Source organism: Lynx rufus, unplaced genomic scaffold (assembly GCF_022079265.1).
Source record: "Lynx rufus isolate CCGP_SWC_20201006 ecotype Redwood Valley unplaced genomic scaffold, mLynRuf1.p SCAF_28, whole genome shotgun sequence".
Taxonomy (NCBI): Eukaryota; Metazoa; Chordata; class Mammalia; order Carnivora; family Felidae; genus Lynx; species Lynx rufus.
In genome coordinates this window covers 2,081,623-2,204,732 of record NW_025814843.1, presented here as the reverse complement: position 1 = coordinate 2,204,732, position 123,110 = coordinate 2,081,623, and the positions used below count along the sequence as shown (strand labels likewise).

The 123,110-nt window shown below is 54.2% G+C and overlaps 3 protein-coding genes across 6 annotated transcripts; 2 read left to right on the top strand and 1 right to left on the bottom strand.

Annotated features, from left to right (window-relative positions):
- The first annotated feature begins 8,409 nt into the window (after positions 1-8,409).
- On the top strand, positions 8,410-11,597 carry LOC124519626 (serine protease 33-like). Its single transcript, XM_047089992.1, has 5 exons — positions 8,410-8,484; positions 9,281-9,431; positions 9,513-9,772; positions 10,299-10,465; positions 11,081-11,597. The coding sequence occupies exons 1-5, from the start codon at positions 8,451-8,453 to the stop codon at positions 11,363-11,365; spliced, it is 897 nt and encodes a 298-aa protein (XP_046945948.1). The 5' UTR covers positions 8,410-8,450; the 3' UTR covers positions 11,366-11,597.
- Positions 11,598-11,676: 79 nt separating this feature from the next.
- B9D1 (B9 domain containing 1) lies at positions 11,677-27,341 on the top strand. Its single transcript, XM_047089993.1, has 7 exons — positions 11,677-12,564; positions 14,197-14,265; positions 16,635-16,746; positions 21,376-21,472; positions 22,613-22,675; positions 26,697-26,764; positions 27,030-27,341. Exons 1-7 carry the CDS (start codon positions 12,502-12,504, stop codon positions 27,170-27,172), a joined length of 615 nt encoding a protein of 204 aa, XP_046945949.1. The 5' UTR covers positions 11,677-12,501; the 3' UTR covers positions 27,173-27,341.
- Positions 27,342-32,343: 5,002 nt separating this feature from the next.
- Positions 32,344-118,700, bottom strand: EPN2 (epsin 2). 4 transcript variants are annotated; one of them, XM_047089681.1, is made up of 9 exons: positions 118,593-118,700; positions 77,839-78,603; positions 56,099-56,211; positions 53,921-54,013; positions 52,778-52,952; positions 40,028-40,201; positions 39,369-39,455; positions 37,132-37,347; positions 32,344-35,186 (listed from the first exon to the last, which is right to left on the bottom strand). In XM_047089681.1, exons 2-9 carry the CDS (start codon positions 78,431-78,433, stop codon positions 34,888-34,890), a joined length of 1,752 nt encoding a protein of 583 aa, XP_046945637.1. In that variant the 5' UTR covers positions 78,434-78,603; positions 118,593-118,700; the 3' UTR covers positions 32,344-34,887. The 4 variants fall into 4 exon arrangements, with proteins under 4 accessions (XP_046945637.1, XP_046945641.1, XP_046945639.1 ...); XM_047089685.1 differs by lacking the exons at positions 77,839-78,603; positions 118,593-118,700 and adding an exon at positions 77,525-77,606; XM_047089683.1 differs by lacking the exons at positions 77,839-78,603; positions 118,593-118,700 and adding an exon at positions 60,193-60,468.
- Positions 118,701-123,110: the final 4,410 nt, after the last annotated feature.

The window sequence follows — 123,110 nt, the reverse complement described above, 5'->3', positions numbered from 1 at the left end:
TGTAAACTCCCAGACTCGGGGAACAGGGAGGGGACGTGGGGGAGCCGCTGCCGGGGGCCCGGCAAGCAGGACATGGGATGTGACCGCGCTGGACCTCAGTGTGGCCAGGGGGATTTGAATGCCAGCACTCCCTGCCCCCCTCCCCCCCCCCCCCCCCCCGCAGGAGAAGGGACTGCCCCCAGGCCAGCGAGTTGATTGCGGTTTGGGTGGAAGGGAGAGCCAGGAGCCTGCCAGGAAGTTGCTGTCCTTGACTTCCAAAAGCCTGGATGGCTGGGTGGGCTGACCTCATGGCTAGACGGCTCCAGCTTGAGGTCATTTGTGGTTTCTCGGCTCCCCTCTTCACCCCTGCTTCCCTCACTCGGCCCACCCCGGCTGACCGGGGGACCTGGGCGGGGATGCGGGGGGTGGGGGGAGATGGCATCACATCTGTCACAGAGTCTGGAGCTCCGCCCTTGGTGCTACAATCCATCGTGGTCCCCGGAGAACCCAGTAGCTGGGCGAACACACTGCACCGATCTTACCCATCCCAGAACATTCCTGAGGCCTGCCCACGATTACCCTGGCTGTGGGCTGGAGAACTGCATCTGCTCTGTCCTCGCAAAGATCCAAGGTCTGCGAGGGAGACTGGCCCGGGATGAATGTCATCGGGGACATCAACCTCATGGCACCCCGCCTCTCCTGATCCCACCCCCCCCCCAGGTCTTCTGCCCTTCTCTGGAATGTTTGTATCTTGGGGCTTGGCCCGGCCCCTGTCCCCTCCTCGCTCTGTTCCTCCCTGAGCTTTGCACGGACCACTTTCAACCCTGCTCCAGCCCGGCCCTCTCCCCGAGCTCCAGGTCCCGACAGCCAGTGCTCCCCGGACATCTCCCCGCGGACCCCCCACAAGCCCTCCAATTCCTGTGACTAATACCACGCTCACCAGCTCCCCACCCTGAGGCCCCTCATCTCAGCAAACGGCACCTCCATCCAGGGCAGGCACCTGGGAGTCGCCCCCCGCCCCCGATCTACGCCTCCAATCTACAACCTCCAACAGGCCCAAATGCGAACATCCAGTCACTGATTAAATGGTGTGGAGCACCTACCGTGTGCCAGACGCCGTTCCTGGTTCTGGGGATTCGGCCGTGAGACAGACAGAAGTCTCTGCCGTGAGAAATTCAGATTTTGGCTGAAAGAGAGCAGCAGAACAAATCAACTCAATTACACTGGTCTTAGAAGGTGATAAGCACCATGCGGAAAAATAAAGCAGGGGGCAGCAGGGGGCAGCAGTAGGAAGTAATGTGGGGGCGGGGGGGGGGGCAGGGAGGGGGGTGTTATTGTAAACAGGATGGTCAGGGAAGGCCGGACAGAGATAGTGACATTGCAGCAAGGATTTGAAGGAGGAGAGGAAGGAATCCCCTGTGGAGATTTGATGGGAGAGCAGTCCAGGCAGAGGGAACAGCAGGTGCAAAGGCCCTGAGGCAGGAGTGTCCCTGGAGCTGGAGCAGAGTGACTAGGGGAGCCCGAGTTGGAGAAGCGCCATCCTCCCGGCTCACGGCCTAGTCCCGGCCACCATCATTTCCTGTTGCATTGTCCCCTGGGCTCCCTCTCCTGCTCCTGGACCCTAGTCTCTGCACAGCAGCCAGAGAGAGGTTTTGGGAAACACAGATCAGATCGTGTCCCTGCAGTAGCTTCCTGCTCCCATAGGTCAAGTCCCTCACCCGGCCCCACACGCCCCACTCGTGAAGAATGGAAGGGAGGTGTAGGGATCAGCTTCCCTGAGGCCGGCGGTTGTGTATTTTCATTTGCTAAATCTGGCAATCCTTTCTGGATTCACATCTGCCCCCTCACTGGCCTCCCAGACCCCCCGACCCCCGACCCCCAAGGCCCATGGTCTCTTCCCCACATGGTGGCCAGAAACTCTGTTAAAACCCAAGTCACTTCACATCCCTCCTTGGCTCAAAACCCTCCACTGCCGTGAGGCCCTGGTGAGCTCTCCAAACCCATCTCCTGCCCCCAGTGCCGGGCTGCTGAGGGTGGCTCTCCGAAAAACAATCAAATATAAAAACTCAAAAGCCCCGAGTTTAGCATTTACCAATTTCTGTGGTGTAAATGCTCCCTCTGTGGCTGAGTTCAAGCTACCGATGTGACATCACCGAAGGCAAAGTTGGGCACAGCTGTCTTCGTGAGTCAGTGCAAGTCAGTGCGAGCGGGCTCCAGCCTGCCTCTCTGTTCCTCCAGCAAACGCCACCTCCGGACCTTTGCACTGAGTGGGATTCTTCTGGAAGTGCTCAACCCCAGGTCCTCGCGTGACTCACCCCTTCACTTCTCTTGGGATTTTGCTCAAACTTTCCTCCTCTAAGAGGTCTTCCCTGGGCACCCACCTACAATAACACCCATCACTCTCCAGTCCTTTGCACTGTTTTATTTCTTCCTCCTAGCACTTATCCCTGCCTCACACTGTTTACTCGTCTCGGTGTTCATTCCTTCTACCCCCACCCCCCACCGAGGCCACGCCCCTGCAGGAGCCAGCCAGAAGCAGACCTGGATTCTAGCCCCGCCCACTACCACCTTGCGGTGCAGTTTAGAGAGGTCCCGTCCAGCTCTGAGCCTCTTGGCTTCGTCCCCTGTGGGGGAGCTGTTACCTTCCACCTCTGCAGCTATTGTGGGGGGCCATGCAGCTGAACGGATGGGAAAGCACTTTGCAATATCTACCACCCCAAAAATGTGGCACCAGGAACCCCATCCACCCCACCATTTCTCAGAGGGGAAACATTTCATAGCTATGAGGAAGAAACACTCTAGAACCGTCAGATGAGCAGGGGAGGGGCAGAAAGAGAAGAAGACACAGAAACCGAAGCAGGCTCCAGGCTCTGAGCTGACAGCACAGAGGCCGACGTGGGGCTCGAACCCACGGACAGTGAGATCCCATGACCTGAGCCGAAGTCGGAGGCCCAACCAACTGAGCCACCCAAGCATCCCTAAAGATTTTATTTTTAAGTAATCTCTACACCCAATGGCTTGAACTCAAAACCCCAAGATCAAAAGTTGCACGTTCCACCAACAGAGCTAGCCAGATGCCCCCGCAGCAGCATTTTTTTAGACAATGTTGTTTTATTTTATTTTTTTAAAGTTTACTTCTTTAGAGAGAGAGCAAGTGAGCAGGGGAGGGGCAGAGAGAGAGAGAGAGAGAGAGAGAGAAATCCCAAGCAGGCTCCATACTGTCAGTGCAGAGCCTCATGCAGGGCTCAAACCCATAAATGGTGAGATCATAACCTGAGCCAAAGTCAAGAGTCAGACAGTCAACCGACTGAACCACCCAGGCACCCCTATGACAGCATGTTTTGAAATCACGAATTTTCATCAAGTAGAGGAAGTCACTTAAACAATGTAATCTCCACTTGGATTCTTCTCAAGCACCACATGGAGACACTTACATGGATTTGTCATCTGGGACACTTAAAAAAAAAATCATCCTTCTGTTGTCCCTTTTCCCAGCCTGGGTGACTTCGGTCCATTTAAAAGTGACATCTGGGGGCGCCTGGGTGGCTCAGTCGGTTAAGCAGCCGACTTCGGCTCAGGTCATGATCTCACGGTCCGTGAGTTCGAGCCCCGCGTCGGGCTCTGTGCTAACAGCTCAGAGCCTGGAGCCTGTTTCAGATTCTGTGTCTCCCTCTCTCTGACCCTCCCCCGTTCATGCTCTATCTCTGTCTCAAAAATAAATAAACGTTAAAAAAAAAAATTTTAAAAATAAATAAATAAATAAAAGTGACATCTGGTGGGGAGGGCGCCTGGAGGGCTCAGTCGGTTAAACGTCCGATTTCAGCTCGGGTCATGATCTCGCATTTCATGAGTTCAAGCCCTGCATAGGGCTCTGTGCTCACAGCTCGGAGCCTGGAGCTTGCTTCGGGTTCCATGTCTCCCTCTCTCTCTGCCCCTTCCCCTCTCGAACTCTGTCTCTCTCTCAAAAATAAATAAACAATAAGAAAGTTTTTTTTTTTTTAAGTGACATCTGGGAATGCAAACCGGTGCAGCCACTCTGGAAAATAGTATGGAGGTTCCTCAAAACATTAAAAATAGAAGTACCCTACGACCCAGCAATTGCCCTACTAGGTATTTATCCAAAGGATACAAAAATGCTAATTTGAAGGGTCACATGCACCCCAAAGTTTATAGCAGCACTATCTACAATAGCCGAAGCATGGAAAGAGCCCAAATGTCCATTGACTGATGAATGGATAAGGAAGATGTGGTATATACATACGATGGAGTATTACTCGGTGATGAAAAAGAATGAAATCTTGCCACTTGCAACTACGTGGATGGAACCAGAGGGTATCACGCGAAGCGAAATCAGTCAGAGAAAGACAGATATCATGACTTCACTCATATGTGGAATTGAAGACACCAAACAAATGAACACGAGGGAAGGGAAGCAAAAATAAGATAAAAACAGAGAGGGAGGCAAACCATAGGAGACTCTTAAATACAGAGAACAAACTGAGGGTTGCTGGCGGGGTGTTGGGTGGGGGGAAGGGCTAAAGGGGTGAGGGGGATTAGGGAGGGCACTTGCTGGGATGAGCACTGAGTATTATATGTAAGCGACGAGTCACTAAATTCTATCCCTGAAAACAAAAACCACTAAATTCGATTCCTATATGAATTAAATAAACAATTATAAATAAATAAATAACACCATACTAGGGGTGCCTGGGGGGCTCAGTCAGTTGAGCGTCCAACTCTTGATTTCAGCTCAGGTCACAATCTCACGGGTCGTGGGATAGAGCCCCGCGTCGGGCTCTGCACCGACAGCACTGAGCCTCCTTGACATTCTCTCTCTCTGGCTCTGCCCCTCCCCAGCTGGTGCGTGCATGTGCACTCTCTCTCTCTCTCTCTCTCGCTCTCGCTCTCGCTCTCTCCCTCTCTCTCAAAATAAACTTTAAAAAATAAGAAATCATCCTAGATTCTCTAAATCCGCAGCAGCCTCTCTCGCCAGAGAGCGTCCCCACCATCTCCTGGGGAGATCACCTCTCTCCCTTCCCTTCACCACCCATCTCCCTCCTGGGCTGGAACTCCGGGGAGGTAGGGAAGGATCATGAGGAGCAACCGGCACCTGCACCCCCTCCCACAAGCCAGTCGGGCCACGGGCATGCCAGCCCTGACCCACCCCTGACCCCTGACCCACCCCTGACCCCCGACCCACCCATGACCCTGACCCACCCATGCCCCACAGGCCAGGGATTACACGTCAAGAGCCACAAGGCTTTCTTTGACCGACGTAGTGTCATCTGAAAATTCACCCAACAGGACAGGATTTTCCAGCTGTGGAAGTTGAGGCAACCGTGGATCGAAACACCTACTGCGGGGGCCGGCATTCTGCCGGCGTGAGGCAGTCCGGCCCATCAACAGGTGTCCACGCGGATTGGTCGAGCATGTTCTGAGCTACTGGGCATCTGATTGCATCAGTGGGTGCCCACGCCACAAGAGTTAGTCCGTGTTCCAAATACCACCCCATCCACAACAACTGTCTGAGGCAAAGCTTGATCCGTTACTCCCTTATTTGCATGCCCACACGGTCATGTTCTCCTGAAGCAAAGAAATACTTCTGGCGGCCGTGTCTCTCAACGGAGGAAAACAAAAGCTAGATGTGGAGATACGCTTAAGATCAACAGAAGCAACCCTGGGATTGAAGAATTGGCTAATGCGACGCTCATTCTAACTGCCCTGTCCCTTGCTGTCCTATCCTGGGCAGCCCGGACAGAAAAACGCTCAAGCTCCCAGACTCCCTTGCAGCTAGACATGCCCTGTCAAGTAGTTCTGGCTAATGGGTTGTGTCCGAAAGCCCTCCTCCAATCAGTGGTTTGTATGGGATGTCACATCCTACACAAAGTCTCGCTGGAACGAAGCGGAATCAGCCACCTTGTGGTTATGAGGACAAAAGCCACATGTTAAGAAGGTGGAGCAGGAAGATAGAAGGAGCCCGGGTCCCCGATGGCATAGCCGAGCCACCCTGTCAGTTCTGGACTGTATGTTTGAGACAAATGACCTCCATGTATGTAAGCCCCAAATGAGTTTTCTGTTACATGTGGCCTACGTGTCATGTGCCCGACATGTGAACATGCTTCATGTAACTTGCCTGGCTTCGGCCGACGTGTTTATTTCCTCCGGATTAAAGATGAATGGTTTTCTGTTTAAGTAGGCTTCATGCCCATTTGTGGAGCCCAACGCAGGGCTTGAACTCACGACCCCGAGATCAAGACCTGAGCTGAGATCAAGACGGGGATGCTCAACCGACTGAGCCATCCGGGCGCCCCTAAAGACGAATGTGGTTTTAAACATTTTTTTAATGTTTATTTATCTTTGAGACAGAGAGGCGCCACCCAGGCACCCCACAGATGAATGGTTTTTAAAGACTTACAGTGTTTTGGGGTACGGGGGTGGCTCAGTCGGTTAAGCATCTGACTTCAGCTCGGGTCACGATCTCATGGTTCGTGAGTTCGAGCCCCGCGTCGGGCTCTGTGCTGACAGCTCAGAGCCTGGAGCCTGCTTCACACTCTGTGTCTCCCTCTCTCCCTGCCCCATCCCTCCTCACGCTCTGTCCCTCTGTCTCTCTCTCTTTCTCTCTTAAAGATAAATAAACATAAAAAAAAAAAAAAGACATACAGTGTTTTCCAGAATTTGGCCAGCAATTCCATTTGTCTACCAGCGACCTGGACTCCAATCACATCCCCATCCTCACAGTGGAGACCCTTGCTACCATTTACTGAGCCCCACTAGACAGGTGTGCCTGGAAAGCTGAGGCTCAGAAAACTTAAGCACTCAGCCCAGGTTCACACAGCTACTAAGGGGCAGGGTCTGGATTAGAACCCAAGACTGTGTGACCCATTTCTCCACAGCTCCCTCTGCTGGTTAACTCTGGAAGCAGCCACTCCACGCACTTCCTCCCTTGAACATCAGGGGTTAAGAGGGCATGCCCCAGTCGCGGAGGTTGATTTGGAGGGGCCAGGAAGCCCCCCCCCCCAGCCCTTCCCATGACTCAACAGGAGAACGAGATAGTCCAGGCATTGCCCCTCTCTTACTAATGCAAACACTGAGATCCTGAGTAAGGCAATGACTTGCCCGGGGTCACACTGAAAAGCGGAGACAGGCTGGAGACGGAAACTGAGGGCCTTTGTTCTATGTCGGGCTCTGCCCCAGACCCGATTATTCTGTCATGCTGCTGGAGGTTGGGGTCCCCGAGTCTTCTTCTCCCCCTCCCTGAATCTACACCTCCCCCCTGCGGCTGGAACCTTAAGGCTCCAGCCCTACCCCCTCCAGTATCCCCCAAAGACTCCCACCCATTCACTCGCTCATGCAGTCATCCCACAAGCAATTAGTAAGTGGCTCCAATGTGCCCTCTCTCCACGGGCACTCACAGAGTTCTCAGTGTGGTCTGGGAGTCCGGGTCAGACCGCAGCCTTTTCGGGATGGGGCTGTGACTGGGGGGCTGAGAGGTCCAGAGAAAGCCCCTGGACCAACATGGGGCAGGGGGACAGAAGAAAGGCAGGCTGAAGGGGGGGACATTGATCTGGATCTTGAAGTTCAGTAAGGAGCTTTCAGGCAGCAAAGGCGGAAGGGATATTCCAGGCTTGAAGAAAAGAGCATGTGCAAAGACACTGGGGTACACTGAATTGTAACTTAAAGAATGGTTATGTGAGTTCCACCTCAGCGTAAAACAAATACATACGATTTGAAGGAAGGCGTTGTGCATGCAGGCGTCCAGCACCATGAGGCTGGGGGGCCGGGGGGGGCAGGGGGACAGCCGCAGGAGGGGCCAGAGGGGCGTGACACGCCACAAAGGGCCTACCTTTGCATTGCCTGGGGGATTCAGCTGTGGTCTGGCCTGTGCTGCATCTGGCGGGGAGCCCACAAGCATTCTTGGCGTGAAGAGCCGAGCGCCTGAGCCAGGAAGAAAGACCGAGAAGAGCTGTGAGAGGGAAGGATGTGGTGATCTGGAGTCGCGCAGACTCTGGTTTGAATCCAACTCTGCTTCCAACACTGATCTCGGCAAATCACTTCACCTCTCCGAGCCTCGACTTCCCCATCTGTAACAGGGACTGGGAGGTGGCAGGACGGCCCTCGTGGAGTTGCGCGCCCCAGAGCTCGCTGGGGCATCAACAGAGGGGGGGTTGGGATTATCAGTACTGCTGTGGGTTCGGGCCAGCTGCCCTCTCCACCTGTCACCTGAGACCGGAGGGAGGCAGGGCGGGATGCGAGTCCCTGCTGCGGTCACCAGGATGGGCCTAGGTCTGTCTCCAGGACGCCCGCCCCCTGCCAGTCCTGCCATGGCCGCTTCCTCTTTCCCAGGCCAGTTCCCCCTTGCCTGGTGACGTGGGCCTTGTGTGGGTGGTGGGGAGGGGACGCCGGAGACGTTAAAGGTCCTGGGCTGGCGGGGAGGAGGCCAGACCCGGTGGGGACGAGACCCGGGGCCCGCTATGCAAATGTTCCCGGTGCTGCTGCTCCTGTCTGGTAAGAGGCTGCGGGAAGGGGGCTGGGGATAGAGGGTGAAGGAGGTGGCCTCCGCGGGGGGGGGGGGGGGGCACCCATCCCTGGAGGGCTGAGAGTCCAGGTTCTCTTAAAACTGCCGACCCAGACTTGGGTTCGAGTAACAGGAACTCGGGTGCAGGACAGACATGGTGACAGGCAGTGGGGGGTGTGTAGCCTCCAGGGAGGAGCTCCATGTGGATGGGGCCTGACCTTTGAAGATCCTGAGGGTCAAACCACGTGGACAGGGTGAAGGCACCTAAATGAGGCCCAGCTGCCTTAGCAATGAGTGAGCTCCCCATCTTGAGAGAAAAGCAAGCAGAGCTGGATACCCACCTCCACTGAGCTTCTGGGCAGGAAGGTGAGGCACTCTTCCCCACAGGGAAGATGGGGAGGGGCTGGGGACAGGCATGCAAAGAAGACTTCACAAAAGTGGGCTTTGAAGGCTGAATAGGAGTTCTCTCGGTGGGCAGGGCGGAGATGATGTGCCCAGTCTCTGACCTACATTACTCCCTCTAATCCTCACAAGACCCCTCGGGGTGGAACTAGGAAACTGAGACCCTGAGAGGTTAGGTAGCTTTCTCCAGCTCACACAGGACCGCATCACAGGCAGCCTGGCCTCGGGCGGGAGGGGGCGAGAGGTCGGATCTGGGGCTGCAGAGGTTAGCAGGGGCCTGGATGGAAAGGCGGCGGGTCAGACAGGAAAGAAATGAACGCCAGACCCCCCCCCCCCGGGGGTGTGGGGGTCCCGGAGCGGAGCTGTGAGGCCTCATTTCCTGAGGTGCGGGAATCAGGCCGGCGGAGGCCAACAGCAGGAAGGGCCCGGCCGCGTGGCCTTGGCAGGCAAGCATCTTCCTGGATGCCCGCTACCGCTGCGAGGGGGCCCTCATCTCCCAAGAGTGGGTGCTCGCAGGAGCCAGATGCTTTGGCAGGTGGGTGCAGGGCCCGGGAGGGTGGTGGAGAGGGGCTCCAGAGGGGAGGCCCCCAGGCTCACTACCTCCTGATCTCTACAGCGGGCCTCGGTCCCAGTTCAGAGTGACCCTGGGCCCAGACCGCCTGGTGCTGGACAGTTGCAAGAGCATTTCCCGTGTGGAGGAGCTGCTCCTGTCCCCAGGAGGGAGTGAGGGCTCTGCGTCCGGTGGCCTGGCCCTGGCTCGACTGGCAAGGCCACCACCTCTCAGCAGCGCCGTGCAGCCGGTCCCTCTGGCCACCCGGCCCCAACCTTTCCTCCCACGGCTGCTCTGCTGGGCCCAAGGGTTTGAGGCTGATATCGGTAGGATGGGAGAGGTGCCTGGGATGGTTGAGGGCAGCAGGGGGCGCTGGACTGGGCGAGGCAGACAGCCAAGGTGGAGATTGGGGCACCTGCGGGGGCACTAATCCCCACAGTCCCCGAGCCCGGAGAACAGCCTGGCTCTGGCCAGCCAATGGTCAGCACCAAAGATGCCAGCATGCAGGGGAGAGGGTGAGCAGGGACACTCCACTATGCCTGAGTCAGCTCCCAGCCCCAAAGGCTGGCCCTGGGCACGCTCCTGGCCTCCTCCCCAGGCTTAAAGCTTCCCTGGGAGCACCGTGAGAATGCAGGGGAGGATGGAGCCATAGCAGAGGGAGGTGGAGGTGAGGAGCGTCAGGGAGGACTGGAAGCTCAGGACTGGGTTCAGGGCAGGGAGACTTGGGGCAGGGAGGGAAACTCTGCGGTGTGCCAACCGGCAGGGCAGGGCTGGTGCAAACCTGCCGGATATCAGTCCTGGCTGAGGGTCCGCCCATCGCAGCCCTCCCCCACCCTCCTCCGCCCCCAGCAGATCCCTACATCCCACCCCGAGAGCTGCACCGTGTCCCGCTGAGACCACTGCATATCCACACCTGCAAAGATGCCTTTCGCCTCCACCCTGACTGTCCTGACCCGGAGGCCAGCTTGCCTGAGGGCTCCCAGTGCACCAAGCCCCCCACCGGCCCCTCTGAACTGGTGGTAAGGATTCGAGCTGGGCCCAAGCAGGCCCCGAGACGTGCCCTCCCCCACAGCCCCTCCTAATGCCTCTAGACTCGGTAGAGCCAGGCTGGCCATCCTCCCAGGGTCTCCTATTCCATAACACCCAGGCAAGCAGCTAATGTGCACCCCTGATTAGGGGCTTCCCACCCCCTGGGGAGACTTCCCCTTTAGGTCCTGCTTGAATGTGGGACAGCCTTTGACATAGCCAGGTTTTGAACCGCTGGAAAGCCCCTGGTTATCTGACAAAACACAAGCGTTTTGTTAAAAACTGACTTTTGTGTAATACTGAGCCTCAAAAGCCACAAGGAGGAAAGGGTCAGGCAAGAGTGGTAGAATTTGTGGGAGAAAGCATTTTAACTGGCAAGAGGGTGTGAGCGATGGGGGGAGGGGGGATGACCAAGTCCACCCGAGCTCTGAGCTCTGTGTGTTGCACTGGGGCCCCCAACATCTGGCCTCCCCAGCATCTCCTGTCAGAGGTGGGAACCCTGGCTGCCCCCCCCGGCCCCTCCCCTAATCAGGTATCTCTGCTCGCCTCTCAGGGAGTGGTCAGTGGGTCCCTGCTGGCTTTGACCCCTCCTTCCCTCTCCCGCACAGGTGTCTGATGGGAGCCCCCTGGTCTGCTTCCAAGCTAACAGCTGGCTGCTACAGGGGGTGATCACCTGGGGTCCCTGCTGGGGGCCTGGCCTCCCAGAAGTCTACAGGCCTGTGCATCCCTTCATTTCCTGGATCAGAGATAAGGTCCCTAATGCCACTTTTCCCACCCTGGCCAAGAAGTGTCGCTGGGCCCGGCCTGGGACCAGACAGAGGAGGCAGGGAGGATCTTTAGCCTGTGAAGTCCTGGGTTTGAACCCTGATCCGGCTACTTACCTGCCGCTGTGACTGTTCCCAGCAAACTCCCCTCTCTGGATCTGCTTCCTCTTTGAGTAATTGAGATGTATTCACAATTATTCCTTCGTCCAACAATGTTACCAGTGCTTCCTATGTGCCAGGCAACCAGAACACAGGATCAGTGGGGCCCCTGGTCTCAGGCAACAGGCGGGCTTGTCTAGAGGAGGGGAGGCAGGCAATAGCCCGAGTCATGACAGTAATAAATGTGCAAATACAAACCACAGTGGGTGCTAAGAAGGATCGGATTGCTGTGTTAACAGAAACCATGACCTACGCAGGACGGCCAGGGAGTCACTGTTATTTGAACAGTAACCAGACAGAGCCATGGGTTCTGGCTCAGTCTTCCCCCTACGGCCAGATGACTGGGATGCCAGGTGCTGCCCTTCCGTGGCCCTCAGTTTCCCCCTTTCACATTGAGGAGCCTTGGCTTGGACTAAAGTTTTCTGGAGGCCCCTCCCAAGTTTGTTTACACAACTTCTTGGGGGGCGAGGACCTCAAAAGCCCCAAAGGGGCATCCCCTTGACCTGACGCTGGGCGCTGCTGGGCCCCAGCTGGAGACTCTCCAGAACCCGGGCGGCCCCGAGCCTCGTCTGACTCGCGGCCTTCGAACGTTGCCTGCGACACGCGACACGCGGTGGTCCCGCATCAGGATCTCTCCTCCGCACGCCCTGGCCGCCATCCTCCAGGTAGCGCCACAGCGACATCTCGTGGCGGAGAGCATCTGCACCACTTGGCTCCTGGCCCGCCTGAGTCAGGGCGGGCCTCTGCGCTTCGGGGCGGGCAGCGCCGAGGCCGAGTGGATACACACTCCCTGCGGGTGTAACCGGATCGGACGGCGGGGCTGAATTCTACACAACGGGCCCACGCTCCCGCCCAGCCTGCGTGGACGGTCCCGGCTACCCCCGGAGAGGGGTGGGACTGCCGAGCCCCTCCCCCCAAAGCCCCGCCCCTCGCACCAGCAGCCGCTGACTGCGCCTGCGCACTGTCTCACACATGCTCGCCTCCGCGAAGGTGCCGCTCCCAAGAAACGTGTCCCACGCGCCACGCCGTCTGTTTCCAGGGCAACCCGGCGCCTCTTAGCAACCCCGCGCGCAGCCTGGGTCGTTTCCAGGCGCCCCCAGCCTGCCATGGCGGCCGCGGGTCCCAGCGTCTTCCTACTCATGGTCAACGGGCAGGTGGAGAGCGCCCAGGTGAGCGGCCGTGGACCTTGCCCGGCCTTCCCCTTGTCTCCCCCCGGGGCCTATCCCGCGATCTCCCGGGCTGCTGTGTGGCTCCGGAGAGGCGCGTCGTTCCTGTGAGCCTCTCTCTTCCTGGGTTAGACGGGGGAGGGGAGCCAGCCCTTGAGAGGCTTGGCGGAGTCTTCGCGCCCGACGTGCGCGTGTGGAAACAGACCTCGAGAGGTTGAGCTGGTACCGAGGGCACGCTCGGCCGAGCCTGTGACCCCTGGTTCGGATCGTGTCCACTCTGTTGAGTCACGGGCAGGAGCCTAACGCGGGTGTAACGGGACGAGCCGAGACCCGACCGGCACGCTGGGCCTCGGTCCTCAAGTGCTCCGCACTCTGAGCCCTCGAATCCTTAAACTTGGATTAGAATGGAGGTGATTTAGGCGATCCGATACAACGATGGTGATGGTGGAAAGATCCAGGGAGAGTGTCCAGTCTGACAGAAGGGGACGCTACCCTCCATCCCCCTACACTTGAGAAGAACCATTTGTCATATTTATATACGCACAGAGATATACGCACCATGTATTCCTTATGTGTCAGCCTTGGCGCCCAGCACTGCTCATTCAGTCCTCACAACAGTCCTGGGAGGTGGGTATTACTAACACCACCATTTTACAGATGGGGGAACACTTGCCCAAAGGCAGTGGCAAGGCTGAGATTTGAACCCGGTCTGTCTTGTGCCAGAGCTTTGCTGCATTACCCTTCCAGGCTGTTGGAAGATGGCGTTGATTATATCCTTGTGAGGATTAAGTGAGATGGTCTGGGCAAAGCCCTGCCACGATCTCTTAGTTGGTGTCTCTTGCCTTCCTGTTTCATTGGGATTATGCCCCCATTAACCCACCCGGCGGCCTTGGTCCTAGTGCCCAAGACTGTCTGCTCCTCTTCTGTCCCTGTAGGAGCCTTTGGCTGGGCAGCATCACAACTACCTCTACTGTCAGCCCGCTTGCCACCCCCACTGTGCCTCCCACTCAGTTGTGGGCCCCTCCCCCTCTTCAGGCCTTGAACTCCACCCCTGTGTTTGCTCTCTGTCCCGCTAGCATCCGGGTTCTTAGACCTTTCACTTCACCATTCCCTTAGACCTCCTCTCTATGCCTACCCTCGTGCCAAGCATCGGGGACACCAAAACGTCATCACTCTTGTTCTCAGCTCGCAGTCAGATGGGGTTGGCAGAAATAAACACGGGCAATCAGAGCTTTGACGGAAGGAAGGACCAGGGGCTGGCAGCACGAGGCGGTGGCCCTTGAAACAGCCTGGAGGTTAGGGCAGGCTCTCTGGAAGGTAAGTTTTGAAGGACGAACAGGAGTCTGCCAGATGAAGGAATGGGAAGGGCATGTCAGACGGAAGGCAGAGGCTGGGCAAAGGCTCGAGGGCAGTAGCAGCCCGGGACTCTCCCTTGGACTCCCACATCTCGGGCCCCGGCCCCTCTGCCGAACTCCTCGTCCGGCTGTCTCTTAGACGCCACCCCAGGCGCCCCGTGTTCAGAACTCCCGTCAGCTGCCCTTACCTGGCCAACATGGCCTTACCTGCCCTTACCTGGCCAACGTAGCTTCACCACGAGTCCCTGTAAACAGAACCTGTGTGTGTTTGTTTCCACAGTTTCCTGAGTATGATGATCTCTACTGCAAGTACTGCTTTGTGTATGGCCAGGACTGGGCCCCCACGGCGGTAAGCTGGGCTCTTGGGCCTCCCTCACCCACAGCCCCCACGACTGTTGGGGTTTCTCAAGGTGTCCATCGTACATCCCTTCCTCTCCCAGTTCAGCATGCACTGAGAGGTAGACACTGAGTTCAGGGGGTTCTAAAACACGACTTTGTTCCTGGTAAAGCTGGAGTGGAGGACGCAGCCACGGGCGGGCTCCCAGATCCAGGCTGCGCTTGCCTGCGAGCCTCACCCCGGGAACTTGCACACGGCAGCGAGGAGGCATGTATGGGTGGCGCAGGCACGCAGGCCCCAGAGGGCCAGCCTGGAAGTAGCCACCCTGCGGAGCCTCTGGGCAAGTCCCTTCATCACTTGGCCTCTCCTAGCTCATGGGGAGGACTCTGGGGAGTCAGGAGGCAGAACGGAAGCTGTCCTTGCAAGACTTCCCTGGGAACAGTCTGCCTCCACCAGGAGATGGGCTGGAACGACCATGTCGGCTCGCTCCACACTTTACTGTGTGCAGCACTTGTCGAAGCCTCGCTGAGCCTGTCTCCTCCTCTGCACGGCGAGGTGACAATACTTACTTTCTGTTAACCCCCTAACTGAATAACTGTTGGCAGCCTTCTGGGTGATGGGGAGACAGTGGTGAACGAAGCCAGACAAGAGTCCCAGACTTTGTTGAGTGCCCATTCTTGTGGGGCAAGACAGACACTAAGTACTAGTGTTCTAGTATGTTCTAGTGAAAAGTGCCAAGGAGAAAGTAGTCGGGCAGGGAGGTGTGCAGGATAGAGAGAAGCTGGAATCTAGATCAGATGGCCAGGGAAGGCCTCCCTGAGAGGGTGACTTTGGGTAAAGACCGGAAGGAAGTGTGGGAATAAGCCATGCGGAAGTCTGTGGAAAGAACTTTCCAGACCAAAGGAGCAGCGGTGCACGGGCCCTGAGGCAGGGGTGCGCCTGGCGTGCTTGAGGAGCAGGAGGGAGGCCAGTGAGGAGCTGAGCAGGAAGGGGAGTGACTGGGGATGAAGCAGGGGGTGTCGAAGACGGGCAGGCCTTGGAGGACACGGTAAGTCAGAGTGAGGACCACAGCCTCACTCGGGGTGACCTGGGACCCCCTCAGAGAGTCTAGAACAGAGAGAAAGTGACCCGTCTTGTGTTTTTCAAAGCTCCCCCCAGCTTCTGTGTTCCCAGTAGACAGGGGAGCAAGGGCCAAAGCAGGGACGCCACGGACGGTTACCGGAAACAGAGGAGCAGACGCGGCACGTGGACAAGGCGCGGCACGGGGGGTGATGACAGGTGGTCGAACAAGACGGGAGACAACGGGGTTTCCTCTCGGACAGATGTGGGGCATGACAGAAAGTAGTTAAAAGTAGCACCAAGCTTTCTAGCCTGGGCACTTAGCACAGCTGCCATTCGATTGAGAAGACTAGAGAGAGCAGATCTGGAAGAACTTTCCAGAACTCGGCCCGGCAAGTGTTGAGGTTCCCACTAGATATCCAGGTGGAGGTGCCGGGTGGGCATTGGGGGTGGGGCCGTGCTGATCTGCAGGTCGGAGGTAAGGACTGGGCTGGAGACACGGGTCTGGGAATCAGCCACACCCAGACCACGTTGGCGGCCCCGAGATGGCTGAGGTCACGAGGGCCGGTTAGAGGAGCGTCCCAACACGGAGCCCCGGGACGCTCCCACACGAAAGGAGCAAGTGCTGAGAGCAACAGTGGGGACCACCCCTCCCGTGAGGAGGAAAGACCCAAAGATGTACGTACGTACCGTGTCCCAGAAACCACGCAGGGGGAGTGTGTCAGGAAGCGATCGGCCGGGTCCAGCGCTGCCACTGGGTCGGGTGAACTGAGGACAGAGAAGTGTCCATAGATACAGCGATGCTGGGGTCACTGGTGCTACGCCACAAAAACACGTTGGTAGAGTGGGAGCCTGTAGCCAGATTGAAGTCGGTTCTCAAAAGAAAAGCAGAGAAGGAACTGGAACCGGGGAGTAACGGACAGACCTTTCAAGGAGTTTTGCTTGGCAGGGAGCATCGAACGGGTTGACGGGTGGAGGAAGAAGGAGGGCAGGATTGTCTGGTGATGGGGAAAATCGCACGCACTTGTGCCCCGACAGGAAGCGTCGGGGTGAAATCGGTGACATCCGAGGGGCCGGCCGGCCGGAGCCGGTTCCTCGGGCTGGCGAGGGGAGAACTTGCGCCCAGTTGGCTCCAGGCCGTCAAGCTCGAACGAAATAAAACCCGGAGAGACCTAGGAGCTGCTCCGTGACCTCGCAGACCCTGTTGTTGGGAAGTTAGCATGTGGGCAGAAGGGAAGGACACAGCCCTCCCGCCCGCCCACCCAGGTAGGGGGCGTGCATGGCAGCTGGAGCTCGGGCTGTCACTGTCTCTGTGCTCACAGGGTCTGGAGGAGGGCATCTCACAGATCACATCCAAGAGCCAAGACGTGCGGCAGGCGCTGGTGTGGAACTTCCCCATCGACGTCACCTTTAAAAGCACCAACCCCTACGGCTGTGAGTCCCCGGGGGCCCTGCGGGGACCGGGACGGGGAGGCGCCCCCAGGACAGTCGGGCCTCATCCTGCCACCACTGTCCGCTCTCGGCTCTTCGCTGCCCACCTCCGGGACCCTTATGTCAGCCTTGCCGCGGGCTCTCTTGACACCTGGCCGCTTCCCCCCACTTCCGCACCCCAGTTCGTCTACACGCTGTGCAGCTGACGTTTTGGGAGCTCAGAGCCGATCGGGTGAGGCCCCAGCCTGCGCCTTGGACAGCTCTGGGGCTGGGAAGCAAGGCTCTCAGCTTGCGATCGTGGCTTGTGCTGCTCCTGACCGGAGCCGTCCACACCTCCTGTGCACATCCCTCGAGTCCCCTCTCCGAGGCTTGGTTCGTACTGTCCCCTCTGCCTGGGACACCCCTTCCCGCTGCCATCTCTGGCCTCCTTCCCAGCGCCCTCGTTGCTTGCAGTGTTTACGATCTGCCTTGTCCGCTAGTTGGAATTCGCTCTCACTTAATAACCGCCTACTGTGTGCAAAGTCTGGGGTCGCTCCAAAGGGGCTGTGAATACTCCCCCCGTGTGTGCTTTTCCTAGCTTCCTAATCCTATGTGGTGGACAGATTGCATTCCATTTCTTTTCCCACATTAGGAAACTGACACAGAAAGTGATGTCATTTGCCTTCAACTTTATAGCTAGGAGCTGAGTGTGGATTGGCTTTCAGGTCCATCTGATTTCATAGTCTGGGCCTTTCTGCCTCGTGTGGCCTGGGGCCTAGGCTTACTGGGTACAGAAGGTCCGGAGCAGGGCTGCCTGGACTGCATCTTGTCTTTGTCCATGAGTAAGATGCTTCAATAGATGCTTTTTTTTTTTTTTAATGTTAATTTATTTTTGAGAGAGAGAGAGAGAGAGAGAGAGAGAGCCCAAGTGGGGGAGGGCCAGAAAGAGGGAGAGACACAGAATTTGAAGCAGCTCCAGGCTCTGAGCCGTCAGCACAGAGCCCGATGTGGGGCTCGAACCCACGAACCATGAGATCACGACCTGAGCCAAAGTTGGACGCTTAACTGATGGAGCCACCCAGGCGCCCCATTCCATAGGCTTCCTGGAATGGGGCTCTGGATTATGGAGCAGTCTCCTGCTGCTGAGGAAAGCTAGGAGAGGTGGATAAACTACTAAGAAGCAAAAACAAACACGACTCTTTGAAGGCCTCAGGGAGCTGGCCAAGTATTGGAGATTTACCAGGCCAAGAGCCAGGAGAAAACAAAATCTAGAGTCATGATCCCACTCACATCACCCCTGCAAGTATTTGCTGACTCCACCAGAGGTGACTGAGAGGCTGACTGAGACTTTTGACAGCTGCACTGGGTTCGGGGCACAAGAATAAAAAAATCCCTACAACTCGGACGGAGACCTCAAGGTGCTGCACCCTGGGAGGAAGGGAGAAGCAGCTCAGCTCCAGATCATTCCAGACCCTGAACATGGTGGCAAAAAGTCCCAAACGAAATATTCGTAAGCCAAATCTAGCAGGATGGAAGGGGGATAATACATCCTGAACAAGTACAGTTTATTCCAGAAATACAAAGCTTGTATGTGGAACATCTGAAATCAACCAGTGTGATTCACTGCTTTAAAAAGAAGGAAAGTCACGATCATCCCTATAAATGAAGAAACCAAGATAAAATTCGACATCCATTTGTGGTAAACACTTAGCAAACTAGGAACAGAAGGAAACTTTCTTAATCTGATGAAGGTTATCTATAAAACACTTAGAGCAAATATCACCTCTCCTAAGTGAAATTTCCTTCCTGCTGGCACCATCACAAACAAAAGGCATGAGAATTAGGGAGAACAAAATTGTTTTTCACAGGTAACCTTGTGTATGTAGAGTGTGCAAAATGGGGGCGCCCGGGTGGCTCAGTCGGTTGAGCATCTGACTCTTGGTTTAGGCTCAGGTCATGATCTCACGGTTCATAAGCTTGAACCCTGCATCAGGGTCTACACTGACAGTGCAGAGCCTGCTTGGGATTCTCAATCTCTCTCTCTCTCTCTCTCTCTCTGTGTCCATCCCCTGCCCCCTCTCTTTCTCTCTCAAATAAATGTAGACAAATTTTTTTAAAGAATGTGCAAAATGACCTACAGAGAAGTTATCGAATTAATAAGTTTCCATGGATGCTGGATATGAGATGGGCACACAAAAACCAGTGGCTTTCTGTATAAAAATAACTAAAATATGTGCATAAAAAGTGAATCGAAAATGGCATTTTAAAAAGAAACTCCTTACAAGATCAAAATGTAACTTGTTCCACCACACATCAAGCTTCAATTTAATTTTAAAGCAGAATAACTAAGTGTAGTTCTGGCACATGGAGACACAGACAGATCCAAAGAGAGCCCCAAGACAGACCTAAGCCTACGTAGACAGTTGATTTGTGACAAAGGGCACTGTGGAGCAGGAGGGGAAAGCAGGTGTCTTTGATAAAAGGTACCGGGACAGTCAGATATGTGCAGGGAAAGAAACCGGATCCCCGCATCCTACGACACATACACAAAAGTCAGCTCCAGGTGGATGTGTAAATAGAAATGTGAACGCAAAGTAGTAAAGCTTCAGGAAGATAGCCTAGGACGCTAGAGCCATGATATCAGGTAAGGGAAGACTTTTTCAAAGAGAGGGGGAGAGAGAACGAGCAGAGGAGGGGCAGAGAGAGAGGGGGACAGGATCCAAAGTGGGCTCCAAGCTGATAGCAGAGAGCCCCACGCGAGGCTCGAGCTCATGAACTGTGAGATTATGACCTGAGCTGAAGTCAGACGCTTAACTGACTGAACCACCCAGGCGCCCCTTCAAAGGACTTTTTAAAGGAAAGATCCAGGGATTTGGCCATACTCAAATTAACGGCTTTTATTCATCAGAAGACAGCAATTGGCCCGAAAAGACAGGCCGCAGAATTCACACACATACACATTACACGTCAATGAGAAAAAGATCCATCCGGTAGAAAAACGGGCAAGAGGCTGAGCGGGTACTTCACAAAAGGGGACATCTGAGTGACGAGACACGGAGCAGGGCCTCAGCTTTATTTTAGTAAGAAAGATTACAGTTAAGGAAAATGCAAATGAAAGCCACCGTGAGGGGCGCCTGGGTGGCTCCGTCTCAGCCTTTGACTTGGGCTCAGGTCATGATCTCACAGCTTGTGAGTTCGAGCCCGCGTGGGGCTCTGTGCTGACACCTCGGAGCCTGGAGCCTATTTAGGTTTCTGTGTCTCCCTCTCTCTCTGCCCCTCCCCTGCTCATGTTCTTTCTCTCTAAAAAACATAAATATTAAAAATTAAAAGCCACCGTGAGGTGCCGCAGCCCACGCACCAGAATAGCTCAGGGGAGAATGCTGGAGGAAGGATCCTAAGCTTCGTGAGCATGTGGTGTGAAGGGAACTCCAGTCACGGGCGGGAGTGTGTGGGTGACACGACCCCTTTGGGAGACGGCCCCGCGTTCTCTTTTCAGCCCGAGTGTGTGCGTACCCCGCGGGACGCCCCGGACACGTACCCAGCAGAAACGTGCGTGCACAGGGGGCCGGAGCTTGGACGAGAGTAGCAGAGAGCGCATAGTCTCCCCATCGGGGGGTCCCCCAAGGAGAAACCACCCACGTGTCCATCGGCACTAGAGTGAACCACGTCCTCATTCTCTGTCTGGAGCTAAAATGTTACCCAGCGTTGAAAACGAGCAAAACCCCGTACATGACAGTTTGATAGAATCTCACAAACGTGATGTTGAATTATAAAGAAGCTGGGTCCCGGGGCACCTGGGCGGCTCAGTCAGTTGAGCGTCTGACTTTTGATTTTGGCTCATGTCATGATCCCAGGGTTGTGGGATCGCGTCCCGCATGGGGCTTGGTGCTGAGTGTGGGGCCTGCTTAAGAGTCTCTCTCTCTCCCTCTGGCCCTCTCCCCTGCTCATGCTGTCTCTCTCTAAAATTAAAAAAAAAAAAAAAAAGAGGGGCATCTGGGTGGTTCAGTCGGTTGAGCGCCCGACTTCCACTCAGGTCGTGATCTCATGGTTCATGGGCTCAAACCCCGCATTGGGTTCTGTGCTGACAACTCGGAGCCTGGAGCCTGCTTTGGATTCTATGTCTCCCTCTCTGTCCCTCCCCTGCTCGCACTCTATCTGTCTCTCTCTTTCAAAAATAAATAAAACATAAAATAAATAAATGAATAAATAAAAATAGTTAAAAAAAGGAAAAAGCTAAGTAACAATACACATACTATAGGATTCCGTTTGTATAAAGTTTTTAAAAAATGGGTAAAACCAAAGTACCATGTTCGGCATGCGTTGTTTGGTATGATCCTCTTCCTAACACGGAGCTCTTCTGTGTCAGGCACTACTCTCCTTGTCTTAGGAGGAAACCGAGAGGCCGGGAAGGCAGGTCATTGCCTGGGGGCCGCACCCACTCACCTCACCTGTCACCTGGGGCAGTGATTTCATCCCTACATTCAGAGGATGAATATACGGACCCAGGGGACAGGACCTGTGTCCACTCCTGCCCTCTGCGCAGCCACAGCCCCTAGGGCTTTGAGCACCATCCGGGTTCTCTGCCTGGCACCTTCCCCCCCCCCCCCCCCCCAGTTTCACCACCTGCTGACCTTTCGTCTTGTCTTTCCCAAGGGCCACAGATCGTGCTCAGTGTGTATGGACCAGACGTGTTTGGGAACGATGTGGTTCGAGGCTATGGGGCAGTGCACTTGCCTTTCTCGCCCGGCAGGTAGGTCCTGGCTCTGACTGGTCCCTGGGCCGCAGTCCCTCCCTTGCTGGGCCGTGCCGGCTGAGAACCAGGGCACCCCCAGCAGGCCTTTTCCTGGGACGGATGTCATCTCTAGGCTGGGGATGCACTGGGGTCCCCAGGCGCCTGGGCAACTCGGCTTGGGGGCTGTGGGTTAGAGCCCATATCTGGAAGGAGACCCACATGGGTGAAGCTAGGGCTGCCAACCCCCCCCCCCACCCCGAGACAGCGGGTGGGTGGGGGGAGTGTCAGAGGCCCCGGCAGGAAGCACCGGGGGATATCCTGCGAGGGGCTGGGCCCAGCGACAGAGTTCGCAGGCAGTTTGGGGCTGCGGCTCAGACTCCATCCACGCCTCTCTTTCCGCGCCACTCAGCGTCCCGCGAGCTCTCGCTAATCCCCCTTCTGTGCCCGGCCCTGCTGGCGTTAGTGTGACCACCTGGGCCCTTCCTCGGAAGCCCCCAGACTAGTAGACACAGACGGAGAGGAGCGACCGTGTTCTTAAGCACGGTGACAGGGTATGGACACAGCGTGTTCTGGGGCCCAAAGGACGGGAGTTTTTCTGGAGATGGTGGAGGAAGATGGAGGGACGGCGGGCACCAAATGCCCTGAGGAGTCTCGTTGCCGAGACAGAAAGTGCAAGACGTGAGGGGAGGTGTGTGGAGAGGAGTGGGGGACGGGGTGTGAGGGGCAGGCCTGGGGCAGGTGGCCACGGCGGGGAAGGTCGGGGGGATTGTCAGGGGCTTCCCGGAGGAAGGGCGTCCAAACTGGGCCATGGAGGTGGCGGCACCTTTGGACGTGTGGAGGCCGGAGCCTCTGAGGGGCGCGTGAGCCGGGACCCCGGGCCGGACGGCTGTAGCCCTCTGTATCCTCCTGACCCTCTGAAAGAAACAAGACTCGCGGGGCCTCTGGCCTCCGAGAGGCCGGGCCCACTCTCCCGGCCTCAGCCTCCCGGCGCTCAGCACCCAGCCCGGGCCCGGTGGGTGCGGCCCCTGCCAGCCGGACGGGTTGGCCTTGCCGCTGACCTGGCACCGCCCGCCTGACAGCTCCTGCTCGCGGGAGGCTCAGGAAGTTCGTCACTCTTCTGTGACTCGGCACACGTGTCCGTGAAAACATTTGTTTCAGGCACAAAAGGACCATCCCCATGTTTGTCCCAGAATCCACGTCTAAACTGCAAAAGTTTACGAGGTGAGTTTCGTACGCGTCGCCTCCAGCCCCTCCTTCTGACCTAAGCAGGGGGGGCGCAGGGAGGGCTGTCATGGTCCCCCCTCACTTGTGCCGGGCAACCTCGTCGCATCTTCCTGCTGCTCTGTCTTTGGGGACAAATGGAAGCGGGGGCTGTGTGGTTTCCGGGGGTCGCTGGGCTCCCTTCAGCCACCGTTCCAGCCACGTAAGGCCGTGCGCTGTTACCCTGGGCCGTGTTAACAGCCTTTGGTCAGAGCAGAGCAGATGGGGAGATGCTCATGGCATAATATGACGTTAAAAAGATAGGACGCGGGAGGCGCCTGGGTGGCACAGTCTGTTAGGCGTCCGACTTCAGCTCAGGTCACGATCTCGCGGTCCGTGAGTTCAAGCCCCGTGTCGGGCTCTGGGCTGATGGCTCAGGGCCTGGAGCCTGTTTCCGATTCTGTGTCTCCCTCTCTCTCTGCCCCTCCCCCGTTCATGCTCTGTCTCTCTCTGTCCCAAAAAAAATAAATAAACGTTGAAAAAAAAAAAAAAAAGGACGCGGGAGGGTACAGCAGTAAGAGCCGAACAGAACGGCACCGATACTCCTGGTGGGCAGTTTCCGTCAGGAAATGCCTCACAGCGGGGCCTCTTCAAGGGGGTGACATCTGTGCAGAGACTAGAGCAGAGGTAAGGGCCAGGGTGGGCAATGTGGGGAAGGAATGTTCCAGACATAGGAAAACCGCATGTGCAAGGCCCACGGGCTTCGCGTGTGAGGAGTGGCAAGGACAGGGTGTCACTGGTAAGGGGGGGGGGCGGGGGGGGGGGCGGGGGGAACACCCGGGAGGCAGGGGGGCTGGCGCACGGATGTGGGGGAGACCGGGCCCAGGCCTCTTGCCCCTCACCGCCTCCGCGTCGAAGCTCAGAGGGCCGGCCGACTCGAGGTCGGGGCCAGAAGCTCCTGTCAGCTTAGTGTGGCGGCCGGCCGCCCCTGCTCCCCGCGGGCTCAGCCAGGAGCGGGCCCCGGGCCCTCTGCTCACAGGCAGGACGACGTGCGGGAATGGAGGACCGTCTGGCTCCCCGGGTGGCGGCCGACGAGCAGCCCCCGGCAGGCCTGGCCGGTATCGGGGTGAGCCTTGGCCGGAGCCCTGCTGCGCAGAGGGACGGCGCTGGACCTGAGCCAGGGAGGCCGCCCTGAGTTCTGGGTCCCGGGGGAGGGGCGAACTGGGGTGCCCCCTGCCCTCTGGGAGGCCACCGTGACGGGAAGGGGCTTATTAGCCGGTGCCCTGGGCCAGCGGAAGCTAGAGAGGACGCCACCCGCCCCGTGGGACCGTCGGGAAGGTGGGGGCGGTGCCCATCGGCGGGTCCCGGGAGGTTAAGGGCTTTGAGCCCACACAGCTGCCCGGGGCCGGGGCGTTCATGCCGTGCTGAGGGCAGCCTGGGTCTCAGGGCCAGGGCCCTCTGAGGAAAGGGTTTCGTTGCTGAGGAAGCTAGGCCTTACGGCTCACACGGCAGGCGAAGTTTCTGCCGGTGCCCCAGGGACAGCAGCTCGGGGCAGGGGACCGTCTCCTCTGGGCAAGGCCGCGTGTGCTTGGACTGCAGACACCGGAGGAAGGTCTGGTTAGCGAAGGCAGTTTGATCAAAATCTTCCCAGACGTGGCCCGGCGCGAGTGGAGGCCGGTGTGTAACTGGTTCCCAGTGGCCTTTGCTCCCGCAGGAGACTTCTCGTTGCTGCCCCCGTGGCCGCCTGGCCTGGCCTGGCCCGGCCCACTCAGCACCGTATTAGTTTCCTGGGCTGCTGTAACCAATCACCACCAACTCGAGGCTTAAATGACAGACATTTTTTTCTCACGGTCCAAAGTCAGTATCACTGGGCTGCGATCAAGGTACCCGGCAGGGCGCGCTCCCCCCCCGCCCCCCGCCCCCCTTGCCAAGACTCTAGAGGACAACCTGTTCCCAGCCCCTTCCTGCTCCTGGTGGCTGCGGCTGCATCGCTCCAGTGTCCTCTGCAGTCACGTGTATGACCTCACATGTCACCTCCTCCCCTGTGTCACATCTCCCTCCGCCTCTCTTAGGACACTGGTGATGGCATTTAGGGTCCATCCAGATAACCCAGGACAGTCTCCCCACGTTAAAGATCCTCACCTTAATCTCACGTGCAAAGGTCCTTTTCCCAAATAAGGTCACATCCCAAGTTCCAGGGATTAGGACCTGATATCTTGGGGGCCGTTATCCAGCCTATGACAGCGCCTCCCATCTAGTCTTCACGTAGCGACAAAAATGGTTTTCTAAAACAGCTTTAGAAACCACTCGAGCACATCTCCGCATTTACCGTTCACTTCAGCTAGGATGTTGCGAGGCCCTGCGTTCTCCTGCCCTGCTGCCCTCGGGCCCTCTCCCCTGCCTGCACGTGCCCTCTGACTTGGTTCCTCCAGCCCCCTGCAGCCCTCCCTGCCTCAGGCCCTTGCCTGGACGGACGCTCTACCCTACCCTGAACCGTCTGCCCTCCTGGCCTCAGGAGAGGAAGCAACGCACTGGCTCTGGTAGCTCTGGGTATGGGTGCTCGGGGTGTGCCACGCTCGCGGTGGCTGCTTCCCGTGCCTGCGAGGTGCACAGCCCCACTCCTCAGATGGAGACGCTGAGGCACAGAGAAGTGGCAATACGCCCATCCAGGCCTGGCTGGAACCCTGGCTTCCCAGTCCCCCTCCCATCTCTCTCTCTCTCTCTCTCTCTCTCTCTCTCTCTCTCTTTCAGCTGGGAGCCAGTGAGCACCTTACTGGGTGTCACTGGAGCTGCAGACAGCAGGGGGCAGGCATTGCTTCCTCCCCTGGGCAGCAGCCGGTGGGCTGGGGGCCAGGGCTGTCTCAGTCGGGGTGGCCTGGGCCAAGGGGTGACTCCAGCTGGAGCTGGAGGGGTGTTGCTCGGGAAGGGTGGCTTCGCTGGGGCGGAGTGCAGGCCACTGTAGCGGGAGGTAGGGCAGAGCCTGCTCTGGGAATGCCGGAACCTGGGCCTGGACCGATAGACAGAGGGGCCTCCTTCCCTGTGGGGAGCCCACCGCCCACAGCTACATCACTGGTCCCCCCTGCCACCAGCCGGGCCCCAGAACGCAGGCTGGAGGTGCTCCTGCATGGGACACCTGGCCCACCTGGCCGGGAATGGGCCCCGGGAAGGTTTCCCGGCCTGAATGCGTGTGTTGGAGGTGAGGCTCTGGCCGGCTGAACTGGGACGGAGGGGAGGCCCCGCCTCACCTCCCTGCCTGTAGCCTTGGGCATGTCACCACACCGCCCTTAGCCTCTGACAGGCGGGGGTTTACAGACCAGGGCCCCTGTGAGGGGCAGGTGGACAGTGGGCATGGCAGGGTCCCTGGCACTGAGTGTGCACCCCTCACATCAGTGACTGCGGAGTCAGGTGATCGTGTTGGTCACCCCAGAGCACGCCCACCCTTGGGGCAGGTGCATTTATGCGAGAGGCATAAATAGGAGGGCTAATGTTTCTCATGGTAGTTGACAGAGTGCATTCACCTAGAGCCCCGGGAGCTAGGTACCATTAGGTACAGGTGAGAGGCACCGGGGCTCAAGGGTTCAGACATGGCAAGTGACTTGCGCGGGATCCCGCACCATCGAGAGGAAAGTGGAGAGCCCAGGTCTGGCCCCTCTGCCCGCCCCAGGGATGCTGAACTCCCACATGGGGGGGGGGCACCTCATGCTGCCGTCCTCTTTCTGGGATTTCCACTTGGGCTCCCACCGTGCCCCCAGCCCCACATGTCCCTCAAAGCCATGGGTGACTTGTGATGGGAAAGCCCGGCATCCAGCTGAGGAGGGGTGGGGCACAGAGCCCCACACGCCTGCTGGAAGCCACACATGGCACCCAGACTCACCTTCCCGGGCAGAGGGAGGTGGCGTGGGAAGGTTGTGCCCAGGGCCCGGCCCTAGGACAGGGCTTGGAGGAGGGCTGCTGGTTTCGGAAGCAGGGGGAGAGCCCGTGTCTCGGGGCTGAGGGACGGCCAGGCGAAGGATCTGCTCACCCAGGGTCTCCTGTCTTCCAGCTGGTTCATGGGACGGCGGCCCGAGTACACAGACCCCAAGGTGGTGGCTCAGGGTGAAGGCCGGGAAGGTAAAGCTTGATCCCCTCAACCCCACCCCCACCCCACAGGCAAGCTGGAGCCCGGGAGAGACTGGGGAGACCCCCACGCAACAGGGTGGAAGCCAGAGACCCGCCAGGCACGCAGAGGGACTGCAGGGGCAGGGCCCAGGCATTTCCCCAGAGCACCTCCCAGGGAGGGGCACGGGCCCGGCAGTCATTCCCATTTTACAGGAGAAAACGCTGAGGCCGAGAGACTCCCAAAGCAGCCCAGCTGATGCCGCCCTTCTCTTCCCAGTGACCCGCGTCCGCTCTCAGGGCTTTGTCACTCTCCTCTTCAACGTGGTGACCAAGGACATGAGGAAGCTGGGCTACGACACTGGGCCTTCTGACACGCAGGACGTCTCCAGGCCCAGCCCGCCGCCAGGACTCCCCCTGTGAAGGCATCCAGCCCCTACCCCCACCCACCGGACCGGGCCCCGCCCGCCAGACCGGCGTCCTCAGACAAAGCAGGTTGTCCTTCCAGAGAGTTGGCCTCGGATACATCTGCTTGACTCGTGGCCTCGTGGGACTGGGAAAGGGGGTGGGTGGAGGTTTTTATATAATAAAGCATCACCTTTTCACAGAACCTGGGCCTGGAGCTGCCTCCTCTCCCCTTTGGCCCCTCCCCCGACCCTGTACGGCGAAGGGACTGAAGCTGCCCCGAGAGAGGCACGGCCGGCAGGACAGCCACCTAGGCTGTGAGCCTCGCTCCAAGCCCGGTTCTGCCACTCGTGGCTGTGCGGCCTTTTCTTCGCCTCAACACGCTCATCCCTAACACAGGTGTGTCCCCAAGGCCGAGGGCCTCCTCGGCGTCGAGCAGCGGGCTTGCTGGGTGCCCGGCCGCGGTGCCCGCTGTGGGGCGTGACCGCCTGCTTCCCTTGGCAAGGAGACAGAGCCCCGTCGGTAGGAGCTGCAAGGAGGGGCCTCCCGGCCTGCCCTCTGCCGGCCCCCAACCCCGCAGCCCAGACGACGGGGCTGCAGTCCTCCCAGAGGCGGGGAGGCGCCGGAATCCCAGCTTTCTGGTCTCCCACGGGACAGGAGGGTGCGCCGTGCAGCCCAGCAGCCCGCACTTTGGGAGCTGAGCCCTCTCAACGCACAGGTCCCCGTGGCTTGGTGGTCACCCAGCCTGCCCTCAGCCTGGAGACGGGAGCCGGAGCTCGCCCGGGGTTCCTCGCCGCCTGGCGCTGCGTGGGCCTGATTTAAGGGAAGCCGCAAAGTGCCTGCGCCCAGCTCTTGGTAACCCCCTGGCTCCCGGCCTGAAGGCCACCAGCCTCGCCCCTACACACTGCCCTGCAATTGGAACCTGGCCTCCGACACTACTGAGCGGACCCCGTTCTGTCCTTTACCTCACTCAGTTCTCTCTGCACCAGAACTTTGTGCTGCCCGGGCACCCCCGGCCCCAGCCCCCAGCTCCCTGTGTGCTCTGGAACGTGTGGTCTGTCGTCAGCAAAATTCCTAGGATACTGAGCCTCTTCTCTGAATGCAAAGTTCCCTCCACCTCTGTCCTGTGCTGAAACCCGCACTGTCCCTGGCCACACTCTTTCCCCCCGCACCCCAACAAGTCCTGGCCGCTTATGCTCACAGCCCTCTTAAACGGTGTCTTTTTGCTGCCACACGCCATGTCCCACGGGCCCAGAGATGAGCTTCGTCCTGGCTCCCAGCAGCATTTCCGCCTTCGTGTCCCAGCCCCCAGGACTGACATCCACCGGAGACCTGACTACCTTGCCCTCGGCCTTCTTCTCCGGCTATTCTTTTTTCTCAAGTTTATTTTGAGAGAGAGAGAGAGAGCAATCACAAGTGGGGAAGGGGCAGAGAGAGAGGGAAAGAGAAATTCCCATCAGGCTCCATCCTACCAGAGCAAAGCCCGACGTTGGGCCCCATCCCTTGACGGTGTGGTCACAACCTGAGCCGAAATCAAGAGTTGGGACGCTCAACCGACTGAGCCACCCAGGCGCCCCTCCAGCTAATCGTGACAACTTCACCACCTACGCAGATGACCCTTCCCACGACTTGGCCTCTTCCTCAGCCTCCTCCCTTGCCATGACCTTGGCCTTGCCCCTCAGCAGCCGCCCATCCCACCACCTGTTTCTTGTTACCAGTGCCTCCAAGAGAGCCACCCAGGCTTCCCCCTCCCAGCCCGCTCCCTCCCCACCTTGTGGTTCCTTTCCTGCGGTCCCCCCTCAACAGTCCATTGCATCTGGGTCCTCCAAGCTGCCCACCACCCCCTTCGTGCCGGCCATCAGCCCCTCCTCTCCTTTCCTCCCTGCCCAGTTCAGAACTCACAGTTGTCTGGGAATGTGAACTGGTGCAGCTGCTCTGGAAAACAGTATGGAGGTTCCTCAAGAAACTAAAAACAGAACTACCCTAGGACCCAGCAACTGCACTTCTAGGCATTTCTCCACGGGATACAGATGTGCTGTTTCGAAGGGACACATGCACCCCCATGTTTCTAGCAGCACTATCGACAATAGGCAAAGTATGGAAAGAGCCCAGATGTCGATGGATAAATGGATAAAGAAGATGTGATCTATATTTACAATGGAGTATTACTCGGCAATCAAAAATGACATCTTGCCATTTGCAACCACGTGGATGGAACTGGAGGGTATTATGCTAAGTGAAATGAGTCAGAGAAAGACAAATATCGTATGACTTCACTCATACGAGGACTTTAAGAGACAAAACAGATGAACATAGGGGAAGGAAGCAAAAATAATACAAAAACAGGAAGGGGGACAAAACAGAAGAGACTCATAAATATGGAGAACAAACAGGGTTACAGGAGGGGTGGTGGGAGGGGGGGGATGGGCTCAATGGGGGAGGGGCGCTAAGGAATCTACTCCCGAAATCATTGTTGCGCTAGATGCGAACTGATTTGGATGTAAGTTAAAGAAAAAAATCAAATTAAAAAAAAAAGTCACAGTTGTCATTACAGGCACGTTCATCCGATGCCCTCAACTGCTGTGCCCGTGTCCCCTCCCGTGTCCTCACCCGGCCATCCTGGGCCCTACGAAAGCTAGCCCTGGGCCCGCGCGGTGCTGCGGGGCTGGGGCATGGTCACAGAGGCCAGGACAGGACTGCCAGGCTCGGTCCGCGGCCAGGGCTGCCTCCCGGCTGCAGGCGGACCCCGCTCTCCCCAGCCAGCTCTGCCGGCATCTCCGAGAAAACTCCTCCACGTCTTTGTCCCTCTTCCAACCTCCAGGAGCCCTCACCCTCCGCTGCAGGGCTCACGAGGAGAAGGAAATGATCCAAGACGGTGCCTGGGTGGCTCAGTCAGAAGAGCATGGGACTCTTCATCTTGGGGTTTGTGAGTTCGAGCTCCACGCGGCTCTTGGCTTGCGAACAGCTGCACCCAGCGAAACCCGGGCCCTCCACATGCCTCTCCTCTCTCCTCCTCACCCTCCTGCAGCTCTGAGGGGCCGAACCCCTCCCATCAGGCCCAGCGTGCCAGCACCGATGACGTAGCGTGCTTCACCCTCTTCTCGTCCTCTTCCATTTTGCAGTTAAAAAAAAATGTTTAATGTTTATTTTTGAGAGAGAGAGAGAGAGCATGAGCAGAGGAGGGACAGAGAGACACGGAGACACAGAATCCGAAGAGGGCTCCAGACTCCGAGCTGTCAGCACAGAGCCCGACGCGGGGCTCGAACTCACGAGCCGTGAGATCGTGACCTGAGCTGAAGTCGGATGCTCAACCGACTGAGCCACCCAGGTGCCTCCATTTTGCAGTTTTTTAATTTATCAACATTTTCTTATTAACATGTTTAAGCATGGAAAAAGCTGGAATGTCCCAGTGAATGGCCGGCTGCATATTAGCCGCCTAGACTCCTGTCGCCATCTCCCCACCCTTGCGTTCGCCTCCCCCCTTCCATCCGTCCCAAGTTTTAGTGCAAAATAGACCTCAGACATCACTACACCTCCTTCTGCAACATGTCAGCACGCCTCTCCTTAACTAGGGTTCGGTACTTGTTTTTCAGGTGCCATTTCTTTTGAGGGGACATTTACGTGCAATGAAATGCAGAAATCTTAATTCTCACGCACGCGCTGAGTTTCGACCAATGCGTACCCTTCAACCTCCCTGTCAAGGTGTAGAATGTGACCATCTCCTCAGAAAGCTGCCTCGCGCCTCTTCCCAGTCAGGGCAGGAGAATGCTAGAAACTTCAGAGGCTGAGGGTATTCTGTGCCTGGGAACTGGGGAAGCAGGGTGGAGATCTGTGACCATCCACACAAAGAACAGTCAAAGGGGATGGCCCCGAGGTCACCCCTCGCTGTTCCCTCTGTCCTCCACCGTGAGAAAGCTGTGTGCTCACTAGAACATCTCCTTTTTCTCCTGGGCTCACAAGAAGACTGCGTTGTCCCAGGGCCCCGTGGTACACAGGTGGGTCCCTGTGAGTTGTTCTGGCCAAAGAAACGTGGGTTTGAAAGATGTTCGTTCACCACTCATAGGCCCGACCCATTTCAAACCTCCCTTGAGCGATCCTTGCACTTGGAAAGCTAGCACAGGTGAGGCGGTGAGCTCAGAAAAGCTGAATGACAGAAACGGAGAATCCAGAACTTTGGGGGCATCGAGAGGTTGGAAAAGGAATTGGTTTCTAGAAGCCGATGGGACTTGGGGGAACAGATAAGAAACTGATGGGAAGAGGGAAGAAACAAAACTGGTTGGGACACTAAAGTCCTAGTAAAACTTCTCACCGGGACAAGTAACAGCCTCCCGGGAAGTATCAGGTTTAAGGGGTGACGCTCCTCCCGTTATCCCAAATGGCCTCAACAGGGGCTGCAGGAAGTCGGAACAAGATGAGGGTAAGACAGCAAGGAAATAGGGCAGAATTCTGTGTGTGCTTGTTCTCTACTGCTGTGTAACAAATTACCCCCACATACGCTCTCTGGTGGTTCTGTGTGCGACCCTAGGATGCCGCCCTCGGGGGTAGGGGCACACTCTATGTGTAGAAGAATGAAATCTGCATTTGGTGGCCACAAGGCCTGCTGTGACAGAGACCAGCCGTGTTAACCCAACTCACATCCCGTCCCCCAGGGCACAAAGGAAGCCTGCATTTCCCCCTTTCCCTGCTCCTAGCTGGAGCCCTGGGGCCGGTGCTGGCGAGGGTTCGGGGAGAAGCCACCACCAGACTTGGCCCTCATGAAACCTCACACTCCTCGCTCTGCTCGCTCACTGCCTTCCCCGCAGACCTCAGGGCCACGTGTGTCGAAGGTGGCGGTGTCACGAGAAGGAGCAGCTGGGGTCCCCGATCACTGCTTGGAGAGCCGCCCGACCAACCAGGCACTGGACTCTAAGAAGTAAGCGGGTTGTCATGCCACGGACAGGTGGCTTTCGACGCAGCGTAACCCAGGGCACCCTGGCAGAGGGGCGCTCCCAGCTGCTCTGGACTCAGGCAAACCCTCCCCAGGGTCCCTGCTGAGTACTGCTCCCGGAGCGGACGTCAGGCCAGGTCTTCGGCGGAGAGGTGCGTGTGCAGGGCTGCCCCGGGGCAGAGCGCATGCCCGCCACCCCTCTCCTGCGTGGCGGGACTGACGCGCAGATGGGGGTGAGGGAAAGACACAGCCAGAAACCGCATCATGATACAAATGATAAATTATATTTGTACAGTAAATAAGTATCAATAGTCAACACAAGTTCAAAACCAGCCACCGGCCCCTGGGACTGAGAAAAGGGCTGGGTGACACCCCTACCACGGTGCCCATCAGGAGGGGGCGTGATGGCATGTGTGTTACACGTGTGGCAGTGGCCGGTGGCTTCATGATCAGTGCAGCAGGCAACAGGGACGAGGCGCCTGGGACGGGCCTGGGCCGGGAGGCGGGGAGGGACGGGGGTCTCCTGGGGCCTCGGTGGCCCAGTGGCTACCATGTTGGGGCCTCAAAGTCACGTCAGGAAGGGGTCTTGACTGTGACCAAGAATCACTGGCCAAGTAGTCAGGTTTGGTCTGCTGGCCTGTGACGGGGTCCGGGCTCGCACCATACGAGTGAAAGCACCTCCCTGGGGAAGCGGCCTGCAGAGGCCCCTCCCCCAGGTCGGAAGAGGCCAGACGTCGCCGGGGCCCGTGGTCCAGCCCCAGGCCTCCGGCTCTGGCCGAGGTGTGGCCGGTTAGGAGCTCTGGCGGTGGCTCCTGGGGCCGGAGGACGGCCTCTCGGAGCAGCACGGTGAGCTTGTAAAAATAGCAAACAGCAGTGGCCTGAGAAGGCAATTCTGACTCCGCCCGCTCGCCACCGGGCATCTTACGGCTCTCAGGGCGGTGCTCAGGGTCACATCTCCTCCTGGAACCAGCGAGGGGGCGGAGGATGGCCGGGGGCGGGGTCCGCTGCCCTTGGGGTCGGGGTCGAAAAGTCCAGGGCGGAAAGGAAGACTGGAATGCCCGCCAGGCAGGCTGACCAGACGCGGGATTGGGGGGTGGGGGGTGGGGTCCCTTCCCTGGGGAGAAGCGCATCCTTTCTGGTCTTTATTTCATGACTTCATACTTTTCTTACAGTGGTGGGGGGCGGGGGGAAGCAGGAGGTGGGGGGGGGGGTGAGATTAGTGCACGTTTGTTAAAAATCTATTGTGTGAGAAGGACTTTTTTTTCCCCCTCCTCTCCAAAATAAGAGATGATTATTTTTAAGTCTGCAGTGTGTGTGTCTGGGGTTCGCAGCCGGGTGGGTCAGGGCCAGCCCTGGTCCCTCACCCCTCTGGGCCCGGAGGCTGTCCCCAGGGAGCCACGGGCACCCCCAGACACCCGCCATCTCCACGCCGTCCCCATCTTCACCCTGAGTGCGGATTAAGACAGAGGAGATCACAGACACAAGGTTCAAGACACCTCTTCCGTTTCAGATTTCCACTGCAAACGGAAGTCCTTGTCGATCTGCGCGTGCCTTCTGTTACAAAAGGGAATTAGCCGATACAAACTGGTGAGTCACATTCATACATTGGATTTTTTTTTTTTCTTTAACTTTCTCGACGGTGGTGTATTGGTAAGAAAAATAGCCTCTCTCAGGATCTAGCCCAAAAGGCTACACATCAATCAGTTTGGGAAGTCACCAAAAAAAGGGAGTGAAAGAAAGGAAAAGGCAACTGGAGGTTGGGATGTTGTCGTTGTTGCTGTTGTAGGTTTTGTTTTTTTAAATAAACATCATCTTTTATGTGTAATCAAATTCCCATATTTTTCCCTATAAAGAATCTGCTTTAGTTTTTCCATAAGGCATTTTTTTTTTTGTCTCTTCCTATTTAAATTTTCTTAGAGTTAAAACCATAAATAAGAGGATGTAAACCACTAACATGACATGTGCCAATATCTTAATTGAGCCAGACCTGGTAAATTCTATCAAAACTAGACAGTTAAATAAGAACCACGTTATAAAAATATTAGCCAAAAAAAGACTATTAGATAATTCTGCAAACTCAAATATGAAACTGTACTAAACAAAATATGTGCAAACGTATACAAGCATAGAGCCACGTGGCGGGGTTATGCTCAGATTAGTTTAAAGCTTGCTCTAGTGGATTTAATTCGAGTTGTTCCACGGTGGTGGTGGTTACTTTGAACTCACACACGAGTCAAAGGAAAATAAAATATGCACAACCACGTCCCCAAAAGGTGAGCGTCTCATGGAGCTGGTGCTTCATTCCGTCCACACCTGGGACTGCCTGGGTCCTGCTAGGGCTGGAGGTCAGGGGCAAAGACACGGTGGCTGTCCCAAGGCCCGGGCCAGGCAGCGTCCCAGAGGCCCTCGGGCTGAGGTTCAGGGCGAGGGCGACACGGACAACTCCCGCCCCCTCGTCCAAGGCCCCAGAGAGCTGGCCAATCTCCACGGGAGCCGGGACCTCACGCTCGGGGTGGGGGGTGGGGGGGACGCGGGGAGGCGACCGGGCAGGGTCGGGCTACAGGCCAGGGACGGGCGAGCGGCGGCCTCAGAAGGCGCGGAGACCCGCGTGCCGGGTCTGACGTCTAGCAGGCCGGCCACCGCTCGAGTCTGAGGATCGGGGCCGTAGAGGCAACCCTTTTATCAGGAAGCCAGAAGTGGAAAGCCCTAACACCCACCCCCCCTTTCTGCCACCGAGTCCCTGCTGGGCGTCCTCAGGCACAGGTGCTCTGGGCATTCGCTCTGTGGTGGGTCCCAGGCCCGGGCACTAGAGGAGGAAAGGGTTGGTTGTGCCGGCGGCCTGAGCTGCCGACGGGGGGATGCCCACACTGCCCCCCATGTTCATCGTGGCGGGGCCCAGTGGCGTCAGGGAGGAACCGCTGCCCCCCAGCGCTGGGTGCGGGGCTGTGGAGGTCATGGAGGCCACAGCCATGGGCTCCACCCCCGGGCTCGGCCCAAAGGACGTGCTGGTCCCCAGGACTGGGCTCCCCCGCAGCTGGTTCAGCGTCAGCGGCTGGGGCTGGTTCACCTGGAAGGGGTTGACAGGGGCCGAGGCTGCGGCTGCACCTGAGGAGAGAGCAGGAGGGACAGCGGCCCTCGTCAGGACAACATCCGTCCCCGGGTCCGAGGGCCGGAAGCTGGCGGCCGCCGGGAGCACGTGCACTCCGCAGTCCACCCCTCTGGGAACAGCCCTTCCCGGCGCCCGCTGTTTCGCACACGCTATTCTGCACGCGCACACGCATCTGCCGGCTGGGTCTCCGGTGTCCGCGTGAGGAGACCGAGGCTGTGAGAGGCCAAGGGACTCATCCAGAGTCCCAAAGCCTGAATGGGGCAGTGCCAGCAACGTGCCCAGCTCGTGGGGCTCCCTCACGACGAACAGCTGGCACTGCTCCCGTATTCCGCGTGCCACACTCCGTGACCACGGGGGTCCGGGAATGAGGAGGGCAGAGGGGGAGCTGGGAACTGCTGCTGGAGAGTGGCAGTCTCCACGCTGGGCCCTGGGACCCGAGGGCTGGCCTGATAAAGGCTCTGAGAAGCCCCGCAGTCAAGAAGGGGATGCAGCCATGTCTTACCCAGCGTGTCCAGAATTTATCATACGTCATAAAACCTTTCCCCAGCTTTCAGCAAAAACGTCTGTTGACACTCTGCCAAAAACGCGAGAGCGGCCAGCACTGAGTCTCCAAAGCAGCCCAGCCCCAGAGCACAAAGGCTGCCTGCTGAGGGCACCCCCACAGGTCACCACCAGGAGACGCTGCCCTGCCCGCTCTCCGCCCCACCCTGGGGAGGCACACGCCCTGCTGAGGGCACAGCCAGCGTCCCCGCACCAGCCCCTGGTAACCCTGCAGATCAACCCTGCTGGAGCAGGAACACCTTAGAGGTAGCAGAAGCCCCCTGAGGAGGGATGGCGGGGCGCCGGGTTGAGGGGTGGGGGGAGGGATGGCGGGCCACTGGGGGGAGGGGGGCCACTGCAGGGGGGAAGGCCAGCCTGGCTTAGACACTGGGTTCTCATCCTGCACAGGGAGCGAGGAGCAACCACGTCCTTGCCCATCACAGGGTTGGGCAGGACCAGGCCCTCCACACACCCCACTTCTGCCCCAGGGTCCCCACCCTCAACTCTTCTAAGTCCTGGGGTCCCTCTTTTCTGCAGGGTTCTATGAGGGTTGCCCAGGGCTTCAGATGTGTCTTGCGGTGGGCTTCAGACTGAACGCCCTGAATGTGATAACATCCCGGCCCTTGGGGCTCCCAAGGCCTTGCTGGGAAATCTCGGGGGCGTCGGTCCCCGGAGGGAGAGGGTTATCTGGGCTGGGTGCCGAGGAGGACTGTGATCGCCCACTGGAAAGAGGGTGCTCCGGGCAGGGAAAGCAGAGGGGCTCGGGGCAGCTGAGGGTGTGAGCGCAGGGGCAGAGAAGGCAGGGCCAGGCCGGCCACAGCAGCCCTGGACGCTAAAGCACCAAAGCAAGGGCTGGGGGCTTGTCCACACGGAGCCTTTGAGGGTGGAGAGCGGGCCTTTAGAAGGAGCCTGCCGGCAGGGAGGACGCACACAGGGAGGGAAGGTGGGGTTCCGAGCCCTGGGAAGGCAGAATCCAGCCCCTCGCGGGGCTGAAGTGAGGGTCCGTGGGTCCCTGGAAAGTGGCCCCCAGAGAGTGGAAAGCTGGGCAGCAAACTCCGGCCCCTCCTCACCCCACCACTGCCCTCGCCCGGCCAGGAGGCGGTGCTTGCCGGAGGGTCTCCCTGGCCAAGGGCACCACGTCAGGGACAGCTTCCGCTCAGGGGTCTCGGTCTACCTGAGGAGAGGGGCTGTCTTCCAGCCCCCACCCCACCACTGCACACCGGCGTTCACACCCCTGCCCGCTGAAGCCCAGCAATTGCGGCCGTGCCTCTGAGCATCTGGCACCAGCGTGTGGGACACGGCAGGAAGCGCCCCCCTAGGGGTGGAGGAGAGGTCAGGGCCCGAGGCCTGCCCCAAACCCGTTCTCAGGAAGGGGGGGGGGGGGCCGGGAGGTGCGCATACCTGGTGCCAGGAACGGGTTGAGGGACTGGGCCGGCGGGGCTGGCCTGGTCACCAGCGAGTCCAGGTTCACCAGGGCCGCGTTGGGGCCCAGGAAGGACTCGGGGGTTTTCCGGGAGCTGCTGGGCTTGCTCGAGGCGGCGGTCAGGGGCTGAGACTCAAAGGGGTCGGGGCTTGTAGTTCCGTTGTTTTGGGACGGTGGAGAGGCCACCGCCTCAGCTGCAAGATAGGGACACACGCGGGCACGGTGAGAGCGGAGGGTGGGGCCCCGAGACGCCAACCCCAGGAGAGTCCCAAGCGAGACACAGGCATTCCGGGGGGCACCCCGCATGGCCACGCAGAAGACGGGATGTTCGGTGCAGGGCTGTTTCCAACAGACCCGACTGGGGACAGTCGGCCACAGGGGCAGCTCCCAGGACCCCCGGTTCACGTAACCAAACCCAGAGCGCAGGGACAGAAGACGCGATGATGAGGGAAGAGCTGTATCACAACGTTACGTGAAGACAAGCAGGTGACAAGACAACGCAGACAGCATGATTCCCCCCCCCCGCAAAATACCGGGGTGCTCCTTCAGGTTGCTGGCCGGGCACGGGCAGCTTATTTTTTGGTGTGTGTTCACTGTCCATTTTCTACAATGAACGTGAATTTCTTGATGGAGAAGAAAGCAAATTATTTTCAAAAATTCAGCCAACAGAGGGTGTACTGAGACAGGCTGGTGGGAACGTAGTGTGCTTGGCCAAGATGCAACGCGGCAGTGGGGTTAAAGGTTCTTAAAAATGGTCATACTCTCCACTCGGTAATCCCATTTCTAGGAATCCAGTCTTGGGAAATAATGCGAAATGTGAACAGGGATGTAAGCACCAGGCTGTTCACAACAGCATTATTTACTTGAGCGAAACCTGGAATCAACCTAAAATGTCCTCCCAGAAGTTACAGATCAAATAAATTACCGCTGAGCAACGCAAGGAGATATTACACAGCTATGGAATAGTTGCTGAAGTCTTTTTTTTTATGTCCTGAGAAAAATTTTTCCATTTTTCAATCTGTTGTTCTTCTGTAAAGGAGGAGAGGGGGGAGGACCCAACTCCATCTGACCGTATGAGCTGAACAAAAAAGACCGTATACACAGAGCTCAGAAAACATACACAGCGGCTGGGGTGGGTGGAAGGATTACAGATGATTTTCATTTCCTTCCAGAAACTTTCCCAAATTTTCTGCAGTGGAAATAGCTCTAGAATTGGGGGTACCTATTTTGCAAGTCCACGGAAGGATGTCCCCACAACGAAGCCACACCGCCTTCTCGCTGAGGCACGCGTGGGTGGGCCAGGACAGTTAGGTTGTAAGCTGGCCCGCAGAGGACACGCATGGCATTTTGTTTTTTTAATGCAGCGAAAGAAAGACCCCAAGAAGCAGCACGTTCTTAGTGGCCTCTGGTCCCCTGAGCTGAGAGGGGGCCCGAGGGGTGAGCCGGGGCACCAGGCTGCTCGTACCTTAGACCAGGGCCAGCCAGGCCTGTAGCTGTAGCTGGGGGAAGGGGTGGGAGGAGGTGGGAGGGAGGAAGGGGGCGGAGGGGGGGGACAAATGGAGAATGGGGAGGGCATGGGGAGAAGCTGAGAGAGGAAAGAGAAAGGAGAGAAGTTGCTCTAGGTAGCTGGGAGGCGTGGCCGGAGCCGGACAGAGACAGCCTGGCTCTGTCCCTGGTCTCTGGCCTCGGCCCCCTCCCCCTGGTCCGGTCTCTCTGTACCCTACCTATCCTGATGCCCCGCCAGCCCCGGGGGCACTGGGCCTGGGCCTCTGACAGCCACAACAGGGGTGATGAAGTCGGGCAGAGACACCGTGTCCAGACCCAGAGCTCGGGCTGTCTGCAAAAGGGGCAGCTTGGGGAGTGGGGACTCGGGAGGAAAGCAGACGGTCAGAGCGGCTCAGGCTGGGCAGTGGGGGCCCATGCCGGGCTGGGGCTCGTGCAGGCAGCCTCTGGGGTTTGGGGGCGGGGCCGAGGCAGAGAGGTGAATGAGACAGGAAACCCAGGCCCGACACCAGGACGGGGTGAAAGAAAAACCCAACCGCATGACTTTTCACTGCCAGTGTGTGAATTCCTGCCATCGGCCACTTACAGCTCCCGAGACCAAAACACAACAAAATGCAGGAGGTTGATAGGTCTTGAAAGCCGATTATTTCTGCAACAACTGGGCTGGTCAAAGGCACAGACGTTATGGAAACGACTACCATCTTTCACATACCTGTTCTTTTTGAAGTTCGGAGGTTGTCAAATTCAGAAAAGTCATCTTTAATTGTACCATTCAAATTACTGAAGAGATCAAAGGCCCCTGGGTGAACATAAGAGGCCGGTGACTGTGGGCACATCAACATGACCCCGTGATTCTGCCGTCCAGTCTACAACCCAGGGGTGTGCTGGCAGCAGGAGGGGAGATGTCTGCCCCATCGCACGGGGCTCAGGGTCACCCGGTGGTCTGGGAGGGGGCCAGGCCGAGGATCCCGGCCTCCCAGGACACGGTGTGGGGGCGCCTGCCTGCGACTGCTCCCGCCTGCCCCAACCCCAAACCGAAGGAGGCGCTAACGTGGGTGGAGGTACTTCGGAGCTACGTTTCGAGACTTGGATAGAGCCTGTAGGAAGCTCCTGGAAGGAGCGCCCAGAGGGTAGCCTGCCCAGACCCCCTCGGGAAGCTCCCTCTGGACAGAGGCACGGTGCCCAGAAGACCTATGAGCTCACCCTTCACGGTGGGCTTGTGGCATCGGGAGACTGGGGACAAAGGCTGCAGGTGACAGGGTAGCAGCAGCAAGTGCAGGCCAACCCACAGATCCCACGCCACGGAGCCAGAAGAGGGGAAGGCATGGGGCCCAAAGGGGCCCTCGGAGCCTGGGCAGAGGGAGGTCTCACCAGTGGCCGAAACAGGCTTGGCGGCCGAGGCTGCGGCCCAGGCGTCGGCCGTTTTCCCAGCACTGGGGGCCTGCTGCTGTGGGGCTGCCCAGGGGTCCGAGCCCTTGGAGACGGAGGGTATGCTGGCTCCGGTGGGCACTCCCCACGGGTCGACGGGGGCAGCTGGCTTGGCACCTGTGGAAAGGCAGGGTAGGCTCAGATACGTCCTCGGAGAGCGCTGGGCGGCCGGGGAGAGAAAGGAGAGGACGCTGGGCCCCATGTCAAGACAGGCAGTCACCCAAAGGGTGCTGTCCCACGCCAGCAAAGCTGGACAGAGCTGAAGGCCAGGGCCGACAGCCATCGGGGGTGCCCACCCCGGGGAGTGCACTGGGCCTGGCCTGCTGGGAAGGGACCAGACAGGAAACCGCGGAGAACCTTTCCAAAGTCCCCGCCATACACGGTCTCGCGAGGAGCCTCCCGAGCTAAGTTCGAGCCCGTCTCCCCGGAGTCCACAGGCTTCCTCTGAGGAACGAGCCCTGCCCATCTGCTGTTCCAGCCACAGGCCCTGGCAGCATCCTGTCCCCACTTGCTTTGAGTGGTTTCTGCTTTTGACAGAGGGTGAATAAAACAGAGGTGTATGTCAAAAGGAATCAGAAGCAAATGCCTATGTACCTAGGCAATAAAATGTTTTCAAACCGTCAGTGGCAAATCAACTTAGTGGGTCACAACCGGTTTTCAAAAGAGTAAAAGAGAGTGCACCTAATATTTTGTGTTAGCCCTTCCTTCGACTTCCCCCTCTACCCCATAGAGGCAGCTTTACACAACCTATCGATCAGCTGTGCCTTTCTTACCTATATATAAATGTACACATCCTCTACGGCCTGCTCTATTCACGCACACCACATTTTATTTGGGAGATTTCACCTGCGTTGACGTGCAGTGGAAATGCGTTCCTTTTTATGGTTGTATAATATTCCGCTCCGTGGCGGGGCGGGGGGTGCCCACATGTGATTGGTCTGCTGAAGGCACTGGCTAGGTTTTGCTTTGGTTCTCATCCCCAAGTGCGCTCATACGTGTGAGGCCCTCGGTCGAAGCTCCTTCCCCTCCACCGAGTGATGCCCGTGTGGCCTCCACAGTCATGCCTTATGCTGTGTGGGTGCAAGTCCTGGTGCTCTGGGAACTGCCCCATAATCTCATTAATGTTCCCTGCATTAATGTTCATAATGTTCCATTAATGTTACCTCCCAATTTGTGGCTTTTCTTTGCACTCTCCTTAAGGTATCTTTTTTTTTTAATTCTAAATGTTTATTTACTTTTGACAGAAAGAGAGGCAGAGAATAAACAGGGGAGGGGCAGAGAGAGAGCAGGACACAGAATTCTGAAGCAGGCTCCAGGCTCCGAGCTGTCAGCACAGAGCCTGACGTGGGGCTCGAACTCACAGACCGCGAGATCGTGTCCTGAGCAGAAGTCGGACACTCAACCGACTGAGCCACCCAGGCGCCCCTTTAAGGTATCTTTTGATGAACAGAGATGTTCTGAAGTTTAATGGGGAGAAACCTATCGGTATTTTCTTTTGTAATTTGTGCTTTTTGTGATGACTAGGAAAGCCTTCCCTACACCTCAAAGGTCTTTTTTTCCTATGTACACATTTCCTTTTTATTCTGTGTGCACGTGACGATGGCCTAATTCTTCCCACCTTTATCCTTTTTCTTTCCTTTTCCCGCCTCACTGTGCTGGTTGGGACCACCAGCGTCAACGTAAAGCACGAGTGTGGACAGCCAGTGTCCCTGTCTTGCTCTTACAGGATCAATTTTCAACGTTTTACATTAAATGGTAGCACTTCCCATTTATAGGTTTCTTTCCTTCTAGAAGCCCTTAATCAGGCTCTGGAAGCTCCTCATTATTCCAAGTTTGCTAAGACTTTCACAGTGAATGGCTGATGAATTTTATCAGTTTCTCTCTATTAAGATGATAGCATGATCTTTCCCTTCTCGTCTGTGATATGGTACATGTATGTATACGTTTTCTAAGGACGTGGTCGTTGCAAACTTTCTCCTGATGTACTCTATCATTTTTTATATTTTTCATGTTGGTTTCACAATTATCTGCTTTTTGCATCTGTATTCCTGAGCGGGAGTGGCCTGACAAGTCTGTTCTCACACTGTATGTCCTGTCTGCTTTTGATGCTAAGGTTATGCTAGTCTCATAAAATAGCAGGATACTCCCTATTTTCCTACCCTCTGAAGGAGTTTGTATAAAGGTGGAATTGTTTCCAGAGTGGTGTTACAATCTGCCAGTAAAGCCCTCCGGGTGGATTGGGGGGTGGGGGGATTTTTAAGTCCTGACTCAAAGTCTTTAATGATGATATAGCACTAGCCCTATTTACGATTTCCTACTGATCTCCGGTCAGCTCTGCTAAGTTTTCCTTCTAAATGTATCCACTTTAAGTTTTCAGATTGAAAGCACAGAGCTGACCAAACAGCCTCTGACTCCGTGTGAAACCTTGGCAGTGTGGGCAGTTATGTCCCCCTGTTTCATTCCTAATACCGTCTGCGTCTCTCCTCCTTATTTAAAAAAAATTTTTTTTTAAGTTTATTTCTTTAGAGAGAGTGAGCTTGAGCAAGGGAGGGTCTCAGAGAGAGAGAGAGAGAGAGAATGGGAATCCCTAGCAGGTCCGCATTGTCAGCATAGAGTCTAGTGTGGGGTTTGAACCCACAAACCACAGATCATGACCTGAGCCGAAATCAAGAGTCAGACGCTTAAGTGACTGAGCCACCCAGGCGCCCCTCCTCCTTATTTTTTAAAATTATTCTTGCCAGAGATCTGTTTTATTTGTTGCTCTTTTCAGTCAGCGATGACTGTCCCGTGTGTTTGTTTCCTAATGCACTCATTTCTGTGCTTATCCTTACTTCATTTCTTCCACTTTCGGTGTCACGCTATTCTGTAAACAGTGAAAGCTACCAGTTCCCCCTCACTATTGCTTTAGTGGCCCCACAAATTCTGGGATAAAAATATTTACCTTACTAGTTGGTTTTAAATGTTTTGATTCTCATTAGAATTTCTTCTTTGACTCAAGAATTCAGGAGTTTTTCAAATGTCAAGCATATGGAGTTTCTCTAGTCTTCCTTTTGTTGCTGAGGATGTTGTAGTCAGAACGTGTGTTCTAGGTGATCCTGGTTTCCAGAAATGTGCTGAGGCTGGCCTTTTTTTTTTTTTTTTTTTTTTTTTTTTGACTAGCACAGGATCAAGTCTTTGCTAAGTATTCTGAAGGGGACTGAAAATAATGTGTGTGCTCCTGTCACCGAGAACAACAAATCCACAGGATTATGAACTGTGCCGCTCAAATCCTGTTACATTGTTACTACTTTTTGTGAAATGATATGAAGTATACATATTGGTCTCTGCACCCTCGGCTCCTGGTCCCGAATTCCTGAAACCCTTGGGATCTCTTAAGTGACCACAGCACTGGGAGCATCTCTTGCTCAGCGGAGGCGACTCTGGCCGGGTTCCTTGGAGGGCTCCTGGCTGGAGCCAGAATAACCAGAAAGACCAAGTCACGATGGGAAGCTGGGACGTTTCTGCTGCCTGCAAATGTCACTATTTCACCTTTGCTCCTAAGGAATACCTTCAATGAATCCAGAATTCCGGAGGGTAACAGATGTTTCACTGGTGTCTCAAAATGTATTTTACCATCATTCTTGCAAGAAAGAGGTTTCCCTAGGAAGGGAATTCAAGGTTGATGGTGTTTCTTCCAGCGCACCCAAGACCTTCTTCCACTGCTTGCCAGCAACGGCCATCCTCGTTGAGATGTCAGCCGTCCGCTTGACTGCCGTCTCTTTTCAGTGGTGCAAATGCTCCCTTGGGTTTATTTAAGACGTTCTCTTCCTTAGGGGCGCCCGGGCGGCTCAGTCAGTTGAATGTCCGACTCTCGATTTCGGCTCAGGTCATGAGCTCACGGTTCGGGGGTTCGAGCCCCGTGTTGGACTCCATACTGAGTGGGGAGCCTGCTTGGGATTCTCTCTCCTCTACTCTCTGCCCTCCACCACCGGCGTTCTCTCTCTCTCTCTCTCTCTGTCTCTCTCTCAAAAACAAATAATGAAACATTAAAATAAAAACTAAAAGATGTTCCCTTCCTGTGGTGTTCTCCAGTCTCCCGCCAATGTGCCCAGGTGGGCATTTCTTTTATTTTATCCTGCTTACGACTCACTAGACTTCCGGATCTGAGAAGTAGCACCTTGCCACAAACTTAAAAACCGTCAATCATTATCTTTTCAAGCATAAACTCTTCTGGAACTCCAAAGAGATGTGTGTTAGATGTCCTCATTCTGCCTGTGCTTCCCCGGCCACACTGACCTCCCCGGCCCCCCCAGACACACCATAGGGCACGTAAACCGCCCTCTGCCTCTGGGCCTTCGAGTCCCTCCGCCTCTCCCCTCCCCGCTTGCCCTCACTAGCTCCTCTGGAATCACTCAGCTTTCCTTTAGAGCACCTATCGTTTAGCACCATAGCTACTCCTTTGCCTAAGAGTCTCCCTGGGCTGTGACCCCCGTCACGCTCCTCCCCCCTGCAGGTGTGCGGGTGGCTCCTGCGACAATCTGGCTGAGCTCTGAGGCTCAGAGAGGGCAGCAGGAAGGGTGGTGACTGCCAGTGTCAGAGAAGACCAGGGAATGTCCCCCAGGCCTCCAGAGGACTCGCCTCCCTGGGCCCCATTCCCATGCAGGCCCCTCTTAACAGCCCCAGCAGCAGCGTGCAGGGCTGGGCACGGGCCAAGGCAGACGGACCTGCAAGGTTCACTCCCACCACCGCTTGGACACCCGAGCCTGTCAACTCCTGTGTGGACCTGGGACCTCTCCTGCTGCTTTCCCCAAACCCACACCCTCCAGAGGCCTCCAGAAACACCCACCTGCCTCCAGAAGCTGCTCTGACCTTTCCTTCCAGGTCTTCCCAGAAGCACACACAGAGCCACCTCCCTGTGACTGTGACAGCTCTCCCCAGGCCCACTTCTGCCAAACGTGACGAGGAGCTTAGCAGGACACTGGTCCTGGCTGGGATCACAGTGGGGATGGGTCCTTGCTCTGTCCCCAACACAGCACCTCACGGGGCCGTGGTTCTCCACCTTGACTAGAGGGAGCCATGTGGTAGAAAGTGTCAGGGAAAGATTGACAGACTGCTCCGGCTCCTTGTGAGCACGGGAATCTTTTTTTTTTTTTTTAACTTTTTAAATGCTTATTTATTTTTGAGAGAAAGAGAGACACAACATGCGTAGGGGAGGGGCAGAGAGAGAAGGAGACACAGAATCCGAAGCAGGCTCCAGGCTCTGAGCTGTCGGCACAGAGCCCGATGTGGGGCTCGAACTCACAAACCGTGAGATCATGACCTGAGTCGAAGTCGGACGCTTAACGGACTGAGCCACCCAGGACCCCCAGAGCACGGGAATCTTGACACCCTTTCTTCAGCCTCCCCTTGCTCACCAGCAACCACGAGAACTGAACGAGCTCGTCAGGAGACCGGTCTACACCCCCCAGCTCACCTGCGCCAGGAGGACACGGACCGGGAGGCTCACGCTCCTGCCCCTGCAGACCTGACCACCTCGGGCACTGTGTGTGAGAGCTGCTGCCCGTTCCAGCCGCTCGCCTCCATCAGGAGACCCCTGGCCACTTTCCAGCACTCCTGCCCTGTTTCCCTGAAGGATACCCTGACTTCCTTGGGAGAATCACCCCCCCCCCCCCGCTTACTCCCAGTCCCAGTCCGAGGCGGACTGACCTTGCTGTGGCAACCGGGGAGGGTTTCCACCAGCTGACGTGAACCTGCAAAGTACCCCGGTCCCAAGCCCCCCACTCCCAAACCCCTGGATGGTAGAGGAGCTACAGAGAAATCCTCCCTATCCCTTGGGCTGTGGACTGAGAACATGAGGTAGTCCCCAAGGTGGCAGGACCTGGGGCTTCTGAGGCCGGAGGCCAGAGGGGAAGGGCCCACAGGCTCGGGCTATGCAAACAAGTCTGGGTCTTGGTGATAATGTCTGAGCCACGGTGTCCAGCTGGTGTGAAGACAGAGCCACCCATCTCTACCGGAGCTGTCTACAAGGTCATCTCCCGCCGCTGTGTGTCTGGACGGGTGGGAGGTGCTTGCTGAGAAGGCCCGACCCCTACCCTGCAGCCTCCACAACACCTCATCCCTCAGCCACCCACTCTAAGCCCAGCCCCTCACCCCTCACAAGGAACTCACCCCTGCGCTAGCTCACGTGACAATGCGCCTCCCCAGCTGGAGCGCGTGTTCCACAGAACAGTGGCCGGGTCTACCTGGCCCACGCCGCTCCTGCCCCACGCTCAGAACTGAGCCTCACACGCAAAAGATGCTCGACAACTAATTGGGGGCTGGAGGGAAGCAGCGAAGGACCAAGGGAGCTACAGAACCCCGGGGCCGGAAGGGACTTTGCAGTTTCCACACTAACTCCCTCCGGTGAGGCATCTTTGAACACTGGAGTTCAGTGACCACTTCTGGACAATTTGGGGTGTTAGAAACACACACAGATAAGAGCTGCCCCTAAGCTCTGATGCGCTGCGCAGAGTTTTCAAACGCCTTAGATTTGGCAAGACTTCATTGGCCGTGCGGCTCAGGGGCCACCAGAGACGTGGTTTCCAGGTGGTGTTGTCCTTAGGAGCCTCTTGAGGGATGTGAGTAAAATACTAACACTGCCTCTTCCCTTCACACGCACAGACTCTTGGGAGCGCCTGGGCGTCTGGATTCTTAGAAGCTTAGAAGTGACTAGAATAGGCAGCCAGGATGTGTGGGAGCCACCGAACTCCTGGAGCACTCAGGTGCCTGGCCAAGCCTTCTCGGAAGCAGAGGCCCACCATCTGAGCGCCAGCCAGACACACAGCCTGAATGGACAAACGCCGGGCGGGGACGAGCCTCGCCTCCCACACACAGGTGCTCCTTGGAGTCACCTCGCTCTGAGCACATTTGGTCAGCATTCACCAGGCCCGGGTCCAGGTCCCGCCTCTGAGAAGAAACAAGAACACACCTACTGCAACCAGCATGGGTGGCACGGGCAGTCGGTGACCACGGGATCGGGGCAGGCAGTGCCGTGGACAGGTGACAGCTTTCCACGCCGCATATGTGAGCCGTGTATCCAAGAATACACAGGAGTTTGCGAGGCGGACAATTGGACACAATGTAAAAAGGAAGGATCAGGCATTCACGGGAACCCAGGCGGCCCCCACAAACAGACAACTCTTGGGGTGCTCCGCCACCCCTCCAGCCCTGGGCCCCGGGCCTTCCCCTCCTGGCCTCACATGGGCAAGCCCCTCGGCAACTGCACACCTGCCACGCAGGTGCAAAATCAGGCTTTGCTCCTCCATCCAGACCCTAGCTCGGGCAACGAGGGTCGAAACACCAGTTTTCCCTCAAACTGATAAACGGGCAACGGTAAGAGTGAAAACAAAGTGCTTCAATGTCTCCGGAGGAGCTCCTTTTGCACGAACACGGTAACGTGAGGCTATATACACCGCGCGCATTCTAGCGCCCTCTCCGTGAGCTGGCACCACGCTGAGCCCCGTCATCCTGGGCTCACAGGCAAGGCTTGCCACACGGGGCCCCCTCCCCGCTGCTGTGCAACTCTACCCTAACGTTGTTCGAGAGCCTCTTATGACCCCCAGCTATTTCCCACGTGCCCTGCGTCCCCTTTAGAATACGGTGAAACAGCACGGCCAAGAACTTTAAAACCCAGCACGCACGATGCTGAAAATCCACAAGCTCCGGTCCAGAAAGAGCTCCCTGCCCCTGCACCGCCGTGCACGCAGACAAAGCACGGTCACAGCCTAGAGAGCTTTGGGCGTGGGATGAAAGACGCCCTCGGTTCAATCCCTGGCCAGTCATCCAGGTGACCACGGATGAGCCGCTTAGCCATGGCGGGCTCCTGGCTTTCCAGTCTGCAAGTGGCGCTTGGGGACCTATGTGTGTACCAGGCACCGTGCTGACTTTTGGAGTCACAGGAGGCTACACGCGGTGGCACCTCGCTTTCCTCAAACCTACCTGGGGGACAGAAAACGTGCCCTCTGCTTTCCCATGGGTGCCGACAGCCCACAGAAGCTAGCCTGGCGGGGCAGACCCCCCTTTACGCCTGCTGACAGCGCGGCCCCTGGGGACCGGCGCTCCGTCTTCCTCCTCCATGAATGGACAGTGGATTCGCTGCAAGGCTCCTCTGTGCTCTGTCCTCCGTGTAGTCGACGGGGCCCGGGCCACACCACAAACCCAATAAATAAATGCTTGTTGAAAGCGCGAGTGAATGAGAGCAAAGGAGGATGGAACTCGGGGCAGAAAGATCAAGCGGCTTCCGCCTCCCGCTCTGTGGGCCCATTCATAGGGAGCAAGTGTCCCTGGGCCCCTCCCCCGCCAGCCTGGCTCATCCGAGGCCTCGCATAGGAATATTCATGTGCAGGGGGGCGGGGTGGGGGGCAGTCACATTGTGGGGGTCACAGAACTGAGTGGCGGGGATCGTCAGGAAACCAGCAGCACCACCTGCTGCCACTGGGGCGGAAGACGGCCTCTGTCCTGGCCCGGGCAGTGAGCGGGTCTGAGCCAGCCAAGGCCTTCTGAATCACCAGGCTGTCTGCCCTTCTCATCCCAGGTGGCTGCTTTGTGTGTCTGGAACAGAGGAGGAAGTGCCCCGCTGACCCGGCGGGCTCCGACCGCCCTCCTCTCAGCCCTCAGCATTTCCTCCCAAGGCCGCTTGGCCAAGCCGCCCCCAGTGCTGCTTGGAGAGAACCGGGAATGGCAGGGCTTGCTACGAAACAGTGCTCCTTTCATCCGGGGGCGGGGGCGACTACCAGCGCTTGGGTAGGAACTCTCTACATCTTTCAAATTTATGAATGTGTTTCCGGGCAATGGGGTGGCCCAAAAAACACACACTAGCGGATTCTACTTGAGGCTAATCGGCAAGTCTGACACCATGTCTTGCTCTGGAGCGGCTCTCGGAAGAGGGAAGCAGAGAGGGGCTGTATCCATGCTCCAGTGCATGGAGGAGCTGGTGTGAGGCCATCTCCTGCAGGGCTGTTGGAAGCGGAGTTTCAGAGCTGCAAAACCCACCTCCGGGGACAGCCGGGGGCTGTGTCACGGTGCCACAGCCCTGCACTGTCCCACGGGAGCCGTGCAGTGCACTTTCTCCTGATGCCTGGAAACACTCACCACACAGTGCAGATGGAAATACCTATATACATTTGTAAGGCCGGATATATAATATGGCCTCACCTATGTAAAAACATAAGAGCCAGAAAAAAACAGGGAGCAGATAAGCTAACACTCTAACACTGGTTATCTCCACGCTACGGTCTGAGGTGACTTTTCCAGGACACGCACGGCCACAGAAGGCTTCTGCAGCAGCCCAAGATGGCATGGCGATTCCAGGAAAGGGTTAGGTGCCACATGCACTGAACCTGCCCCTAACTTGCTGTGTGACACCAGAGGAATGAGGAGCCTCTCTGGGCTTTGATGTCCCCTTTTCCCCCCAAGTCACTGGTTAAAATGCCAAGTGCGTCAGAACCAAGGACAGGGCCCTGGGTTGGGCGAGGGGCAAGAAAATGGCCGACTAGCAGTCCGCAGACCACACTGGCCACCTGCAGATATATCTGATCAGCCCCAACCATGTTCTCACTTTAAAATTCCTTGTCGGGGTGCCTGGGTGGCTCGGTCGGTTAAGCGTCCGACTTCGGCTCAGGTCATGATCTCGCGGTCCGTGAGTTCAAGCCCCACGTCGGGCTCTGTGCAGACAGCTCAGAGCCTGGAGCCTGTTTCAGATTCTGTGTCTCCCTCTCTCTCTGCTCCTCCCCTGTTCAAGCTCTGTCTCTCTCTCTGTCTCAAAAATAAATAAATGTTAAAAAAAATTTTTTTTTTAATTCCTTGTCAACATTTAAAAATTAACAGATTTCAGGGAGACTGGGTGGCTCAGTCGGTTCGGCATCCAACTTCGGCTCAGGTTGTGATCTCGTGGTTTTTGAGTTTGAGCCCCGCAGCTGCCAGCAGTGTGGAACCTGCTTCAGACCCTCTGTCCCCCTCTGCCCGTCCCCCACTTGCACGCTCTCTCAGAAATGAACAAAAATGAACAGATTTCAAAAATTTAGGTTTCCATCTTCTCTTTAAAAAACTGGATTCTAGTAGCCAAAAAAGTGGAAACAACCCAAGTGTCCATCAAGTGCTAAGTGATTAAACAAAATGCGGTGGAACTATAAATGGAATGTTCTTCAGCTGTTATAAGGAACGGAGTGAGGACACGTGCCACTACTACAGCGATGAACTCTGAAAACATCACACTGAGTGACACGAAGCAGTCACAAAGGCCACACGCTGTTTGATTCCATTACACGTAAGAAATATCCAGAATGGGAAGACCCAGAGACAGAACGCAGTAGACTGGTGGTTGCCAGGGGCTGGAGGGAGGGGTCACAGAGGGTGACTGCTTAATGGGAATGGGGTCACTTTCTGGGGTGATGGGAATGTCCTGGGATTAGTAGTGATGGTGGCACCACACCGTGAATGGCTAACAACTGCTGAAGTACCCACTTTAAAACACCCTATTAGGGGCGCCTGGGTGGCGCAGTCGGTTAAGCGTCCGACTTCAGCCAGGTCACGATCTCGCGGTCCGTGAGTTCGAGCCCCGCGTCGGGCTCTGGGCTGATGGCTCAGAGCCTGGAGCCTGTTTCTGATTCTGTGTCTCCCTCTCTCTCTGCCCCTCCCCCGTTCATGCTCTGTCTCTCTCTGTCCCAAAAATAAATAAACGTGGAAAAAAAAAAAAAACCACCCTATGAGGTCAAGTCCCTGGCTTGATCAAGACACCCAGCTCCAGGGCACAGGGCTATCCCCCAGCCAAAGGAAGGGAGGGGCAAACTCGTTCATTGAAAATTCATAAATTCTGTGTCTCCTGACCTGGTGACACATACCCCTAGTAAGTCAAAGAGCAAAAAAAAAAAAGAAAAAAAAAAAAGTAGACAGAAGTAGTCTCCCTCCCAACCCCCAAGCCCCACCCCAACCACTCCCCATCAGCCACAGACTCAGCAGAATTCAATCTTGTTAAACGCGCCGGGCTCCTAGCGTGCCGGTTTTCTTTTCTGGGCACTAGAAAACGTCCTGTCTGTTTAATGATCCATTACGCAACTCCAAAAGGGATTGATAGTGTTTCCTGAAGAACATCCTATCCATAACTCAAGGTGGCCATCACATTACAGAGGAACTATTTCTCAAATTTAAAAATAAAGTCAAAGCCACTGTCTGGAAGGGGCCCAAGTGGGCATTTCCAGGAGAGCTGCCTACGCCATCCCTGTGTATGCTCAGTAACACTTTAGCCCACAAGCTCCCCGGGGGCGCAGCACGCAGGCCATGGGCCATGAGAACTGCCAAGCTCCTGGCAACCGTGGTCCTGGCTTTCAGTGACCGAGATCCTGTAGGCCATTTGGCCTGCAGTTTGCCCCAAGGCCCAGAGGGCTCCTACCAAAGGAAATGTGGGGACCTGCCCGGGTCCCTGAGGCCAACGGCGTTGTCAAAGGACATCTGGGGCTGATACTGCCTTCTGGACAAGGCTGCCAGGCCCTGAGGGCCCCCACCCCATGCCCTTGCTCCCCGCTGCCTGTACCTGCACCCACTACACCACTGCACGCTCTCGGCCTCTCACAAGCCACGCCTTCTGCTAGGCACACCCTTGCCTCTTCACAGCCTGGCCACCTCCTGTGCTTCCCTGAAGGTTCCTCCAAGATACCTGCCTGTCTCATGCCTGCCAGACTCCTGAGCTAAGCCCTGTCCCAGGATGCTCTTAAAGACCCGCCACCAAGGCCCAGCCCCCCAGCTGGTGTACCTCTGCCATGCTGGAACTCCCATCTTGCCCACACCTGCTCAGGACCTTGAAGGCAAGACCACTACCTGTTTGCATCTGGGTCCCTGAGTAGCAGGAAAGAGCCTGGCGTTCGGTACACTTCGGCAAACGTCCAGGGAACCGAGCCGAACACAAAAGATGGTTCCAGTTGGGGGAAACAGGGACCCCAAAGAGACACACGCAAGTTGCCACAAAACCTACCACCGAAAGTTCCCAGACAGATCAGCCATGGCCGGCAGGGCTCAGAGCACCGGGTGGGGGGAACCTCCCAGAGCAGCAGGCTGGGTTGGAAGTCATTACAAAGGCTTCAGGCCAGGCCCTGTGTCCAGCCATCAGGAAACCCACAGGCCCAAGATTTCTCCCCAGATTAAAGCATCTGTGCCACACTCGTGTTTCAAATCTCCGACCACAGATTCTCCGACATTTGGCATTAAGAAGAACTTTAAAATATTCACTTAGCCTAGTAAACTGACTATTGCTTTATGTAACAGGTAGGAAGAATTACAGCAAACACATCCTCTTTTCATTAGCAACCACAGCAAGCACATCATAATTTCCAGCTGTGTGTTAGTTTCTTAACCTGGGGTGCTGGGTGCAATTCTGAGGCTCAGAGAGTTGACACACGTCCCAGAAAGGGGACCGGCCATTTCTACTGCGTGTGGGAAGCAAAGAGGAAGTCAGCTTTCCCTCTACCAAAGCAGAAAACCATTCAAAACAGAAAGCCCTGTGTTGCAGTCCTCGGGAGGACTTTGCTGGACATTACGGTTGGGGACTGGAGAAGCCCCAACCCGCCACCAAAGGCCTGCCTCACTCCCACCTCCAGAAGGGGGGGGGAGAGCAAGAAGCTGCGCCCTATGGCCCTTCACACATCCAACAGGAAGGCACGGGAGACGAAGGGGGCAGGTATTTACCGAACGATGGCCAGGGGTCTGAAGAGCTGGCTGGGGCTGCCGGCCCGCCCCAGGGGTTCGTCTGGTTGGCTGAGGCTGACCGGCCCCAAGGCTCTGCTTTCTGGGCAGCAGGGCCCGAGCTGGGGAGGGCGTCCATTAAATCCAACAGAGTGGTCTGCTGGGGGTGGGAGCCATGCTTTGAGACAAAGAGAAGGGGACAGGTTTTACTTGGCTACAGTGACAGCAAATATCCACGTGTTAACCATAAATACTGTCTGCCTCCTAGGAAGAGAAGCCCTCTGGGAGGTGCCAAGAGGAAACTGAGCTGGCCACCCCGCCCACCTCCTCACAAAACCAAGTCCCAGTGCAGCCCAGGCTCCACCCACACCAAGCTATATACTTTGTGCCCAATGCCCCGCCCACCTTCAAAGGCCCTCAGGGCTTTCCAGAAGGACTCAAGCTTTTGCCCAGGCTGCAGCCTCCCTCCCGAACGCTGTCCCCACCAACCCACCATGCTGCCCCCAGCTGCCAGCCATCATCCAGGGCCCTCCTTCCTGGGGGGCGGCCCCACCCACCCACTCGCATGCCCCCCCCCCCCCCCCCCAGCTACTGCCAGGGACCCCATGGTGCTGTACCACAGGAGATCACTGGAACCGCTGGCCCTGTGTCTTCTGACTGGATGAGCCTGACAGGAGCAGACCCGCGGCCTAGTCACCTTAGGCTCCTAGCAGGCAGCCTGGCGCAGAGTAAGGCTGATGACGGCAGTGGAGACCGGCACTAGTGAGGGCTTACCCTGTGCCAGGAATTTGTTCCAAAGCACTTGACGCTTGGCTTATGTAACGGCCGCCAAGACCGCCTGGCTGTTATCGTGCTCGTTTACACGGGAGGAAAGGGAGGCCCTGGTCAACAGAAGCCCCTCGCCCATGCCCATCTCCTCTGGGGCCAGTCTCAGAAGAGCCTTGGGAGTAATGTCTGGGGCGGATGTGTTTTCTAGTACGTCCTCGGCTCACTCATGCTCAGCACGGGCCCGAGGAGTATTTGTTGAGCCAAGGGAGAAAACAGCACCTTGTGAGAAGGCAGGGTACTCTGCACGCTAGGTTTGGGACATTCCCCCAGCGACTACGGGACCGTCTCAAACGTTTACCTTCCCCGTGAAGCGCTTACCTCTTTCTTTTTTGGAACTTTAACTGTGTCTCTTCGGCTCTCTTCTAGGGCCATCTGTAATCTGAGGTCATCACCCCTCCGGAGGCGCTCTTCCTGTAGAGGACAATGGGACTTGGAGCTGACCGTGACTGTAATAACATCACGGTAGAGAACAAAGCAGCGCTGGCCAGGAACAGGATGCGCAAAACTGTAGTACGCATTATTTCAAAGGAAGATTGGAAAATGACTCGTGAAACACAGTCTTCTATCCCGAAGGTATAGCCCACAGGGCTCCGCCCCACCTACTTCGTGTGGCTTCCCTGATTTTGGGGTCCCAGCAGGGAGACGGGCGCAGGCACAGCCAAGTTAGGGAAAGGGAACGCTTTTTCTCAAAATGAAAATGGCTTTATAATTGTAATTATAGAAGCAACACGTCTCCATATAAAATACAAAAGTCTGACAGCCCAGAAAGGAATTAGAAAAGAGGATGAAAATCACTTATCATTGCATCTCGCACAGCACATGCTTACAGAAAATGGCTGTATGTTTATTTCTATGATTTCAAACAGAAATGATTCATTATACAGCTGAGCCTCCAACAACATGCGCATTAGGGGCACCAACCCCCGCCCCTGCACAGTCAAAAATCAACATATATATCTGACTCCTCAAAAATTTAACTACTCAACTCACACTCTCTCTCAAAAAAAAGTAAACTTAAAAAAATCTTAACTACTAATAGCCAACTGTTGACTGGAACATAGTCACTTAATGCATATTCTGTATATGTATCATATGCTGTGTTACTATAATACAGCTAGAGAAGATAAAATGTTATTCAGAAAATAAGAGGCAGTATCTTTACACTATCTATTGAAAAGAATCCACACATAAGTGGACCAGCACAGTCCAAACCTGTGTTGCTCAAAGGTCACCTGTATTTAATTTATATTTATTTTTTTATTTAAAAAAATTTTTTTAATGTTTATTTTTGAGAGAGTGGGGGGGGGGTGGTGCAGAGAGAGGGAGACACAGAATCCGAAGTAGGCTCTAGGCTCTGAGCTCCAGGATCCGAAGCAGGGTCCAGCACAGAGCCCAATGCATGGCTTGAACCACAAACCATGAGATCATGACCTGAGCCAAAGGCGGATGCTTAACCGACTGAGCTACCCAGGCGCCCTTAATTTGTATTTATTTAAGGTGAAGTCACCCTATGCAAAAGACTGGGTTGTCCTAGGCTTTTGCATAATAATGAAATAAAAAAATCGTTATATTTCATTTATATTAAATGTGATAAATCACAGAGATGAGTTATTTACTAAAATGGGCTCCCACTGTCCATCTGTCCCTGTATTCCTACACCTTCTTCCCGGGCTGTCAGTGACAGAGCCAGGCATCCACAGGGACAGATTTAATGGCTGTGTTTTTCCTGCTGTGAACAGAGGGACCGAGCAAAGCTGTCCACTACTGCTGGACTTTAGGTTTCCAGTTACAGCGACACAAGTCAGGCTGGGACAGCCACCGCTGCACTCCCGTCGCACTCCCTAATATCTGTCCCTACACATCACCTCTGGGCGAGACAGAGCCTCGCGCTACCTGACTCAGTCTACCCTCCCTAACCCAAGATCAGCAGGGACGGACCTCATCACTGGGGCCCACGGGATGGCCGCTTTGAAAGGTCATTTCCATCACGTCTTTCCCTCCTTCTCCGTGTTAAAGTAATGCATGATTATTAGAGAAAAACAGGAACTGAAAAAAATTAAAACTACACACACTTCCGTCATCTAAACGCAATGAGCGTTCTATTACCTGCAGCTCTTCTCGCCTTTTCGGCACTCAGATGCTTTCGATCCATCTCACCAAACCTCCCTCCCAAGGGGCTAAGCCCCACTGCGCACCCACAGGCCTTTTCGCTGAGGGGCTGTGGACGCCCAGAGGCCATGACACTTGCCGTGTGTACCAAAGTGTTTCTGGGGCGCACTTCCGATCACTCCATCCCTTGGCAACAAGAGGCTTCCCTACCTGGAACAGCACAGGCCCCCTTCCTGACAGGGGACGGTGGGTGGCAAGAACACGGTCCTGGCACCTCGAAGCCCCATCTCAGGAAACACACCCGAGAAACACCGAGGGCAGGGCCTGCTCTGCGCCCCGCCCGGCCCCCGCCCCCACCGCGCAACCCGCCCCCGTCCAGGCACCCACCTGCTCCGCTACCTCTCTGCTCATGGCAAGTGCCAGCTGTAGCTGCAGCTCTTCTTCTCCACTTGTCTGGGGCCGGGCCTGCTCCAGCTCAGAGGACACCCTCGGGGAGGTGGCTGCAGGGGAAAGGCAGAGTCACTACCGGCAAGGGACAGGCTCACGATCAACAGCTACCGGCTCGAACCACACCCCGTCCCCACCTCACACCCGCAGGGTCGGGCCGTGCACGGAAGGGTTGTGACTATTGCAAGGTTAGAATCGAGTAACATGAAACACAGACTCTCAATTACAGGAGCCACGTGGCCCCAGTCAAGGAAAGAGGCCTTCAGGCGCCAGCCCCAAGGTCAGGCCTCGCCAGGATTAGAACCTCAGTCTTCGCTTCCAGGCTGCCCTCCTTCAGACAGAGAAACTAAGTTGTTTGCTTGTTTGTTGGTTGGTTTGTTTTGAGAAGATCAAAAGTATTGCTCTTGAAAAGCTGGATCAAAGACTGTCACTCAAACAAGCACAGGGCTATCTGTGGACCAAGCACTTCACTTGAGACTCCTCAACATTGAAGAATCTCACTGTGCATCTCCTGGGGGTAAAGACCATGGGAAATGAAGCCAAATGTTTCTGCGGCAACCCTGAAAAATTGTGTTTTCTAAGTAAAACGGAGCACCGACTCGGGAAAAACACATTTTTGCTGTCAGCAGTTAGCTAGTGTAAACACTTGAAAGCAGCTCCTGGAAAGACAGTTCTTACTGAAGGGATGGGATGTGGACTCCTAGCGGATGCAGTGAGCCTGCAGGAAAGGAGTCTCGACGCATTCACACACTTAAACCAGGCTGGGCCTCCCCGTATGGAAAACGACACGGCCATCAGATGTTCTGTGCACCGGGGAGTGTAGGGTTCTCCAGAAACAGGGCATAAAGCTTGGGTGCACGTGCCCGCCTCTGCCTCTGCCTCGAGAGAAGGTCCACAGCTTCTCCGAAACCCTCAAAGCCGAGCTCCACTGCCCGAAAGGTCTGGAACCACACTCCATCCTCCCTCTGGGCCTTTGTGCGTGCCATGCACGCCCTCCTGGCATGTCCTCGGCAAGTCCTCAGTTCTCGGCGCTCGGCTCCCCTGCCCTGGTCCTCCCGGACTGCCCTCCCGCCTGGGGCTGGGTCAGCACTCCCCTCTAGTCTGCAGTTTGGTGGATTATGCCAGAAGGTACGCTCCTTGAGGAGGGTCCAGGCCTGTCTTCTCACCAGCACATCCATCCTCAAAGGTTGGCAGAGCACCTGGCAAACACCCACTGGATAGATGGATGCGTGGAAGCATGCACAGATGGACGGACGGACAGATGGAGAATTCAATCTCATGGCGGACGGGTAGCTGTTTGAAAATGCTCTAATCGTGTATCAGTTTTCTTCCTTTTTTCATTATGTCCGTTCCAGCAAGCCCCACCATCAGGGCCCACGCACCCAATGCTGCTTCTGCCTAAAACCCCAATGTAAACTTGCTCCTTAGGACCTGCCTCTTTGGGAGAAAGTAAAAGGTCAGGAATGATTCCTGACAGATGAGGTTTCTAGTTGGCTCGGCTCTGGCCACCATGAATAAAACAGGAAGAAGAGGGCTAGACACAGAGTCACAGACGTGATCACAGAAGAACCAGGCAAGGTTGCAAGGGCAGGAGGCTGCAAAAGGCAATGCTCTGTCACGCAATTTTTTAAAAGCGAACAAAACACACGGCAGTAAGGGTTCATTTGGAACAATTCTGTGTCGTGAAGCAGTGTGTCTGCTACGATTTACTGTCAACCAGAAGAACCGCCCCCCCCCACAAAAAATAAAGAAATAAAAGGAAAAAGAAACAAATCAGGTTGAATCCCAGCCTAGTAAATCACAGTTGCATTTTCCAAAGTGTTTGTTTTAAAAATAAAGCTAGATGGTAATAAAATGGGACATCAAGTCCATCTTAATAATCTGATTTATTAATAATATACCAAATAAAAGCATATACATATATATTTTTTTATGGTGGTGGTGCTTTTGTTCCCAAACCTCACCTATGCCAATAACAAGGCTCAGGTTTGGGCTTTCCTGTACTCTAGAGGCAAAGATGTCACCATCCAGACTGCTGGATACAAACGAAGCCGCACGGTTTTGGGGAACGGCTCTGGAAGATTCTGCTCGACTGAATGTGTGTGGCTCTCCCATGCTTAACCACTCAGGCCTGCCTGTTCCCAGCCTCTTTCCGGGAATCTCTGAAGCTTGCTTCACAGAACTCCGTTTACAACAAACACAGCACACTCGACGTCCTTCATTCACTACCAAATGGAGACGGGGAGTCGATAAAGAAGACCTGTATCCCACCCCACACCCCAAAAAAGCGCTAAGCGCTCTGAAAAATGAGCCCCGTCCTGGCAGGGAAGGCTGCTACTTGGCCGCACGGCCACAGCGCCTGAGTCAGCCCGGCCAGGGACGAATGGGACGGGGCCCTGAACAGGGACCTTCGAGAGAAATGAGGCCTCCCTTGTCCTCTGAGCCTTTCAGCACATCTGCAAGGCCAGACTGGCTTCCAATGCAAATGTACATGTGAGTGTCTACCATGACTGACTGTTAGAATAACACACAGCCGGCACGTAGGGAAATGGCTTACCACATCAATGTGGAAATTAAAGACAAAGGGTATTCCCCTAAACGCTGTGGTTTTTATGAACGGATGTACAGCAGCTCTCAGTTCTGCAGATGGCAGAATTCACAGCCGCCAGCCCCCAGTATCAGCTGAGCTGCACACAGCGGCCTCCGCTGTGAGGGAGGATTCCAACGGAGACATTCTGCCTTAGTGACAGCATCCCTGCCCCACAAAGGGCCTCTTGTACCCGCGCACGTGACAGTGAACACAGATGTGCTTGTGAGATGAGCCCGGACGGACCCTCCTGACCACCTGAGCCTGGCCCTGCTCGGCGGCTCTGGAGGTCCGCGGTTCCCAGAGACCCCTGGAAAACGCAAGTGCCCGAGAGACGCTTTCTCAGCCCGCCACCTTCTGGAGGGACGAACAGGGGCCGTTAGTGGAGGCTGACCACTGATGGGGCATCAAGGGCGCAGCATCATGGCCCTGCTCCCGGGTCCCACCTGGAAGAGTTCAAAGTCCTCGCTCGCTGGGGCCAAGAATTATAAACAGAGCTAGGCCTCGACTTTATCCTCTCGGGCCTATTATGCCGGCTGAGAAAGCCAAGGGGAAAGGCTGAAGAGGAAGCCTATAAAGCCAACTTTTCCTTCAAGATACAGGCTAAGAGGAAGACCAAGAAACACCTCCCACTGCAGGTGGACGAGAGTCTCTGGCAGTCACTCCCCACCCCCCACGGCTCCGGGGGGCACCAGGCCGAGTGTGGGTGCCCACGCCCTGGGCTTCAGGAAGGATCTGGTTTCCCAAATGTGCTCCTAAAGCAAAGGCTGGCAGAGTTTCTAACACAGAGGCTTCGGCTGGCCGGCCTCGGACAATTTTGAAAGCAGAAACCGAAGCAGTCCAGGTAATAGGAAAACAGGAAATCACTTCTCAGGCCGTGTCACGATTTTCCTAGAAAGTACTTGAGCACACCTGCAATCACATCGATGAAAGGGAAGCCACTGTGGGACACGACCTTACCAGGAAAACAGCTCTGCGTGGTGACCAGCGTGACTTCTGGTAAAACTCTCTGGTACGTGAGCCTCACGCAAGGTGACGGCCTGTCTCCACGTGTCGCCCATTGATGCTGGGCAACACAAGGCACGTCGGACAACCCGGGAAGAATGGAAGGGCACCAGGCCTCAGGGGCCCGAGAAGACCCCATCTGGGTCTGAGCACCGCCCCCACCGTTATAATCCCGTGCCTGTTAGCTGGCAGGGAAACCAGGGTTCAAAATCCTGTCCCCACCACCAACTGGCAGTGAGACCACGTGCCAACGGCCTGACCTCTCTGGGCTTCTGTATCCACATCTGTGAGATGCAGGCCAGTGGGGCTTGTGGGAAGGGCCAGGAGCGCCCCACACACAGCTGGCTCTCCCGTGAGAATGCGCCCGGCCCCCAGGTCACTGCTCTCTGCTCCGCCCCAAGGCCACCAGACTCCCTAGGGGCTGGAGCTGCCTGGCACTCACACAGAAGCCGTAAGTGGGTATCCCGTTGGACTGGTCCCTCCCAGACTTCCAGGGGAGCAGGACTGGGGCCATGGTCCTTTGAGGGAGGAGCTAGGGAACAGCCTTCCAGCTTCCACCCTCCAGTGACCGGTGCCCCAGGCCAGTGAAGTTCCTCCCTCATCACTGAACTGCAGGCAAGTGCTTACTGGATCTTTCTCAATGTGGTGACCTCTTCCTGTGGTTCCACGGGCCACTTCCTGAATCAGCAATGAAACCGAGGCCACCCCCACTCAGTAGCCTGGCCTGAGCTGAGGCTTCTAAACCTGTTCCCCACAGAAGACCACCCCCCCCAGGGTCTTCCTCTCATCTCCTCACAGGGAGGAGCAAGAAACATTACTTTAGGTCAAATGAGATGAATTATGAGAAAGTAAGTTCAGATTACCCCAGGCAACATTAAAACAGAAAAAATATAGATACATGGTTGGAAAAGCCAAAAAAAGGAAAAAAGGGGTGGGGGGGGACACCTGGGTGGCTCAGTCAGTAGTTAATCACCCGACTTCGGCTCGGGCCATGATCTCACGGCTCGTGAGTTCAAGCCCCGCGCTGGGCTCCGTGCTGATAGCTCAGAGCCCAGAACCTGCTTCAGATTCTGTGTCTCCCTCTCTCTCTGCCCCTCCCCCACTCTCTCTCTGTCAAAAGTAAATAAGACATTAAAAAATAATTTTTTTTTTTTTTTTAAAGTACAAGATGAGAAGGGCACCAAGTATGACAGTCAGGTCACTCTCAGGGCAAAGCGGGGGCGGGGGGGGGGAGGCTGTGACTTTGTGACAGAGGGATAAGCCATAGCGCCCCACACACACACCCGCCATGCTGTGGGCACCCTCTGCCTGTCACATGACATCACCCACCTCCCATGACAGTTCGGGCAAAATCTTGGATTTGATTCCAGTCTAGACTTGAAATTGATTCCCAGTTCACAGAACGACAGGGCGAGGACTGAGCCAAACACCGCCTAATGCAGTGCAGGGACAGACCCAGACCTAAGGAGTGCTCTAGGGGACAAGTGGCCCAGGTGCTTGGCGTATTCAGGTTAGGGAAAAAAGGGAAATCTGCTGCGATCAGAGAGACAGAAGGGACAGGACAATCCGATGCAACATACGGTCCTGGGATGGTCTCAGTTTAGACACATCAGCTGCAAGACACTCTGGGCGCAAGTGACAAAAGCTGAGTGTGGGTGGTACGGGTGCTGCTGTTTTCGGGAGGTGCGGCCAGGGCGCCGTGGCTCACTCTTCAGGAACAGACGCGTACAGAATATTTACGGGTGGAATGTGATGATGCCTGTGACTATTTTTAAAACAGTTCATCATAAAAGGAAGTGGGAGCCACGCCTCTCATCCTGCCCCCATTCCTCTCCTCAGAGGAAACAGCTGTTGACATTTTCTTGTGATTCTACCCAGAAAAACGTTTCATGCCTACTCCGCGTGGATGTGCGTGGGTGTGCTTTTCCGGCATTTACGCGCAGGGAAGCACATCCATTCCTGAGGTGTGCGCCTCACCTGGGCCGAGTGTTTTCCACATGAGACGCAGCCCAGCGTGGAGGGCGGGGCTCCGATCTGGGCTCTGCCTGCCACTTCTCAGCAGGTGACCTTTGGCCTAGGTCGCCAACCCTCTGGGCGCCCGTTTCTCATCTGCAAAATGGAGACAGAGTCCCTGCCTCCTAGAGTAGTTGTGAGAATTCAGTGAGCTCATCTGTGAAAAGCGCTGAGACGCTGAGACCAGGGCCTGGCGTGCGGTGCTCGTGTGACTCTTACTAGTATCTCAGCGAAGCCTCAGTCCAACTCGCAGACCCGGGCGGAGGCTGAGAGGTCACCCAGCCAGTGAGAGAGACACAGTGTGATCCTTAAGGCCTTGTTCTTGGTTATCGCTGTTTCCACAGAGGAGGTAGCTGGGGCCCAGAGAGGCTAAATGGCTTGTTCACGGACACCAGAACTCAAAGCCACACCTCAGGGCCGAATGCCATGCTCGCTCCAGCACCCTGAAGGGGCTCCGGGACTCTGTCTCTACACTCAATGTCTACCATGCCCCGCACCCCTCCAGGTATGAGCAAAGTCCCCGATCTCCCGGAGCTTGTGTGCCAGTAAGGAATGAAGAAGGCAGGGTGGGGCGCCATCGGTTAAGCGTCCCACTCTTGATCTTAGCTCAGGTCTTGATCTCAGGGTTGTGAGTTCAAGCCCAGCATTGGGCTCCCATGGCTCTGCAACAGGCAGGAAGCTTATTTTTGAAAGAAAGGAAGGAAGGGAGGGAGCAGGGGGCGGGGGAATCCCAGGCAGAGGAGAGCTTGCTCTGTGTGTTCAGAGGTCAGGGAAGGCCTTTCTGAGATGCCGGGGCAGAGGCCTGGGTGGTGGAAGGAGGTCAGACAGAGGGTAAGTGGGAGCTTCACTCACTGGGTGTGAGGCTGGTGAAGGCAGAGGGTGTCCAAAGGGCCACGATGGAAGAGCCAAGGTGGTTCTTGGGGTCCTTAGAGGGGCTCTGGCATCTAAGTGGAGCCATGATGCAGTGTGACTGGTCCCTGGGAGCAATAGTGGCAGCTTTGCCAGAGGTAAGACGTGGCTGGATTCAGTATTCACTCGACTGAGATTCTATTGTACTTGAAGAGGCTCCTGGAACATCCAGCCTGAGGCCACAGGCGAGAACCTGTGGCCCTGGCCAGCCTGGCTGACACCTTGCATCCGAAGCAGTGCTTGCGATCAGCACTCAGAGTGCCTTCTTCTGCCAGGGTGCTGTGGGCAGAACTGGGTCCCTCAAGAAGACACGGGGACGTCCTGACCACCAGCACCTCAGATCACGAGCTTATTTGGAAACAGGGTCACTGCAGATGTAATCAGGGAAGATGAGGTCATGCTGAAGCAGGGTGGGCACTAAATCCAACATGGCCGGTGTCCTGACAAGACCAAGGGGAAGAGCCCCAGGCACAGACACAGGAGGGGAGGCCACGTAGGACGAGGGGGGACAGGGACTGGAGCGCTTCAGCTGCCGGCCGCCACCAGAAGCTAGGAAGAAGCAAGGAAGGACTCTCCCCTACAGGTTTCAGACGGAGTGTGGGCCTGGCGATGCCTTGATTTTGGACCCGGGGCCTCCTGAAGGAGAGACGACCCCTTTCCGTTGTTCTAAGCTGCCTGGGTTGGGGTGCTTGCTTGCAGCAGCTGTGGGAAGCCACCGGGTCAAAGCTTTACCCACGCACAGCTCAGCGTCTTCCCACCGCCTCCCTGCACACAGCGACATGGGCATCCTCGTCCTGCAGGCAAGGAAGCACCGCCTCCCAGCTCCAGGACGGACTCTTCGCTCCCCAGGGCTGCTCACGAGCCCATCTCCTCCCAGGCACCCCAGCTTGCCAGCCTCCACTCAGTTCCTAGAATCCTTCAGCTCCTCCCTGTTTTTGTGCCCATCCCGCTGTTCCGCAAGGGGGAAAGAGAGACCCCCTCAGCCAAAGCGTCAGCTCCAGCGGCACCTTCTCAAGCACGTCTTCCTCAATCAGGCCAGTAGGATGCTCCTCGGGGCAGGCGTCCTCGCTGGCCTGATTCCCGCCACCCCTGGCGCCTAGAGCAGGGCACCTCGTGGCTTTCGTCTGCCCCTTTGTAATCAGTGCTTATGCACACGGCACCGCTGACCTGTGTGCAGTCGGGCCATCTCCTCAAACTGATCTGGCCGAAGACGCCACGTCGGCTTCCTGACAGGCACAGAGCAGGAGTTCAAACACCTGTTGGCTCATTTTCAAGTTCAGTTCCCACGTCATTCGCTCCTTACCACCAGCCTGAGCCACTGGTGCTGCACGCCTCAGTTTGGGACAGGGATAGGGAAGCCGAAGCCCAGGGAGGAAGGGGGCAGAGCCAGAACAGTGGTCCCGGTCCCCCCCGAAGGGCTGGAGACTGGGGGGGGGGGGGGGGGCGGGGGGGGAGAGCAGAGACAAAAGGCAGTCCTTTTGTTTGTCTGCACGATTCAGAGCCCATCCTCTGCGTGGAAAAAAAGAGCAAGTCTATGCTGTTCTCTTTGGGCCACAGGTGAAACCTTCTCCATTTCAAGATCACCGGCTTGTGAGGTGTGGTAGGGAGGGCTCATCCACAGCATTAAGCAATGTTTTCTCATTACTGTTTTCCCAGGGGCCCCCATCGTTCCTGCCGCGGCGTCCCCGGCTTTGTCCCCGGTGAAAGTCGCTCTCCGGGTGGGGCACGGGAGGTGCCCACAGCTCTCCAGGCAGGACCTCGGGAGGGAGGGGCCGGGGCTCGGCAGTCCATCTGGCCCCATGGAGATGAGTGAACGCTGGCACCCAAACTTGTGAGCAGGCCCAGGGTGAGGCATGAACTTCAGCGAAGATGGAATGTCGTTTAAAATTCAATCATAAGTTTGAATTCAAATAAAGAAGTTAAATGCCTATAGCAGTTTCTTAGAGTAATACTTAGAAACTGGAAACTCACTTCTAAAATGAGTATTCTGGGGGCGCGTGGGTGGCTCAGTCGGTTGAGCATCCAACCCGTGATTTCAGCTCAGGTCGTGACAGCACGGTTCGTGAGTTTGAGCCCCGCTTCAGGCCCTGTGCTGACAGTGTGGAGCCTGCCTGGGATTCTCTTCCTCTCTCTCTGCCCCTCCCCCACTTGCACACACTCGTTCCCAAAATAAACAGACATTAAAAATAAATAAATGTTTAGAAAAAACACATAAGATGAGTATTCTGATAGTAACTTCCATCTATTAGTAACAATCTTTAAAAAAAATTATAGTACCCCCTTTGGGCTCCGTGGCTATCAACCGAGCACTGTCTCCACAGCTGGGGGCCCGGCAAGGGGACACAACCTGTTTGGAAAGCATCTGCAATGTTTCCGGAGACAGAATGATGTTCACACACTTCTCCATTAATGCCACTTCTGGGAACTCCACACCGAAGGCTACACTGAACCTAAGGAATCCTTTGAAAAGCAAGTCTTCTGCACAAAGAAGTTTTACCACAGCATTATTTACACTGGTGAGAAGCTGAAAACAACTCTGATCATAACAATCCACTTATGCCACGCCTCCTTTGTGTAAGGCCATATGCGCACAGCATATGTTAGCACACGTAATTTACGCCATAATCCAGGAGAGAGTACCCTTATCCCTAGTTCACCAATTAAAAGACTTACGTTGGCCAGAGTGAAGTAACCTACCCAAGGTTTCACCTTTAAAACTAGCAGCAATCACAGGTCATGATCTCAAGGTTCAGGAGTTGGAGTCCCAAATCAGGCTCCGCACTTGGGATTCTCTCTCCCTCTCTCTCTCTCTCTCTGCCCCTCCTACTTGCTCCCTCTTTCTCAAAATAAATAAAAGAAAGAAAGAAAGAAAGAAAGAAAGAAAGAAAGAAAGAAAGAAAAAGAAAGAAGAAAGAAAGAAAGAAACTAAGAGTAACTTTGTGGCGACATGGAAAATGCACATAGAAAGTTAGGTGAAAAGATCAGACCGCTTCACTGTATTATTTCTCATGGGAATGCAGCCTAAGGAGTCAGCTGAAGGGCAACCCTCTGTAGCCACTGCTCAGGGATCCCTGAGGCCTGTGATGACAGCCACCCCCCTCCCCCCGCTAGCTTGCCCCATCACACCACACACAGCATTGGAACAGCTAGATGGCCACGAAGCTCTGAAACCGCCTGCCCAGGCCCCTTCCAGGCCCTATACTAGGTGCCCCATAGATGTGTCTGCCTCTCCTACAACGGAAGCCCATGAGGGACAAGGCTTCAGCTGCTCTGGGCCCCTCACCACTCAGCGCCGGCCCTGGCCCACGGGACTTACGAAATGAGGAAGCAAACAAACTTAATGTTTTGAAAACTGTGTTCTGCAAATGTCATGTGGTTATGAATGACGCTTGTATACTGGGCTATTATCTGCAGAACACAAAACGCTAGATTTGTTCTGTTTTCGTGGAGCGGTCTTCAGACCTGCGGTCCAGATGTCAGTACAGCCGCCTTTGGGGGATGTGGGTCTTGATCTGGCCTGCAATTCCTTTCCCGATTAGGAACCTGTTTGCTTTGCCCACAGGAAGATGGTCATAACAAAACCGCACAACCGGGGGGCTCGGAGCCTCCTGTGCTCACGGTCCAGGGAGTGGGACCCTGGCACTGAAAATGGCAGGGCTGTCTGGCGTTAGCCAGAGGAGTTAACGCAGGTCCAGCATCGGGCGGGACGAGCGAGGAAGCTCCACCCAGCGGAATGTTGAGTGCAGCTGGTAGAATGTTCACAGGGTGGGAGGAAGGGAGACAGCGCTTCTGTTACAATGTTATGAGACAAAACCCAGAGACACAAACTTGCATTTACCATGTATGCACTCCTGGAACAAAAAATGTTTAGAAAAAAGTCCGAAAGGAAATGTACCAACGTGTAAAGGAAGGCTGTGTCTTTCTGTAATAAGATTAGGGGATATTTGTCTTCTTGGTGTTGCACTTTCTACAGGAACACGAATGGACACATGTTACTTTTATAATGAAATGGCCGCAGGTCCTCAGCTCAGGTCCACCCTGGGCTTACCAGTTCGTACTGGAGAAGTGGGCCACCAGGGAGCTGGTCTGAAGGGTGCAGATTATTCCCCACAGCTGGACTAAGCTGTCGGCAGGAGGAGACTAATTCAAGCGGCACCATCAATTTCCAGCTGCTGAAAGTTCTGCCTGCCGACTGTAACTTTCTGAAAGGGCACCGCTACTGGGCATCGGCTGGAGAGAGGGGAGAACAGAAGGCTTCTGCTGAACAAAAGCTGACCCGGAATGGACCACTGGAGGCACAGTGCCCGGCCCCGGGCGCACGCTGTGAAGCCTGGGCCCAGCCCAGAGGTTCTGACTTCACTGGTCAGACGTGCAGCCCAGGCTTTGGGATGTTTTGGAACATTTAAAAGTTTCTCGGCAGCCGGCCTTAGGGCAAGTGGCTTAGAGGAAAAAAAAAAAAAAAAAAAAAAAGGCAGCCAGCAAGACGAGGAACAGCTTTTTATTAATAGACAAAACCCAGCATCTATGAATTACACTGTTGCTAAACTCAACCTTAAAGCACCAAGAAACTGCACAGATATGTAAAGTGTCTCTTTATTTCTGGAAAAGCCTATAAAATATATTTCCAAGAGACTAATGCTTATGCCTGGGGCAGAACACCAAGAGAGATGAGCATAACACAGAAATACCAAGAAAGGACGGATGGATGGATGGATGGATGGATGGACGGACGGAAGGATGGATGGATAGAAGGAAGGTAGGAAGGAACGAACGAACGATGGAAGGAAGGAAAGAAAAGAGAAAAGAAAAGAAAAGAAAAGAAAAGAAAAGAAAAGAGAAAAGAAAGAAAAGAGAAAAGAAAAAAAAGAAAAGAAAGAAAAGAAAGGAAAAGAAAGGAAAAGAAAGGAAAAGAAAAGAAAAGAAAAGAAAAGAAAAGAAAAGAAAAGAAAAGAAAAGAAAAGAAAAGAAAGAAGAGAGGAAAGGAAAGAGAGAGAAAGGAAGGGAGGAAGGGAGGAAGACAGATTAAGGTTTATTTAGCATGTGTTCATTCAGTAAGTGTTTACTGAACGCCTTCCCCCGGGTCAGGCACTGTGCACTGAGCACAGACCAGGCTTCTGCTCTTGGAGTGTGTTTTAGTGCAGGGAGACAGAAAGAAAATGAAATAAATGATAACTCAAGTAGTAAAAAGTACTGTGAACACAATAAAAGAGAGGAACATGATATACAGGGGTTATAAGTAAATCATACAGTCTCTTTTGCCATACCAAAAAAAAAAAATCTATCTTTAGACCTTCCTTCTTATTTTTACTTAAGTACGTTTTAAATGCCCTCTTGAAGTGGACCATTTGAAGCCAGCCGCTACGGAACTGGGCAGCCATGACCCAGGCACTGTCACAGCTCTGTAACTGTTGTCAACCTTGACTTAAAGCTCCTTGTCCCTGTTTCATACTCCACTTACTATGAACTTATAAACAACACTGTTTACCTATACTACAAAGTCTGCTTTAAAGACAAACAGAGGGGTGCCTGGATGGCCCAGTCGGGTAAGCACCTGACTCTTGGTTCTGGCTCAGGTCATGATCTCATAGTTTTGTGGATTTAAGCCCTGCGTCGGGATCTGTGCTGACAGTGTGGAGGCAGCTTGCGATTCTCTCTTCCTCTCTCTCCGTCCCTCTCCCGCTCCTGCTGTCTGTCTGTCTGTCTCTCTCTCCAAATAAATAAATTAAAAGAAACATTTTTTAAAAAGACAAACGGACAGATACAAATTTTGTATTCATAATTCAACGTTCTATGGCACAAAACAACACTGATCCTTAGCTGATAATCCCCTATCAGCAATTCGGATGGCTGTGTTTCAATGTTACACTCTCTGATAATCACAGGAACTCCTTAAAATCTGGGTCCCCATTATGTAACAGTCGAGATAGGTACCCCTGCTTTTAAAAGCCATAAAAGAAGGGGGCACCTGGGTGGCTCAGTTGGTTGGGCGTCCAACTTCGGCTCGGGTCCTGATCTCCTGGCTTGTGGGTTCGAGCCCCATGTCGGGCTCTGTACTGACAGCTCAGGGCCTGGAGCCTGCTTCAGATTCTGTGTCTCCCTCTCTCTCTGCCCGTCCCCTGCTCACGCTCTGTCTCTCTCTCAAAAATAAATAAACATGAAAAAAAATTTTTTTAAAAACCATAAAAGAGGGACACCTGGGTGGTTCAGTAGGTTGAGCGTCTGACTTCGGCTCAGGTCATGATCTCGTGGTTCCTGGGTTCGAGCCCCGCGTCGGGCTCTGTGCTGACAGCTCGGAGCCTGGAGCCTGCTTCGGATTCTGTGTCTCCCTGTCTCTCTGCCCCTCCCCAGCTCACGCTGTGTCTCTCCCTGTCTCTCAAAAATAAATAAATGTTAAAAAAAAAACCCACTTTTTTTTAAACCATAAAAGAAAAAAGCATTACATGGGATGAGCCATACGATCTTATGATTGGAACAAGTGCAGCTATATGTTCGTTCGTCTACTCGGTGGAATCCCAGCTTTACCACTCATGACACAGTGGGTTCCGCTCAGGCCATCTCGGTGTCCTTACTGAGGAGCACCCGCCCACCTCCTCAGGCAGGTCGAAGCGGCAGATGGACCAGTCACGGGGAAAGCAGATGGGTGGGAAGTTCACCTTGCGGCTGTCTCTCGCAACGGCCCACTCGGGGGACAGCCTCACCCGGCACATTCAGACCCACTTGGGACCCAGCCCCTGTGGCAAGCAGCAGCACCTCCAGGGTCGTGTGTCAGCAACACGGCCGCCCCCGTTACTGACCAGCCTCCTCTGAGATTCTACCTCCACCTGAAGGGATTAACTCCAGAGCAAGCTAAGGCTGCCAGCCTGGCACCGGCCTCTGCCGTGGGGCTTCCTGCCTGCCTGCCTAAGATCAGGGGTCCCGTGACTTACAGGACATATTCGCCCCAGCAAAAGGGAAGTCCCGTGGATCCCATCTCCCACCAGATTCCTAGTCCATCCCTCTTGAAAAACACTCTGCCGCTGAGGGCTGGGACCCCTGAGGGCCGGGAACTTTCTTCACCGGGTGGCTGCCCCTGGCCTCCCCGACACTGGGGAATTACCTGGCTGGCAGCCAGCAAACGCCTCTAGGCCCTTGCACGTCCCCCCCCCCCCCCACTCCGTGCCTGGGCAGCACCGCTCAGTCCTGCACCTCAGAGCTCCCCTCCCCCTCCCACCCTCTCAGGGGGCCTGGGCTGACCCAGGCTCCTTCCAAGTCCACACCCCACGAGGGCTTCTGAGGGACATGCGGGCTGGGTTTGTAGCTTTTAAAAAACAATAACGTATTATGATTATATATTCGCACATCTTCAAGTTTTCAAAAGCAGACCTGTGTAGGACTCCTCCCTTTCTCAGATGCCTAACCCTTACTAAAATGTCCTCTTGTGTGCATGCACGTGTTTACCTGCTCCCGCTCGGCTCCCATAGTCTGGCTGGCAGGGCAGGGGCCGCAGGGGCTCTGGTTCACCCCTGAGGCTCCCTGCTGTGGAGAACCAGCTTCCCTGGAGAGTTCTGGGAAGGCCCGTGCCCCTGGGCTCCTCCCAAACACGCATGCTTTCAGATTCTCCCTAATGGGCTTAAGAATGGCTGAGCACCGTGGAGGGAGATAACCACACCGACCCTCCAGTCCCGGGGACACCTCAAGCTCCCCCGGATTCACACCAGGCCAGCGGGGCAGGGCTCAGGACAGGCTCGGGTGGCCCGGCCGTGGGGATGCAGTCAGGATCAAGTGCTCCCCGTGAAGGCCTGTGCAGGCTGCTCTCAGGCCCCGCTCCCCCCGCTGCACGGTGGGTACCTGGCCTCCCTGGACGTCATCCGGATCCCAGACTCTTGTCCAGAAACTAAAGGGAAATCGCCCTCTTTGGTGCTGGCGGCTGAGAAGTTCAAAGCCAATTTTGGATCCGTCTCCAGCACTTATGTGTCACTCTGGCCTTATTTTATTTTCCTTTTGCCCCTATTTAATCCTCTGGTATCGAATGTGTTCTGTAAGCCAACTCCAATCCTTTCTAGTCTGAAGCAGAGCAAATAAATGGAATGCTCATAATCTCTGGGAATCACTTGGTGAGTCGCTGTCCACAGGGTCTGGGGGGCGCAGCCCTGCGTGAGGAGCTCCCAGCCCAAAAGAAGGGCCGGCCTGAGGCAAGCCCCGAAGCTCTCCTGGGAGCAGAGCCCAGCCACATCGCAGGGGGGCTGCTCCACCAGCCCAAGCGTCCAAGGGGTCACCAAGACAGTGGACCCATCGGGTCAGCCGGAGACCTGGCCCCAGGTGGCGTGTGCGAACACAGAACTGCCCACTCTGGTTCTGATGCATCCGAGGGAATCAGAGGGCAATAAGCATTTCTACTCTGTCTTCCTTCCTTCTTCCTTCCTTTGTCTAAGGACCGGAACGCTGGGTAGGCCTGGGTGGCTCTGTTGGTTAAGTGTCCCGACTGCTGATTTCAGCTCAGGTCATGATCTCACGGTTCGTGAGCCTGCTTGGGATTCTCTCCCTCTCTTTCTGCCCCTCCCCAGCTTGTGTGCATGCTCTCTCTTTCAAAAGAGATTTACTTTAAAATTAATAAGAAAAGAGGGGCGCCTGGGTGGCGCAGTCGGTTAAGCGTCCGACTTCAGCCAGGTCACGATCTCGCGGTCCGTGAGTTCGAGCCCCGCGTCAGGCTCTGGGCTGATGGCTCGGAGCCTGGAGCCTGCTTCCGATTCTGTGTCTCCCTCTCTCTCTGCCCCTCCCCCATTCATGCTGTGTCTCTCTCTGTCCCCAAAATAAATAAACATTAAAAAAAAAAATTAAAAATAAAATAAAATAAAATAAAATTAATAAGAAAAGAAAAGAAAAGAGAAAAAAGAAAAAAGAAAAAAGAAAAAAGAAAAAAGAAAAAAGAAAAAAAAATGGGAATGCTGGTGGTTGGCCTCGCACCCAGAAACGCAGGGTACCAAACACAGGACGATGCCGGAGCAAGGCAAGCGTGGCCCGGGCTCTGGGGGTGTACGGGCTGGGCGTTCCTTCCTTCCCTCATCAGCCTCCATCCACAGGACAGATGAGGGAGGTGGCAGGTCCTGCCCTGAGTTTGGGTGTGCCTGCTGGAGGACAGTGGCAGTCTTACATTCAGGTCTCCACCCGGACTCACGGGGACGATTCCCCCAGCACCCCCCCCCCCGCCATGCCACCTTTCATGTGGTTTCCCACCACCCCAAGAACTTCTGCAGTTTCTCCACTGCCTGCTGAAGGGTGGAGGGTGGACAGAGCAGGGGGGAGGGGGGGAGGGAGGGTAACAACAGGCAGGTGGCTCACCCCTGCTCCGCCCAAGCCAGCTGCCCCGTCTGGGTGCTCTCTGGCAAACCCCAACCTCTCAGCCTGGAAAGGCTCCCCTGGGCCCCACAGCCTCCCCTGCACACGGCAGTCCTGAGCACCAGCTACGTGCCAGAGTCACATACACGGCCAACGCGCGCCAGCCCAGGGCCCAGCCTTGGGCGGGGAGGGCAGCGGGGCACCAGGGATGACACAAGTGTGAAGGAAACATGAATGCCAGGTGAGGCCAAAGAGCTGAAGCCATTGCCAGCCCAGAATTCTCCCCCAAGCCCTCGACTTCTCAGACCTTCCCCACACCTCCACCCGCATGTCTAGTAGACATTTCGCCACGGCCAGAGCATAACCCCACCTCTGCTCGCAGCCGCACGGCTCACAGCCACCCTCACGGCGGCCGGATGATGGCAGCGGCATCCCCTCCCCCCCCCCACTCCGGGCTGCTCCGCCGGCAGTCCTCAACTCCTCTCCCCATGCCCCCCCCCCCCACCGCCGCGTCCAGCCCTCCAGCAAGCCTGCTGGCTCTCCTGTAAGGCATCCACAGCCTGCGACCCCCCACCTGGATAAGGACCGTGGCTTCCCGACAGAGCCAGACAAGCAAGCGCCGTGAGAGAAAGTGGCTACAACATCCACAGGCTGATACAAAAGTATCAGTCTGAGGGATCCGGAATTGAAGGAACTGCTCCCTGCCAGAGGCGGTTGGAGAAGGGCCCTCCACCTTCGCCAGCCTCGGGGCGGGCCCGCCACTCCGCCTCACTCAGCTCTAGCCCCACTGGCCCTTCGGGTCTGCAAACAACCCCCTCCCCGCCCCCCAGCACACTCCACCTGAGGGCATTTGCACCGCCTCTTCCGAGCCGCCTTCACTCGAGCACTCCTCATCCCCCTTTGACCTTCGCTCCAACATCACTTTCTCAATTAGGCTTATCCCGACACCCTCCTTAACACTTGCAGACCACCCTCCCCACTCCTCAGGCTTGGCTGGGCATGCTCGTGCTTGTTTGGTTTTTTTCTGCCGTTCTCCAAAGCACTCACCACATAACATCCTGTATGGTGTCTTACGTTTATTGTCTCTCTTCCCCTGAGTAGGGGCGGAGGGCTCCGCTTTGCGCTTGGGCACAAGACAGGAACTCGATACTTGCTGAGTGAAGGAGGGGATGTGGGAGCCAGAGGGCAGCTGGGGCAGGCTTCGCAGAGACAACCTGGAGTGCTGCCTCCAGGTGGACATCCGCACACCTAGGCTGACAGAGGGCAGCCAAGGACCCCCAGGGGAGTTGTCTACCGTGTCAAAGGCTCTGGCCTGGACCCTGGAATCTAGAGGATCTCTCCCAAGACCCAGGATCAGGGTCTCATTTCTCAAGATGGAAGGTGGACAAGAGTGGGGGGGAGGGCGGCTACCGCAAGGAAACCAGTGAGAAAGCAGACACTGAATTGAGGTCATGGAACCAGAAAGGAAGGACAGAATTTGAGAGGTTTCCAAGGTCAGACCTGCCGATGTATGCGGGAGGCAAAAGGGAGGAAGGAGGCACAGAGAGGATCAGATGGGTACGGCTCGTGGAAGGATGGTCTCCTCAAACACCGGCATGATTACTGTGGGTCAGAACAGCCACCCAGCAGCGAAAGCCTCCCTGCAGTGCGTGCTCTCCCACGAAGGGGCTTTCTCAGCCGTCTGCCTCCCCTGCCCCACACTGAGTCTGCACCCGTGCCCACAGGGCCTCCTCTGCGGGGTCTGGGGTCCTAAGTGTGCCCCGCCCCACACGTCTCCTCCAGGATCACGGCCTGCATTTCAGGAGACCACTTCCCGAACGGCCAGTGTCCGTCTGACTCCTCCACTGCCGGATTCCAAGCCGGCGTGTTCAAAGCAAACCCACCGACGTGCGTACGTGAAGCACTTACCTTGCACTGAACACTGTTAGGTGCTAAGAACGGACAGAAAGTCGTCGTGGGCGGGGGTCCTGCTCTCCAGCAGCCTAAGGATGGGCAACGTGTGAGATACAGAGAGGGACGCACACACTAACCAGTTGAAGGACGGAACGTGGCACCGTGTGACACTTGTTTGCGCCAAACTCTTCTGGGACACGAGAAGCTGCCAAAAAGACCTACTCATTTTGAGCCCCAATTTCTACCAGAGCTGCAGGAGAAGAGAAATCCACATGGACCGGGCACCTCGAGCAACCTGCCAGATGTGTGCGTGCAGAGGAGGCGCCCAGGCGGAAGGAACCAGAGGGGACAAGACTGGCCTGGTGGCGCAGGGTGTGGTCCGGACCACATCGGGAGAGGTGGGAAGCAGGGCGGCCTAATTTTAATATGCACATGTCCCAGCAGAGCCAACCTGCCACCAGGAGAGCTGGTGCAAGACTCCAAACACACCTTCCCGGTTACTGAATGAAATCCGGGAAAAACAAAGGGGGACCCCGGAGTCCTGGGGGGAACACTGGGAACCTGTAGGAACGGCCGCCAAAGATCTGGTGGAAGAAACGGTGTGCAACCCAAGGGCCTTTGGATGATCCTTCAAAACACACTTCGACCTTTTCATCCTGCAGAGTGCAAAGCCGGTCCTCCTCACAAAATCCTGCACAGGCTGTTAGGGGAAGACAGGAGCACAAAGGAAACTATCCCAGAGCTGAATCTAGTGACCACACAAATACCCGAGTCAAACAAGCTGTAATATTGATGAGGCATGAATGAACAGTAACTGTTTCCAGGGCTGAATAAAGGCGGGCCACCTTATCGGGGAGGTCACACAGAGCCTCTCCGTTGGTGCCCCTTCTAGTAAGAACAGGCGAGAATAGCTCTCTTCTCTGTGTGTGGGGGGCGGGCGGCGGGGGCGGGGCACTCGGGCCGAAGGTTGATCAGACTGAGAACGTTTTCTTGGAGGCAACAGAAAAAATCTGCTTTCGGTTTAACCTGCAATAGTTGCAGCCTCTGACCGGGACACATTGTTAATTAGTCAAAAGAGAAGCCCCGCTTTTAGTTACCCATTGAATTAGGTATCTTCAAACACTGTGACCTAGAATCGACAGTACAGCTAACTCTCTGTTTACCACGGTAATGGGGATTTCTGGAAGGGCAGCAGTTAATTGAGAAGCAGAAACAATCCCATTTTGTCCTCATCAAGGCACATATCACTGCATCAAGGCTGATGGCTTCCAACGAGCGTCCACCGAGGCCCTCGGGTCTGCCCACCACTGTGAGATCTAAGCCGCACCCTTCTAGCTCAACAAGCCAAAGGGTGTCTGGCCCCCACCACACCTGGGTCTGGCAGACAGCGGGGCCCCGTCCAAATTTTCAGGGCGTGGGGACACCGGGAAAGCACGGACAGTCACCCCATGCCTCACCCAAATCGCAACAGGACCTCTGGCGAGTGACACGTGGTGGTGCGAGGGGGGCTCTCAGGGAGACAGGAAAAAGGGGGCCCTGGGTCCGCGGGAGGGTGGACCGAGAGGCCGGGGAGGAGACAGGGAGAGAGTTGGCTGTACTGACACACAACAAGCACACCCCCAGCAAGCCGCCCAGCGTTTCCAGGAAGGAGAAAAGCAAACCGCCGTCCCACCTCGGGCTGCGCGGTCACAAGTGAGGCAGGGCTGGGACCAGTCGCCATTTGGGCGGGAGGCCAGCCCCAGGTGCGGCAGGAAGGGGTGGCGCTGGCTCAGCGGCTGCAGCTCCTCGCTCTGACCCAGCGGGGCCCCTGCGCGGTGCTGGGGGCACAGCGAGGCCTCGGGCGCTGTCGGGCAGGGACACACACACACACACACAGAGAGAGACACGCCGTTAGAGGGAGTGGGAGCGGCACGGTGCGGGCCGGGGCCGGGGCCCGTGGCGCTCGGGGGCGGCGGACAGCCCGCTGACCACATTCTGACCCTGAACATGCAGCTCGAGCTCAAGGTCTGAGGGAACCGGAAAGCGTCAGAGCTGGGGCCGTGACAGCATCCGGCAGGCCAGCAGAAGGCCGGCAGGCCTGCCACCGGTGCCCGACCCGAACCCCCGGCTCCCGCACGGGGAACGTCCCACAAGCTGTTGATGGACGGGATGCTATTCTAGCTCTCGCTTCGGATCCTCTGGCTTCTGGACAAAAATGACCGCAACAGGCACGTCGCGAGAAGGGCAGCTCCCAGTGGCTGCAGAGCACAGGCGCGTCCACTTCCCAGACAGGAAGCCGAGGCAGCCTGAGACCAGCTCAACCCACAGCGGGCACTTTTGGGGGGTGGGGAGGCTCCACGAGAGCAACAAACGAGCTCTCCCTTTAAAGGGCAATCGTCACCACTTTGGTGATGAACCTGGCCCAGACAGAGACTTCTGGAGACGCAGGTCACTTTCCTTCTCGTGCGGTCTCACGAGGGTCACAACCTATGCTTCAGCAGAGCAGTTCAAACTGAGAGGGAAACAGCCACGACTAGAAACAGGGACAAGAAAAATGCTAACCTCTCCAAGCTCGGTCATAATTTGGAATTCCTAGGGAAGTCCAGGAAGTCTGGCTTTGGTACACAAATCTCCCATTTGACACATTTCTCAAAATGCTGCTGGTGGCAGGACAACGTCAAACTGACACCTGCAGGCGGGAGCCGTTAGTAGGTGGTCGGCCAGCAGAACCAATGACCACACAAGGACCGACAGGCGTTTGTCAGGCTACAAACAATTTCCTTTTAAAAAAAAAAGAAAAAAATGGGGTGGCTGGGTGGCTCAGTTGGTTGAGTGTCCAACTTCGGCTCAGGTCATGATCTCAAGGTTTGTGGGTTCGAGCCCTGCATGGGGCTCTGTGCTGACGGCTCAGAGCCTGGAGCCTGCTTTGGATTCTGTGTCTCCCTCTCTCCCTGCCCCTCCCCCACTGGTGATCTGTCTCTGTCTCTGTCTCTCTGTCTCTCTCTTGTTGAAAAATAAACATTAAAAAAAAAATGTGCAAGAAATAAAAAAGGCTGGTGTTATGCTGACAGTGTTACCGATACCAAAACGAAAGGCTGTGTAGGGGCATGCACTTTTGTTTTTACAGCCATAAGATACAAGTTCTGCGTCCCCACAGGCCACCAGGGCCACCTGTCTTGACACAGCATCAGGGAAAGCAGCAGGGTGCCTGTTCCCGGGGCCACTTTTAGTGAATGCCCAGGACGCCAATGTGGCTCACAGAGACCAGCTCCCGTCAGGCCCTGAACTCCACTTCTGTTCCCTGAAATCTCGTCCAAATGTTGGGCAAAGGCCCAGCATAATCCGACATGCAAAACGAGAAAACAGAGCAGCCCCACCCAGCACAGACCCAGCCATGCAAAAGCAAATCACCAAGAGCTCTCGCCCACATGTCCAAAGAGGGGCCTTGCTCACGCTGGCACCTGCAGAGGCCTCTGCCTTCTCCCTCCCTCTTTAAGGGAGACAGAGACATCCCATCTCTCTCCCCTGGGACGCTGAGGTAGAATAGGTAGAATAACACGCTGAGCCGGTCGGGAGACCCGCAGCCCAGTGGTTAGACAAACATTTAATGAGATTAAAGAAACGAGATTATCATCGAGAAAGAACGTTCGTTTCCTCCTACCTACCAAACACAGTCAACTTCCCACCGTCTGTGGGGCAGGCCAGTCGCTTCACTCCGGCCCTTCCCTGTGGGGGAAAGGGGCAGACCGTCTCCCCGAGGGCCGGCTGGCCCTGCCCGGATGTACCGAATCACACCGCGGAGCAGCAGAGGGTCTTGAGACCCCGGAGGCAGAGCAGCCAAGGGACCAAGCCCCCGCGTCGCCGCGGGCAGGGAGCTGAGAACGAAGGACAGATACAAGCTCTCGCTCAGCCCCAGGGCGCCCACCCCACCTGAGGCCCAGCGCGCTGGCAGGGGGTGGGGGGCGCTTCCGCTACTCACAGCCATGGTAGGAGGCGGGCGAGCCCCCGGCCTTGCCGTACTCCTGCTCCGAGTAGCTGGTGGAGAGGTTGGGCTGGCTGGAGCCGCGGCCGAAGGTGATCTGGTTGCTCCCCATGCCGGTGGCGACCTGGGCCATGCGCTCTTTGGTTTTGAGAGCCTGGGCCCTCTCGGCCTTCAGCCGCTCCTCGTCCTTGAGCAGGGCCACCAGCTGCTTTGACTTCTCGCGCACGTTGATGCCCTGGTCCTTGCCATCGCGGTCCACGTACTGGAAGTCCTTCAGGGTCTGGATGGCGAAGATGTTCTCGCGGCACTGCTGGGCCACCCGCTCGGAGCCCGTCTTGATGAGGTAGTCCAGCAGCGTCAGCGCCTTGTACACGTGCCGCCAGTTCTTGCCGTGGTCGTTGAGCCGCTTCCACACCATGCTCATGATCTCGGAGAAGGCCACCACGTTGTAGGTCAGGTCCGCGATCTCCGTCATCAGGGAGCTGGACGGGCCCCACGGGTCATTGGAGGTGGCTTCCCGGACCTTTATTTCCGCTTCCGAGTAATTGTTCACGATGTTTTTCATTTGCCGTCTGATAGACGAAGTCGCCATTGTTACTTTTCTTGGCGACAATCGTAGAGCCCTTCAGAGAGAGAGATTCTCCTGTCCTGGGCGAGTTCGTGCCCTGCGAAGGTTCAGTCTCCGCAACAGATCTGGAGTAGGATCCCTGAGAGTCATGTCCTCCGCTGGAGCCTCAGGTCCGAGAAGCCAGAAGCCATGACCTGGAGGAAGAAAGAAACACGCTCACTGTAGCACGCACGCCTCGGAGAGAGAGTAGGGGGCTCTGGCCTTTTCTGGAAAGGGCAGGTACTGAGGTCGGGGGGGGGGGGGGAGGGGGCGCGGTCAGGAGGGCTGGGGGAGGTGTGGACATACTCCAGCCTCCCTAGGAGGGGACAGAGCCACGTTTAAAAAAAAATTGCGACAAGATCAATACTACAAGTTAATGATGAATACAACCTAAACTCAAGTTTAAGCCTTGGGAAGATAGGAAGTAAACATTGTAACAGTTGTTCTATTTTCAAAACATTTCCACTGGCATGGCTCTTCCGTGGGTTGTATTTTCACTGACTGGTGAGAGAAGAGAACAGTCATAACGCTGGGGGAAGTTGGTCCTGACAAATTTTAAATTACCTATGGGAGCAAGAAAAGACTTGTTTCAGGTATATGTTACCCCCCCCAAAATGTCTATCTATGCCTTTTTTTTACGTAATCTCTATACCCAATGTGGGGCTCAAACTCACAACCCTGAGATCAAGAGTCACACACTGTGCTGAGTCGGTCAGGTGCTATCTATGCCTTTAAAAATCACTCAACATTTGGCTTTGGTCCAACGTGCTTCTAAATTCCGGGGAATTTTCTGTGAGCACCGCTTTTCTCCTGACTTCTTATAAAGGTTTCCAACTACTCTTCTAAAGCACAGTCAGGACCCTCCAGTGGACTTTCAGAGTCTCCAGCATCTGGCCTGAGCTAATACAACCTCAGAAATATTCTGGTTCTAGCCCAATCCCCTCATTTCACAGAGGACAGAACTGAGGCCCAAGGTTACACATTAATGGGTCCACCCCGCCCTGTGGCACGGACACACGTGTCCCCCCTCTCCAGAGAAGAAACATCTACTGGGCTAGAGTGAGGCCCACATCTCTGACAATGGGCTTTGGTCAGTGAGTGTGGTCTTTTCATCAACAACCACCCAGCTTCCCACACTGTGCCTGACGTGGATATAAATACTGTTGAATAAATTTACAGAACAGATTAAACAGTGTCCCTCTCCTCAGGAAGGCCAGTCTGGCAGGGGTTGGAGGTGAACACAGAGGATCTGAGGATGCAGAGCCAGCACGACCAACTCAGCTGGCTGCTGGGGGCTGCAAAGGCAGGCAGGAGAAGGAATTTCCGCGAGAAAGAACTCCCAGTGTGTCTTCAAAGCTGAGGAGACCTGAGAGGGTGGGAGGAAGTGATAATGCAAATTACTTACTCCTCATCGGTAAAATGAGGAAACTGAGGTCCGGTAGACTCCAGGGACTGCCAAAGACAGAGCAGCACAGCTGGAGCCTGGACACGAAACAAGTGCCCTCCCTCTGCCCACCCCCCATTCCCACCTACCGGGCTCATTTCAGGCTCTTCCGGCTGTGAAGCAGCCAAGGCAGCCTTGGGCCAGGCTCTAGCTCACTGAATGCTCATGAAAAGCCTCCAGGTAAGGTAGGTGAGGAACCCGAGGACCTGAAGTCATGGGGTCAGCTAACCAAGGTCACCTCCACCAAAGCAGCCTGGTGCGGCCGGGACCTGCTCCCTGCCCCCTCCTCCTGCAGTGGCCCGTCCTCCCCGTCCTTCCCACCATCCTCCCCACGAGCTGCTGCAGCTGTTGTGCTGCTTCTGTGAGGTGTGGCCCTCACCTTCCTCATCTAAAGCCTCACGTGGGCAATGGGCACATCAAAAAAAATAAAGAAACAAACAAGAGATGCGGTAGGGGCGAGGGGAAGGGAAGAACCACAGGAAACACAATGATCACTTGTCACATGTAACCGTACAAATAAGGGACAGCTCATAAAACTTTATCCTGGTGACAACCGATACATCTTCTATGGCTAACAAGGCCTTCCCTCCAGCCTCAGATATGCCAAGAATTCTGTCCCCATCTGAAGCCACAGAACGGGGCTTCAGCAGAAGGCAGGCATATTCTGCCTCTCCACTGATCTGGCCAGCTCTCATAAATCCTCTAAAGCCTGTCAAAGGACCAGGGATAAAAATTTTCACGGTGACCTGCACATTTGATTTAGTTAGGCTTTTTCATTCACAGCAACATTCACTGCTGCCAGGGATGGGGCAGGCCTCAAAAGCAGAAAGGAACACTTTGATTTTTAATGAGCATCCCTCAGCTTAAAGTACAAACACTCGTCAAAATCAGTAGTAACATTCAGCTGGACTTAACGCCCAGGGGCCCGGCGACGTGCCAGGGACCACCGGGCCCCTCCGTTTGTCACTCCATCTGGTGCACGGCAGGTACGACCTTCCCACTGTCAGGGAGGCAGGAGGCGTGGGAATCCGCTGCTGAAGAGGTCCTCGGTCACCTTCCTCCAGGTCAGGTAGCAGCTTTGATTAAGCATGAGAGCAAATGGTCTTGGTAAGAAGGCCTCAAATGGTTGGAAACATAACGAGAAACAAAACAAAACAATTTCCTGAGGAAGAAATGACGCCCCGGCTCTGCTCCCTTCTTCTAGTCCAGCCACCTTGGACCCGGTGTCCTCCTGGGGAGAGGCCAAGGAGAGGCCAGGAGGCCTGGCCAGGGCACCCACCAAGCCTCCTGGGCCTTTGGTGGCAAAGAAAAGGCTGCACTTCCTCCGATCAAGGGCGGGGAGTGTTCCTGCCCTGCCAGACAGAGGCTGGGAAAGGAGCTGAGAAACCGGGGCTGCAGACCAAGGCAGGGGTTTTCTCTAATAGGCTCAACTTGCAAAGACATCTGTTAGCAGTCTCTTTGAAATATTTAGGCTCTAAGAAGGGCAAAGCTAATAAAACATTTCTTACAGTCAGAGAAATATAGAAAGCCCATATAATTTGAATGGCTGCCTGCCTTTTTTGTAAAGCCGTAGATAAGAGGTGCTTTCAGGATGGGCACGCGGTGAGAATGAGGAGACCTGGGGATACAAAATTCCTGATAGGAGAAAGGACACCAGAGGCGCCTCCAAGAAACCATGTTCAAGGCCAGCCGGGTGGCACGCCTCACCAGAGACTCTGTAGACCGACCCTTCCAATTCCTGCCGTGAGAGAAGCCAGCGACACTCGAGTGGGCTGCAGGACCACAGCCCCGGACCTCCCAGGAGGCCCCAACTGGGGACGGGGACCTGGGGGGCCCTACCGCACTTGTCCATGTGGACCTCAGACCTCACTCTCCCCATTCCAAAACTTCTCCCCCTCAACCTCAGGATTGGACAGTCAACACCTAAACATCTCCTCTCCAGGCAAACATCTGCCAGGCACTCCCTCCCCAAAACAGGCCCCGAACACAGCGCATCTTCAAATATACACGCTGCAGTGTTTCCAGAACCTAAGTTTTGTTTTGTTCTTGCTTTTTTGAACAGTACGCATGGTCCACCTTCCAAACCTTCCCTCTTCATCTGCTAGTTTTCTTCCGTTTCCAGCTTGCTGAGCCTGAACTGACTAGTACAGGATAATCTGTGACCTCGTGGGACTCTTCAATCAAGCCTAGGAAGCCGTGGTCAGTTCATATACCCCCATTTATTAAGGAGCTTGAGCTCAGATATGGGGAAGGCAGGAGGTAGGAGGCGATGGGGATCGTCAAAACAAGAAGGAAAAATAAACTTTGTTAAAGGTTTAGACCAAGATGGCAAAAAGGGGGGAGGGCTTATTTCCATAAATTACATACCAACAACTCAAGGGACAAATGCCATCAGAATATCAGTAATTAGATGGGGCACCTGGGTGGCTCAGTCATGACATCATGGCTTAGGTTGAGCCCCACCTCAGGCTCTGTGCTGACAGCTCAGAGCCTGGAGCCTGATTCGGATTCTGTATTATCCTTGTCTGTCTCTCTCCCCCACTTGTCCTCTCTCTCTGTCTCTCTGTCTTTCTCTCTCTCTCGAACGTAAATAAACATTTTAAAAAATCAGTAATCAGAAAGAGCTTCAGAAATCGAATTCTGTTATCAGACACGACTTAAACTATTGCATTATAAGTGGTAAAGTTTGTACAACTGTTAGGACTTTCAATATTTTCTGAATGGAGCCAAGTTGAGATTTCTATTCAAAGTAAACAAATTTTTAGGGTGCCTGGGTGTTTCAGTCGGTTGAGCACCCAACTCTTGATTTGGGTTCAGATCCCGATCTCACGGTTCGTGGGATCGAGCCCCACATTGGGCTCTGTGCTGACAACAGGGAGCCTGCTTGGGATTCTCTCTCTCCCCCTCTCTCTCTGCCCCTCCCCTGCTCATTCTCTCTCTCTATCAAAATAAATAAATAAACTTACAAAAAAAAAAAAGCAAACAAATTTTTCTGCATTTACAGAACAGCTGACCAGGAGCCAAAGGATGTCCATTTGTTACCCTGGATGAGATGACACGGGGCTCCCGCCACACCTCCCCACTCCGGCCCCAGCCCTGACTAGCCTATTTTGAGAATGTACTAATTTGTTTTATTAAGAATCAAGGCTTCTGGTGCACAAGAGGTAAACCTCACTGAGTTGATCAAATCCAACAAACGGCAAAGAAACTGAACATTTCAGCTGCCCTGGGGAAGTCTCATCGTGGGCAATGCGCATTTCTGTCAGGCTTTCCAAAAGGCCTTTGAGAGTTCTGGAGAACCCCCCCCCCCCATCAAAAGCCAACAGTCTATCCAGTATAGAAGGGGACACTCATTTTTCTACAGTTAGGCCCCAGTATCGGAGAAGATTCTTTAAGCCAAAGATCTCTCATTTCTGTCCTGGAAATGGAATCTACTGTTTCTGCTTATGCAACATCCACTTCCTCTTGTCTTAGAAAGATCCTGGGTCTTCCAAGGGGGAAGCGGCCAGGAGCAGGTCCAGCCCAGGCTCTGCCCGTCAGAGCGCCACAGGCCCCCAACCACAGTGGCTGCATCACGGCAGGTGGGCCATCCAGACTGGGTTGTCCGGAGACCCTTCTGGGTGGCTCTAAAGTGCTAGGAAACCAGAAGGTGGCTGAGCTGCTGGAAGCCACGAAACCTAAAGGGACAGGGAAGAAAGCAAAGAGCAAAGGGAGGGAGGGCAGCAAGACAACACGGGTGGAGCCTCTGGGTCCACCTGTGCTTGAAGCCATCTCTCCTCCACACGGGTGCCTGCGTGGTCACTTGTAACCTACAGCAACGTGTGCCGTCACCTGTAACAGCGAGCCCAGCGCGAGGAGCGCCCTGAGAGCAGGAAAGCCGGCAACGGGCAAACACCAGACGCACAGTGAGTGCCCCCCACCCCGACTCCCCCACGGGGCTTCAAGTAGACGTGCGGGGACACCAACCAGACTCTCCCCAGGCACACCTGACCCACGACCTCAGGCGGACTGAGGAGCCGCGTCCCTCCCGGGGAGGCTCGTCACTCCTCAAAACGCAGGCGGCCACCAGTCAAGGTCTCTTCCAGAGTGACGGCAAAGTAAGAGAGCCCGACGGTCACACTCGCCGGGGACAAGCCGGGCAAGACAAACCGTGGCGTTCTTGAAAACACAACCAGAATCCAAGAGGCACCGGAGACTGGAATAGCCAAAGAACAAGACTAAATAAACAAACATTCCGAGGCCAGAGCGGTGCCCCTGGAGGCAAGAAGAATTCCATAAAAATGTGCTCCAAGGGCTTGTGCAACTGGGTGGGGAAATTCCTTCCAAACCTAGCGTTCCCAGTCGCTGAAAGAAAGAAGAGGCTCTCTCCCCTACCCAGCGCAGCCCGGGTGGGTCCACGGTCAGAGCCCGGAGGTCCCTGGGCCGCTCTTGCGTTGCTGCGTCACGGAGGCGGGCGTGGCCGGCCGGCTCCGGAGAAGACACATGCCCTGCCCACCGAGGTCCCCGCCACATCCCTAAGGAGATCTTGGCAGTGGCTTTGCAGGGACCAGGGATCATCATCAGGGGGCAAGACCAGCTATGAGGGAATAGCCCCAAGGGTCTCTCCCTGCTCCCCAAAACCTAACAGCCGCAGGTCAACCAACGCCAATTGTGACGACCCAGTCTCGATCGACAGACACGGCTGAGTGAACTGATCCAAAAACCATCATCTCAGATGAGGGCTCAAACTATCTGTGTGTGGCAGCCTCCTGTGGCTTCATGTGCACTTTGTTCTCGAGGCAGAGGACAGGGAGAGCTGGGGAAGGGGGTACGGCCACCGTTCCTGCCGTGGTACACCGGTGTGGCCCGCCGTCGGCCGTCTTCCAGAAGCCCCTGCGGAGGCTGTTCAAAAAGCTCCAGACACACAATAACTGGGGGCAGCGCCGAGGGGAGGCGACACCCTGACCAAGCTCCCGGGGTGATTTCTGAGTATCCTGGAGTGAGTGCCCTGGTGTCACCGCATGACACTCATAGACACCAAAAGTTTGTGAAACACATTGCAAGCCTTGACTAGTTGGCTTTAATTCTCCCCTGCGTGCAATCCACAAGTGAGGAAATATCTCCACCTTCCTACTGGGGAAAAGGGTACCACGACCATCACAAGGAGGCTCAGTCAGGGGGTGGCTGAGACTACGGCTCACATGACCAAACTGAGCCGGCTTTCCAGAAGACAACGGTCCAGTTAGGACAATATGGACAGTGCCACATTCTTTTCCACAGTAATCATTTCAGCCTAAAGAGAAAGGACTATTATGACCCTGCATCAGCCAAGCTAGCAATAACTCAGAGCCTAATGACTACTGCTCATGCACAGGGGAGAAAGGAAAAGGGGGTGGGGGCAGAAACACCCTTTATGTTCACCAGAAAAACGGTGAGATTCAGCCAAAAAAGAAGTGTTCTCTGCACAGAATGGAGAAATCAAATTTTATATCACCATCCAAAAAGGAGTATTATTATAAACATGGAAAAAAATTTTTATGTTTATTTATTCTGAGAGAGAGAGAGAGAGAGAGAGAGAGAGAGAGAGAACACAGCAGGGGTGGGGCAGAGGAGAGGGAGAGACAGAATCCCAAGCAGGCTCCACAATGCCAGTGCAGAGCCCGATGCGGGGCTCGAACTCACCAACCGTGAGATCGTGACCTGAGCCAAAACCAAGAGTCAGACACCTACCCGACCGAATCACCCAGGTGCCCCAAAAACAAACATTTTAGACTTGACTTCTAGATGATAAAGCAGGTCAGGTTAAACTGCCCACGCACCTCTCCGCTCTCACTTCTAGGGGAGGAAGAGCCCCACGGGGGTGTCAGCTAACCTACCACCAGGTGGAAATGAAGGACTCCCGCCCCAATGCTGGGCAGTGCCCCTCCTCCCACCAGGCAGCCAGTCCTCCACCGGAGAACATCCTGGGCGGCCTCTGCCAGGATCTGACAGTCACTGAAGCAAGTCAGATAGCCTTCTATGGCTTTACCTGTTCTAAAGTTTTCTAAAGTACTGAAAACACCCATGAGGAATTCTCTTTTTCTTTGCCAGCGTGCCCCGACCACTGAGTCTCTGAGAAGAGCAGCACGTGGGTGCAGATTATATGGGTGTTGAAATGCGGTCATTTTTAAAGATCACGTGAGCCAGGGTCAGAGCTGCTCTGACCATTCGGGCTACACTCTGGCCATCGGACACAGCCACTTAGTTTCACTCCCCGATTTAGGAGACGGGGTATGTTGAGCTGTGGCTCTCTCACCGGGAGGGTCAAGGATCAAAATCTTGACAACTGGACCAGGGCAAGGCATAAATATGCCATTTTGAAAGAAAAAAGAACTCTTTAATGCTCCCCACCTCTCTTCTACTCTTCAAAGTCGTTTTGCAAATGACCAATCATTGACAGCATTCTTAAAAAATCACACCAAGGGGCGCCTGGGCGGCTCAATCGGTTGAGCGTCTGACTTCATGATCTCACGGTTCGCGGGTTCGAGTCCTGCATCAGGCGGTGTGTGCTGACAGCTTGGAGCCTGGAGCCTGCTTCCGATTCTGTGTCTCCCTCTCTCTGCCCCTCCCCTGTTCACACTGTCTCTCTCTCTCTCTCTCTCTCTAAAAAATAAATAAATATTTAAAAAAATTTTTTAAATGATGGGGTAGACCAGATGCTCTCCCTAAACCCTTCAATTCCCAAGACCCTCTTTCTGACAAATGGCTCAATTCCCTGCCACCTCCGTGGTTGTCACGGGGAGCCCTGACCAGCTCAGCCACAGGTCACTGACTGTGAGGTGAGAACTCTGGCTACGAGCCTAGTGGCAGATGCTTCTGTCGGCCTGTGGGGCTCAATGGTGGGCAAAACAGTAGGGCTTCCTTTGGGCCTTTGGAGGCATGAATAGCCCTCAGAACCCTTCCCTCCTCCCAGGAAGGCAGCTTGTGTGTGACCCCTGGGCCAGAGCGTCTCTGTTTCTAACACACTGTGACTGTGCTACTAGAAATACCCACAAATAACTGGCTGCAATGCCACCCAGAGACTGGGAACCACGGCACGGGGGCATCTGATGGCTCCACACACCCATCCCACCCCCATGGGGCAGGCCCAGCTATGGATTATACTTTGATCAGTACAATTTTCCAGCTTGAGACATCTGAAAAAAATGCCGAGCTGCATGGGAAAATTTAGAATTCCCATGATTTTGTGCTTAATTTAGCCCTGGCTGGCCGCTGTGATGGCACTAAGTCCCGGGCTGTCGCCGTCTCCTGAGGAGCCAGCGCGAGAGAGCGGGAGCGGCGTGAGGGTGAACTATGGCCCCCCTGGGCCAGGCCCCACAGACCGGGTTTTGGGCACAGCAGAGAGCTACCACTTTTCTCAAACGGAGCTCGAGATGCTTGCCAAGAGGAACCCTGCAGGAAAGGAACACGTATTTCCACACTTGTAAGAGCAAACCCAAAGCCAGGAGGAAAACAACTGGTTTGCTCACCTCTCTCTGCCCTTAAAGCAGCAGCTCCAGGAGTCGGGACTCCCCTCGCAGCGGCTGTGAAGGAACGAGGCCAATTTCCGTGGGCGGCTGGGGAGTTACTTCCGCGGACTGTCAGGGAGTGATGGCTGATGTCCACTGACCCTCAAGGCTGGGCCTGGGTCCCCATCCCCCACCCCAGGCAGCCGGCCGGAGGTGGGGGTGGGGGTGGGGGTGGGGGTCAAGCCAGGGCCCCAGAGACCAGAGGACAGGCTCACCTCGGCAAACGGGCAATCGGAAAGAAAGGATAGGCCAGATTCTCCGAAATCGGGGCCCGGGGCCTGGGGCTACCCTGAGGAAGGACAGGACTCGAAGGTTAACTCTGTGTCACCATGTGCTGCACCCTCTTCTCCAATCACTGACCTATTACTGGGACAGTCTGCTCACTGTCACTTCAGAGCAGCCCATGTGCCACAAACAGGCCCCAGCCCCTCTACCCACCTGTTGCCTCGTCTGCCTGCCGTTCTTCCCACGACTGTCACTTGGACGGCCTTTCTGGTCATTTTTATCCCAGTTTAAATATCGCCTCCTCAGACCCCCCAGTCACCCTGCCACGTCATCACCTTGAATGCTCAGCAAAGCCCCGCTCTGCACGACGTTTTCTCGCTTGTGAACCTGTTTCTCCCCTGTGCCCCCTCCACCCCCCCCCCCACCCCCCGCCCCTGACCTCTGTGAGAGCAGGTCCTGCCTGTGTTCACCACAGTCTCCTCTAGGCCAAGAGCAGAGCCCGGCGCACAGTGAGCGCTGAGCGAACACAGGGGAGACAAGTAAGACCACGACAAGTAAGACCGTGTTTAACACAGTCCCGTCTATCTAGAGACCAGCAGCGTTAACGCCGTCTCCCTTTCCGCTCAGCTCACCGTCACGGGAGTTAAGCGGCTGCCATACTGACTGCCCAGGGATGAACTGCCCGAGGACAGGACTGCCAGGCCCCCAGCTTCACGAGCGCCACCACAGGAGTGGAGAGTCGCCAGGGCCCGGACCCCACGCAGAGCAGAGACCATTCGATGCCCCCGACAGCCTAGGCTCGGGAGCAAAGCCGGCCAGCGTCAGGCCGCATGTGAGGGCTAACACGGGGATTTCTTATCGAGGTGCCTGGAGAGACACTGGCAAATAATAGGTGTCCAAATATCTGCGTCCTCTTCCCGGCACCACCAAGGGGAGGACGTCGGTAAGGATGTTACTCGGCACGTCCCCGAGGGCGACTCAAAAAGAACTTCCAAAGCAGGAGACAAAAGCCCATGGGAGCTTCTCCGTGAAAACCGTGCTGGGTGGATATCGTCTACCAGTCTGTTGGTCCACAAGCGCCCATTTCCTGACCACACAGCAACCCGGTAAACAGAGTCACCGGCTCCGGCTTTTCTCTGTGGCTGGCATTTCCAAGAAAGGTCTCTGTGTGCTAATTCTTTGTTACTAGTAACTGTGATAGAATAGCCTTAGAACAGCAGGAGAAAGAGAAGACTCTCTTTAATAGAAACTAGCAAATATTAATTGAGCCCCAACTATATGCCAGGCATGTTCTGAGAACACACGTGTTTCCTTATTAAATCTCCGAAACAGTCCTAGAGGGAGCTATTATTATTATCCTCCTTTTACAGAGGAGGAAGCTAAGGCACAGAGAGGTTCAGGAACCAGCCCAGACCGCACTGCCAGCAGGGGTTAGGACCAGGATTTGATCCCAGACCTCTGGCCTCTGGTCCTATTCTGTACTTCGTATGTATTCCTTCTGGCTTCAGTCCCATCCAGGGCTCAAAGTCACGAGAACAATGAATTTGTCCCTGCTGACGCTGCAGCCCGGAAAGGCGCCTCTTGCCTCTGTGTTTGAAAGGCCAGAAAATGGTGGAGGAGAAACTGTTTTCCTACCCCTGTGCAGCTGGCCACCGGGTGGAGGTCCCGTCCCCAGCCAGCTCACCAAGCCACGTGAGCAGGGGCAAAGATGCTGGAGCCGGAAGGGCCTGAGGACTCACCTACGTGCAGACACCAAGGCCCAGAGCAATTTAATGCTGTACCAGGATCAGACCCTGGCATTCCCAGCTCCTACCAGCATAGCCCACAAAGGAAAAAGGTTTTAAAGATGCGCTTCAAAGAAAGCTTCCCCTTGAAATGTGTAAGGTTCTACAGACTGGCAATACAATGAAATCAGTCAGGACAGAAGTCTGAAATACCACAGACTCCAAAACGATTTTTTTAAATGTGTTCTTCAGAACTCACATCCTTAAGAAATGATGTCTCTTTGGCTATTACCAGATCTTCCGCTAATTCAGTTACATCAAGAAGTCTGCATTATTTCTTTCTTTTCTTTCTTTTTTTCTTTCTTAATGTTTCTTTACTTGAGAGAGAGAGAGTACTAGCAGGGGAGGGGCAGAGAGAGAGGAAGACAGAGAATCCTAAAAGGACTCCGTGCTGACGGCAGAGAGCCCAAGGTGGGGCTCGAACTCACAAACCGTGAGATCATTACCTGAGCCGAAGTCAGACGCTTAACCTACTGAGCCACCCAGGCGCCCCCTTGTATTATTCCTTTCAAATAGCTGTGGTCATCTGAAATTCCACTCAGAAAAAAACTGGGTCTCCATGTTGAAAGGTAAACCTTCTTTTTTGGTACAGAATAAAAATATTATTTCCCTCCTTCCTCTTCTGCTGGAGACGGTCCCAGTGCTTTATTTACTCTGCAGTACCGACTGGATATGTCAGGAGGAAATGTTCCTTCTAACTCTTAAATGTCAGAGTCTCTGCCCCAGAAAAGACGTGAGCTGGCCCTAACGTCTTCTTGCTGTTCCTCTGTTTGCTTAAGTTTTTATTATGTGTTATTGGATGCACATAAAAGAATTAAGTGCAAACCACATGTGAGGCACAAACAAAAGGGACCCCTGTGATCCCCCACGCTCTCAAGGCCTAGGGCACGACCACAGTGCCCACCCCAGGGGGTCCTTCCCCTCCCTACTTCCTCTGCCTCAGGCAAACAGCTCGGGTTCTGGATTCTTCAGTACCTTGATTTTTTTTTTTTTAATGTTTATTTGAGAGAGAGAGAGAGAGAGAGAGAGAGAGAGAGAGAGAAAGCACGAGCAAGGGAGGGGCAGAGAGAGAGAGGGACACACAGAATCTGAAGCAGGCTCCAGGCTCTGAGCTGTCAGCACAGAGCCCGATGCAGAGCTGGGCCCCACGAATGCGAGATGGTGACCTGAGCCAAAGTCAGATGCTTAACCGACGGAGCCACCCCGGAGCCCCGTCCCTCGCTGTTTAAAGCAGAAAATTATTTTACCACCAGTGCCGTAAAACCAAATAATGTGTGGTCTTCCACGAGTTGCTTCTGTCATTTCACACCATCTATGTTCCTGAGGCGCATCCACGTCGCGCCATAAGGCTAGCTGTGCCCCACCTGCTTTATGTTCGCATGTAACAATTTATACACACTCTCCTGCCAATGGACACTTAAACTATTTCCAAACTTTTGCCATCATGAATAATTCCGGTCTGTGCACGCACGGCTCCCAGGACACAGGGGCAGGGTGTTTCCAGAGTACGTTCCTAAGAGTAGAACTGCTCATTTACAGGGTGTGCAAAAGCTCTCCACGGATTTTGAAAACACTTTTGCTGTCCTTTAATGACATCGTTTTATCATTACAGAGCAGACGTATAAATGGTTTAGTCGATACCAGGTTCAACAATTCGTCTTCACTCGCTCAGTGTGAAAAGAACGGCTCCAACAGGCACGAGGGTTTCGGGAAGCACAAGACGTGGCTTCTGGTCTGGGCTGGGGGACCACAGAGCAGATTACAAGCTGCGGGCCCCGGGGCAGCTCACAGGAAGATCAGGACAGGCGGTGGGATGCCGAGTGCATCTGAGGCAATGCTGTTGAAGAATGAGGGGCACGAGCAAGTGTTCGTTCAGGCAGAGCACAGAGACAGCGAGGGGTGAGGGAGTGGGGTCTCCAGGGGGCCGGCGGGGAGAGGCTGTGATGCCGGGGCCCCACTCAGCACACTACGAAATCTGGACTCGTGTGGTTACTCACTTGCAAGATTTTGCCATTTCCTCCCAAAAATGATAATGCTAGTGGCGGACACTTACAGAGCGCTTGCTACGCGCCAGGTGCTGTCTTAGGAACGGCCTCATTTAGTTGTCCCTCTAAGTGGCACTATTGTTCGCTTACTATGTTTCTTTAAATCCATTTCCTTTTAAATTCAAATACCCACTCTAAGTAATAACATACACGAAATCAGGCATCACTGCTGTGACATTTGGGAAGTGGGGGGCCTGTTTGGTTTTTTTTTTATTTTTTTAACGTTTTTATTTATTTTTGAGACAGAGAGAGACAGAGCGTGAGCAGGGGAGGGGCAGAGAGAGGGGGAGACACAGAATCCGAAGCAGGCTCCAGGCTGTCAGCACAGAGCCCGACGCGGGGCTCGAACCCACGAACCGTGAGATCATGACCTGAGCCGAAGTCGGATGCTTCACTGACGGAGCCCCCCAGGCGCCCCTGTTTGTTTTGTTTTTGAGACAGGATTCATAGAGCATAAAATTCACCATTTTTCAGTGCACAAATCACACTTCCCGTTTAGTATATCCACAGTGTTGTGCTAGGGTCATCCCAAGAAGGGGCCGTGCATCTCTTAGTCCCCACCCGAGCCCCTTCCCGCTCCCCACCCCCGCCCCTGTCCACGTTCCGTCTTGCTGGATTTGCCTTTCCCAGACATATCATATGAACAGAATCATCCAACCTCTGGCCTTTCGTGTCTTCTTTCTTTTACCTAACACATCTTAAACACTGATCCACGGTGCAGTATAAATCAGGACTTCATTCCTTTTTAGGGCTGAGGAATTTTCCATTGTATGGAGATACTACCTCTTTTATCTACCTACTTTGTTGGAGGACATCTGGGTTGTTTCCCCCTTATTTTGGCCGATGAATAGTGCCGCTGTGCCGCTGTGAACATTTGCGTACGAGTGTCTGCACGGACATACGCCTTCAGCTCTCCTGGGTCTACACTGAAGAGTGGAATCGCCAGCTCATGTGGTAACTCAGTGTTGAGCTTTTTCAACTGCCAAAGTACTAGGGCATTTTTAAGATAAAGAACTATTAAAATTTAACATTCAACTGCGTACCACTCAAAATTATTTTAGGAAATACTGCTGGAGCAAAGCTACAGAGCTTGGTTTTTGTTTTGTTTGGGAGCAGGGCAATGACGCTGTCACAACAGTATTTCTGGAATCCTGACCAAGCAGCACAGGGTGAGAGGGCCAGGGTGGGAAGGAGGGAGGACGAGGAAGACAGGAAGACCACTTAGAACCCACACGGGGGGCGATGAGAAGAACTGAGGCCCGAATGCGGGGGCAGCAGGGGAGCAGAAAGGCGGGAGGCCTCGGACATAAACGCGGAGCAGAACGAACCCCCGACAACCGAAGGTCAGCGCGGGGTGCGACAGGTGGAGTGGCGGTAGCCAGGAGGACAGAGGCGCCCTTCACAGAACACGGAGGTGGGAAGAGTGTGCAGGTTTCAGGAGAAGGAAAGAGGCCGAACCCGTAGTTTTCCTTCAAACAAACAAACGTAGCTGGAGGTGACGGCAAAGCGGGCACGGAGGGCTGGGGAGGGGCACCAGGGTCCACACGTTCCTCTGGGGGGAGCGGTGACATGACCAGGGGAGAACAGGGACGGAGGCTAGCAGTCACCAGGCCAAGTCCAAGAAATGCCGGGGGGGGGGGGGGGGGGGGCGGAGACCCCGGAGAACCATCCGGCGCAGGCGAGGGGAGAGGCCAGGGAGTGATGCTAACGAACCGGGACAGAGAAGAGTCCAGAGGACGCGCAAGAAGCCTGCCCGTGGGTGCCGTGAGCAGCATGCCTTCTCATGACACCGATGAGTGGCTCAGACACCCTCGCGGGGGAGGCCACTTCCCAGACCTGTGGCACCGTGGCCCGCACCTCCGGGGCGACTACCTCCTCCCCGGTTTCAGGATAAAACCGAATCCAAATCACCCCCAATTCCCTCCCCTTCTGCTGGAGGATCCGCCACCTGCTGCCTGCCTGGGCTTCCGGCTCTCCCTCCGCTCTCCCTCCTTCCTCCCACGACCTCTGGACTGCAGCTCTCGGGGGGACAGAGGCCCCGACTGTCTCCACACTGCCGCCCGCCTCACAGGGCCTGGCACGGCGCCTGGCACACATCTGCCGCGGGAATGAATGACTCCACAGGCCCCGAGTCCGGCCCCACCTGCTCCCACGCTCCCCCCCGCAATGTCTCTGAGCTCCTCTCTGCGCCCCAACCAAACCTCCAGATGCTACGACAGAATGTAAAACGCGACCTCTCGGTACTGTTTGTGGGGGGTTAGAAATGACAGCCCGACAGAGTGGAAAGATGGCTGCCTCTCCTCCCCCCCCCCCCCGCCCCCCCACTGTTCAGGCACATCCCTGAACCTCCGTCTTCTCATCTGGAAAATGGACGCGGCGGCCTGCCAGGCACCACAAGACAATGGACGCGCACAAGCTGTGAGAACGGAGGTGAAAGCTTTTGCTTCTACCAGTTTCCATGCTCGCCCACACGCTTTGCAGGCCACTGGCCCCTCACCTCCCCCCACCCACCCCAACCCGAAAGAGGAAAACAAGACCAAGCTGACATGGGGGGGGGGATTTCTGAGGCAATTTCACACTAAATTTAACAAGCAGAAACAAACAGCAGTCTGCAAACCGTGTAATTTTTTTAATTCTTAAAAGATTAAAGTATGCTGGCAAATGTCAAAACACAAAAGCCAAAAAGAAATTAAAATTGTTATTTTCCTCTTGGTTTTATCTCCATTAGCCAAATGCTTTTGTTCAAACAATGTTTACATTGCCATTGTCCTGCTTTGTTTAGAAAAATAATACAAGGGTGTAGGACTGAGGGCGCACACAGATCTGCCCAGTTTCTCCAGGGCTCAGAAAACACTCGAGTTGAGAAATCTGTTGCGCCAGAGGCTGAGGAAGAACTGTTTACTCGCCTTGGAATATTCATCGGCCACGTCAATACCACTGACCTCCTCCTCTTTCGGCCACCCTGGGGATAACCAGGCCCCGAGAAGAGGACAGTCCTTCAGCACATGTATGCTTCGCAAGGAAAACATGAACCGGAGGCCTGGGGATGGCCACTTGGTGACCGCAGGCTTGGCTGCAGCGAGCCAAATGCATCAGGGTGACAGCTGTACCTTACTCAGTGCCTACTGTGTGCCAGAATTCTGCAAGGGCGGCATTTTACAGGTAAGAAGCAAGAGGTGGGTGACACCGAGCATGAGTGGGGTGAGGTCTGCATCCCCTGCACGGAGCCACAACACCTGCCGTGAAAACCTGGACGAGCCCGGTCCCAAACCTCGGCCAATTCAAGGTTACTTGCACGACACTGCCTTGCTCCTCTCCGATACCATCACCCACTTCTAAAGCTGCCGCTTGAAAGATCCGAGGTCTTCTCACCGACCGGCTTTCAAGGCTGCCCCATTTATTCAGTTCCAGGTAGTTTCTACCCTGGGACTCCCCACCTTACTACTGAACGCTTCCCAGACTGGCCTGTCCACACGGACTCGCTCTCCTGGGTCCCACGAATGCCCGTTCCTCTTCTCTGTAGAAATTAGTTACATTCACCAAGTACTCCCAGTTCACGTCCTTCTGGGAACTGCATGTCCCCAGGTCAGTCACGGCCCCGGCCAATAAAATCTGCTAGAAGTGAAATGTGTCGTTTTTCCATCAAACACTTTAAAAGCCAGTGTGTAATTCTCTAAACTCCCTTCCCAAGGTGGTGGTGATGGTGGCGGCCTGGGTCAACACAGAGCTTGCTTATCTACCGGAGACAGGAAAATACGTCCACACGCAAATCTGTGCACCAGTGTTAACAGCAGCATTGCTTACAATAGCCAAAAGGTGAAAACAGCTTTGCCCATCAACAGATGACCGGGTAAATAAAATGTGGTGCAGAACAGAATATTATTCAGCCTTAAAAAGGAATGAAGTACAGATATACGCTACAACGTGATGAACTTTGAAAATACGTTGAAAGAGCAATCCCTATTCAAACAACACCAGCATTCTTCACAGAGCTAGAACAAACAATCCTAAAATGTGTATGGAACCAGAAAAGACCCCAAATTGCCGAAGCGATCCTGAGAAAGAAAACCAAAGCTGGAGGCATAGCAATCCTGGATTTCAAGCTTATCACAAAGCTGTAATCATCAAGACAGTATGGTACTGGCACAAAAACAGACACATAGATCATGGAAACAAACAAACAAAAAAAAAATCCAGAAATGGACCCACAGACGTACAAGCAACTAATCTTTGACAAAGCAGGAAAGAACATTCAATGGAACAAAGACAGTCTCTTCAGCAAATGATGTTGGGAAAACTGGACAGCGACGTGCAGAAGAACAAACCTGGACCACTTTCTTACACCACACACAAAAATAAACTCAAAATGGATGAGAGACCTAAACGTAAGACAGGAAGGCAACAAAATCCCAGAGGAGAAAGCAGGCAACAACCTCTTTGACCCTGGCCACAGCAACTTCTTCTTACTTGACATGTCTCCAGAGGCAAGGGAAGCAAAAGCAAAAATGAACTCCTGGGACTTCATCAAGATGAAAAGCTTCTGCACAGCAAAGGAAACAATCAGCAAAACTAAAAGGCAACTGATGGAATGGGAGAAGATATTTGCAAGTGACATACCAGATAAAGGGTTAGTATCCAAAATGTATAAAGAACTTACCAAACTCAGCACCCAAAAAACAAATAAGCCAGTGAAGATATGGGCAGAAGACATGAATAGACACTTTTCCAAAGAAGACATCCAGATGGCTAACAGACACGTGAAAAAATGCTCAACATCACTCATCATCAGGGAAATACAAATCAAAACCACACTGAGATACCACCTCACACCTGTCAGAATGGCTAACATTAATAACTCAGGCAACAACAGATGTTGGCGAGGATGCGGAGAGAGAGGATCTCTTCTGCACTGCTGGTGGGAATGCAAACTGGTGCAGCCACTCTGGAAAACAGTATGGAGGTTCCTCAAAAAATTAAAAATAGAACTACCCTACGACCCAGCAATTGCACTGCTAGGTATTTATCCAAAGGATACAAAAATGCTGATTCTAAGGGACACAGGCACCCCGATGTTTATAGCAGCGCTATCGACAATAGCCAAAGGATGGAAAGAGCCCAAATGTCCATTGATGGATGACTGGATAAAGAAGACATGGTATATATATAGAATGGAGTATTACTCGGCAATCAAAAAGAATGAAATCCTGCCATTTGCAACAATGTGGATGGAACTAGAGTGTATTGTGCTAAGCGAAATTAGTCAGAGAAAGACAAATATCATATGACTTCACTCATATGTGGAATAAGATATAAAACAGATGAACATAAGGGGAGGGAAGCAAAAATAATATAAAAACAGAGGGAGAGCAATCATAAGAGACTCTCAAATACAGACAACAAACGGAGGGTTGCTGGCGGGGTGTTGGGTGGGGGAAGGGCTAGTGGCGTGAGGGGCATTAAGGAGGATGCTGGTTGGGATGAGCACTGGGTGTTGTATATAAGTGATGAATCACAATTCTATTCCTGAAAACATACATATTTTTTTATTAAAAAATAATAAAGAAAATAAAAAAGAAAAGAACCGCATGCTTAAAGAAAGGAGCCAGGCACAAAAGGCTATCTACTGTATACGTAACTCCGTTTATATGTCCAGAACAGGCAAATCCAGAGGACGGAAAGTAGACTGACAGTTGCCAGAAGGTAAAGGAAGGCTGGGGTTGGGGGTGGCATGGGGGGACTGCTTAACGGGTATGAGTATGAGGTGTTTGGGGGAGTGATGAAATGTTAAGATTATGCTGATTGTTGCACAACTGTAAATATACTAAAAACTACTGAACTGTGTATCTCAAACAAGTGAACTTTATTGCGTGGTGCACAAATTGTGAATCGATAAAGCCATTAATAACCACCACCACCAACAACAAAAAAAGGTGCCTCCATCAGCCTGGGCCCGTGAATGACGCCGATGACCGCACAAACTGGACACGCGGCACGAGGAGAGAGAGAAGTCTCTGCTGTGTCGGGCCACAGAAACATGAGGGGCTGGTTGTTTTCACAACACCACGTAGCCCACCCCCATGCAGACTCAAAACGTGTCTGTGGTCAATTAATTTAAAATCCTGGAAGGAAGCCAAGGCTGTGGTTCTGTCCCAATAGGGACCAGACTCTGTCCCAAGGCCACAGTCTGAATCTTTAAATACAGGAGATGGGGGTGGGAGGGAGGTACTTAAAGAATCTGGCTAGATCGAAACAATTCCTAGCCTGAGAAATTTTTACAACTCCTAACTTAAGGAACTAAACTCCCCAAAACATAAAGAGCTCACAGTGAGAAATAAACAACCAATAACCCAAGAAAAAAAATGAGAAAAGAACCGTCCACACAAAAATATAAATGGTCCCGGGGCACCTGGGTAGCTTAGTCAGTTGAGCATCCGACTTCAGCTCAAGTCATGATCTCATGTTTCGTGAGTTCAAGCCCCACATCGGGCTCACTGCTGTCAGCACAGAGCCCGCTTTGGATCCTCTGTCTGCCTTTCCTTACCACCCCCCCACACGCACTCTCCCAACAATAAATAAATATTCTTAAATAAGTAAGTAGTCCTTAAACATATGACACGATCGGCTCACACTTCAGAAAAATGCAAACTGAAGGTTACACTGAGATGCCTTTTACACCTGTCAGGTTGGCAAAAATCCAAACATCTGACTATGCCTTCTCTCGGCAAGGCGGTGGGGAACCAGGCACTCATACCTGCTGGATGGAAGTACAAATTGGAACAACCCCTGCAGAGGGCAATTTAGCAAAATCTACCCACATTGCAAATGTGTTTGCCCTCTGACCCAGCGGTGTCCCTGGGGGACACTACCCTCAGGTCCTCCTGCACACGCGGGAAAGGTGCACAGATAAGACTACTGGATGCAGGCGAGGTATGCTGGAAACAACCCAAATGCCTTTGTTTAGGGGATGGGATTTATTTATTTTTTTATTTTTATTTTTTAACGTTTATTTATTTTTGAGACAGAGAGAGACACAGCATGAACGGGGGAGGGGCAGAGAGAGAGGGAGACACAGAATCGGAAGCAGGCTCCAGGCTCTGAGCCATCAGCCCAGAGCCCGACGTGGGGCTCGAACTCGCGGACCGCGAGATCGTGACCTGAGCCGAAGTTGGACGCTTAACCGACTGAGCCACCCAGGCGCCCCAGGGGATGGGATTTAAAAGAAAACAAACAAAGGAACAACTTCACGATATCAAAACAGCTGAAAGAGAATGATAATTCTCCAAGTATAAAAATAGAAAAATCTCTAGGCTACAGTGGTAGCGTAAAAGAGCAAGGTGTAGAATGATTATGCGTAGTGTGCTCTTTTCTCTAATAAAAAGGGAGAAATAAGGATATAAATTTGTGTTTGCTTTATTTGAGTAAAGAAACACTAGAAGGATATCCTAACTGCTAAAAGGGGCTCTCTATTCAGGAGAAGGCGGAGGCACCTGGGTGGTCCAGTTGGTTGAACATCTGACTCTTGATTTTGGCTCAGGTCATGATCTCCCGGTTCATGAGCTCAAGCCCCACGTCAAGATCTGTGCTGACAGCACGGAGCCTACTTGGGATTCCCTGTCTCCCTCTCTCTGCTCCTCCCCAGCAACACTCTCGCTCACACGCTCTCTCTCTCTCTCAAAAATAAACGCTAAAAAAGAAAAAGTGGGGGAGGGTGCCTGGGTGGCTCAGCTTGGTTAAGCTTCCAACTTCAGCTCAGGTTATGACCTCATGGTTTGTGGGTTCGAGCTCTGCGTTGGGCTCTGTGCTGACAGCTCAGAGCCTGGAGCCTGTTTCAGATTCTGTGTCTCCCTCTGTCTCTCTGCCCCTACCCTGCTTGTGCTCTGTCTCAAAAATAAACATTAAAAAAAAAAAAAAGAAAAAGAAGGGGGGACAAGGCAGATGAGATCAGAGGTGAAGGGCAAGATCTCTCAAAGTATACTTTAATAATCTTTTATTTCAAACCTATGTCAATGTGTTGTCTATTAAAAAAAACAACATTAAAAAAAAAAAGTCCCATCCTCATTTAAAAAAATATTGGGGCATATGGGTGCTTAACTCAGTCAGTTAAGCGGCTGACTCTCGATTTCCACTCGGGTCATGATCTCGCCGTTCATGAGTTCGAGCCCCACATCTGGCTCTGCACTCAGCGAGGAGCCTGCTTAGGATCCTGTCTCCCTCTTTCTGCCCCTCCCCCATTCTCACGTTCTCTCCCTCAAAAATAAACATTAAAAATTTTTTTAAAAAATATCAAAGCCCTTGGCCAACGTGCCGGTGCCATGAGCAGCCAGGCGCAAGCCTCCGCCCAGCCCTGTGTCCTTCAGCCTGTCAACCTGTTAGAGCCCACCTCCACCTCCACAGCTGGGAAGCTGAAGGGCAAGGACTAGAAGACAGTCTGCATCCGTCTAGGCCAGGCTCCTCAGGTTTCACACCTGGAAGGCCACAAATGGCCTGTGGTGGCCTTTCCCAGCTGTCCATACCCCGTTCCAACCTGCACTCTCCCCTGCGCTGCCCACAGGTCCACGCACCCCCACCCACCCTGCCACCCTGCTACTCTCACCTCCTACCCCTCACCCCCATCCCACCCCTGCATGGCCTGAGCAGGTGCCTCTCTGACCACCAGGGGCAGGGGCAAGGAAGGGAGGAACAAGAGGCTACGAGCCCCCACTTGTGCAGCAAGTGTGTCCTCAACACCTGCCCCCGGTCAGGTGGCAGCAGAGTGCTGGGGGACGCAGGTGAGTCAGACGCAAACCCTGTCTGCAAAGAGCTCACACAACGCAGCCCATGGGAAGCAGGGAAACACAGACAGCCGACACCCTACTATGGAAGCCCAAGGGGTACAGGCCGGCGGTGGAGCGGGCAAGGGGAAGGTCAAGGTGGCCGAGCGGCAGGCAGAGTGCATTCCAAGCAAAAATGATGGGCTCAGGACCCAGCCGGGCCAGTGGGGAGGGGACAGCAGTGAGAAGGAGGCCAGAAGAGAGCACGCAGGCCAAACAGGAATGGGCCCTGGATGCCAGCAACAGAGAACACGGACTCTTCCTCCAGGCGTTCCGTTCCGGGGCGAGGGGAGTCTCAGCCTCCTCAAGACCCATCAGAGACCGCAAGCTCCCAGCAGGTAGCCTGGGCCTTTCGATCAGAAGGCAGCCCTCCTCACCACCCAGCCAGCAGCCGGCCGGGGAACAGGGCAAGTGTGAAGAGGGCGAAAAGAAGTGCCAAGTGAGAAGGACAGGCTGTTGGCCCTCAGAGGGATGTGATCCTTGTCTGGAAATTTCCCTCTGAAGTGACTCAGTGCTCAAAACATGCCAAGCCAACGAGGTACTGTGCTCATGTTCAACAACAACAGCAAAACCGTATTTCCACATTACCTACTGAAAGGAGACAAACTTTAGGCTGACCAATTCCAAATTCGATTTCCATGAGCCTCACAGGACAGTTTTGTTTTTTTTTTAATGTTTATTTGTTTGAGAGAGTGAGCGAGCAAGCATGAGCAGGGGAGGGCAGAGACGGGGGGCGGGGGGCTCGGAGAGAGAATCCCAAGCAGTCTCAGTGTTGTCAGCACAGATCACAGGGCAGTTTGTTTGTTTTTTTAATCTCATTTCTGAGTCTTGATTCAGAAGCCGGTACGTTACAGAATGAGGGTTTTTTTTTTTTTTCTCTTAAAGAAGACAACATTGTTTCCCCTTTCTGAGTTTTAAATGGATTTCCTTCTTCTAAACTGGGGGGGGGGGGGGGAGCCTCCACAATAGCTTTTAAGTTTCTGTCAAAAAGACTTCTTAAATATCCACCAGCTGGTAGTGTGATGTAGCACACAAATGAAAATCTCAAAGTGACAAGTCTATACTAAGCCATCCGCCACCACCAGGCCCTGGGCGGAACGCGGCACCCATCAGGGTCTGCTCTCCTCCCGGGATGTGCAGTCTTGTGGGAAAGCTAACAGCTTGGCACTGGGGTTGGCTCAGTAACCAGCCAGGCGTGCCTAACACCGCTGGACAGAGAAGCGGGGACCTGTCCCCGGCGTGGGACACCCACTCACAGGGACCCACAAATGACCCCTCTGCCTGTCCCCGTGCGGCAGCAATGCTGAGGGCCCCAGAAGGAAATGACCGCACGTGGACATGTCACGGGTGCCCCTGAAGCGAGCCGGTTGACCTACAACCTGGACCAGCTCTCCGGGTTGGATCAGAAGTGAGCTGCTGAGCCCCAGGCACACACATTTCCTAAGGAACTGGCCTGTTTCCTCCTCCGACGGGGACTTCTGAGAAGAGGCAATAAACTGCGGTAAGAACATGCCGACACCCACATCACCGACACCTCATCAGCAGCTCACCAAAGGGAAAAGACACATTCAGAAGACAAAAACAACTGCCAGCCTGACTGCCGCTCTTACTGAGGATGGAAGAAAGCATTTGGGAGTCAGGACGGACTTGGGTATCGCTTAGTCCCACTCTCTCATTTATACCATCGAGGGGGAAACTGAGGCCCAGAGACCAGTAGGTAACTTTGCCCAAGGGGCCAGCCTGCCCCTCTCTGGAAGCCTCTGTCAGTCTTTGGCTCTACCGTCCGGCCCTGAAGCCCTCCTCCCCCTAGACCGGTTCCCCCTCTACACTTCCCATCTCCGCACCAGTACCAACAGCTTCCACAGTCAGGGTCCCCTCTCCCTCACCCACATCCAACTGGTTAATAAGCGCTTAGCAATCCGGCAAAGCAGAGAGTTCCTGAGTGCCTTCCCAGAGCCTCTGGAGGCTGAAGACCGGAGCCACCCCCAGCAAGGGACGAGGGGACAAACTGCAGGAGGCACTGACCTCTTCCCACTGTGGCTGTTCAAGGGAAAGCTCTGGACCATCCTGGCAATGGTCACACAGAACACAAGGACCCCTGGGTACTCAACGAACAAACAACTTAGAGAAAACAAACCAAACTATTAACAGTGACTACAGGGGCAAGGCTATAGGTCAAGTTCAAGTTTGGTTCTTCCCACTTAGGTGAACTTTCCAAATTTTCTTTGATGACCATTCAAACAGGCACCCTCACCATTCTCTGAGACTTAGCGCAAAAAGAAAATCAGCCTGGAAATACCATACTGCAAATAACCTATTTTGGTAGAGTGGACTTAAACATAATCAGAAGAGAAAAAGAGCTAACAAGATTTTTGTTAAAAAGTGAAAGAAGTAAATAAAAACAATGATGGGGTGGGATGAAGGAAGAAATAATGGGTTTGGTTTTGTTTCGATAATCATTTGTTTCTCTTTCTTCAAAGGTTAACATCTATCCAACACCTTGCATTCAGATTACAGTGATTTCTTGTGCTATTTACCATTTTCTTCTACCAACAAAATATAGTTTTTTTAATCAATAAAGAATGTCTTTTCTTTCCTAATTTCTTGTTTCTCTTTAAAGCAGGGAAAGTGCTAGGGGCACCTGGGGGGCTCAGTTGGTTGAGCTTTTGACTTTGGTTCAGGTCATGATCTCACGATTCATGAGTTTGAGTCTGGAATCGGGCTCACTGCTGTGAGCACAGAACCCACTTCAGATCCTCTGTCCCCCTCTCTCTGCCCCTTCCCTGCTTGTGCTCTCGCCAAAATAATTAAAAAAAAAAAAAAAAAAAGGCAGAGACAGTGCTTTTTCAAAGTGTAGGAGGAATCGGATTAGTTGCAAAGACCATGTTTTAAATTTTCTCTTTATACACTGGGTCTTCTCTATGATTACTTTTTTTTTTTTAATTTTTTTTTCAACGTTTTTTATTTATTTTTGGGACAGAAAGAGACAGAGCATGAACGGGGGAGGGGCAGAGAGAGAGGGAGACACAGAATCGGAAACAGGCTCCAGGCTCCGAGCCATCAGCCCAGAGCCCGACGCGGGGCTCGAATTCACGGACCGCGAGATTGTGACCTGGCTGAAGTCGGACGCTTAACCGACTACGCCATGATTACTTTTTATAACAAATGGAATTAAAGCACAAACTAGGTCCCAAGTATGGGACGTGGGTCCTGAATGGGCCAGAAGACCTGGTTACAAAGCTGTACCACCACTAAGCAGGCTTGAGATATTCAGAGCAGAATCCCAGCCACTCCCCCCCCCCCCAACCCTGGTCCCAGGAGTTAAGCCTTCTGCAGTTCTGGCCACAGAGAGGATCCCCTCAGAGCTTTCCCACTGGTTCCACTGGCAGGAAAACCACTGGAAGCTACATAATCCCTTTTACTTGGCTCCTCTGAGCTTAAACCACCATACGTTAGGGTCAGCTGTCCTCCCAGACTCCATCCTTTTCTTCTGTTTATCCCTGTCTTGTTCGCTAAACGAATGTGAAACGGCCTAAAACAGCAGCTCCCAACCCTGGCCACACAGGTGAATATCTGGGGAACTTTGGAAAATACTTAGGCTCAGGCCACTTTGCCTAAACGATTAAAACAGAAGGTGGTGGGGACCCAACATCGGCATTTAAAAAAATTTTATTATTTATTTTTGAGAGAAAGAGAGAGAGAGAGCAAGCGAGCAGGGGATGGGCAGAGAGGAGAGACACAGACTCTGAAACAGGCTCCAGGCTCTGAGCTGTCAACATAGGGCCCAATGCGGGCTCGAACGCACAGACGGTGAGATCATGACCTGAGCCAAAGTCAGAGGCTTAACCGATGGAGCCACCCAGGTGTCCCAAGCATCGGCATTTAAAAAAAAAAAGAAGCTCCCCAGGTTATCCTGACAAACTACATTGAGCCCAGTTGAGAATCACTGGCTTAGAGAAACCCATGTAACAATGAAAAGCAAGTAAACAAAGAAACTCAAGCAACAGGGAAAGAGAAGGAAAAAAGAAAACAAAACAAAACAAAACAAAAGGCTGGGCCAAAAAGCAAGGTTAGAACCCCAAGTGCAGGCCACACTAGAGCGGGCCCAAATGATCGACTTTGCGCTGAGCTTCCAGACGGCCAAGGCAAAGATGATTCACGCTGCCCACAAGACAGAAATAGAGCTAATTCACAGAAGAGTTCTTCCTTGTCCTGGGACCTGAGATGAACACCTCTCTGGACCCTCCAAAAGAGGACACACAGCATGATGCGAGAGAGCATCTCGCCCCACAAGGCAGCCCCTGCGACGGGCACCCCACGAGTCAGCAGTTGACTTATTCAAGCCTGTTCGCTAACTCCTTGCTAGAAATAAAATCTAACAGAAATCAATGTCTACATATAAAACGTGTTACCAAACCCACTTCATTTTGCACACTGATAACAACATATCTAACCTAAGCCCCTGACCTCCAGCACCTGACAACACAAGGGCAGACACTGTTTACTGAGGCATAGAAATAAAGGCAATGACTCATGAAAACACCAAGTCTGCCCCTATAACTCTGGAGTCAAAGTCAAGCATTTCCCTCAATGCCAATGCTTAAAAAAAAAAAAAAAAAAAGGCCACTGCCCACCCTCAGACCCATAGCTGTGGTCTCTCAGGTCTAAGAAGAGGAGGGTGTCTCCCAGATGGCAGCCTCCTAAGCAGGCCTCATGGCCACCGAAAAAAAGCAACAGGCCTGAGTCCCTGACGTGGAGTATGCTTTTCCGTTACATATGATGTACTTCAGTAATAAGTTCTTTTTTTTTTTTTTTTTTTTTTTGCGACAGAGAGAGACAGAGCATGAGCAGGGGAGGGACAGAGAGAGAGGGAGACACAGAATTGGAAGCAGGCTCCAGGCTCTGAGCTGTCAGCACAGAGCCCGATGCGGGGCTTGAACCCACAGACTGTGAGATCATGACCTGAGCTGAAGTCGGATGCTTAACCGACTGAGCCACCCAGGCGCCCCAATAAGTTCTTTTTAAATGGGTTAAAAATCAACAGATTATGGAAGTAGCCACCCCCCCCACCCCTTTATGACGACATTTTCTTTTTGATCCATGCATCACATCACCCATTTCAAAGTAAGCGCGGACAAGTTAAAGTAGCAACCACTCACAATTGCCAAAGGTGGAAACAACCCAAATGTCCATCAACAGATGAACAGATAGACAAACTGTGGTCTGTCCACACGATGGAATATTATTTAGCCATAAAAAGGAATGACACGCGTGACTCCAGGGCTGAACCTGGAAAACACTATACTCCGTGAAAGAAGCCAGACACAGACGATCACACCCGTATGACTCCATGCCTATGAAATGCCCAGCACAGGCCGAGCACCCTAGAGAGAGAAAGCAGATTAGTGGTTTTCAGGGCCTGGGGATGGGAGGGATAGGGAATAACTGCTTAATGGGTACAGGTTTCCTTCTGGGGTGATGAAAAAAGTCTGTAACTACATTGTGGTGATGATTGCACAACAGTGTATATATACTTTTTTTGAGAGAGACAGGCAGGGGGGAGCGGAGGGAGAGGGAGAATCTTAAGCAGGGTCCACGCCCAGTACAGAGCTGACATGGGCTCGATCTCATGACCCTGGGATCAGGACCTGAGCTAAAATCAAGAGTCGGACACTCAACTAACTGAGTCATCCACATGCCCCAGTGTAAATACACTTAATGCCACCGAATTTTTAAAAAAAAATTTTTAATGTGTATTTATTTTTGAGAGAGAAAGAGACAGAGATGAGTTGGGGAGGGGCAGAGAGAGAGGGAGACACCGAATCCGAAGCAGGCTCCAGGCTCCTGAGCTGTCAGCACAGAGCCCAACGCCGGGCTTGAACCCATGGACCGTGGGATCATGACCTGAGCTGAAGCCAAACACTTAACCGACTAAGCCACCCAGACGCCCCTTAATGCCACTGAATTCTTAACACTTTGAAATGGTTACCATGGTAAATTTTGTGTTACATGTATTTTGCAATTAAAAAAATTAATAGCAAAATTCTCGTTGTGCTAATAAAATTCAACCCACATCAAGATTTTGTATCAAGATTATCACCCACAAAGTCAGCTTTGACTCCAGAGCACACGAAATCAAAATTAGGATGCCTGGTGTTTAGTCTCCACTTAAAAGCAAGCTTCCAGGGGCGTCTGGATGGCTCAGTCAGTTAAGCATCCAACTTCAGCTCAGATCATGATCTCGCGGTTCGTGAGTTTGAGCCCTGTGCTGACAGCTTGGAGCCTGGAGCCTGCTTCAGATTCTGTATCTCCCTCTCTCTGCCCCTTCCCTGCTTGCACACACGCATGCGCACTCTCTCTCAAAAACAAAGATTAAAAAAAAAAAAAGATTACAAAAACAAGTTTCCAAAGAGTCTGTATCTGCTAGCGATACATACCGAAGCACTGATCAATGAAGTAAGTCTGGGATTTGCTTTGAAATAATCGAAGAGGGGAAAAAAAAAAAAAAAAAGGAAAGAAAGAATCGAAGAGGGGTAGGGGGAAGGATCCTAGATTAAAACTGCTGAAGCGGGGCGCCTGGGTGGCTCAATCAGTTAAGCGTCCAACTTTGGCTCAAGTCATGATCTCACAATTCATGAGTTTGAGCCCCGCGTCCAGGCTCCGAGAGCTCAGAGCCTGGAGCCTGCTTCGGATTCTGTGTCTCCCTCTCTCTCTGCCCCTCCCCTGCTCGTGCTCTGTCTCTCTCTCTCTCTCTCTCAAAAGTAAATAAACATTAAAAAAGGGAAAAAAAACTCCTGAAGCTCAGTGCTGGGAGTTCACTGAACTAGTCTATTTTTCTATGTTTGAAATTCCCCATAATGAAAAGTTTTACTTTGTTTTCAAGCAAGTTCCCCAATACCCTTAATATGCTAGATAATGCTCCGCGCAGGTAAAAGAACTAGATGCCCTTAAGCTGTCAAGTTCTGGGGGCTCTGCCCAGTGTCCTCCACCTGAGTCCTACAGTTCAGGGTCACTGTGGAGGCCCGTCCACAAGAGGCCACACAAGGGGCTCCTCAGAAAAGAACCAGAGCCCCAGGAGAGACCGCCAGGCAGCGACACAGAGTCCTCTGACCTGGTCCTTCACACTGTAAACCAACACATCACGTAGGCCTCGAGATGCCTCCCCCAAATTCAGCGAGGGTCTGGAAACAAGGAAACCTTTCACTGAAATGCCTTTAACAGAGCCAGGGGACCCCCTACCACTGCAAACGGAGCTCGCCTCCCAGCCCCAGGGAAGCAGGAGGCTGCCAGGCTCTTCCTAGATGCAACAGGTGGTTAAAATCGCAATCACCTGTCCACTTGTTTCTCCTCCTCCCTCTTGGAGAACCACATGGAGGTGGGGGGCAAGGCCAGCATCCCTACCACCCTTCCCACTGAATTCCCAGTAGGTGGGAAAGCACACGGCATAGAGTAGAGGCTCAGCTAAATGTTTGCTGTGTGATCCCGACTTCTGATGGACACTACTCTCAAGGTGCATCGTAAAGACTTGCTTCTCACAAATGCCGATGCAAGATATCAAATGGAAGGCACCAGAATGTACCGGTGTGGGGTGCCAGGAAAGGAGAGGACAGGAGGCAAGGAGTTATCGTACAAATAACGCCCACCTAAAATAGCATCAGAGATGCTCTGGAATGTAGAGGCCTGGGTCAGGGAGAGGGGGAAATGGAGAGGAGGGTGGGAGACAAGTGTCTAAGCAGAGAGGGTGGAGCGTGAGGGCAAGGAGGAGGGCATCGAACAGGGGAGGTTGGCAAGCCCCACCACCCTGAGCAGGAGACACTGCCGTGACGAACTGTGTAGGGTCCTGGGTCTCCAGAGCAGGGCCCAGGCCACGAAGGGAAGTGAGCAGGCGTCATGGGAGGGGTGGGGGCTGCAGAGAACTGGCACACGAAGCCCCATCCAGAGATGGCGCCGACACTGGCACTGACCCACTGTTGCCAGGCAACAGTGCAGGCCCCTGGCTGCCAAGTGTTCTGATTTGTCAATGAAGCTGCAAGTCTGGATTGCTATGCAAGATCTCCTGATTTTCATGTTGGCAACTGCGGTAGACAGAATAATGGCTTCCCAGAGATGTCCACATCCTAATCCCAGTTACACGGCAAAGGGGAATTAAGGTAGCAGATGAGATTAAGGTTTCTGAACAGCTGACCTCAAAATAGGGAAGATCCTGAATTACCCCTGTAATGGCAAGGATCCTTAAAAGTGGCAGTGGGACGCAGAAAAGTCCCTGTCAGAATGATGCGGCATAAAGACACAGCCTAACTGTGGCTGGCTTTGAAGACAGAAGGGGCCACCAATCAAGGGATGAGGGCAGCATCCAGAAGCCAGAAAACACGAGGAAACAGATCTTCTCCTAAGGCCTCCAGAAAGGAGCACTGCCCTGGCTACACCATGATTTTAGCCCACTGAGACCTGTGTTAGAATTCTAACCTACACAACTGTTGTTTTAAGCCACTGCATTTGTGGTCATTTGTTACAGCAGCCAGAGGAAACAAATAGGGCAACCAACTTTAATTCCTTAAAAAGGCCCAGCACAGCCCAGACAAAATACATCTGTGGGCTGCATGGGGCCTGTGGACCACTCTTGTCTAGTCTACTCTAAGAAGAGTTGAGGGCTGGGCCACCTCCTAGGTACCCAGCACAAGAGCCTGGCACGTGATCTCTCGGACATGCATCCCAGGGTGAGCTGCTAGGTCCCTTACCTTTATGACCTGGTCATAAAATTCTCCAGGGATTTGTGGAAAATACAGCTGCTTGGGGCACCCAGCTGGCTCGGTCGGTAGAACATGCAACTCTTGCTCCTAGAGTCATGAGTTCAAGCCCCATTTGGGCACACAGCTTATTTACAGAAGAGAAAAAGACAAAAACAGAGCTATTTGACCGTAAAGGGCTCCATTTCCAAAGGACCTGTTAGCCATAGCACGGCACATGGCCCAGACCTCACCCTGGGACCTGGGAGAGTGGCCTAGAGCAGAGGGTGGAAGAGGTGAGAACCCCTCTCAGCCCTGCCTTCTCCTGCAGAAAGAAAGAAGTGAGGGCTTCTCAGCTCCCTGGGGAAGCCTCCAGGCCCTCTCTCCCGGCCACCCACAGGGCGCTCTCTTGCTGTCAGTGACTCCCCTGCACCTACAGCAATGAGATCCCTTTGGGGTTTTTTTTTTTTTTTTTTTTTTTTTGAAACAGCAGAGGAACACTTTTCAAATGAGCTCTTTTTAGTTTCCCACGTGCAGAGCAGAGCAGAGCAGGGCTGCTCCAATCAGAGGCAGCGTGGAGGACCCAGGGCGCTGCCCACTCACCACCAAAAGACTGTGTGAAAGCCACGTCCCGACTCAGAGCGCGCCTGTTCCGCCTCTCGTCCGGCCCTTCCTCCTCCACACCCTCGCTCAGCTCGAGCTCACACCTTCCCCTTCAGCCCTTGGCCCGGCCCTGTTCTCTGGCCTGGAGGCCTCTCCTCTGCGTCCCCCAGAGCTCCCCCTTTCCCTGCAAGACTCTACCTACCTACCCTTTCCCCTGAAGCCTTCGGCCTCACTCTGGGTATCTGATACCACTTTTTACCCTCCCTCCCAGGCTGCCATCACTTATCCTTCCGTCAGGAGCCACTCTCTGTGCACCATAAGCTACGTGAGCCCAGGAACTTACACCTCTCCATCCGTGTATTCCCAACCTATGGAGCACAGTACATATGTGCTCAATAAACATTACAGAATTAATTGGACCGCAAACTAATTTCTTTCTGAAAATATAATAAATTATGATGTTGTGATATGCATGAAATGCACCAGGTAAAATCTCTCTTCCAGACATCTTCCACTAAAAGCAAATCTATCTCAGTTAGGTACTCTAAATTACAACTACCTTTTTTTTTTATTTTTATTTTTTTTTAAATTTTTTTTTTTTTTTCAACGTTTATTTATTTTTGGGACAGAGAGATACAGAGCATGAACGGGGGAGGGGCAGAGAGAGAGGGAGACACAGAATCGGAAACAGGCTCCAGGCTCCGAGCCATCAGCCCAGAGCCTGACGCGGGGCTCGAACTCACGGACCGCGAGATCGTGACCTGGCTGAAGTCGGACGCTTAACCGACTGCGCCACCCAGGCGCCCCTACAACTACCTTTAATGGAACTTCTGTGAACAAATGTAGTGTTAAGTTTTACAAGCGGTGTTTGCTGCAGTCGTTACAATCAGGGGTGTAGGAAGGAATCTGGCTCGTAGGCTTGAATGGCCAGATAAGAACCCGCCGTGCCTGCTCCATACTCCTGGCTGAAAATCAGGGGGGAGGAACATTGCCAAACGGGTGGGGCACAATCTTTTCTCCGGCCCTCACCCAGTTTACACTCTCTGCTGGGCCAGCCCCCTTTTGCAAAGTAGCTCAAAGGCAAACCTCAGCAGCCCGGGGGGGGGGGGGGGGGGGGGGGGGGGGGCGGCGGATCTCTCCCTGGCACGATTCCTCCTCAAGCTGGTTCCTTGGTTACTCTACAGTAGCTCAGAGCCCAGCACCTCATATCTCATCACTGCAAAGGCTTCTTGCTCTCCTCGTGCTCCAATTGGCTCCCACCTTCTAATCCCTGACACGCCCAGAGGCTCCCCTGAGCACACAGTTCATCTTGCTGGCCCACACAAACCATGAACATCATCTGGGGGTACTTCTAAAAAAAAAAAAACGACTGGCTTTTCCTCCATGGTCTGGGGTGGGGCCCCATCACAGGCATTTTTAAAAAGCTTTCCAGGCCATGTGACCTGCAGGTGCAGCCAAGGGTAAAAACTGCAGGCTCTCAGGGTGTCACATCCACTCTCCCCAGCCAGCACGGAGGCCCCCCGGGGCACCTGCCTCTCCCCAAACAGAACCGGACCCCAGGACCTCCCTTCACTCTGACGCGCACCCTCGTGCTGTTGCTGGAACTGTGACCTATCTCGTCTCACCGATCTGACAGGTCAGGCCCTGCCAGAGGGCCCCACCCCAAACACTTGAGCGCCCTACTGCCCACACCACCAAATCCCAAGGCCGCTGCCCCATCAGAGCCAGTGGCCATCGGGCCACCTGTCCTCACTGTTCCCAGCATCCCCCGGGCAGAGCTGTTTCTGTGTACGTGGGGTGCCACGCACACCCCACACGCAGGCCCCAGCCCACGCCCACCCCAAGCTTCGCCCCCTGATGTTCCCTCGACCTGAAATGCCTTCCCATTTGTCCTCTATACCCGGATACTGGTCCCTGTCCTTTGAGGTCTACCTCAAATCCTATCTTCTCCCTGACGTCTTCCCTGACTCTTCTAGATTTTTCTGCATTCTTGATGTCCTAACAAAGAATCAAAATCACAGCTTAGCAAACCACCAGCTTCTATTGTCTCACAAATACTGTCTTCTCAATCCGTGGCAAGACACACAGCATTTCCCCGACGCGCATCATCTTGACAAGAGACCACATGTCGCAGATTTTCCAGGTCGACGGTGACCTCAAATATTCTGCCCTAATGTCATAGAATGGTCCTCGGTTTGATCCTCATGCTTTTGCATCAGCTGAACTGCCTCTCATGAAGTGGCATAAAAGTTACTCCCCTCATCATGTGTTTCCCAAACGTTGGGATCCCAGGTACAGTCATTATACCCCAGGACAGCACTGGATATCACCAGGCACTCGCGGAGAAGTCACTTTCAAGTAAATATGTGATTTTTTTAGCCTGTCAGTATTCCTCCACTGCTATGACTTTTCTGGGGAGGGAGGAAGGACGGGCCCGGGGCAGACTCTGCAGAACCAACTTCCAGCTCTGATGATTTATTCACCTCAGCCTGAAAGCGTTTACAGAACAACAAATTTGAGTCCAAACCTCCAGGGCTTCCCAAGAGTGCAGGGCAGGTACTGACACATAGCTGTTTACCACTCCTTGGCTTGGGAGCTGCAGGCAATTTTTAAACCTTGGGAAAGTGATCACACCCCAACCTCCACATACACTGTTAAGACCAGAAAAATGACCCATTTGCTACAAGTCATATGTTAATTGCCTACTGAGGAAGGAGACACTTTATATTTTTATTTACATAACTGTTTAAGACTAACAAGTTCCTCTGCGTGAATTTGATCACGTTTTAACAACAGCATTAACCAGAGGATTTTTTTTTTTAGTCCTTAATTCTCATGTGTCATGTTTACAGAACCAATGTGCAGAGCTTCAGGATTACAGAGTAAAAAAGAAATGAGCCCTTTCCTCAGAGCAATTTGGGCAATTATTTTAACACAGTTTTGCAAACACAAAAACCTTTACCAGCCCACACAGACTTCCTCCCAGCCAACCCAGCTGGGGTCCTCCCAGGCCCCCGCTGTAAGCATCCAGGCAGATGTATGTCTTAGAATTTACTTCTGTGGCCCTGGACAGGGAGGTGAGGTCTTGCCACAGAAACAGCTTCATGAGGCTCCAAAACCAGACAGGTATGGGACTGGATGGGTACACATGAACCAGCCTGACCCCCCCGCCCCCCCCCCCCCCCCGAGCTGGTCTACTCATCTGTGAAACGTGTACTTCCCAGGGTTGCTACGAGGGTTTAGCAAAGCAATGGGAGCACCTGGCATGGCTACAGAGTGAGGCAGTGAAAATAATGTGGTTTTGAATCTGACACAGGTGGCAGCAAAAACTAGGTGGGGTACTTACTGGCTGTGTGGCCTGGGGCAGGGTGCTGAACCTCTGAGCCTTAGTTTTTGCATATGCAAAAAGGGAAATCGTGACAGGCCTTGGAGGAACAGAATGAAATTAAATATTGTACGTAGATGGAGTAGCATAGGGCCTGGCACACAGGAGACATTAGAAAACCATTAGGGCGCTCTCTCTTTCTCTCTCTCTCTCTCTCTCTCATACACACACACTCACACAGACCATGTTTGGTTTTGATGGACAAGACGATAATTACTATTGGTGGAAAATGAATTTTTCCCCCCAAACCCTAAACACCAAAGAATATTAAATCAATCTGAACCATGGGGAAGGAGGAGGAGTGACTTCCATTAATACCAGTGGCCATCCCTAATGGCCCCGTGGGAGTCTGTCTGGTGCCCTGCCCTTTCTCAGCTGCATTTCTAAAAAGCCTTGACAGTGAACATCTTGTTTGATGTGTGGGAATGATGAACCGGCTTTTCTAACAGAATCCTAGATTTAGCGCCTCTTTGAAGGGCACTGATGTCTTACATTCCCTTCATTAAGGAAAACATCCCAACTAACTCCCATAGTGATGATGCCTGTGACCACGGTCCAAGTTATCATCACATAAGAACGAAGCGAAAACATCTGACAAACCAAAGTCCCTTCCCAAGTGTCATGCCATCATCTTCCGAGCAATCCAGAAGCATTTCAGAGGCAGAAAACCACTGCTGTGTGTGAGCGCCCTCAGCACAGTCACCCAGTGCTGACACCTTCACACGCCTTCTTATTCGGTCCTCTGGGCCAGGGTTCCCGAACCTGGTTCCTGGACCAGGCGCATCAGGAACACCTGGAAACTGGCTGAAAATGCAACGTCTCAGGCCTCACCTCAGACCTACTGAATCAGACACTCTGGGGCGGAGTCCGGCAACGTGTCTAACGGGCCACGGGGTGATTCCAATGCACGCTTGGAGTCTGAGAAACACTAGTCTGTTCTGCAAGATGGTTACTATTAGCCCCACTTCAGAGATGCAGAAGATGAAGCTCCTTGAGTACAGTGCTCAACACCACCCAGCCAGGAGACCAATTTGTACCCACGTCTGATTCCACAGCTATTTCTCACACGGACTTTGTAGCCAAACTGTCTGGACCATGTGGTGCTCTCAGCTACCGAGCCACCAGGATGCGAAGATGACATTAGCTTAAGAGGGGTGGGAAAGAGGAATGATGGAGCCTGCACTCAGAGCTGATTAATTATAGATGCTTTTAAACCCACATCATGCATCAGCCCTAGATGGTCGGCCATCCCTCAGGACGAGCCTGCTTCTCCCTGCTCCATTTATCAGCGGGGTTGCCACGAAGGGAAGGCGGAGGGGGGAGTCCTCTGAACAGCCCTCTGTGCACCCACTTCCTGGCACTGCTTTGAACAGAAAGAGAAGTTACCTGTTCTGTCTCCAGAACGCTTGAGAATGCAGCCTTGACACCCACAGGAAGGCTTTTCTGTGCCCAGGCACAAAGCAGGTTCCAGTACCTGGGGATGCTGGGAATGAGTCACCACAAAGAATCCAATGCGCGGACACGGAACATTTTAACAATGTTGCAGATCTGGTTCAAAGGAGGCAAGCCTCTTTCTTTTCTTTTCTTTCCTTTTCTTTTTTCTTTCTTTCTTTCTTTTTCTCTCTTTCTCTCTTTCTTTCTTTTTTTTTAATCTAACCCTAAATCTAGCGTCCGTCAGTTCAATTGGTTCATTAAACTCTTGACATTCAACTTACAGTGGTTTCATTGACCCTAAGGTCAGGAAAAAGAAATCTCATTCACAAATTTCCAACTTTCTACAGAAACTCGGTGGTGATTTTCAGATCACAGGCTTATCCTATATAATAAATTAAATGAGCACACATAACACTGAGGGGCTTTATACAGGAGCTGGTGGAGGAGGAGGCACCCAGGTTTGAGAATCACACAGACCTTGGTTTGGCTGCTGGCTGTGCGAATTCCTCATAGGTTACCTAACATCTCTGGGCCTCCATTTTTCCACTCACAGATGGGTGGTGATCCCTGTGTCATAGGTCGATGTGAAGACAAAATGAAATGACATTAAAAAAAAAAAAACAAAGTCTGCTGAAACAACTTTGCATTTCAAGACATGAAAAACTTAACCATCTGACAGTAAAAATAGATGGAACCAAACAAGTCCATAGATGGACGGGATACACTCACTCAACGGCACGTACACTTATTTCACTGTATCTGTTTTCCCAAGTTTCTATTTTTAGACCCCTTCAGACCAAGGAAAATACCATCGACGAAGTTATCAGAAAGCCTGTCAATGTTCAAAAACTCAACCGATGGCCATAGTCGTTTCACAAGGCCAAACAAAATGTGCTCTCTCCCACCCTCGACGACCTTAGTGACGTCACTCAGTTCCTTGCCAACTTGCAGGAGGGCTTCATACAAGTCTCTTCGTCTCTCTGAGACTTGGTTTCTCCAGTGAGGCAAAAGGCATAAGAGTATTTTGGAACCCCAACAAACCCGCTGGAATCCCAGCCCCATCACTTAGTGGCTGTGTGGCCTTGAGCACAGGACTTCAGCACCTGGGTCTCAGTTCTCACAACTGCAGGTGGGGGATAACACACATGTGGCTGAAGACGCCCATGTGCCATGTGACGTGACACACCCATATGACAGATGACTGCGGGACCAACAGTAGTGGTTTTTGCAAGAGCAAGGCGAAATAGTGGAGCCTGTAGCAGGGGACCAATCAAAGTTTGTTCCTCTGCCCCCAGGAGTTATTCACATCCTAGACCTGTTCCGAGCAGCGACCATGTGTCAGAGCCTGAGCTGGGTACTGGAGAAGTAAGCAAAGACTGGGAGGGCGGTCGCTGGCCTCAAAGATGTCACAGTGCTGCAAAAGCCCGATACTGAGACAACGTGACTAAGTGCCCCGAAAGGCTGTTTGGGGTGGTGAGGCTTGAAGAGAAGGGTTTGAGGGACCCAAACACTGGTGGAGGTGGCCGGCAAAGGCCTGACAGAAGAGGTCTGTTTAAACTGAACACATGAATAGAAAGCCCAGCAGACAAACAGGGGAGTAGAACTAGAAAATTCCTCATATCCTCCCCAACCTCAAGTTCCCCAAATGCAAGCCCTGTCATTTCTCCAAGGCTCAGGGTCACCAGGTACTCATGCCATAAAGCGACAACCACCGCAGTCATCCGGGCCCCATCACTCGGACAGGAAGGTTCTGGGGAACAACAGTAAGACCAACTGCCAAGAAGCTTTAACAACTTTAATGCGCTTCCCAAGAGGATGAAAAGGACAATTCCTGCATGAAAATTTCTTGGCACTTTAGTCCACAAAGAACTGGAAGATGCCCTCTTCCTAATAAAATCTTCAAAAAGAAATGAATAAAAAGCCCACTCTTTAAGTTCAGCAAGAGCCCAGCCATTAAAACAAATCAAAGCCCTAAAAACGCATCTACCTTTGTAGGACTCCTACCAGAATCCCAAGTCTCAGGCAATCCACACCTTATCATGGAAGGCAGTTACATTAAGAGGCATCCACTGTATTTCTGCAAAGGCTTTTTTACAAGGGATGGGTCATTTCTAAGGCTGCATATACCAAACGAGGTATCCTCATTTGAAAGTTTTACATTTCTTCACATGCACCACGGGTGTTTGGTACAGCACATCTTGCTGGGAGAAGAGTTCTCCACCGAACTCCCCATCTGCCAAACTCAAGGTTCAAGGAGGCAAAAAGCCTGTGGAAACCAGGAGAGATCAGTACATCCCACGGGACAATCCAAACTTGCTCCTGTTTCAGGACCTTGAGGGGAAACAATCGTGAATCATGTCTCACAACAATTTGCACTTTACCCAACTCTACTAGCCGGTATCTCATTCGGCGCTTACAAAAGAAAAGCCCAGTGCGACGGGTAACATGACTAACCGAATATGAGAACTAAAGAAACTAGTAAGCTTTAAAATATGAAAGGGAAAATGCAGATACATAAAAGATCAGATCTTGATGGCTTCCCCAACACCATCACTTACCCCAAATACACTCACTGGCACAAGAACAATTTTGAAACAAACTGTAGTCCCTCCTGATGTTCATTTAAATACAGACGAAAACTTAATTATCAGTGCAAACTCAATCAAGGCTGTGCAGGGTTCAGTATCTGATATTGCCAGCACCTATCATCTGGTATCTAGGGCTACAAGATGCACGTGTTTTCGGCCAAATCTTCATTATCTTACGTAATTGGGGTGGGGGGGAGAGTAATTAAAATTCACCTTTTTCTATCCCTTTAACCTCCTGTTGCAATCTCTTCTTTCACAGGGCATTTTCTGGAGGTGGAAAGCAAGAACTCATACTTCACATCTTTTCGTGCCTGTTATCTTGTGTTGAATGTTAAAAATAAAAGGGGGAGGGGGAGGGGGATAATATCCTGAACATCTCTCTAAAAAAAAAAAAAAAAAAATTCTAAAATGTCCTGGAAAGCAAGCCCCGGAGACCAACCTTCTAGTTCTGGCGGTGACACGGTACCAGTGCATGACCTTGAGCAAATCACTACATCTCTGGACCTCAGTTTCCCCCATCTGAACCCCAATGATGGTCAGGCCCCGTTCTCTCTTAAAGCACAGATTTCAGATGCATCCCCAGGACGAAACAGCGAAGGGACCCCCGGCCGATGTCCCAGGGCGGAGGAATGGGCTTTCACGGGCCCCTTCTGGGGTTTCAGGGGACAACAAGCTGTCCCCACTCTCCCCCGCCCCCCCGCAAAGCCACTGGGCCAACTTCAGGTCGCAAACAAAAACCTGTTGGCACAGACTCCTCTAGGAACGGCCAGCCTCTCCCAACACGCTCTGCTCAGGGGGAGCCGCCCCACGGGCAGAGAGAGGGTCTCCTTGAAGAGGCCGGACCCCACGCACCCATAAACCCACCCGGATCAGCCGAACGGGACCGCCGGGCGGGGTCTCTGCCATCCCACGCGGAACAAAAGGCAGCTGGAGCCCGGCTCTGCCGCCCCCGTCCCCGCTGTGCTGTGGGGGTCGGGGGTGGGGAGGGAGAACCTGGTCCCTGGGGAGGGAAAGGGGCCCCGCTCCAGCCCGAAGGAGAGGGGCGACGGGATGGGATCCCGGACAGCGGGGACCCCTCCCCCGATTCCTGGAGGAAACGGGGGCTGGGCTGTGCACGGGGGCGGGAGGGAGGAAAGGGGTGCCTGGCCCGAGGTGGGGAGGAAAGTGATCTGGGGAGGAGGGGCGGGGTGGTTCCAAGCCGAAAGGCAAGAGGATGGGGGCCCGGAGAGGGCTCCTAGATCTGGGGTGGGAGTAAGAGGAGCCTCAGACTCAGAGAATATAAAAGCAAAAGCTCCCCGATAGGGAAACGGGGTGGGGGGGGGGTGGGGGTCTTTGCAGCGGAAAGAGGGATCCAGGTGGGGAGGGGGGCCATGCCCCAGCCCGTGGGGACGGGCCTGGCTGGAAAGAAAAGGGTCCCACCCGAGGCAGGGACCCAGCTGGGGCAGCTGGGGTGCATGCTCTGGGGGGCGGGCTGGAGGGGAGCCGCTCTGCGAGGGCGTCCGCGCCCTAGGGAGGGGAGGGTCCGCGCCCTGGGGCCCCGCTCCCGCCCCCCGAGGCGCGTGGGCCCCGCTCACCTCCGCTCCTCCGAGCCCGCCCGGGTGCGCGGCTGCGGCCGCCGCCAGCGCTGAGGAGGCGGGAGCGACCGGAGCCTGCGGAGCCGCCGCCGCAGCCGCCGCCGCGTCCAGCTCCGTTTGACACCCACACACCAGCCAACATGGCGGCCGGGAGGGGGCGCGCCGGCTGCGTGCGCGCGCCCGCCGGCCCCGCCCCGAGGCCCCGCCCCCGCCCCGAGGCCCCGCCTCCGCGACCTCCCCCCCCCCCCCCCCAGACCCGCGACCCCTAGCGGAACGCCCGGCCCTCCTGCAGCGCCCGGGGCTTACGCCCGAATCCCCCAGACCTCCCCCAAGTCCCACACACTCGTCTCGACGACCCCCCCCCCAACCGCCTACAAGCCCTGGCGAACTCATACCCGAACCCACGCGCTCGGCAACCTTCCCTGAGATCCCCCCCCACCCAGTCCCCCCACACCCCATACCCCACAAGCATCTCACCAGCCTCAGGCACGCACCCCGAGCCCTCATCGGACGTGAAATTCCGTTCTTCCCCTCGCAGTATGCCCTTGAAAACATTGTCCCTATAGGGGCTTCTCTCAGGAGGTGGAGCCTGGAGGGCGCCAGGGGCTCCTGGGGCACCGGTCACTTTCGGTTTCTTGAGCTTGGTGCTAGGGTCACAAGTGCGTTCACTTTGTGGAAATTTACCGATGTACACGTTAGACGTGTGCACTTTTCCGTATGTGTGTTAATACTTCAATAAAACACACTCAAAAATCATTCCGAGAAAGGGGTGCATCGCCTTGGCTAGACTGCCAAAGGGGTCTAGAAGGTGGATCCCTTGGCTCAGCGTCATCCTCACGTGAGGAATTCACAGACTCACCCCTTCACACGGCCTGGAACTCTCAAAAGAGCAGCCCGAACCGCTCCTTCCATGTGGTTCAACCAGTGCGCATGAGGCACCTGCTATGTGCCAAGCTCTGTGCAAGGCTCAAAGGGAGACAAAGACAAAGCTGGAGAAGAGGCAGACCCTGGAGAGGTTCCAGGGACCTCACGGCATTAACCTACTCCAGACAGGGTGGGGTGAGCAGAAACCCCTCACCGCGGAGTATGGGGTATGGCTCAGGGTTTGCTGGGTTGTGGACAGCACCATCCCTGTTCCCAGGAGGCCCAGGTGACATCAACACTATGCCAAGCTCCGTTTTCAGGGTCCCATTCTGCTCTCCTAAGATACCTTAGGCAAAAGTCACTGCACTTCTTTGAGCCTTACATTCCTCCTCCCTATGAAGAAACCGGGTGGATAAAGACATCCCTTCTGTTCTTACAAGCTGGGATCTAGACTTCCCTTCTCAGGGAAAATAGAAGAGTGAAAGGAAAGGGGAAAAGAGAGACTGAAAGAGAAGGAAGGAAAGAAAAGATAGGGGAGGGAGAGAGGGGAGGGAGAGAGGGGAGGGAGAGAGGAGGAGAGCAACAAGGAAGTCGGAGAGAGAAACTAACACATTGGTAAACCCACCCGGTCATTTTTCCTTTGAAAAGTCCAACACTGGTAATTCCAGATGCTAGAAACTCCTCCCCATGGTTTGCAGCCCCCTCCCACTGTTCAGTGTCCCTTCTGCACCAGGAGAGTGAATTAAACCTTGTCGCAGGAACCTGAGCTCCCAGTTTTGAACTTGGCCCACTCCCCCTCCTGGAGAGGGTCCTCAACCAGTTCAACACTCCCCCGTAAACTGCAGCTCACTCTTGGCGGGGCCTTCCTGGGCCTTCTGGGAGAGCAGAGCTTTACATGAATCATGGCCCCTGCCCTCAAAGAACTTAATCCATTAGAATATTTGAGGTCAAAATGGAGGTAAAGTTCACTTTCACTAGGATTTGCAACCTCAGATGAATTATGCCAATACACTGTGGGTGCTCAGTGCAGGCTGGAGTGTGTTAGATAGATTGTCTGAACCAGTGCTGCCCAAGAGAACTTTCTGCAATGATCGAAATGTTCTCTAACTGTGCCATCCACATGTAAGCACGTGAGATGCAGTTAGTGTGAGCAAGGAGCTGAGTTTTTAAGACCTTATTTAACTTTAATTAATGAATTTATTTACTTATTTTAATTAATGAATTTAAACAGCCACATGTGGCTGGATGCTACCACGCTGAACAGCACTGGCCTAAAACCTCACCAGAGCCTCACAAGGTGAGCGGTCTTACTGTCCACATTTTACAGACAAGAATTTGGAGAGATGCCAGGGCTTGCTCATCCAGGCCAATGTTTCTGCACATGGGACCCATTCCCTTCCCCACCCAAGTAGCGAGTCTGTGTCGCCACAGAGAGAAGATGCAAGTTTTGGAAAGAGAAATTGATACAGACAGAAAGATCACGATGGGGCACCTGGCTGGCTCAGTCAGAGAAGCCTGCAACTCTTGATCTCAGAGTCCTGAGTTCGAGAGCCACGTTGGGTGCAGAGATTATTTAGATAAACAAACAAACAAACTTAAAAAAAAAAAAAGGGGGCGCCTGGGTGGCGCAGTCGGTTAAGCGTCCGACTTCAGCCAGGTCATGATCTCGCGGTCCATGAGTTCGAGCCCCGCGTCAGGCTCTGGGCTGATGGCTCGGAACCTGGAGCCTGTTTCCGAGATTCTGTGTCTCCCTCTCTCTCTGCCCCTCCCCCGTTCATGCTCTGTCTCTCTCTGTCCCCCCCCCCAAAAAAAAAAAAAAAAAGATACGATGAGCTAAGTACAGCCCAGAAAGTAAGTTGGAGATTGAGCCAGGCTGGGGGGTGGGGGAGGGCCTCCTGAGGCCCCAAACCCCCACCCATGTGCAGGGTCAGAGGGGACATTCCTGCATTCCTCCAAGTGATTTCTCCTTCCTGCACCGCTTTGAAGTATAGCACCTTCTTCCATGGTCCCTTTCTCAATTCACCCTCACGATGAGCCCTTAAGGTCAGCAGTCCTATCCCCATTTTGCAGATGAGGAAACAGAGGCAGCACACAGCAGTGCTGGGATTCACACCCACACTCTGGTCCAGAGCACGTAAGCAGCCTTGCAGAGGAGGCTGAGGGACAAGCCAGACCCTGTGCCCACGCCCAAAGCAGTCCCAGGGCACAGGGCTGGTGCAGACATCTTCATCGGCCCTTCCTAGCGTAGCCGGGGCTCAGGGGTACAAGAGCACCTGACTCCAGGGGTCCCAAACAGACCAGGTTCCGCCGCTCCGCTCACTGCTGACAAAATCCAAAGGCAGAGAGAGGGAAGCAGAGGTGAAATCAGAAACGGATTTACTGCAGTGAGGCCAGCCCCGGGGAAGACAGTGGACTGCCTCAAAGATAGTCTCCAAAGACAGTCTCCAAAGTGCTGAAAATACTTCCAGGTTTACATTAGGCAAATACGGGACAGAGATCGGTGGGGACCTGCAGGTGGACGGTAAAGGTCAGGCCCATGGTCATCTTGGAGTCAGTCACCTGCGGGCGGGGTCTGGCTGGCTCAGGTCAGTCCTTATTGCTTGAGGGGGTAGTTTTGGTTCCTCAGGGGATGCTTTGCCCGAAGGGTCTTTTGCCTAAATTAAGAGATAAGCCAGAAAGAACTTAATCCATTAGAATATTTGAAGTCAACATGGAGGTAAAGTCCACTTCCACTAGGATTTGGAAGTTGGTTCCAGATGCATAATGAGGCGGTGACTGGGGCTGGTCGGAGTGGTGTTTCAGAAGCACAAACAGATGGCTGTGCAGAGCAGGCAGGGATGTCTTGGGTTAAGGAAGGTGGGCATGCTGAGTGAAAAGAATCACCTAGGGGCGCCTGGGTGGCTCAGTCCGTTGAGCGCTGAGCGTTGAGCGCTGAGCGTTGAGGTCTGACCCCGGCTCAGGGCATGATCTCCCAGTCTGTGAGTTCGAGCCCCACGTCGGGCTCTGTGCTGACAGCTTAGAGCCTGGAGCCTGTTTCGGATTCTGTGTGTGTCTCTCTCTCTGCCCCTCTCCCGCTCATGCTCTGTCTCTCTCTCTCTGTCGAAAATAAAATTTAAAAAAATTTAAAAATTTTTTAAAAATTAAAAAAAAAAGAAAAGAAAAGAAGAGAAGAGAATCACCTAGTAAAATGTTCAGAAGGAGGTCTCAGGGATCTTCACCAAAGATTGAACTTTAGATTCAAAACCATTTGTCCAGCAGAAAGAATCCTGTGCTGGGGATCCAGAAACACCAAACTTCTTATCCACTGATTTGCTGTTTGACCTTGGCTATGTCACTGTTCCCCCCAGGCCTCAATGTCCTGATCTGTGAAATGGGAATAATCCATCACACTCAATGGGATTGCACCAATGAGGTGGGCCCTCTCCTTACCCACCCCTACCACCACCTAAGGAAGATGAAGTAATCTGTATAATAAGACCCTCCAGTCTTTCCCCTAAGGAAAGGTGGTCTCGCCTAGAACAATCCTTTCTTTTCTTTTGTTCACAACTTCTGTGGCTCACCTTCCTTCCTATGAAAGGTTTCCATTTTTTATAGGCAGTCCTTCTCCTTGCTAGATGGGGTGCTGCTCAACTTACGAATCATTTAATAAAGTCA

Bases quoted from the DNA above. Each gene is read 5' to 3' on its own strand.
- LOC124519626 (XM_047089992.1), top strand. From the start codon at position 8,451: ATGCAAATGTTCCCGGTGCTGCTGCTCCTGTCTG. The intron at 8,485-9,280 runs GTAAGAGGCTGC...TCATTTCCTGAG, and splicing joins GGTGCTGCTGCTCCTGTCTG to GTGCGGGAATCAGGCCGGCG. The intron at 10,466-11,080 runs GTAAGGATTCGA...TCTCCCGCACAG, and splicing joins CCGGCCCCTCTGAACTGGTG to GTGTCTGATGGGAGCCCCCT.
- B9D1 (XM_047089993.1), top strand. From the start codon at position 12,502: ATGGCGGCCGCGGGTCCCAGCGTCTTCCTACTCATGGTCAACGGGCAG. The intron at 14,266-16,634 runs GTAAGCTGGGCT...CTGTGCTCACAG, and splicing joins AGGACTGGGCCCCCACGGCG to GGTCTGGAGGAGGGCATCTC. The intron at 26,765-27,029 runs GTAAAGCTTGAT...TTCTCTTCCCAG, and splicing joins TCAGGGTGAAGGCCGGGAAG to TGACCCGCGTCCGCTCTCAG.
- EPN2 (XM_047089681.1), bottom strand. From the start codon at position 78,433: ATGGCGACTTCGTCTATCAGACGGCAAATGAAAAACATCGTGAACAAT. The intron at 40,202-52,777 runs GTAAATACCTGC...GCCTTTCCACAG, and splicing joins AGACCCCTGGCCATCGTTCG to GTGCCAAGCCAGCTGCCCCC. The intron at 35,187-37,131 runs GTATGCGCACCT...CTCTCTCCTCAG, and splicing joins CAACCCGTTCCTGGCACCAG to GTGCAGCCGCAGCCTCGGCC.